Source organism: Bicyclus anynana, chromosome 6 (assembly GCF_947172395.1).
Source record: "Bicyclus anynana chromosome 6, ilBicAnyn1.1, whole genome shotgun sequence".
NCBI classification, from domain to species: Eukaryota; Metazoa; Arthropoda; class Insecta; order Lepidoptera; family Nymphalidae; genus Bicyclus; species Bicyclus anynana.
In genome coordinates, this window is record NC_069088.1 from 8,890,533 (window position 1) to 9,012,428 (window position 121,896).

Sequence of the window (121,896 nt, forward strand, 5' to 3'; positions counted from 1 at the left end):
GGGAGGCTTCGGGCGTGGCTATTTACCACCCTACTGACAAAGACGTACCGCCAAGCGATTTATCCGATACGATGTCGTGTAGAAACCGAAAGGGGTGTGGATTTTCATCCTGCTCCTAACAAGTTAGTCCGCTTCTATCTTAAATTGCATCGTCACTTACCATCAGGTGAGATTGTAGTCAAGGGCTAACTTGTAGAAAATAAATAAAAAAAACAAGTGCCTCGTAGAACACGTTAAGCTGTAGGTCTCAGTCAATTTATTCATTAAAATGTTACAGTGGCTGTAAAAATAATTTTAGATTATCACTCTAAGCCCGCCAACCCGCTTGAAACAGCGTGGTGGGCTTAAGCCCTTTCCCTTCTTCTGTATGTAAGCCTAGCTCTGTAGCGAGCCGTTAAAATAGGTTAATAATGATAATGATGGTATTCAAATGTTGTTTGCAACTCGTTTGGAGTTGAAAGCATTCAACAACATTCCACGGACAATTTGTTCTGTTGTAAAATCATGCGGTAAATCAAACCCACCCTTTATGTTGACCAATAAATTAGTTCACACACAAAACGTAAATGTTTTATGGTTAGCATTATGTGGCCAATATTCCCGTGTCTATTTGAGTTAGCAACGATGAATCATCAACGTAAAGGATTTTTATTAATTTATTAAACTGAGAGTACGCTTTACCGCAGCGGTATACTTTAATACTTATTATCGGCGAGCACATGAAAAAATACCAGCACTTTATATTTAATTTCAATCGGTACAGAATTACATAATTAGTATAGTGAGTTCATCATGTAAAGTAAGAAATAGAATAACATTTTTACATGCGTAGAATGTTATAATATAGTTGTAAAATACCTATATAACTACTAGAAAATGTAAATATGTTTTTATTGTGCTAAAATAATAATAATATATTTTCGAATATTGCGATATGGGTATCAAATTCAAGGGCTCATCAAGTGGATTTAAAAATGGTATATTATGGCTATATTAAAAAAACCTACAATTAGAAAAACGTTATTTATTAATCGCTATACAAAATACGCGAGGCGAATGACCAGTTACAAGCAGGTTAGGTAGTCGGGTTTTTTTTTTTTCTTTCTTTTATCAGAGCAGAAAAACTGCCTTGCTTATCCAGTGGCTATAGCCTACACTGGCTTTGGATCATAAAGTGCGTAATGTCTTGAGTCCTGGCCCCTGATCGTACCGGAACGCTAAATCGCATAGTGGTACATCTTTACCGGTAACCCGGTAATCACAACTGAAATGTCAAAGAGATGTAGGGAGATATATGAGTATATTCATTAACCTAGTAATAGCACTCCTTGTCTAGGTAGGATATTGATCACTGATTTCAAACGCTTTTGAACAGTGACTTTGTCAGCAAGGCATCCATACAACATACCTATTCAATATCAGGTATTACATGCCCATTGTTCTATTCACCGGCATTCAAATTCAGTACGATCTGGTAATTAAAAGTACACATAATACAAGATACCATACAAAGTCGTCAGTACCAGGAAGATGATTAAAAACCGGCCACCATTTTGTATAAAGTTGATTACGGTGAAAATTCCCGGTCGAAGTTCTTTCAGAGAGGGGTCCCACCCACCCTGGTTAGCACATTACATGCTTCGTGCTTGTGAAATATTTAGAAACAGTGAGTTGCGAAAATCATCTTTGTTATTTCATAACATGCTAATGACATCATCATATCAGCATTTTCAGTGTTCATGTTATATCGTTTATTACTTTGGTTTATTAGGTATTACCTACCTATCGTTCCTATAAGTGACGTGAAGCTCAATAGACATGACCTCTGTCTTCAAATCGGAGGGCGTAGTTTCGAATCCGGTACGGGGTATGCACCTCTAACTTTTCAGTTAAGAAATTTAGTGTCACGCGTCTCAAGCGGTTAAAAAAAACATCGTGAGGAAACCTGCATACCGGAGAATTTTCTCTTCTCTTAGTTCGCTAAGACAGTTTTTTAGGTCTTAAGACAGTTTTTTAATGAAATAAAAAACTCCTTAATTTTTTGCGCATAACTGAAAATTTGGAAGTGCATATCCCAGACCACATTCGAACCTATACCATCGGAATCGAAGGTAGAGGTACTATCCACTGAATAATTACGGCTACTTATAAATTAATTTTGACGGCCTCCGTGGCGCAGTGGTATGCGCGGTGGGTAACGGAGGTCCTGGCTTCGATCCGGCTGGGCTGATTGAGATTTTCTTAATTGGTCCAGGTCTAGCTGGTGGGAGGCTTCGGCCGTGGTTAGTTACCACCCTACCGGCAAAGACGTACCGCGAAGCGATCAAGCGTTCCGGTACGATGTCGTGTAGAAACCGAAAAGGGGTGTGGATTTTCATCCTCCTCGTGACAAGTTAGCCCGCTTTCATCTTAGATTGCATCATCACTTACCATCAGGTGAGATTGTAGTCAAGGGTTAACTTGTAAAGAATAAAAAAAAAATTAAAACGAAAAATAAGCATGGCGATACTTCCCTGTTGACTTTAGACAAAGAACTGCTACGTAGATCAAAGAAACGTTTAAAAAATGGCCATACATGATCAGAAATTGTTATTAGAGTGAATGAACGTTTCATTTAGCCGATAGCTTTGTACATATTGACCGGCCGTTAATTACACTCCAATCATTCAGAGCGGACAGAGCGCGTACCTGATTGATCCGCCCTGAATGTAAAATGAATAACTGCCGGTTATCCAACACTTGAGAGCTATCTGCTTAATATGCGATGTTTTTTAATTATTTTCAATAAAATATTGAAAATTATTAAAAAACGACGTTTTTCCTTCATCGTTTGAGACACGTGATATTTATTTTGATGTGACAACGTCTTATTATTCGATGGCGCCGGTTGCACACTCGATAAAAGATGACGTCATGCGTCGTTCCCTCGCTCTAGGGTTGCCAACATTTTTGACAAGAAATTAAGTATATTCTGGTCTATGAAGATTATTAAACAGTATTTTAGAAAAACGAATATTTTCTATTGAAAAATGCAACCATTCCATCAGTATTTTCTTATGACGTTGTCACGTTCAACTATCGTCAGTAAACCGACTTAACAGACAACCGATTTTTTTTCTTAAAATGCACATAACTGAAAAGTTGGAGGTGCATGTCCTGGACCGGATTAAAACCTACACCTTCTGAATCGAAGGCAGAGCTCATATCCACTGGGCTATCACGGCTCTGTAAATAATACTCGTAGTATAATAACAGAACATACTTACAAAACTGGATTAATAATAATAATAATAATTGGTTGTGTTTGTCACATTTACAGAAAATTAACGACCAAATACTATTCAGGAGATGTTTGAGATTATTTTATAAATAATCTATAAAACATATTCCGGAACATTGACATCCTCAAAATCATCTTTAGAATGAAATATGGCGCAGCTGCTGCAAACTCGTATGTACGAGTATTAGAGAAACGCAAACTGCAAACATTTCCACCAATCTAAAGCCATTTCAAACAGAAAAACAAATAAAATTAAATAAATCGAATAGGTATAGAAAAATCTCTAGATTGTGGTCCGTCGAGAAGGCTGGACCGATTTTAATGAATAATGTGTCTGAAAGAAATGTTTATGACAGAACTATATTTACTGGGTCAGCTAGTTAAACCACTGAAAACTGAAAACACACAACAGAAAACTGTTGTCTGCCTTCTGTGCCTGTAGCCATGTGGACGTCGAATCTCTTTCTACAAACTCTAACGCTTCGAAAAGTAATGTATGGGAATGACAGATCCGATAGACAACTTGATCACGTGACCTGTCGATAATGAACGTCATTCCCATATATTTTTTAATTTTCGAAGCGTTATCGATTGTAGAAAGAGAATCGACGTGCCACATGGCTACAGGCCCTGGATAGTTTAGCACAGGCATTTTCATCCGTGTACTAAAATATCCACCCGTGGCTAAGCTTATTTAAAAAAAATGCAAGATAGGAGAAGAGATTTGTTTAATTTTGTGTGGTTATCAAAGTCAACGATCCCAATCCAAGGTCAGACCACAAAATTGTTATAATACATTTATCTCAAGATTTTTTATATCGTTTTTCAACATAATTGGGCTCACTGCTGAGCTCGAGTCTCCTCTCAGAGTGAGAGGGGTTAAGCCAATAATCCACCACACTGGCCCAATACGGATTGGCAGACTTCACACACGCAGAGAATTAAGAAAATTCTCTGGTATGCAGGTTTCCTCACGATGTTTTTCCTTCACCGTTTGAGACACGTAATATTTAATTTCTTAAAATGCACACAACTGCAAAGTTGGAGGCGCATGCCCGTGACCGGATTCGAACACCCTCTGGAATCGGAGGTAGAGATCATATCCACTGGGTTAACACGGCTGTTATCCACTAGGCTAACACGGCTATAGATTTTTGTTATAACTGGCTGGAATTATCTACATGGTATAACAGCTTCGACTGCACATACAACTGTCTTTCCTGTGTCTAATCTCCCTCCACTCGAGTACGCTTCTATCGGACTACGAGAGACACATAAACCCAGAGAGATTATTATTACCGGATCACGACGATAACGACTAAGAGCGACAGCTTAATGTGCTCGCGAGCCTCGGTCCAAAGGATAAATCTCCAAGTAAAATAGATCTCATAAATTGGTAACTCAATTGATTTTAAGGTTAAGATTACTGTTTTTTCAATTATAATTAGAATAAATACAATTTTTGTTATCAACCCATATTCGGCTCACTGCTGAGCTCGAGTCTCCTCTCAAAATGAGAGGGGTTAGGCCAATAGTCCACCACGCTGTTCTAATGTGAATTGGCAGACTTAACGCTTGCCTTAGTGTTGTAAAAAAGACCAATCATTAGAATAATTTTCATTTTCCTATTGCTTCATTATAAATTCAGATTTTTTATACCAAAAAACAATATATTGTATTTTATCTAATCTCATGCTATAATATTTCAATTATGAAATCTATAATCCATAATTTTGGTGGCATTCGAATTACATCATTGATTTAATTACAAATTTATATTTTAAGTTCATTTTTTTTATAACTGGCTGCTTAAGCTTTGTATTTTTAGCAAAACCACTGACTCGAGCTCTAATATAGAACAAATTCTCCCGGATTGGAAAGTGCTACAAATACAAACCTGAAAATGTAGTAGTATTTAATTTTTTAGATTCGTATTTCATGAGATAAGATAAAGTAGAGTATGAAACGTGCATAACTTGGCATTAAATCACTCGTGTCTCTATTATAAAACTCACTTCGTTCGTTTTATAAAATGCAACTCGTGCTTTATATATATTTGATATCTGCTTGAGTTGTAGACAATTCCCCAGTCCAAAGCCCTGATATTATAAAATATTGAAACTATTTTACAAGCACAAATGCAATAGAGTCAGATTCGTATTCACTCTTTATTGAAGTTTTGAATCCAAAAAATGCAACAAGTTGAATCCGCATATTTATGACGAGCCTTTCAGAGCGCTGTCGATACTTGAAACCAATTTGATTTTCGTTTGAAGCTCTTTTCTATCAATATATTATTTCGAAGACAAGCTGAAGTTACTTCTAGGATAAATTAAAAAAAAAAATAATATGGTTCTATGTTATTTGTAACAAATGTTTTAATGAACCAAAAAAATAAGTATGGCTTGGCGACAAAGATTTTAACTGTCTATAGCTACTAAAATAATTATTTTTGCGTAAGTAGCACTCTCTATTACTAAAGATAACGATAGAGTCGATAGTCAGAATTAATTTAATTTCTAAGATTTGACCCACTTAAACCTACTTATTACCCACCCAACCTACTTATTACACACTTAAATCTACTTATTACCTACTTAAACCTACTAATTAAATAAAAATTATTAGACCACGATTTATTGGCATCGACAGAGGATGTATGTTTAAATAAAACTACCAAAACTGCTTCCCTTTTTCAAATAAACATTTTCCGCGTGAAGAGACTCAATTCGTGGATCAAATAAAGTGCACTCAAATATAAAGTTTCAATTTCCCTCCGTTCCAACGACGTGCGACGCCTTTTAAAATAAAGGTCTTTAAACCCTTTCGGTCATACGATCTTATTAATACACTAGCGTACGCCCGCGAATTCGTCCACGTGAAATTCAGTTCAATCCAGTTTTTCAAAAATCCCGCGGAAACCTTTCCAGGATTAGAAGTAGCCTCTGTCTTCCTGCGAAAGTCCTTTGAATATCAGTTCATCCGTTCCAGAGATAAATTAGAAAATACAGACAGACAGACAGACAAAAAAATTAAAAACGTTTGTTTGTATTTTTGTATCGTTTAAATAACTATAAGCACTTGTTAATAACACAGTTATTTTAAAATCACAGACATACACTTTAATTTTATTATAATATGTATTGATGATGATATTATTCATGTACAACAGATAGTTAGTGCAAAAGGTTTATAAATCTCGCCTTACTACTGAAAAAAGCTAATATGATTACTTATGAAAAGTCATATATTAATTAATACGCTTACCATAGAAATCTCCTGTAGTAAGGAAAATGCTTCCATTCATTTATTTTGGAATGACTGAATCTCTTCAAATTACTAATTATTCGTAGAAATAAATTATTAAAAACAAAATACTATACTTTTTGAAAAATTTGGTATTTTAATAAATTTTATTATATTGTCATACTAGGTACCTACAGCAGATAATTCGTGCGAGCGCTTTACCACAGTCCACATGACTGCAATACTAGAGCCGCAGCTGCGTCGCCTCTCATTCCGTGGTCGATCGTCAACGGCTCAGCAAATATTTTGTAATATACTGCAAATTATGTTGTACTTTATTGTACATTGTTCTGAAATAAATTGCACAATACAGATTTCTTTTCAACTCAGAAATATTCTCGATTCACACAATCAATACGTATAAATAAAATGAGCCGTTATTAATACATACTGTAGTGTTTGTGTATATATACACCGGTAGTGGGAGAAAGCGGGGCAGTCTGTCGCTGGCATCCAGAGGAGGCGGACGTGTGCTACTGGCCATTATAGTGTAGTGGTGAGTCGGTACTGCTATTACAGTAAGGACAATGGACCTTACACATATATTTTATTTTTATTAGATTCGTGTAAGAATATTCAATTCAGAAGGTTAATTTTAGAACTCCGTTTCAAAATAATTTCTCCATAATTTCAGCCATATTTTTGACTCTGAAAACCAAAAAAAATCAGGGTGAGTTTTTCAAAACAGCCAGCTAGCTAGTATTTGAAACTAAACAACAAGTAACACTTCAGTTTCCACACAGTGATGTGGTATAAAGCATTCAACGAATGGGTAAATGTGTGTGTGGACGACTAACGAGTCTCTATAATGTTTGCGAAGTCTGCAGATCGCTCAAGTGTTTGATTGTTTGACCGTGAGTGTGGTGTCCGCTGCAAACTGCACTCAAAAGTGTAATGAGTTTTTTAGAGACGGTGCACATAAGACGGTATTACATAACAATTCTTTCATAGTATATACTAAGTTTAGATCACTACACAATAGGCTATAATATATAACTAGTTGACACTTTTTTAAAATGGTCTTAAATAGTTCGTTATCATTCTACTAGATTGAATTTTTATTTTTTATTGTTTTTTTAAACTTGATTACATTTTTTTTTCATTTAATATCAATCTTTATCAAATTTTACAATAATATTAATACTACGTACCTATTTATATTAACTACATATTTTAAAAATAATAAAATAGAAAATATACAAAATTTAAACTATATCTAAAGACTCAGGCCTTGTAGAATTCGTCCGAATCGATGTTCATTGCTAAAGTGCCCAGAAGGCTGGCAGTATTGCCACGTTGTATGACAATACTAATTTTCTGGCCTAAATATAGGCCAGCCTTCTGGTCACAGAAGGCGCCGATTAAATGCTTTGCAATTTCATTGAAAAGAAAGCGTTTACTTGAAAATATTAGTTTTTAAATATGTTTTGACAATACGAGCCAAAACGCCTGTCGGCCATGATGGTCTGTGTTTCAACTGTTTCATGACGTCACTATAACAAACCCCTTACAAACGGAGCATTTGACAAAAATAATAGTTAACAATTACTTTGACGTATAGTACTTACATCGAGTAACATTGTGACGTCAGAAAATGGATGACAGCGTTTAAGACGTTTGGAAAATTTGTAAAAATACATGATTTTCAAATTGAGTTTTATAAGAAATCTTTAACTTTTATTAATCAATATAGATATATTTCGAACCTTTTTCCATGTACTATGCTAAATTAATATTGTTTATGTTGAATTTGATATGAGTCAACTACCCTATTTCATACATTTAAAATTGTATCCTAATAACTATGTATAAATAATAATTCATCCTATAAATTACCACTGAAACATTTATCAGTACGGACAAATTACTTACCGTATTCTCTAATTAATTAGTACAGCGCAACTAACACTATTATGAAGTAAATATTCTTTTTTTATTTTTATACTGCAGGTGCAGAGAGTTAAAAACAAAATAGAACTGTTTACGCTAAGAAAATAGCTTCGAAGTAAAACAGTTCAGTTCCAAAGTTCAGTCTGCAGCTGAACTGTTTTTGCAAACAAAGTATTTTTTTTATTGACGAGTAGAATTGAATTCTAAAGGTAAATCAATAAGTTGTTATTGTTTTTTGTTTTATATTGCGTTATTGTTCATTTTTTTTATTGTCTCGTTGATCCACTTGCCAACTTGTGTAAAGTCATGAATGGGTTCGAATCCTGGAGTTAAGCTACGAAAGAAAAATTTTCTTTTTGGCACTTATTTTTATAGAATTTCGGGGCTAAAAAGTGGTGCAACTCTTTTTCTGCTTTTGTCTTCGCAAGCGAGCTTCTAAGCACACCAAAAATTACCGATGTCACCTCAGGAGGTCCCATTAAGCAGCCTACGGAAAAGAAACAGGAATTAAGGAGATGGTCAAACAGGCGAACACAGACAAAGGGCATGTGACACGTCGATTATTTTTCTACAAACGCTAACGCTTCGAAAATTAAAAAATGTATCGGAATGGCATTCATTATCGACAGGTCACGAGATCAAGTTGTCGATCGGATCTGTCATTTCCATACGTTAGTTTTCGTTATCGTTTATGTTTGAGCTGTGATAGCCCAGCGGATATGACCTCTGCTTCCGATTTCAGAGGGTGTAGGTTCGAACCTTGTCCGGGGCATGCACCTCTTAATTTTCAGTTGCGTGCATTTTAAGAAATTAAATATCACGTGTCTCAAAACGGTGAAGGAAAACATCGTGAGGAAACCTGCACACCAGAGAATTTTCTTAATTTTTTGCGTGTGTGAAGTCTGCCAATCCGCATTGGGCAAGCGTGGTGGACTATTGGCCTAACCCCTCTCATTCTGAAAGGAGACTCGAGCTCAACAGTGAGCCGAATACGGGTTGATGGTGATCGTTTGTAGAATGAGAATCGACATGCCACATGGCTACATGCCAATTAACAACATAATTCATTAACAACCCTTGTTTGATTGCAAAACCTCAAATATGTTAATTTTCGTAAAGTTCTACCAAGATTAGTAAATTTATTCAGTACAAAATTCCGAGCTGAAAGTTAATCGGGGGAATGCCGAAACGGGTCAGTTAGTCGGCACACAGTGTAAAGTAGTTTGCGGCGCATATTGGAATCGTTTACCCTGGGCAGCTCAGTTGGATGAAACTTTAATAATCGAGAGCGTCCAATAGCTAAACTTTTTCTGATATCGTTATTGGTAGCATAAGCTTCACTTACCTCGAAGTGGTTTTATGTCTATTTTTAGTTTAGTTGTTAAAAAAAGTAGTTTTTAGGTTTCCGAATGTACGTAGTACAAAAATGGAACCCTTAAAATCTCACTCGCGCACATTTTAAGGTCTGGTTTTATCCTAATGTACTGGACCAATCCAATTGAAATTTGGTACACATATTAATTCTTGTGACCCAAATACAGGGATGTATCTTGAATAGATAAAATTTGAATATGAGGAGTACTTATGATACTTCAAAATCTGTTCAAATTAATAGTCTGTTTGTTTAACAAACCATTAACTTATATTATTAAAAATGACGCTAGTACTGCTACTAGAGTACCTAATGTAAATGTTATGATTCAAAGTTATTTTAAATTTTACTGGAACTCATTAGAACAACTTTCCCATATAGGTACTTAGCAAAACTTTGGCAAGGCAGAAGTTATAATTTTGTTGTTCAAGGGAAAAACTAGCTAGTGTAGCGTAGGTTTTACAATCATTACCTAACGTTAACCGCTAAATGATGCGTATACGCTTTTGTATCAAACATATAAAACTTATAAGATTCACGAAATACAAACTTAGGAAGGCAATAATAGTCTTAACCATCCGAGAAAAGAGTTTAAATTTGTAAAAATAATTCCATTCTATATTCTATTTCTATATTTCTATACTTATAATAAAACTGGTCGAATTCTATACATCATCATCATCATCATCATTATCAACCCATATTCGGCTCACAGCTGAGCTCGAGTCTCCTCTCAGAATCTATACTTATAATAAGATTTCTGTACATTTTGTACATTCAGTATATTAAAGATATTTTGAAAATATTTGTTGGGGGGCATTATATAATTGATACTGAAGCTAAAAATGATTTTTTTTCTATTTTTTGTCTGTCTGTATCTTTGTCCGTTTTTTTTTAATTATTCGGGCATCACGCTGAAACTACTGAATGAATAAAAAAAAATCCGAAATCCAATTCAAAAACTTATTAAATTCAAACTCTTAAAGTGGTAAAATAGGGCTTGAAAGTATACATTGATTTCCACGCGGACGAAGTCGCGGGCGTCCGCTAGTATATGTATAAAAATGTCTCATCACGGTGTTTATGCTGGCACTCCTCCGAAACCGCTCGACCTAATTTTTTTTTTATTATTCAGTGGGTATCAGAATAGGTTAAGAGAAATTAAATATCACGTGACTCGAACTGTGAAGGAAAAACATCGTAAGAAACCTGAGAATTTTCTTAATTTATGTACGTGGTGGACTATAAGCCTAACCTCTCTAATTCAGAGAGGAGACTCGAGCTCAACTGTGAGCCGAATAAAACTTGTTAATAATGATGATCAGAGTTATTCTTCACCCTGCTACCCCCATCCCTTTTTTTAAATCGCAATTTTAGTATTTTCAAAGGAAATTAAATATTTACCGGATCAGCTAGTACGTATATCTAGGTACTTTATACAAAATCTCAAATATTAATTAGACAGAGGTCGAAGCAGGTCAACATCACTGATTCGCGACACGCACTACGAAAACATGGAGTACCTTAATAAGACAGACGAACCAAATAAGATCACTTAAATTCAGAGTTCGTAGTACCTGCTACATAACATACCTACCTCCAGGGTAAATAGATATAGAGTATTTGTATATCTAACCATTTTATTTAACTTCGATTCGCAAATTATACTAAGCCTGGCGACTGGAGATGTGATTCACAAGATATATTAATATTATAACATCAAAAAATTACGTTTTATACTTGGACGGTTGAGAATTTTGACCATTGAAACCTGCTACCTTCCAAAGCCACCGTGGTCCAATTTCCATAAATGGTTACCGTACTTACCAATGGTATAACCTCTGCCTTCAATTCGGAGGACGCGGGTTCGGATCCGCTTCAGGACATGCACTTCCAACTTTTCAGTTATGTGCAACAAAAGAAATTAAATATCACGTGTCTAAACCTACATACCTGAGAATTTTCTTAATTATCTGCGTGTGTGAAGTCTGCCAATCCACACTGGGCCAGCGTGGTAGGTATTAGCCCAACACCTTCATTCTGAGGGAAGATTCGTTCAGTCGTGCTCAACAGTGAGCCGAATATGATCCTACTAATATTATAAACGCGAAAGTTTGTATGAATATTTGGATGTATGTTTGGATGTTTATTACTCTTTATCGCCCCTACTACTGAAGCGATTTGGCTGAAATTTGGATTGGAAAAAGATTTTACTCCGGATTAACACATAGGCTACTTTTTATTTCGAAAAAATCCATGGTTTCCCTAGATTTGCGAAAACTGATGATTTTGATGATATGAATGTTTGTTACTCTTTCACGCCTCGACTACTGAACCAAATTAGCTGAAATTTGGTATTGAAATATATTATAGCCTGAATTAACACATAGGCTACTCTTCATCCCGGAAAAATCCACGGTTCCCGAGGGATATGTGAAAAACTAAATTCCACGCGGACGAAGTCAGTCAGCCAGTTTGTTAATAATGATCATTATGTAAACTTGTAAGTTATCATGCGAACCCGTTAACAAAATATTCGCAGCATTTTGTTAAAAACCAATTTGTTGTTTTTTCACAAACGAAATTGGTCGTAAATGTAACGGGACCTTTAGCATTGTTACCGTCATTATATTCTACAACTACAAAGTCTTCGTGATATTTTTACGTCCACATTATCTTCACAAACTCACATTATATAGCTAAGGCTTATACAGATCTGCTTTATCCTTCAGCAATATGGAAATTAAGGTTTCCATATAAATCCATACTCAGAATACCAACCAACATTTCAATCTTTGAGAAATCAGCAACAATTTACATACAAAAAGCCTTTTTTTACATAAATCACTTTACCTATCCTCCTTCACTCAGTTTTTATACGTTCTCAACTACAGAGCTAAGTTTATTTGTAAACAAAGTGAATATTTCTCCTGAGTATTACCAAAAAAAAAGTTTTATCCCTATACGAAATTCCCTTGTTTGCGAGGGAAATTGTTGAAAATCTTTTTAGTATTCAGACTAAGAAATATTTGGCACAAATATTCTCCGTTTGGCGAAGCTACTGTTACGGGTAGAAAGTTTTTGATATCTTGCGAATCTTGAAGGTAGACTATATTATTTCAATTTGTAAAATTACAAAGTATATTATCTTTAATATAATTAGCTACTTAAATAAAGTTGTTTACTATCGTCCCTCTGTAGGTATGTCATACATAAAGAGGATACAAACATACAAAATTGTAGATACATACTTAAATGTGTGTAATATCTTTATGTATCCTTATATCTTTAAAACTAATCTTCATCTTCCTGTTCCGAAAATAAAATACCTACCTGTAATAATAAATTATTTAATATTTAAAAACAACCTTTTAAATAAATCCTCTCACTTGTATTATTATCCCCTTTTTTATTTTTATAATAGCTTAAGGTTAGATAATTTTAGTTCACTTTGTTAAATATTATTGTTAGTGTAAATAATTGTAAATACATAGTGTGTTTTTGAATAAATTTAATAAAAAAACTAACCATTTATGTAGGTAACACTATCCGGCCGCAATTTAACTAGGCAACCTATATGCAATGTGTCAATCTGAATATTCCCCATAATTTTTTCTTATCCCAAATAAATAACAGATGAGGGTATATATTCATTTTGCAATATCTCGTACCTCACAGGACATCGACGTAAACAATACAACAGAAAATAGATTACAGTTACAGACCTTCGAAAGCTAGCGCATGGCTGATTCAAATCGTTTTTCTTTCTTTTCCGCGGAGCCGCCGGCGCGGTGCTTTCATTGTCGTTCTAACATTTTTAACCATTGTTTCCAAACGTACCATTGTCCGTTTGTTTTACTTTTCACCTTTGTTTGTTTACAAAGGCATCGGTTACTGGCGATACATAAAAATACGTGTACTGGGTTAAAGGCATTGTAAAAAACTGACTGTAAGAATATACCTTAACTTTAAAAATTGTAGACCTTTATGAATTCAATTAAGAATTTACTTAGTAGTTTCGTCGAGGTCACTACACCATTGATGAGTTCCGTAATGATAAAGTTGCTTGGAGGCCATTGGATCCAAGCTTCCACCTTCACACAGGAAGTAAAACTATAAGAAATTGTAATGTTGTCATCAATTGTAAATTATAATACTGTATGATTTTTCTTAAAAGGAGCAACTGTTGACTTTCTTGCCGGTTTCTTCTCAGCAAAACCTGCTTTCCGAAGTGGTGGTAGAGTCTTTACAAATAGCCAACTGACATATCAAAAGTGCTTGTAAACTGGCTAATTGAAATAAATGAATTTTTGCAGAAAATAACTTTCAAGATATTAAAGAAAAACGCAAAATAGAGAAAGCTTCAAATATTACCAAAATATTTGCACATCCTTGCAGTAGTAGTTTGGGAACAGATTTTTGTATGCATATGTTACACCCATAAATATTGCAAACGTAATTTATATGATTTAAAAGTAGGTATATTATCAAAAATCTATACTAATATTTTAACGCTGAAGAGTTTGTTTGTTTGTTTGATTGAACGCGCTAATCTCAGGAAGTACGGGTTCGATTTGAAAAAATCTTTTAGTGTTAGATAGCCCATTTATCGAGGAAGGCTATAGGCTACATTTTATCCCCGTAGTCCTACGGAAACAGGAACCACGCGGGTGAAACCGCGCGGCGTCTACTAGTAGGATATAAAAACTTAATAAATTTACAATCTGAGAGGCTTCTCGTCCGTATTTTAATTATATCGAAAGAAGTATAAACTCTTTAATTACACGACATTTTTAACCTACATTGCTGACCTTATTAAATTTATCAGCGTTAACCCAGATTCCACAATTTGAATCAAAATCAAAAGTCTTCCCTTTGGTTACCAAAGAAACAAAATATTGCGTTGCTTGCGGTGCGGCAAAAACTGTATAGTGCGGGCTGACTGTAATTAGTAAGGAAAATTTCGTATTCAGACATTTTTGCTCAAAAATAAAAGTTGCCGAGTTGCGGTTCAATTTTAAGCTGCATATTACGAAATATTTTTTGCTCGGAGATCATGCTTATGTTTGAAATATTATGCCTTCTTGAAGTTTTCCAAATCTAAAAGCGACTGTTGTAAAAATTTTGTTTTGAGTAGTTTTTGAAATAAAAGAAAATATACACAAGCAAAGAAAAACTAGTTACCAATTTTATTATTGAATACAAAATTTTGCTCAATTTAGTTTAAAATTATGGCAACTAATAATTAAAACACTTTATTTAAATTTTTTCATCGCTAAACATATTATACGAGTACATTGTTACATTGTTACATGTTACAGTGGAGATAACCTCTGCTTAAGTGTGGGTTCGAATCCGGTCCGAAGCATGCACCTCCAACTTTTTAGTTGTGGGTATTTTAAGAAATTAAATATAACGTGTCTCAAATGGTGAAGCAAAAACATCGTAAGGAAACCTGCTTATCAGAGATTTTTTTTAATTCTCTGCGTCTGCCAATCCGCGTCCAGCATGGTGGATATTGGCCTAACCCCTCTCATTTGGAGAGGAGACTCGAGCTCAGCAGTGAGCCGAATATGAGTTGATAATGATGCTGATGATGATGACATAGTATGGAAACAGATAGTTGAATTTTTAGCCTTATCATTTTTTCTTTCACAACTCGATGCAAAATACAATTTATTATAATAAGTTACAGCTTAATATACATATATTAACTACAATTGCTCATATTATTATTATTCAAATACTTGAGAATCTCCTCCTTTTTGAGGTCAGTTAAAAAAGTAATAATTAAATCAAAATTATGTAAAAATTATAAAATCTACAAACAACAAGTTAAAGATGTGTTGATGTTTGTACATTTTAATAATATTTAAATGAAGCTTTTACTGATATACAAAATAGAACATTTTCACTAGGTTCCCAAAAAACCAACCGTCTATTTTCGAACAGTACAACTAAGTGCAATCAAAATCCAATTCGCATATTTATGGCGCCGCTACAGAGCGGTCGCGCGTTCGCGTTAAAAACCAATCTGGTTATTGGACACTGTATAAAATGGAATGAAAGCGACAAATAAGAATAAGTTATATGAAAATGTTACTACCTCGTTGGTTCAGTGGTTAACTTTATGGCTTCAAACCACGAAGTCCTGGGTTCGAGTGTTGCTGGGCAATAAATGCTGAAATATTTCTTCCATGAAATTTTCAGTTGGAAGAGCACGTTAAGCCGTCAGTCACAACGGTCACTATAATTCATATACATCTTATAATGGTCGTTAGAAGAACATTATATTACCACCCTAACTTAAGCCAGGGAACCCGCAATAAAGCAGTGTGGTGGGTCTAAGCTTCATATCACCTCTACTGTAAAGAGACCTGCAGGCTAATTCACTATCTTTGACGTATGCTAGTTGACATACTGGTAATATACGATACAAAATTGACATTTTATGTTAAAATGTCATCCGGTGCTTAGTGGTATTACACAGTAGGTAAATGACATTTTGTCAATTGATTTGATGTTTATTTTAATAGGTTATTAGTAATAGGCCAGCTGAACGTATAGTGGACTATTTAAGCAGATTGATAAGTATGTGTAGCCGTGAGAAACTCTTATAAAAAGCTGAAGAATAAGACGAAATCTCTATCATTTTACTCTTTTTCATTGACGATATTCTAAGTACCCGGTAAAAACTAATTAAAATATCTAGGTTGCTTTTAAAAGATTTTATGTAGACCGTAATAATCTAACAAACTAAGGTTTCGAAGCTATTTTGTATGACTACTACTATTTATACGTTACTCGTTTAACTCATATCAAGGTAGGCTGACTTTCCAATTGCTATATTTCTGAACTTTTCTTTGTTTTCAGCTGAAAAGTTTTAGTAGTACGCAAAGCCTACTTTGAGCTTGGCTTACGCTACCAAATTACACAAGATTTTCCTGTTATAGCAATACTCCGCCTTCATGAGCGTTTTGGCAATTTTTATACTTACTTATCTAACGAATTTTGAGGTCGACTTGACAATTACGAGTACTAGGTATATTCCCGAATTTTTATTTTATTTTATTTTCGTATTTTTTTTTGTTTTAGTACACAATTCTACTTTAGATTTGGCTTACACTATAAAATTACTAAGATTTCCCTAATATAACCAATATCCTGCCTTCATGAAAGTTTTTTCAACTTTGATACTCGATTTTTTTTATTCTTTGACAAGTTAGCTCTACGATGTCTTGTTTACTTGGATGAGGTACGTATTTATTCTTATTCTATTCAAACCTCTGACGGTTTCTATTCGGAATCGTACCGGAACGCTAAAACGCTTGGCGGTACGTGTTTGCTGGCAACGTGGTAACTAGTTACGGCTGATACCTACCACCAAGCCAGATTTGTGATTTGAGCTAATTTAGAAAATATAAAATCCTTAACTGACTGAGCCGGTAAGAACCGCAGCACTACAAATTCTGCTAGAGAGGTCGTTAAAAATGTATGGAGAGGGACATACTTGGTATTATATTGCTTTAGGTATTCCCGAACTTTTCCTTTATTATCTTCAAAATTCAAAATTCATTTAATGTAAGTAGGCTCAGTTTACAAGCACTTTTGAAATGTCAGTTAATTATTTGTAAAGATTCTACCACCGGTTCGAAAGGCAGGTTCTGCTGAGAAGAACTGGCAAGAAACTCAAAAGTTGCTCTCTAAAATTAGTGAAGAAAACTTCTATAAAAACACAATAATAGAGCACAAAATTTCCTTAGGCTTGGCTTACGTCATCAAATTACTCAAGATTTTCCTGTTGTATGCAATATCCTGCCTTCTTGAGCGTTTCGTCGCCTGTGTACCCGCACAAAGATAGAAATTGCTTAAACATTTACTCGTCAAACAACAACCAAGTTGCTCTATTTTATTAGTGATCGCCGAGATCTAAGAATAAATAGAATTAGTGCCTGCGATAGCCAGATATCTCTCTTTTTATGACGTGAAAGTTTGTCAGCCAAAACCTACCATTTAGAAATACCACATAGAAATTTTGTCACTAATAAGTAAATCAAGTAGTAAAACAAAAAATCTCCAAGTTCTCCAGTCGCCAAACTTTTAGCTTTGCTTACCTTCGCTAGAGACCTGTTAAAGTTGTCTTGAAAATTATTAACAGTTTTTTTGAAGGGTTGTTGCGCTGTTATGTGACTGGCAACACTGGGGACATGATATCTCAAAATAATATGTCGAGGAAAATGTTGACAAAAATACGCTTTATGCTCGGACTGTCGAGGGTATAGACTCTTGAAACCTGCAACCTTCTAAAGCCACAGTGCCACTCCATAATTTGATAATTTGCTACTGCACTTACCTATGGTAGGAGCACGGGCTGACATATTTATATATAAAGGTGCCCTGCCCATTGTTACTTCAACTTCGCGACTTGTTGAGCTTTATCAGTGAGTTTGGTTCTTCTTCGGATCTACTCATTTTTGATTCGTTCCATCCCCCGCTGAGTGACTTTGAGCCTTTTTATGAGGGCCACAGTCAACGATCAGGCGTCGGATCCGTAAGTCATCACTTGCAGCACTCACAGTTCGAAGACTTTCCTGCACTGAGGAATTTTTGATGAAAAGATGTCACGGAGTTTTCCGAACGGGTTGCATGGAGCCGCTGGATGCTGGCGGCTCGAGACCGTATTTTTTGGAAGTCCATGCAAGAGGTCTATGTCAAGCAGTGGACGTTCATTGGTTGTTAATGACGATGATGATGATGATGATGATGATGATGATGATGACGATGATGATGATGATGATGATGATGATGATGATGATGATGATGATGATATAAAAGTCACTCATCACAAAATATCGAAAACCACTTGATGTATTACGATGAAATTTTGGCAGGGAGATAGTTTATAGTTAGTAAACGTCCATTGAGAGGCGTGATAGCCAAGTGGATATGACTTCTGCCTCCGATTCCGGAGGGTGTGGGTTCGAATCCAGTCCGGGTATGCACCTCCAAGTTATCATTTGTGTGCATTTTAAGAAATTATATATCACGTGTCTCAAACGGTGAAGGCAAACATCGTGAGGGAACCTGCATACCAGAGAATTTTCTTAATTCTCTGCGTGTGTGAAGTCTGCCAATCGGCATTGGGCCAACGTGGTGAACTATTGGCCTAACACCTCTCATTCTGAGAGGAGACTCAAGCTCAGCAGTGAGCTGAATATGGGTTGATAACGAAACGTCCATTAAGTACAGATTACTGTACTGTACAGACAGGACCGAATTATGAAAGTTTAAGGGCGGAAGAAGTCGCGAGCTCCTTTATAAAATGAGGTGTGTCTGACTATCGCAGGCTCGCAGTCCAAAACGATACACAGGCAAGATGGCTGACAGAATTCCAACGGTGCCGACGTCGCGAGCATTACTCAGCTCGTATCTGATGTCTTTTGCTAATTGACTAGAAATACAGATAAAGGCTATTTTACTGCTATAAAGTTCCAGCGCTCGGTGTTATTGGAAAAGCGTCACCCTGAAATTGGCTTTTATAAAATAATTGCATCCATAAGCTGACTTGGAGCTTTTAACGCTCAACATTTTAGTAATTTCCACGCTAAACGAGATACGAGTATGTCAACGAATATTTCTTATTTATTCTAAACTTATTTATTTGTATAACCAGTTGTGTCCCACGGTTTTATTCCTCAATATTTCGTTCCCATAGGAATATTAGGATAAAAAGTAACCAATGTGATTTCTTCTTCTTCTTCCCTGGGCCTTTTCCGCACTTGGCCACAAGGGTTGGCCGTTGTACGTGTGATATTCCATACTTGATTTTATTTTTATTCGTTCACTAGCTTTATATTAGGTATACTAGCAATACCCGCGACTTTGCCCGCAAGCCCTTCTGTAAAAATGGAATATCTCACCATTGAATGTTTTGGTATATCTCAGAGATTAGGCAGCGTTTTCGATAAAACTCCCAACTTCCTACTTCCAACAATTATCGTCATGTTTCCTCGAATTTACACAAAACTTTTATCGACACCAATTTACACAAAACTTGACAAATTATTTACTTAAAATTTCCTCATGAAAATCCATTCAATATATTTCGACTTTATCAAAAACAGACAGACATACAGCGAAGGACATTGTTTTATAACAATTATAGTTAGGTACGAGTACGTACAAAACAGTTCTAAAAAATAACCCACAGATTAATTTCTAAAAGTTAATAATGAGCTTCTATTAAACTCAATAAGACGTCTGAACAAAGGAATTTTATAATATAGACACCCGATACTTCGCTAAAATACCTATAGGTTTTCGCACAAAGAAAGTCCCCTGAAATTAATCACATACAAACGGTATCCATTCGTAGTCTGACGATAAGAGGAGAGTCCTTCGAATCGTTAATTTAATTAATGTAGTCATATTACTCGTATACATATCTGTATATATTGCCACTGTAGAATGTTGTTCGAAATTATAGTACAGCAATCGATCGAATGCCAATCATTTTCATCTATAAAATACGGTATGTCTGCATGTACTTTCACTTTTGTACTGTGTGTTGTTTAATCCAAAATCTCCTGTGTATCTGAAGGATTAAGAAATTTACGTTTCAGGGAGTGCAGTCTGAACTGAGACAGTGTCGATTATTAACTCTATGTTTACCCGTGCATAAGACGAAATTTTATAAACATTCTTTCGTTGTGCAAGCCGTTAAGTTATGGAATGCTCTACCTTTAAACATACGGCAATCAAAGACACTGGACATTTTTAAAAATGCCGTAAAGACTCATTATCTGGTGCAGTAAAGACGATCTGTATATATTATTTCTTTTCAATATAAGGTATTTATTAGTATATTTTGATATGTATTTTATTCATTATTGTAGGTATTTGTGTAATATTGTTTATGTATTAGGATGTAAATTATTTGTATGTATGTGTATTACTAATACTATGGTTATTTTTGTTTTACGCCACCTGCTGATGTCCTTAAGTTTTCCTAAACCGAAGGTTGCCTGGAATTGAGTTGCATGGATCGTGGTCACGACGGGACGGGACGGGACGGGTCCCGTCGTGACCACGATCCATGCAACTGGGTCGAAATATCGACAATAAAAATCTCGTCGTTTTATCGTGGTATGTACCCGTTTAAATAACATTCAAAATCGTATATGTGTCAAATTTCGTCCAAACCATTCAACGGTTTTTACAACTGGGATGTAAGTTTTACATAGCAATATACTCCTAGAGTAATAATTAATATATATATATTAGAGTCGCTCCAGTTTAAGCAGTTTGGGAATATTTAAAAGCTCTTTTAGGGAGCAAGCCCTAAGGTTAATATATCAGAACATTATAGTGAATCTTTGCGATATTTCACTATAATAGATTCTAGCTTTTACTAATCAATTGATGATGATCGAACCAGAGCCGTTGATTTATCGGTCAAAGATTGTGTTTGTATTTGCAGGTACTCCTGCAAATACATACACACTCAGTTATGCTTAATATATAGTTAGAAGAGGCCATTTTGTCGAAAACGAAAAATAATAAAATAATAAGGAGAAAGGTTTAGACATAACTTTTATAAAAGTTGTACCTAGATAAATTATAATAATTTATCGCTGTTGGCAAAGGTATTCTAATTTTTGAATGCTTTTCAGAATCACGGATATAAACAATTTATGAGTAGGTATACAGTAAAATGCGGTAGGTAGGTACACTGGTACATAACATAAGATAAAGATAAGATAAATATACTTTATTTGCACACCACAAAGACAAAAACAAGTGAAATAAAAAACAAATTAGGAAGAGATCAGCATACAAAAGGCGGCCTTATCGCTAAGTAGCGATTTCTTCCAGGCAACCTTCGGTTTAGGAAAACTTAAGGACATCAGCAGGTGGCGTAAAACAAAAATAACCATAGTATTAGTAATACACATGTACGTATGTTATGTACCAGTGTACCTACCTACCGCATTTTACTGTATACCTACTCATAAATTGTTTATATCCGTGATTCTGAAAAGCATTCAAAAATTAGAATACCTTTGCCAACAGCGATAAATTATTATAATTTATCTAGGTACAACTTTTATAAAAGTTATGTCTAAACCTTTCTCCTTATTATTTTATTATTTTTCGTTTTCGACAAAATGGCCTCTTCTAACTATATATTAAGCATAACTGAGTGTGTATGTATTTGCAGGAGTACCTGCAAATACAAACACAATCTTTGACCGATAAATCAACGGCTCTGGTTCGATCATCATCAATTGATTAGTAAAAGCTAGAATCTATTATAGTGAAATATCGCAAAGATTCACTATAATGTTCTGATATATTAACCTTAGGGCTTGCTCCCTAAAAGAGCTTTTAAATATTCCCAAACTGCTTAAACTGGAGCGACTCTAATATATATATATTAATTATTACTCTAGGAGTATATTGCTATGTAAAACTTACATCCCAGTTGTAAAAACCGTTGAATGGTTTGGACGAAATTTGACACATATACGATTTTGAATGTTATTTAAACGGGTACATACCACGATAAAACGACGAGATTTTTATTGTCGATATTTCGACCCAGTTGCATGGATCGTGGTCACGACGGGACCCGTCCCGTCCCGTCCCGTCGTGACCACGATCCATGCAACTGGGTCGAAATATCGACAATAAAAATCTCGTCGTTTTATCGTGGTATGTACCCGTTTAAATAACATTCATAATGAACAACCACGAAATAAGTTTAAAATCATTAATATACGATTTTGTACAGCAAAATTATATACTTTTGATCTTTCAGGCAAAATTCCACAACTACTGAAAGGATATCATGCATTTTTAATAGTTTATAGTATAACTTGGAGTCCAATACACCTTTTGTTTCATCGTTATTTAATCTGGATTTTACTTACCACCATTAAATAATGACAAAACTTGACGTTTCAAAAGTGCTTGTAAACTAAATCTAATTGAAATAAATGAATTTTGAATTTGAATTTGAGGTCTTTAATTAAACAAATAATAGTAGAGCAGCTTTTTGTGATTAAGATATAATTCGCGGTGTAATTAAAAATAACATGCACAAAAACCAAAACACCTACTCCTCAAGTTCATGGCCACTGAACAAGCCCTGTGAAATGTTGGTCTATTTTTATTAGATTTTGAACTTACCAGTAGTTAATTATATAATATCGATTATTTCAATTTAATTTGGTTTGGTCTGCTTGAATTATTATTATGTATTTTGTGGTGTAAGTAAAAAAATGTGTAGGTAATTCATATCAAGAATTGCTGTTTCGCTGCTTTTTGCATATATGGAAACGCAATGAGAGATAACACCATTGCATTGACAGCTCAAGCGCTACAGGCTTCATTTGTTTGTGTATTCGTATCGACGTAAAATTAATCCATTGGAACATCCCCTTTGTGTTCATATACCTAGAGTAGGGATGTAACGTAAGTTTATCGGAACCGAAATCGAAACCGAATATTTTCAATTTAACTTATCAGATTTTGAGTTGAAAACGGTATTCGATTTTAGAGTGGAATTAAATATTATGATCTTTGTATTAAATACACTAGCAAACGCCTCGCAAAATGGGTTTAAGAGGATAAAATATAGGCTTGTGATACTTAAAAACAACTGGCTTTCTCTTGGTGAAAAAATTTTAAAAATCGATTCAGTACATCCAAAGATTACCCTACAACCTCACCCACCACAATTTATCAGTCGGTCTAAATTGTGATTTGGACTAAAAATCTTGGAGACATGCATAGACGTGATAGTCATGATAATTTTAAATCAGAGGTTATAAAGCCCTGATTAAAAGTTATTGGAACTGAATACGGAATTGGAGGTGTGATATTAATCGGAACGACTTTTCAGAATCGATTATCGTAACATCTCTTAAACAAAGTAGGCAGCATGTTCATATTTTGATTGAATTGTTTCACACTTAATCTTCACATATAACCGATATTAATTTCATTTGTGTACTACACGAACTATAGGATTTATAATTTAATCTGTATTGCGTTCAATACAATACGGTTTTGACTTAACAATATATTGTGATATAATAAATCGGGTCCGTAATAAATTGGATTGAGGCCATATTTTGCAATTATGTTAAAAGCTATTTCGACATAATAAATTGATCAATTTATAATAATGTTTATTATACGCATAATTGAAAATAATAATCGTTTTTAATCTTCTGCTAATATTAAAAATGCCAATGTTTGTCGGGATGAACGAGTAAATCAACTCAGCTAATTTCGATGAAAATTTAGTAAATAAAGGATTAATAGCGTTTACGAGAATCTTAATAACAGCACAACTAGGATACTAAATCTATATTGAGACTGGGATTACTTATTTGCACAATTCTATTGAAACTATATCGACCACGATGTTGCTAACGGCTTCTATTATTTGGCTGATGAGTCGCTTACAAAATAGGTATAACACTTCATCTTTTATGTCTTATTTATTTATTTGTTCTTTTTCTAAAATTTTCAACAATGATACAAATACAAAACACTGTCATTATATAACATTTTTGTTTATGAAAAAAAATCAACCCTCCCGCTGCGGGACATTTTGAGTGCCCAAGCAACCGATGGTCAGGCTCCAATCGACTATCACTATATTGTCTATTGGCAACAACATACCCGTCAGTGATAATCGTTCGGTCCCAGTAGAGCAATGCGCTGCTATTTTCAAGAACTGACGCTGGGTCATACCTTTAGTAAGGCATTTCAGAATCGATAAGGCCATACAGAAGAGCAAGCAAGAGCAAGTTGGTGGATTATATTGGCTACTTGATTATGTCTATGCAAGTATTCGCCGTTAGCAAGGTAAGAACACCCGGGCACAATATGCCTGAGGGACTCCCCAGGACGATGACACGCTCGACATATGGCTAGAGTGCCATCTTTCATAATATGTTTCCGGAACATTATATTTACCATTAACATATTCATAGATATAACTCGAACTCGTTACACATATCAACAAACGCATTGTGTACCTACCGCACCTAAATAAACCTATCATTGCTATCATATACGAGTACTAGCTGCCTGCGACCAGTGGCGGACTCACAAATTTGGCACCAGCTGGCTGTTTAATATTTGCCACCTTACTGGATCATATGTTCAATTCACAATCATAATATTCATTCTTTTATTCTATAAAAAAAAAAAATTGCAACTTTAGGTTCTATTGTCTTAATTGTATCAGTTTTTCGTTAACTTTTATTTAGTTTTCGTTTACTTTTCAAGACTCTTTTTCTGTGTGTACCTACTCGTATATCGTGATGTTTTTCTTTATTTCTGTAAGACAAACAGTGTTGGGCCAATTTTGCCGCCCTACGCTCTAACCTACTTAGCCTACTGGTACATCCGCCACTGCCTACTGTACCCATGGGAAATTCTATTCATAATAACCTTCTCTTCGATTTCGGATCTAACTAAAATGCAGATATTCGGCAGTTTTCCCATATATTTAATTTCCAATACCTGGGTAGCTAAATTTACAGTTTCATTGTTACAAAAAATGAATAGACTACATAGTTATCCAAATATGTACTTTGTACTCGTACCTATGTATTTATTAGAGCCGTGATAGCCCAGTGGATATGACCTCTGACTCCGTTTCCGGAGGGTGTGGGTTCGTATCCGGTCCGGGGCATGCACCTCGTTGGGCCAGCGTGGAGGACTATTGGCCTAACCTCTCTCCTTCTGAGAGGAAACTCGAGCTCAGCAATGAGCCAAATATGGGTTGATACCTAATGATAATGATGATGACATATGTTATGACCTAGACGGACCCAATCACAGTTTGATTACACATTACATGAAGGTCCTCTAATATTAAAGCTAAGTTAAGCTCATAAAGAATTTGGATAATGCCCATATGTTTTAGGCAGCCTGATATTATACAATCCTTATACTTTATATCAATACTCCTGGATGTGGAATGGACGTTTGGGTAGAGAGTAGAAAGTTTGGAGGTTGCGGTTATTTCAGTACAGCGCAGTAGGTATACGTCATTCGCAAAAAAAATCAGCGCTAAAAACATGTTCTCAACTTGAAACCTTTCCATTTTTTAGTGTTTTAAGCTAAAATTAATATTGCCAGACAGATTTAAAGGTCGCAGGTCGTTCAAATGTTAAATTCAAAGATTATTTTATTGTATCATAAAATATTGATATTTGTTAAAATGTTTTAAGCAATTCGGCAGCATTTGCACCACTTTTTTTACATTTGACGGCCTCCGTGGCGCAGTGGTATGCGCGGTGGATTTACAAGACGGAGGTCCTGGGTTCGATCTCCGGCTGGGCCGATTGAGGTTATCTTAATTGGTCCAGGCCTGGCTGGTGGGAGGCTTCGGCTGTGGCTAGTTACCACCCTACCGACAAAGATGTACAAGCGATTTAGCGTTCCGATACCATGTCGTGTAGAAACTGAAAGGGGTGATTTTCATCCTGCTCCTAACAAGTTAGTCCGCTTCCATCTCAGATTGCATCATCACTTACCATCAGGTGAGATTGTAGTCAAGGGCTAACTTGTAGAGAATAAAAAAAAAAGAATACATTAGGGGAAAGAAAAGTTGTTTATGGCTCAATACATGGTCATAGTTTCGCACGAGGGGACTTCATTTTTACAGATGGAGTCGGAAAAAGATACGTACGTCGTCAATAGTACCGCCAATAGTCAATAGCGTAGACAATAAAACCGTTTGCAGTAAAAACGAACTGACAAAACACTTTAATAACTCTCCGAAATTATCAGTTTACTTCGTAAAAATGGCAAGGGACGATTGGAATTAGCCTTGTATATTTTCTAAGGCTAATTCCAGAAGTTCTGCAACAAGTCCAAAGGAGGAAGCTCGAATACCTGGGTCATATAATGCGAAACTTCAAATATCACCTGCTCCAGCTTATTATCCAGGGAAAGATAAAGGGGAAACAAAGGCCTGGTCGTAGACGTACATCTTGGCTCAAGAACTTACGCCAATGGTTTAATATGAGTACCAGATCTCTTCACTCTTTCGGGCAGCAATGAACAAAGTTAAATTAGCCTTAATGATTGCTGACCTCCGATAGGAGATGGCACTATAAGAAGAAGAAGATTTTCTTCAAGATCAAATTCCAACTGATATCGTTTTTAATTTTTTAATATCGTCTACAATGTCGAGTTATGTGTTCAGAAAGTGAAAAAACTATTTAAACGTAAATAAATAATGGAATTAAAGACAAAATTGTTCATGTGTGTGCTCATTTTTGTAGCCTAATTTTCGGATCACTTTTTGCGGTGATTTTGTAGGGACGTAACCGATCTATCAATATCGTAAATTATCATTGGTAAAATCCGCTAAAAGTCCGCCTGGCACCGAAAATAAGCTAAATATATTCTGTTCCCTTAATTACCTTATCTACCAGTTCAAAAACATATTTAATATTACAAACTTGTAAAGTTCAAGGGACATTAACCACCTAATACAGATAAGGGTAATAAAGAACTATAAAAAAGTAATGCCCTTTAAAAGATGACTTTAAGAAATATTGCCTTATTCCTTTTACGCTTGGTCTGCGAAATAGCCTCCAACGACATCTAATGCTTTAAAAGCTTCTGTATACTTTCATTACTTTCTTGTTTTTCTATATTACAATTTTATAAAATATTAATGTATTTTGTTCAGATACCGAGGTGGGTGAGTCAGCCACTTTTTATTATTGTTGGTACAAGCTAAAATATTATATACCAATACATATAAATAAAATTAAAGTTAGTGTCTTTGATACTGAGTACTACTTTTTACAGTTCCCTAGTTCACCTTTATAATTTTCTATCGTTCTGGATATTTTCAGCCCATAGTTGGGAAGTTGGTGGTGTTAGATTCGTGCCTCGAAGAGCACGATAAGCCGTCGGTTCCAGTTATTATCATTAACATCTGATAGTGTTCGCTAAATATTCAAAACATTAACAAACACGCATTGGATCAGCGTGGTAGATCTAATATCTAGGTATATGCCCGCTCCGATAAGGATGCAGGCCTGGAGGACTATTCTGAAACAATATTTTGTAGAACTCGTAAGTGCGAGTTTCGAATTCAGCTATATCTTCCTCTTGCTATAGTATAGTGTTAGACAGAGAAAGATAGAGGTGAATTCTAAACTCGCACTTGCGAGTCACGCAAAACGCCGTTACAAAATAACCCCCTTGTAGTGGGCCGGTAAAAAAGGCTGACAATAATGAAATAATATTTTCATCATCATCATTATCATCATCATCATCATCATCAGTTATCGTAATGTGAGTGGATACTGGCCATTTGTAGGGGCTTCCAAACATCAAGAGCCTGTACTGCCTGCATCCACCGAATTACTGCGAATCGCTTGATGTCATCAGTCTACCTGGTGGGGAGTCGACCAACAGTACACTTTCTAGTCCGGGATCACTGTTCCAGCACCTTGGAACCCAACGTCAATCAGTTCTTCAAACTATGTACCCCATATTACAAAGAACTATTTAAATTCTAGGAATTTTCGCTCTCGACTAGAATTAAAATAAAATGGAGTTTTATGCCTATATTTAGAAAGCGTGGGATCAGATTACTCGTAATTATTCAACACGATTCCAAGAATAAATTATACCAAAAGGAAGAAATGGAGCCACATTTACCAGACCGTTATTATCGTATAGAACTAATGGATGCAGACAAGCTATTTTTAACACCCTACGAAGTTCGTACTAGACAGACGTAGACAATTCGAGAGGCTTATTACGCTTCGAAATCCGGCTCGCCATTCCAACTCCTTATGAATGTCTATCGGCTGCTCATTCTGCATGCCCCATACAAACGTAATAGCTTTATCTTGACGTCCATTTAAGTGTTCATATTAAATGATTATTTGAACTAATGTTTTTTTTTTTATTCTTTACATGTTGGCCCTTGACTACAATCTCACCTGATGGTAAATGATGATGCAATCTAAGATGGATGCGGGCTAACTTGTTAGGAGTATAATGTAATCCACACTCCTTTTCGGTTTCTACACGACATCGTACCGGAACGCTAAATCGCTTGGCGGTACGTCTTTGTCGGTAGGGTGGTAACTAGCCACGGCCAAAGCCTCCCATCAGCCAAAAATGTTCTGAGTTACTAATATATATCATATAAATAATACTCTAATACTTAATAAGAAGTAGGTATAGGTGCAGAAAAACCGCAACCGAAAACGTAGCGAACTAGAAGCCTTAATTGCCGTTGCCTTTATTTTCTGGCCTTTCTGAACTTACTAAGATATAAATAAAACACAGAAGCAATATTCCAAAGGCAAATTTTATTTATGGTCCAACATATACTGAATGAAAGGACCCATTCAATGTAAAATTTCGCATTTATACTCAGTTATAATACAATATTTACAGACACATACAATACAGGTAATTGAACACTGAGGGCGGTTAGCTGTTTGCGAGGAAAGCGAACGCGGCGAACGTAAACGCGAGACGCGGCGCGAACGCGCGTCCGCGACACGCGGCAGCCGCGGCCCGCGCGCGCGCACTCCCGCCTCCCTCGCCACGACACGCCGCGCCCGCCGCGCTCGCCAGACTTCGCCCGCGAATCTTAAGCGGAGATATACATAAATTCTCCTCCGCGAAATCCTCCGTCAGCGCCAGCGGATTAGCTAAAGGATCGCGCCCACACTCGCAAGGCAAGTGGTTCCCCCGGATTACGACGTTCTCCACTTCTAACACGACAGCTTCCGGAGTCTCGAGCATATGGTTGCCGGTCAATTTAAAAGTGTGGACGCTATTATTGTGTATCAGTGAAAGCTCCTCGACGCCATCTATCTTATTGTTGCACATTTCCAGAGTTTCCACTCGTCGTAAACCATCAAAGGCGCCGACTTTTATTATTCCTAAGTCGGATTCTCTGAGTGCGAGACGACCTACTCGAGTTAACCCGTGAAAAGTGTCCTGTAAAAGCGCCGGTAAATCCATGTAAGCCAATTCCAGCACCCCGACTCCTTCTAATCCCGCAAACGCTTGGGGTTCGATCGACCTTATTCCGGACGGGAGCTCTATTTGGGTGACGTCGTTGAGGCCGGAGAATGCATGCGCTAGGATTCGCTTGATCGGATTGTTGCGCAGCGAAATCAGTTTTATAAAATTAGTTCCCGCAAACGCGTAACCTTCGATCTGCGCTATTCTGTTATGCGAGAGAACGATCGAGGATATGTTTTGGAGGGCAGCGAAAGCGAACGCATCGACGGTCGCAAGCGGCGTATGCTGTATATATAATTCGTTGAGGCGGGGTAGGCCCCTGAAGGCGAAGGGGCGAATGCGCGTAAGGTTGCAAGCGTCGAGTGACAAACGCCGCAGCTGTCGCAAATGCGCGAAGGCATCTGACCGGAGGACGCGTAGATCCGCTCGGGACAAGGACAGCTGCATCACGCTCGAACTTAACGCTGAGGGTACTGCCCGGAGCGTGGCGCTGTTGCATACAACCTGCAAATAATAAAAATATATAAATTTTAAGTTAGCTGACTGATGTAAAGAAAGGTTTCATTCTCGCCTTTTTTATATAATAAAATAGTAATAGTTTATGGGACAATCTAGTGGCCCAACTCATATTAGGTATTAGGTACGAAAAATAAAACGCCTCGCAAGGTAAACTAAGAACATGTCTGACAATGCTCCCTGGGCTCTTCAACCTCATATATTAGAGTGGTTGACTCATATCAAATTCAATATAAAAAATATTTATTTCGTATAGTACATGGATTAAGCGTCCCAATTATAAAAGATTAATGAGCGGGTTTCTTAAAAAAGTTAATTTAAAAATCTAGAAGAACGATAATGACCCTTTTAAATAAAATGACAACTAGTAACTATTGTAATTTCACAGGTAGCAGTATTTCTAATCGAAATAGAGCTGATTGGCGACAGAATTAAACATCACCATAGTGAAAGACCTAATAGCACAGTGGATTGCCTTCGATTCGGAGGTCGTAGGTTTGAATCCGGTCAGGGGCATGCACCTCCAACTTATCACTTATGTGCATTTTAAGAAATTAAATATCACGTGTCTCAAACGGTGAAGGAAAACATCGTGAGGAAGTCTTCATACCTGAGAATTATTAAGGCCTAACCCTACTACTGAGAGAAGACTCGAGCTCAACGAGCCCAAAATGATGATAGTACTGCACCTTATGTTCTGCCAAAAAAAATCTCCTAATCCTAAAATAGTACCTACTACGTGTCTAATTAAAAGCTTCGTTGTTAAACAGAATCAATAAATTACATACCGATACATGAACAAAGAAAGTAATTAACCAAATCCTTTACATATAACAACAAAGAAACGTTCGTATAACCTGCCGATAAAGGGAACAACAGCTCTCTTTTTAATGGACCTATCGTATATACATACATAGACTATACATATATACCTCTAGTATATGAATGCAATGAAACACCAACGCCATCACAATTGAAGCCCCATCGGTATTGTTTGTTTTGTCAATAAAATTAATCCTCCTCTCTGTTTCATGCCTATATTTTGATTGAATTCGTTCGAACTTAATCTTCTCAAATAACCAATATCGTTTTAACTAGATATACTATATGTATAAAATTATAAACCACATACATTTTATGTAGATACAGACTATTATGTGGTAATTTTGTATACAGTTTTGATACAATTTATTATACAGTATAATATGGGTTTACTGCGAATAATTATATTACAGCTTTTTTGTTATTCTTTACAAGTTAGCTCTTGACTACAATCTCACCTGATGATAAGTGATGATGCAGTCTAAGATGGAAGCGGGCTAACTTGTTAGGAGGAGGATGAAATCTACACCCTTTTCGGTTTCTACGCGGCATCGTACCGAAACGCTAAATCGCTTGGCGGTACGTCTTTGCCGGTACGGTGGTAAGTAACAAGCCTCGGTCGAAGCCTCCCACCAGCCAGACCTGGACCAATTAAGAAATTCTCAATCTGCCCAGCCGGGGATCGAACCCAGGACGTCCGTTTTGTAAATCCGCCGCGCATACCACTGCGCCACAGAGGTCGTCAAATAATCATTTTAATTTTCGAAACGCATTTAAAAATTGAATCTATAAATGTTATTTTAAGAATAGTTTATGTGAACAAAACAATATCTACCTCTTCTGAAATCTTCATCTATATTTCGTGATTATTTGTATATTTGATGTAAATTAAAATCCGCCGATATTTGAGATGGTCGTTTTAATCATGTTAGCATTGAGTTTCAAGATTTCGTAAACAATGTTCAATTTTCAATATCTGAAATTGTCACATTCTGTCACGGCTGGAAAAGAGATTGAGGGGATGCTTTTATTTCCAGGGCCGGACACCAGGTGGCGTCGGTCTATAATCCAACGGAAATTACGATCGTAAAGAATAAAATTTGCCGGGAAGCTAATGATTGCAAACGCCGCCGTACCGTAATAATGATACGCTTCAGTATTGAGTATAAACAAATGTTCATAGTATTTTGCAATGAAATTTAAGCTACAATTAATAAATGTTTCTTTTTTTATTTCACGAAAAGTTGGTATTTGTTGTGCACGTCATGACAATAAATACCAACTTTTCGTGAAATATAACTTAAATGACTATACAACTACGAATAGGCTGACCAATTTTAGTAGACAACACCTGATTTGTAATGGCCAATTTAGACAAAATAAAAACAAACCAGATTAAATCGGTACCATACTCATAAATATAGTTATGTGCATTTTATAAATTCACGTGCCTCAAACGGTGAAGGAATACCTTCGTAAGGAAACCTGCATGAAGGAAAATGAGCCTAACCATGAGTCTCCTACTCGTGCTCAACAGGGAGCCGTATATCGGTTGTTAATCATGATGATAATACCCATTATGTTATTACTGGGATGCGCGCGTCCCAGTGCAGTCAGTAAGTACACATACCCTTGATACCTCAAGGTAAATATACGTATTACCCTTTACTATGAAGTCCTCATTCGCACAAGAGCTTTTTTAACGAACGATATGTCTCTCGTGCGAACGAGGGGTAACTGTAGCTTTTTTCAGCAGGGGGAAAATCCTCATGGACACCCGTGTTGGGTAGTGCCGAACTCTTACCGGCTAAAAACCCCTCCTACCTTCCAAACGTTAGCGTCCCTGCCATAAAGCCTACCACCAACGTCGTGAGTCTTCTTCACCTCCCATTCTCCCTTTCATCGTTCTCCTTGATCTTCATTATGTATTCCAGGAAGTTCTTAGCTACATTCCATTTCTCAGTGCATTCCAGCATTATATTTATTAACTAGCGGACGCCCGCGACTTCGTTCGCCCTTAGACCTCTGTAATCCAGCCCTTACAGTAGTAACGCTGTAAAAATGGAGTAACTTCTCCCGTTTTACCCTGCCCCTACCCTACCCTATCGCTATCCTACCCCTACCCGTCATAAATGATTACTTGAAATGGAGTAACTTCTCCCGTTTTCCCAACATTTCTCTTCACTGCTCTGCTCCTATTGATCGCAGCGTGATGAAAAGTATACTATAACCTGCCCAAGAGTATGAAGAACAATTGTACCAAGTTCCGAGTAGTTTTTGTTTCTATAAAGAACATACAGACAGACAGACAAAAATTTTACTGATTGCATTTTTGGCATCAGTATCGATCACTAATCACCCAATGATAGTTATTTTGGAAATATATTTCATGTACAGAATTGACCTCTCTACAGATTTATTATAAGTATAAATGTATTGTAACTGTACCTGAGACTGTGAGAGGCAGATGCACTGCGTAGGACAGGATGGCACGAGGGTGGATGCGAGACCCTGAGGGCTGGCTTCGCATAGGACTGTCCACGCCAGCGCCGTAACCAGCCAATGCACCACGGATCTGGATAACAGTATTCATCTATACTTAATACTTAATCTATACTAATATTATAAATGCGAAAGTAATTCTGTCTGTCTTTTACCTTTTCACGGCTAAACGGTTGAACTGAACAAGATGAATTTTGGTGTAATTGTAAATGGGACCTTGGAGCAAAATACAGGGTACTTTTTGACCCTAAAATAAAAACAGAAGGGGTTGAAATTTTGTATGGAAAGTCCTTCATTTTAGAGTTACAGTTTAAAAAAAATACGAAATATAATGTGATTTTTTCTTAATTCAACCCCTAAAGTGAAATATGTGTTGAAAGTTTACAGTGATTTCCACGCGGACAAAGTCGCGGGCGTCCGCTAGTACTTAATTACTTAATAATATTATACATGCAAAAGTAAGTCTGTCTATCTGTCTGTTACCTTTTCACGACTAAACCACTTTGGATGAAATTTGGTATAGAGATCAATTGGACCTTGGAGTATAACATAGGCTACTTTTAACCCGAAAAAAATATGGTTCCCGCGGGATGTGTAAAACAGAATTGCGTGCGTACCTATTATATACATACCTAAATTTATATAAATACCTACCAGTTATATAATTTATATAATTACTTTGGCGATATGTTCTTAATTCTTATTTATAACTAAAATTAACTGAAAATCAATTTTATATCCCACAGGAACCATTGATTTATTCGGGAAGCCCTATATGTTGTCTCAATAACTTTTAAATTATCTATCTGCTTTGAATGGTCCATTAAAATCCGTCGTTCCAAAGGTTAGCACCAACAAACAGACATACAGATATAATTTAAAAAACCATGTTTGTGATTTATAAACACTTGATAAAATACAGTTATATAAAAAATACAGAAAATCCTTAAATTATATGTAGGTAGGCAGTTATTGGTACTTATAAATTAAATTCAACAAATTAGATTATATAAACTTTAATCCTAAAAAAACTAAAATCCTAATAAAGCTGAATTGTTATTACTCTGGTTTTAACTAAAAGTTTTGTTGGTAGCCAGACAGTTTTAATAGTTCACTTGGCTTGAAAAACAAGGCATGATGATTCAAACGATAGTTGCCATGAAATTTCATTTCAGCTCGAAGTAGAATGACAAAGCTTCGTCCTTCACGGACCATCCATACACGAGACGGAAAACGAATCATAAAACGAAACATAGTGCAAGTGCAATAGTTTAAAATTGAAGTTAGATTTTCCGTTCAGTTGTCATTTATAGGGCAATATACAGGGCAAGATACAAGGCTTAGGAAGGAGGAAAACATCCAGACTGGAAAACCTTCGACATTGGTTTAAGAAAAGCACTCAATCACTTTTCAGGGCTGCTGTGTTCAAAATTCAAGTTGCCAAAAAAAAAACAAAAAACATACATATTATCGAATGTAGAACCTCCTCCTTTTATGGAGGTCGGTTAAAAATGACCGACCTTCGTAAAAACTGGCACATAAGAAGAAGATCATTCAATAAAAAAATCAAATCAAACATATACCCATATTTTAGAGCCAAGTTCTAGGTATTGTACATGAAAATTGTACTGTGTACATTTACTGAAAATCTGTTGTTGTGATGCATGAAATTTGTATGTATTCGTGAACGGAAGGGTCTGGAACCGCAAGCAAATTAACGTACATTTATTATACAAGCGGGCTAAACGAAGATGTGTACCGAAATCTAGAGCAGAATACATTCAACGTTTATACAATACAACCTACGTACTCGTAATAGTTTAGTTTTGTAATTTGCACCGATTACAAAGGAATGTTAACGTGTTTTTTTTTTTTTGGATGACCTGGATTGTTTTATTTAATATTACTTGGAAGAGGTACAAGTATATTTTACCCACAGAACATAAGACACTAAAGCTAACTGTATTCATAGTTCCGTGGTTCTATACCCATATCTCTGACGATTTCTATACACGGCATCGTACCGGTACGCTACTTGGCGTTACGTCTTTGGCGGTAGGATAGTACCTAGCCACAGCTAGACCTGAGCTAAATTAGAAATTGTAAAAATTTGAAGTTTCCCGAACTGAGAATAGAACCCATGACCTCTAGGGTTGAGAACCACAACACTGCCAACTACGCTCGAGAGGTATATCGAGAAATATATTATCATGAATCGTATTCTTCATGTGTGAGGGTCGTGACCACCTCCATCTTTGATCTTTGCCCTTACTAATAGGATTTTATGCCCCATACTATGTATAATTAAGAGACATGATAGTCCAATGGACGTGTGATGTTCAACAGTGAGCCGATTATGAGTTGTTAATGATGATGTCAAAAACTAAGGTTCCGCTTCCCAAAATATATCTGCATGGTTTAGAGGTTGCAGCTGCTCATAAATTTAAATATTTCGTACGATATTTTACTTCAGACTTGGATTATCTAGAAGAAATAAAATGTAGAATCGGACAAGGAAAAACTGCTTGTAGTAAAATGTTCAACTATTGTAAAATGTTCGCTTATACTATGCGATCCCATAATTTCATTTCCGACAAGATATCGCGTTTTATAATGTAACGTTTGGTCCACGTCAACAATCACTAAATACCGGCTGCTACTGAGAATTTATTACAAGAAAGAAAAGCAAAATATTTTAACCCGACTCAGGACTCGAATCAAAGACCTCACTATCCGGTGCCACATAGGCTAACCACTGCACCAACGAGGCAATTTAAAATCATTACACGTATAATATTTCAAAACATCGATAAATCATTCACTCTAGATTAAATACTAGTTGACCTCTCCCTCCCTGCAAACATCATTACAAGCTCGGGGGGAAATCGCGAAAAATTTTCACACTTGCCACACTATAATTTTATTAATGAAAAACTACCCGCCGTATAATTTTCTTTCTGGTTATTTTATATTTATTTTTAACTTACGTAATATTGAAACGTGCCTATAATATAAAGTATAAAATTTATTAGTATTATTTTTTTGGTTTTTATTACCTAATAGCTGATGCCGCGCGGTTTTACCTGCGTGATTCCCATTCCCATAAGAATACAGGGATAATATATAGCCTATAGCCTTCCTCGATAATTGGGCTATCTAACACTGAAATAATTTTTCAAATCGGACCAGTTCCTGAGATTAGCGAGTTCAATCAAACAAACAAACTCTTCAGCTTTATAGTATTAAGTATAGAAGTATAGATTGGTGATAAATTTACCATATATATACAACAGTAACTTGATTTTTAGATAAAGGTGTAGATAAAGGTATAGGGAATTAATTCCCCTTTTGCATATGCATGTCTACCTATACCGAAGGTTCAGTTCATTAAAAAATGTTCCTATAGTACTTGCTGTCTGTTTCATTTCAAATACTTGTCTATATTTAGGTATACACTTTAGTACTAAGAACATACAAGGAACATACAAGGCAACAAGAACAAACAAATTTTAAAAAATAGACAAACTATATCGAGTTAAAATAATTGAAGGTCCAATCATACATATACAAAATATATTATCTAATACATCAATTCTTAGACCTTCGCGATGTTGCTATTAAATGTTCTTAATTCTCTTTTTAAATTATACTTAATTACAATACAGTAATAAAGCACCTCAAATCAAACAGTTTTGAGCTTCGAACGATTATCCCAGTGTCAAGAGGTTTTTTTTTACTGTTACGCTTTATCTATTTACTGTTTACAACAGAACATAGATTAAAGCGCAAAAGCTAACGCTTTTCACTTCATAAATCCGTGGACTATGTTGGGGAAGATTTAAAAATGCAAAGCAACGTCATGGGTCAACACAATCGAGATGACGCCGCGAGCGCCGGAGTCACGCGACCGCCTTCTATTTCATCTTGAACTTGGCAATAATAGATGCGTTGGTCCAAAATGCAGCTTATATAATCCGGAGCATATTCTATTTCATCTTGAACTTGGCAATAATAGATGCGTTGGTCCAAAATGCAGCTTATATAATCCGGAGCATATTCTATTTCATCTTGAACTTGGCAATAATAGATGCGTTGGTCCAAAATGCAGCTTATATAATCCGGAGCATATTCTATTTCATCTTGAACTTGGCAATAATAGATGCGTTGGTCCAAAATGCAGCTTATATAATCCGGAGCATTTTCTTCCAATACCACATCTTGAAAGCGTCAATCCGTCGAGAATAGCATCGAAATCGAAATATCTATTTCTTTCAAGCTAGCCAAGCAATTGAGATAAAGTTATTATTTTATATGAAGTGAGACATAATGCCTCAAACGAAAGAGGAAAAAGCGTACAAATTAACACCAGCCAGCCTGCAGTTTACTCTTTGGATAATTAAGATACTCGTAAATATTAGGTGTTGAAATTCCCACTATATACTGGCACTATTTCATATATTATGATCAACTGAAAAACTCGTTGTGATTTCAGCACAAAATTTGTACGAGCACAACAACGGAAGGTTCAGTAACCGCGGAAAATTAATGTACATTTATTATGGACTAAGAGCCTGCCACAGTCTGACTTACTTCATTTTATGAACGTTGAATTTTGTCAGATTATAGGTTGAATTTTGCTCTACGTAAGTATGTACGTAAGTCCTGTTATCTGCTGTGGAGATCTAGTTCGTCAATCGTCCATGTCCAAAACGTAATTTTTGTTATTATCTACGAGATATCATGAGGAATGTTCCTAATTACTACTGGTAAAATTTGAATTTCCTTTGTTATCTTATAATAACTATATTAGCAATTACTTTTACATATAATTAATAGTCCCCAGAACATTTTGTAACCCTTATTACTAACAAGCTAATTTTATGTAAGAAGCTTCATCTCAATGAGGCGATCAACGAAGAAGATGAAAGAAAATGTATAACTATTAATTTAGCTACAGTAAAAGAAACAGCTGGTTAGTAACAAAAAAAAATATCCTTATAGATCAAAATTAAAGGGTCTCTAGCAAAAGCTGACGGTCTGGTGATTTGAGTCATGATACTTCATGATTCCTATAGAAAATATCAAAAAATTATGTATTATACATGGACGATCGAGGGCCAGACACATTAGCTGCCTCCCAAAGCCACCACTGTCCAAACTGTCGCGATCTACCATACAGTGGTATAACTTGTCTAGTATCAAAGTTAGTTAAGGGGCCCAATATAGATGAGTGGTGAAGATCCTGAAAACTTCTTTAGCTGTTTTTTTTTCAGAAAGCACCAAATAAATTTTACAAATTTTTGCTTGCACATTTAAGCCCCCCTCCCTGTAGCTCGAGGGCCTGATACGGCGTCTGAGCTGCCAAACTTTAAATATTCATAAAATGAGGTACATCTAGCTATCACAGGCTCTCATTCTATTATACAAGCAGCAGATTCAAGAGCAAGAGACCGCGAGATTTAGACGTGAAAAAACATCCTACATTCAGCTTTTTTTCATAGCCGCATGCTTGTAATAACAATCTGCTCTAGTTTTAAGAGTCTATAGCCGTGTCTTACCGTAAGTACTTTTAAATTTCATTTGATATATTTTATGTAAAAGTAAAAAAATAAAAATGTGCGAGAATTTTGTTACTGAAGTGTTTTTGCTTACTTTTCGTAGATCTATAAAAAGTTTAAAGCTAATAAATACACCTACGCAAGTTATTGCTAAAAGGCTCAGAGGAGAGAATTTTCAGATACAAAAAAGTTATTTTTAAATTTAAGAATTACAAAGCTCTTTAAAATTGTTTTTATTACCTTTAAACCTACTCACTAACTCAAGACTATATTTAGCCTTCTACAGAATCAGCAGTCAATAGATGTCCCTGCATTCTGCAAAGTTACAGCGATGTGACATCACTCATTTCCATAGCAACTACGTTGTTAATGACGTTTTGTTTTTGGCATCCCATAGAAAAATAGTTATAATAAAACTTGATATAGACGAATATCGACGAGTAAAAAATAGCGGAGCCACACCCCAGTTGACATGATAGTGATGATAAGTGACTAAATATTACTAATATATGGTATAATACAAATAAAATAAAATAAGTTTATAAAACGAAATTATAATAGATAAAGTAAGCTAAAGTGAAAATCTAGATACAAACTAGTATAAGCACTTTATTCTCGCAACTATTTCATCTTAAATGCAAAGGGTAAATCTCACTCCAGTCGACTATTAGTGTTTTAACCGAAACCGCGTACCAGCTCGTTACTTTCATACCGCGAGATGAAAGCTCTCAACTAACGAGGGGGCGTCAGAAATAATGCACGCCTTTGTGGGTCGCGTTAGCTGGATGACACCCGTCTTATTTCGCATCTATACCACTCTGTTACTTACTACTTCCCGCAACTTTGTCCGGATTTTTTTGTAAATCTTCTATTCAACTTTTAATCGCCTTTGTGGGTTTCGATAGCTGGATGACACCCGTCTTATTTCGCATCTATACCACTCTGTTACTTACTTTATCCGGATATCCCGCAACTTTATCCGGATTTTTTTGTAAATATTCTATTAAACTTTTCTTTGTGGGCCGCGTTAGCTGCATGACAACCGTCTTATTTCGCATTTATACCACTCTGTTACTTACTGGTTCCCGCAACTTTGTCCGGATTTTTTGTAAATATTTTGTTCATGATCTAAGGTTTGTTTGTTAATACGATAACTTGCGACTGATTTTAAAACAGTCCCCAATTGATTGAAATCACACAATTCGTTAGGATGGCAGTGTAAGGATAGCTAAGTGACATCATTTCCAATCGAATATGGCGGATTCTTGAAGATGGTGATTATGAAATGTATCCAGTCCACAGGTGACTAAAAACCTAACTGTTGACCAATCTGGACAACAAATTTGTTTGGCCATTGAAATTTGGCCAAAGAAGAAATGCTTCACGTATTTTGAGCTCTATGCTTCGCCGCGCTGCAGTGGAGTCGAGGATGTCTTTGATTTAATTTACATTTAGTAGTTAGTACTTTGTTTTTTAATTTAGTTTCAAATTAGTACCTTTAATACATAAGTAGTTATGTATTAAATGCATAAATTGTTATGTATATAAGGTACAAAATTAAAATGAACTTTCTATGAAATATTGAATAATACTCGTGCATTCAATTATCTGGCACTTCAACACGACTACTTCAATATATTTTCCGACCAAAGCTTAGCAGCATAGTGTTCAAGATACGTGCACCATTTCTGACCTGAATGGCCAAACTAATTTGTTAGCCAAGCTGCCAGCTCTTTGGTCACCACTGGATTCGATAAATTTGTTAATCACCATCTTCGAGAATCCGCCATATTGGATTGGAAATACCTTCACTTATCTAGTCTTGCTTTCTTATAAGCAATTTAAACTCGGGTGTCGTATAATAGGTGTTCTCTTACCTGACGCAAGATGCTGGTGCCATGGGCGGGCGCAGGCAGGGCGCGACGCCCGCCGTGCGCCCTCACCTATGCTGTTCCATTTGATGATTTACTCCAACCTGCAAACATTATCAAAATCAGTGAAATCAAACAAACTTGTTACAATAAACTTGTACCTCTTACAATTTTAGTTTTCATCTTCATTTACAGGTGAGATCGCAGTCAAGGACTAAAACTTGTCATAGGTTAAAAAATAATAAAAAGGATGTGAACAGTTAGCCTGTGGCTTTGGTTGAAGTTTGAAGGTGGTAAATGAAATATTGAACTTCCAAGACATTAGAGTATTTTGTAGCATTCCGGAGTTGGTATATTAGTTATGAAGGCCTCCGGGGCGCAGTGGCACGCGCAGTGGACTTACAAGACGGGGGTCCTGGGTTCGATCCCTGCCTGGACCGATTGAGGTTTTCTTAATTGGTCCAGGTCTGGCTGGTGGGAGGCTTTGACCATGGCTAGTTACCACCCTACCGACAAAGACGTACCGCCAAGCGATTTAGCGTTCCGGTACGACGTCGTGTAGAAACCGAAAGGGGTGTGGATTTCATCCTTCTCCTAACAAATTTTTGCATCTTAGATTGCATCATCACTTACCATCAGATGAGATTGTAGTCAAGGCTAACTTGTAGAGAAAAAAAAATGCTCATTGCGCATGCTACACCTTCTTACTGGAAAGCATGATAAGCCCTGGATAAGTCCAATATTATCATCGACATTGGAGCAGTGTTGTAACTCCCAAATTCCTTCTCCTACAAGGAAGCCTGTAGCCATTCAAATACTCCACAATGATGATGAAGATTGCGGTAGGTATACTATCGTTATCAACCCATATTCGGCTTACTGCTGGGCTCGAGTCTCCTCTCAGAATGAGAGGGGTTAGACCAATAGTCGACCACGCTGGCCCAATGCGGATTGGCAGACTGCACACACGCAGAGAATTAAGAAAATTCTCTGGTATTCAGATTTCCTCACGATGTTTTCCTTCACCGTTAGAAACACTTGATATATATTTTTTAAATGCACACATATGAAAAATTGGAGGTGCATGCTCCGGACCCACACCCTCCGGAATCGGAGGCAGAAGTCGAGACTCCTTACTAAGACCTTTATGATAAAAATATTGTGGTTATCCTTGTAACACGGATGTCTATTGTAAAATTTGTATTTTAGGTAATAATTAAAATAAAATAATAATAGACAACTGACGATCGGTCAATGTGTCGTGCAATAGTTGTTGATATGACGATAATCTGGTTAAAGCTGAAAAGGAAAAAGTATCAAAATACTTGGACCTTGCTCACGAGATTACCGCCATGGAATGTTGAGTCAACTATGATTTTAATAATAGTTGTATCAGTCAATGGTCTTATAGCGAAAAGCTTCGACCAACACCTTAAGAAGCTTTCGCTTAACTGTTGGATCAAGAGTCAGATACAAAAGGCAGTGATTCTTGAGACGGCGCGTATTGTGAGGAGGTCCCTCACTCTGGAGTCCTGACCACCGGTTGCTTGGGCACTCAAATGTCCCGCAGCGGGAGGATTGATTTTTTTTTTATAAATTTTTAATAGTGTTTTGTATTTTATATTTATATTGACATTGTCAAGAATTAAAAAAAAAACTAATAAATAAATGAGAGCGAAAATAGACGACTGAATTTAATACCCGAATAAGGCTCCAGAAAAGTCAAATTTACTTTTAATTAGTGATCCAGTTTTCATTTATTAGCCTGATAATATATTTCCATTTGCATACTTCGAACGGACAGTATTAGAACACTGTCATCAACTTTTAATTAGTTATTACTTTATGTTTTTAAATATATGGGAGTGATGAACCGTGTCAGTGTAAAATGGGGCCAACGTTTGACCAAATTAACTCCATCAACCTTAGAAGCCTTTTAGTAGCAACAAACGAAAATAAATTGCCTGGAATTAGAGTAAAAGACCCTAACGTTTCATGCTAACATAAAAGTCATGTAGGTGTAAATAATCATAATTTCTAGCTAGCCAGTAAATGCTTTTACTGTTGTGTTATTTTATATACTTTTTAAACTATTTAATTCTGGTTGATGGTAAGAATGAAAATTTACAATATTATCAGATATCTCGAGGTTTTACTCGCGCTGTTCTTGTTCCCGTAGGAATACAAGTCTAACAGTAACAGGTCACAGTCTATGACACTCAGCAAAGACGTAGCCTTCTAATTGTATAAAATTTTTTAAAATCTCTTTACTAAATCCTGTGATTATTCCCTATATGATTAAAAGTTTACTATACCCTGCCCAGGAGTATGAAGAATAATTGTACCAAGTTTCGTTTAAATCCGTCGAGTAGTTTTTGGTTCTATAACGAACATACAGACATACACAAATTTTACTGATTGCATTTTTGGCATCAGTATCGATCACTAATCACCCCCTGATATTTAATTTGGAAATATATTTTATGTACAGAATTGACCCCTCTACAGATTTATTATAAGTATAGATGAGATGTACGTAAGTAAACTCTTTAGTCTTACAACGTAAAATAATTAAAAGCAAATAAAAACCAGGCATAGAGGCAAAATCGTGCGCTAAACTAATCGGATAATATTCAGATACCGTCATTACCCACGAACATATATCTACAAAGTATGAGCTCTAAGCTTAATGAATAGTTTACGCTAGCGATATTTTACACAACGTCGCCGGTACTCATTAGTAGCTAGAACGATGTTCCATCGACATACACATACCAAGTATTACACACGAGTACTGAGTATGTGGTTATAGAACTATTCGATTTAATCAATCTAATCTCCAAGCGACTCTACAACTTCAGACTTCTAAACGTTGTAGAGTGGCTTTGATTCGTCGGTTTTTCTCGGATAATGGCAGAATAAATTAGTCAAGATATTATATAGGTAGGTATTTAAATGGCCACCAATATCAAATTCTTGTTATTTTTAACCCCCAACGCAACAAAAAGGGGTGTTATACGTTCGACGTGGATGTCTGTCTGTCTGTGGCATCATAGTAATTACACAAAGGCAACAATTGCTGTTTTTTCATTTGAAAGCAAGTAATATTAGGTTTTATCTGGGGAAAAATTCCTACTGAACTAAATTTTTGTTTACACCTTTATTACGGTCCGAAAACAGTTTTTACAGAAAACTGCAAGATACATTTTTTGTAGACAATTTTATGAAGAACAATTTTTATAATTACCTCTATTGACCTCCGAGCAAAATTTGCGAAATATTTGCGAAAAACTGATTTTCGTGAGCTTTTGACAGTTGTAACTTTTTTAGCAGGCGCGATATCGATGTCGATTTTTCACATCTTCATAATAACAGCGTAATAAAGATGTATACAAAAATTCAGGTCAGTAGGAATTTTTCCCCAGATTGATTGAGATAAAATGCATTTAACTTTTTCTGTTATGGTAGAAAGAATTTCTAAATTAGTTAATTTTATGACCTTAGGGTCAAAATTTTTTATTTTAAATAATTATGGTTAATCCCGTAATGTCCCGTTACGGATGTCTTTTGTACAATTGAGTATAAATCGACTCATAAGTTGCTAATGCGATGAAAGTTCCATCAACATACACATACCACATAAGTATTCCTTACAAGGAGGTGGTTAGGAAACTATTCCATTTAATCAATCTAAAGCTAGTCGTAAACTGAAGATCGAAATTGCGAATTACGTAAGCCGCACGACTTGACTGCATCGGACAGATGGTTTCTTCGGCTCAATTGCTACAGACAGTGCAGTTACTCACATACGATCTTGCATTTGGCCGTATCTGTTCATTATACTATTACTTCTTTACACCATTGTTTGTATTTTACTTGGTTTGTTTTTGTAAAATTTTGTTATTTTGTTTTTGGTGTAATAAAGTGTTTTATTATTTTTATTATTCTTTATTCTTAAATGTTTTACTGTTATGATTTATGTCACCAAAGGCCGTTAAGACCGCATATTTACATGATCTAATTAATTCTTTTTCCTATTAGAAATTCATTAAAAAGTATGTGCCAGTGATGTGTTATGGATCCTTAACTTAGTAGCTAATTAATGGGCCGACTTATAAAGCTTGAAGCAGAGAGTGGGCGATGAAAAGCTGATACGTATCTTGGCTAGTCTAAGAGTTAAAGTTTGTGGTGTTGTAGAGGTAATCTCTAGATCTACTGAACCGGTTTAGAAAATTCTTTTAACACTAGAAAGCCTTACGTTATTTGTAAGTATCATAAGCTATATTTTATAAAATAAGTGCTTACTTCGGATTTTATTTCGGACTTCGGAATTAAGAGGTCGTTTAGTCCATGCGAATCGGACACGCCCTACCCAAATCGGCAGAAGTCCGAAGTGAATTTTCCTCCACGGAAAAAACGGGACTTACGCGGGTTAAACTGCGGGCGTCGGCTAGTCTACGATAAAAAAGGAAAGATGTCGTCGCAAGATTTTAGATTACACCTCGACTGGTCTACAAATTCTCCACGTCAGTCCCCTGTGTACCATTATACCTCACACCAGAGACGCACCCTTTTAAACGTACCCGCGCCTAAAACACACGAGAAATATTACTAAATAAATAATCATCCATCGCAATCTAATACCTACGTAGGTAGAACCAGGTTTAAGCTAGTTTGCGATAAAAAAGGAAAGATATCGTCGCAAGATTTTAGCTTACACCTCGACTGGTGTACAAATTCTCAACGTCAGTCCCCTGTGTACCATTATACCTCACACCAGAGACGCACCCTTTTAAACGTACCCGCGCCTAAAACACACGAGAAATATTACTAAATAAATAAGCATCCATCGTAGTCTAATACCTGCGCGGGTAGAACCTGGTGTAAGCTAGTTTACGATAAAAAAGGAAAGATGTCGTCGCAAGATTTTAGCTTACACCTCGACTGGTGTACAAATTCTCAACGTCAGTCCCCTGTGTACCATTATACCTCACACCAGAGACGCACCCTTTTAAACGTACCCGCGCCTAAAACACACGAGAAATATTACTAAATAAATAAGCATCCATCGTAGTCTAATACCTGCGCGGGTAGAACCTGGTGTAAGCTAGTTTACGATAAAAAAGGAAAGATGTCGTCGCAAGATTTTAGCTTACACCTCGACTGGTGTACACATTCTCAACGTCAGTCCCCTGTGTACCATTATACCTCACACCAGAGACGCACCCTTTTAAACGTACCCGCGCCTAAAACACACGAGAAATATTACTAAATAAATAAGCATCCATCGCAACCTAATACCTTGCGTTATGAGGAAGCTGCAATGCCCCGGTATAAATATAGAGTGCTATTATTATACGCTACGGAACAGTTTCATTTAACGCGTTTAATATTTATTTGCCTGCACGTAGGGAGCTTAATATGAAACATTTTATTATTAATAGTTTACTTTTAAGCTTTTTATTAATTAAATGCACTTAATTAATTCCGCTACCACTTATTAAATCAATTGAACACGATAAAAAATTAAATAAATATACAAGATACAAATGAAAAACATTTCACATTCATTCGAACTCTAGCAACCTACATAATATATTATAATATTCGACTAAAAGTATTTTTCCTCAGATTTTATTCACAAATCACATCCAATTTTGAAGTAAATATCGACAAATAATAATTTGACCTGTTGTTCCCTACGCTCTAATTAAGACTTCATTGTAGCCGCCATAATTTTAAATTGCAAACGCATTTATCGCGAAAGTTTGTATGGATGTTTGGATGTATGTTTGGATGTTTGTTACTCTTTAACGCCGCTACTACTGAAGATTTGGCTATATATATATATAGATATTACTCTGGATTAACACATAGGCTACTTTTTATCCCGAAAAATCCATGGTTTCCCGAGATTTGCGAGAAGTGATGATTTTGATGATATGAATATTTGTTAATCTTTCACGCCTCAACTAATAAACCAAATTAGCTGAAATTTGGTATTGAGATATTTTATAGCATAGATTAACACATAGGCTACTTTGTATCCTGGAAAAATCCATGGTTTCCGAGGTATTTGTGAAAGACTAAATTTCACGCGGGCGAAGTCGCGGGCGTCCGCTGGTTGAATATATCTCTCTTTAATTACCCTTTAAATAAATACTACTATAGTTCATCATCATCCATTATCATCATCATTATCAGCTGATAGACCCCATTGCTGAACATAGGCCTCATGTAAGCAAGCATAGGCTTTCTGTTGCCCTCTTGTCATTGGTCCACTAAGTAGGGGATAAATCAACACTGTGCTTCCGGTGCGGGTTCCCTCCACCACCATAAAATTATAATCATAATCATAATTTTTTGACGGCGTCCGTGGCGCAGTGGTATGCGCATTGGATTTACAAGACGGATATTCTGGGTTCGATCCCCGGCTAGGCCGATTGGGATTCTTGATTGGTCCCGGTCTGGCTGGTGGGAGGCTTCGGCCGTGGCTAGTTACCACCCTACCGGTAAACAATTGCTCTCCTAATTTCTCATTCGATCACGCAGAGAAACACTGAGTTTGATCGCTTCGTGGCGATGAGTGCCCTAAGTGATTCTTAGCCTTCTTATAAAGCACATAGATAGAGCCAAGTCAAGGATAATTATTTAGTCGGTAGGTCATTATAGTAGGTAGACTAAAGTTAAATATTAACTAGGTACTGCTTATGTAGATTCTCATAGACCCAAGTAACAAGGCTGGAACAACTTTAAAGTTTAAACAAATATTGCAGCACTCAGTTATACAAGCTAAGCCCGGCCTGACATTGCGGTTAGAACGGACTGCTCCCAAGTTGCAACAATGAACGAGACATATGTACAACATAACACAAACCAACTACTAGAATAAGGAATGATTAAAATTACTGATAACTATGTATTTTGAGTGATATTGTAATCAATAGCTCAACAGTAAAGCGGCCGGACTCATCACCGAAGGGTCGTGGTTCAATACTAAGTACTAGTAAATATACGTACCCACACCTAATACAGTCTTTCCCGACTAGTTGGAGGGGAATGGTCATACTTAAAAAAAGATTTTTTTTTAAATATTTGCCATATCTCTTTTTTACTAAGACCAATATTTTAATGCCCCTCCAACTAGTCGGGAAAGACTGTATTACGAGTAGGTACGATAATAGACCAACGGGGCGGGGATCGAACCACCACCCCTCGGAGTCCGACCGCTCTTACCGTTGAGCTATTGAGGCTGTAAAAAAGATGTGGCAAATATTATTTTTAAAAAGAAAAAGGTAAAGTTGCAGTTGCTAAAAATATTAGAATCGCAAGATTATTCAGACTTGCCGTAAAAAGCTGCATTGAGGAATTAAATCGAGTCACGTGACGTCTCTGATATTTTGAGACGAGATGTAATATTCTGGAATTGGTTGATATATTTCTGCACGAAACCTATCCTGGATTACGTCGTAACAGCAAAAGTCAAACAGTGTGCAGTTTATGACTGTATTATAATAATCATGTCACTTCGCTTATCTTCGACTAGCTGACGCCGCGCGGTTTCACTCGCGTCGTTCCTGTTTCCGTAAGAATACGGGAATAAAATATATTTTATAGCCTTCCTCGATAAATGGGCTATCTAACAGTGAAAGAACTTTTCAAATCGGACCAGTAGTTCCTGAGATTGAAGCAAATAAACAAACGAATTTTTCAGCTTTATAAAATTAGTATATCGTTGCTTGAGTAGTAACCAAAATGGCATGTGAAAGTTCTTAAATTTGTACAATATTAATGTATCTTATTGTTTGTGTAGTTAAATGCAAATTTTCACAAATTTCAGAGTAAAGTTATATACCGCACAAAGAGAATAGTCGTACAAACAAAAAGTTTCTTTAGTAACCAAGGATTTCGCAACGTCTGAGTTATTTACTACAAAATGCTATTTGTCATCCGAAACGGCAGTTGTCAAATTAATCTTAGCAAATTATACGGCTTCCAGTGTAGTGGACAAGTTTAATTGGTTCCCGTTGTGTACGATCAATCATAGGAGTGGTAAACCGTGTCAACACAGGTTGGGGGCAACGTTTAGGGCAAACTTCGACGAGAGAAACTTTTAATTAGCTGTACTTGAAACACATTGCTTAATATTAAAGGTTAAACCTTTATACCCACGTTCTACATATAAACACCTTCCCAAAGTGAATAGGCATTTTCGTGCCAAGCGCGCTCCAAATTAGACCTAATCATAAGTAGTCATCAATCCATATTCAGCTCACTGTTAAGCACGAATGAGAGGGGTTAAGCCAATAGTCCACCACGCTGGCCCGATGCGGATTGGCAGACTTCACACTCGTATAGAATTAAGAAAATTTTTAGGTATACAGGTTTACTCACAATGCTTTTCCTTCACCGTTTGAGACACGTGATATTTAATTTCTAAAATACACATTCCTGAAAATTAGAGGTGTATGCCCTTTACCGGATTCGAACCCACACCCTCCAAAATCGGCAGAAGTCTCATTCACTTGGCTATCACGGCTCTCTGCTCTACGGCTATGTAATATTTACCAACAACTAACGTGCCCCGGACCTAGTCATTACTTGGCATCAACCATGGTTGAAGTCAAAGGTAAGACCATTTATTATAAAATATTTTACGAAATTTTACAGAAACAATGAAACAAAGGCGGTTAGACCGATCTAACCAAACAAAGAGATATTAAATGAGAGAGAATGATTATTCAATATTCCATTGTAATCAAAGTGTAATTTCTCGTATGAATACAGATTCCATAGATCTTTAACTGTAAGAAAATTGTTACTATCCGTACTTGAAACACATTTCTTAATACACTCGTTCTAGTTTTTAGTATTTGCTTGTAGATACGAATAAAACGTTGGTTCTAATTTTAAGTTTTTTAGGAATATAAATCATAATACAATGAATGTTATTTCCGGAGGATGCCATCTAATTTTATCATGCCTTCTTTGTAAGTTTGCCCGTTGTCAGACCGCGGATGCACTTTACCCTCTTTGAACCTTTTGTGCTTGCCCCATTCTTTAATCCCCGTTCGTAATCTCCACAAAGACGCCAGCATCTCGAAAAATTTGTTATTTGTGTGAATTTTTCGTTTTCCATTGCACTACATACAAAGTCTTTCCTTATTTCAAAAGTTTTTGAGGAGAAACGAATATAAAGTATTTTATTTTGTAGAACATAGCTACAAATGTATCTTCTACATAATATTACTAGGTGGCCTTGCCTCATACGATTATTTACGAATGAATGTTTTTTTCATTAAAAAATGCTAATAGTTTTGGTTTTAGGATAGATAATTGTGTTTGAGATTAAAAAAAATGTTTAAAATGTTATTAAAACTTTATTAAAGTTTGAAAATTATACAAAAAACCAGAAGTGTTTTCTACAAATGACCTCAATACTTTAATTTGAAGAAGGCCTGTGTGAAGACCTGAAGTGATGATTTTTGAGGTTGTTGATATACAAATCAGTCCAGGGGCTCGACGTGATTTGCGTATATATAACCAACAGAAATAAAAACCGAGTTTTTGCCTAATCCTACAAAATTTTCATTCCGTAAGTATTAGAAAACATAAACATAATTAGATAAATGAAATGTCGTTCTCCTTTCCTGAAAATCCCTGCTTTCATTGATCACGCTATAACAACGTGATAAAAAAGCGGGAATTTTAATTTCTAATAAAAATACTAGCTAACGCTTCGAACTTGGTAGCATATTCGTAGCGCTTACGTAGCTTTATCAAATGAAACTTGATGACATACCGACAACAGCGCCACGTTCCGGTACGTGCAATTGTGTTTTCCAAACATTGAGAAACCCTTTAAAATGTACACACAGAATTTCACCCACATTAGTCCAGCCATTTAGAAGTAGTTAAGTGATATACAAGTACAGAAGAATTTTTCATATAAATAAGATTTAGATTATATTTTGTCACGTCCTCGTCATTCAAATATTCACGCAAAATGCAGTAACAAAATGTTCTATTTCAATGACATAGAGAACATGAAACTATTCAAAAAACGTGAAATGAACACGAGTCCTCTTTCTCGCTACGAGAAAATCTCCAGCTAAAACGGTTTTAAAGCGTAACTTAAGGCTTTCATAATTAGAAATACGTATATGTTTTTTTCAATAATAAGTGGTGTTGTATCGGGTAATCTTTGGATATATTGAACCGATTTTGTAAATGCTCTTTCCACTAGAAAGCCACGTTGTTTGCGAGTGTCATAGGCTAAATTTTATCCCCGTATTCTCATGGGAACGGAAACTACTTGGGTAAAACCGCGGGGCGTCGGCTATTTATTGCTTAGAGCCGATTTCATCAGCTTCATAATAAGAGCCGGTTTGTTTGTTTGAAGTTTGAGCCGGGAGCCTGCGATAGCCACACCTTATTTCAGGAAGCCTGAAAATTTGTCAGCCGATGCACTTATCATAGATAAGTACGGTACTCAATTATGGAGTTAAAAAAGTATCACTCCGAAACTATTGGATGCATTCAACTGAAACATAAGTTCATGTCGCAAAAACGAAAATAGCGTAGTGTATAACAAAATAATGGACCAAAAAACCTCCTGGCAACATGCAGGACCGTGATTTGCGTGCTTTCTGAATTCAAAACTGTATAGACAATGCGGTCCTCGAACTATGCACACCGAATAGCCCACAACGCCTGGTCTAAAAGACAAAATTTGTGAATAAGCTATTCGTCACTTATTAGAAGGTGGTGTAACCGGCCCTTATACTAAAAGCAATTTGAAATTAGAACAGAAGAATGGCACGTGCACTCGTACACGCCCATTCATTATCTATGCTCATATTCATGACGCAAGAGCAAAGGCAACCTTTGTGAATCGTGAATACTTTATGTTACCAATGTTTTTGTACACCCTGCGGCGCTCATTAGTCGCCCTTTAAACGTGCTGTTGACATTGGACAGTGGACCAAGGAAAGCTGCGTTTTTGCACTACGATATTTGCTATTTTAGATATATATTTTCTACATTATCTTATATCTTCAAACCAGCCTGCTAACAAGCAGCATGGTTGATCTACGAGAAAGTTCCTTAATATTATCTCTCTTATAAGGAGAAGATTTTCGTACGAAATTGACCAGTGACGATCTATGATTCCGTCGCTATGACTTGGTCGCTAAATTTGGGCCTCATAAGAAGGCTGAGAGTCACACAGCCGGCGATGGAACGAGCTATGCTCGGATTGTTTATGCGTGATCGACTCAAAATTGAGGAGATCCGTTATAGTACCAAAGTTACAGACATAGCTCAACGAGTCGCGAAGCTGAAGTGGCCAATAAGCGGGACACATAGTTCAAAGAGCCGATGAACGCTGGGGTCCCAAGGTGCTCGAATGCTGACCTCTGCACTAGAAAGAGCAGTGTTGAAAGACCCCCCCACCAGGTAGACTGACGACATTAAACGAGTCGCGGGGATGCAGGTGGCTCATCGTGGATCGTGATGTTTGGAAGTCCCTACAAAAGGCCTTTGTACTGCAGTGGACGTCCATCGGCTGATATGACGATGATGGTGATGAAGGAGGGGAAACCTTGACCTGGACCTTTAAAATGGAATGAGATTAATGATGTGATAATGGACTGATAATGATGATCTATGAACTGTCTCGTTAGTCAAGTAATTAGCTTGCTATGGATAACGAGTGCTAAGAAATGAATCTGCTAAGCTTTTCTTTCTTCCAAAAGTTTCCAGCTTGAGCTGGGAAGTTGGTGGTGTTACACCCCCGTGCCTCGAAAGCACGTAAAACCGTCGGTCCCGGTCATTATTTGAACAATTTTGACAATTTGAAACTCTTTTGCGATGATTAACATCGATTGTGATCACAAAAGAGTTTCAAATTGTCACCCTAAGCCCACCGACCCGCATTGGAGTAGTGTGGTGGGTCTAAGTTTCATATTTCTCTCTTATAAGGAGTGCTTGAATGAATGATAAATAAATAAGTAGAAGCTGAATATCTAACTGTACATTGAATTTTTATAAACAAGATGCAACAAAAAAAGAATGTTTCCAACTTTTAAATGTTTTGTTTTAGTAAGTTTAATCCTTAAACAAATTAGGCTAAGTTTAGATTGGAAGAACTGTAGCCATGAATAAATACCTACCTATACATTATGATTATGGTAGGAGTCCACAAATCCTCATCGCACGTATCGGATTCATCGCATCATATGGTTTTTTAGTATTATTTGTATAGAAAGATACAATACTTCTTATTTTATATTATGTAATGGAGTAAGTTATAATTTTATTTTATTTCAATGTTCTATTAACTGATACTGGAAGGCGCTCAGAAACTCGTAGTACAGGGAACGTGTTAAGTTACTCCTGTTTGATATTGTAAACCCATTTAAGGAGGTCGTCATATTAGAACCATAAATTATGAAGCGGGTTACCCAGTTCAAGTAAACTTTGTTAAGTTCAGTAAGCTGTCTCGCTGTCCCGAAATTATACCACATCGTATTTTGTTAGAAAATCATAAGATACTAATACTATAAAAATTATAAGTAAAATAACTTTAAAAAAAAAAGCTTTTATTTAAGAAGAAAGAAAGAAAGAAAGAAAGAAAATTATTTTATTTGGACACACACACACATAATACACAAAAGACAACAAATACCTAAAACAAAAGACAGTAATTTTAAAAATATAGTAAACTAATAATTTAAAGATATTAAACTAATGATTAAATTAAATCCAAAAAAATGATGTGTGTGGTACCAAAATGGTCTCCACTCAGCATGTGCTACGCTAGTGATGGATGCACCAGCGCAGCGCTGGTCTTCCGTGGAACCATGTGGTGAAGAAAATGTTTTTTTCTTTCAACATCTTAACTATCAACTTATAACCTCATTATGTCCAACTTAAATGATAATAAAAACTTCAAAATTGAGCTCAAAGAATCAACCATACATACATTGCAAGTTAAATAAAAGCTTTTAAAAAAGGTAAAGTTTGTGGTATTGTAGGAGGTAGTCTCTGGATCTACTAAACCGATTTTGAAAAATCTTTTATCACTACAAAGCGACATTATTTGTCAGTGTCATACGCTATATTTTATCCGTGTATTCTTATCGGAACAGGAACTACGCGGCTGAAACTACAACGCGCGGCTAGTTTTAGTATAAATTAAATGGAATAAATATGTGATAAACCAAACCAAAAAGAGTTTGCTGGCAGCGATAAAGCCGCTTTTACATGATTTGTTTTTTAATATTTTTATCATATTTATATCTTGTGTACAATATACTTTTTCTTCCTTTAAAAACATGTACCTATGGATTTTAATTGATTATATATTAATAGCGATTTTTCGAAATAAACATAAATAATATTAATAACCATCATATTGTGATATGATTGATGTACCCTTACTAACATGGAATAAAGTTTCATTAGTACCAATCAGATGTTGAAAAATATATTCCCACCCCCAATAAAGTATGTTCACTCTATTGAAGAAGGAAGAAGAATAAGAGTTAGGTATAAAAAACTAATATTCTTTATTTAAAAAAACTTCAGCTAAGAAGTAAGTACGCTTAAAAAGACCAGAGAATATAAATTACTGGTTCATTCCGGAAGAAAGTTTTATATATACCAAGGTATCTCTTACTTCCGAGTCATAGAATACGTTTTCTATCATTCTATTTCAATTATACTAAAGTGGAAATTGAAAACGGAGTCTTGATCGCACCGTATCCAGCCTTCCGCGAATACATTCACTCTAAAGCTAAATGTCCACCAGCAATTTAATTTTTTACATAAAAATATTTTACTCCGATTCTAATGACTTCTCGTGTAACGTAAGAGTTTAGTATAGTTGTACTCATAGTTGAAGCAAGAACATCATTAAGAACCCATATTCGGCTCACTGTTGAGCACGAGCCTCCTCTCAGAATGAGATAGGTTCGGCCTTGGAAATTAGTAATATATCACAGGTATGACGGTTTGCTCACGACGTTGCATAATTGGAAAACCGTGGCATACAAAAGCAGCAGCTTTTACTAACCTCGTTATTGATACAAGTTGGGAGGAGGGGGTTTATCGAAAGTTGTTACTAACCAGATGTCAGTGATACCTCCCTGACAAATAACCTTAAGCGATCATTACGAAACTGTATTGGAGAAATTATTTTTCATTTTGTATATTAATTTATACGTATAGTGCCAACCCCAGTTAAAATCCTTGTGCACGCCATTGAATATTAAGTTAAGTTACTGTTTGTTGCTGCAAAGCGGGGCTTTAACGGAGATTTATCTAGTATAAAACGTTCTGTGAACATCCTCGTGGAAAAGCAGCTTAAAGCTCCGTTTGTTCTTAGATTACTATAAAATGTTACACGTTGCAAATGCAAATAGATTAAAACTGGATGCAACCGATTTATATTCTACCCGCGACTCTGTAGATTATAATTTAGCATGGCTCCGGATAAAATGCATTAGAACATTTTTTATTTTGGTACATTCTATTTTAGTTCGTTTCAGCTTATTTAAATCATTTTTTTTTGCAGAGAAATATTTTTTATGTAATTTATTTAACAATTTTTAGCAGACCTCGAAATGGATTACAAAAATAAAAAAATCTTTAAAATTAAAAAAATAATAATGCATTGCCTACTCTGCGGACTCATTGGCATGTAGCCATGTGGCACGTCGATTCTCTTTCTACAATCGCTAACGCTTCGAAAACTAAAAAAAAAAAAAAAATTAACTTCAAACGCATTAATGCTAGCCAAAAATTAAAGTTTAGCGAATGGACTACTGTAGGTATCTATAAAAGTAGAGATAAATTGTACGAGTTGTACGAGGAAAAACAATATACTCAAACGCGAACTTATTTAGATTATGTAAAAAGTTACTCAAAAATTTTCAAACGTGTTTGTATACTTGCGAAATCGTTACACATCAAACAGAAAATAATTGAGTCTGAGAACAAGATACAAACCACCTGGAATATAATTAATAGAGAATCAGGAAAAATCAAACCGCGTGATACGAGTTTTGAATTAATTGTCAATGACAAAAAGGTAAACACTGATAACGAGGTTGTTAATGCCTTTGAAGATTTTTTCCAGAATGTTCCTATCTTGTTAATAGATTCACTGGATTCGTCTGCTACGGAAGCCCAGAGACTATTAAGAGGCAATGTTAAAGAGTGCAACAATCTTTTTGAATTTCACCATATAACTGTATCAGACATTAAAAAATCTTTCAATTTGTTAAAATTAAAAAGAACTGGAGATCTGTGGGGCATGTCAGTGAAAGTAATATCTAATAGAATTGATGTCATTGCTCCCCACTTAGCACTTAGCATTATTTTTAATGAATGTGTGGACTTAGGTATTTTTCCGAACCTAATGAAGCATGGCAAATTGATACCACTTTTTAAATCAGGAGACAAATCAGATCTTAATAATTATAGACCGATTACAATATTGCCAACACTTAGCAAGGTCTTTGAAAAAATCATATTAAATCAACTTTTATGTCATTTTAATTTAAATAACTTGTTTCATCCTGAACAGTATGGTTTTACAAAAGGTCGCAATACCACTGATGCAGGGGCTAAACTTTTAAAACATATTTATGAAGCATGGGAAAGTTCTAAGAATGTTATTGGTGTGTTCTGTGATCTGTCCAAGGCGTTCGATTGTGTTGACCATAACACTCTTTTACTCAAGTTAAGCCACTATGGCATCAAAAGTGTTGCGCTTGAGCTCATTGCCTCTTATCTCAGTGATAGAACACAAAAGGTATGCATAAATGATATAAAGTCTCACGGTTCCACTACCAAAATGGGCGTCCCACAGGGTTCAATTCTGGGTCCTTTTTTATTCTTAGTGTACATAAACGATTTACCATTCCATGTCAGCGGCATATGTGAGATTGTACTGATGACACATCCTTAATTTTTAAGACGGACAGAAATAAAGATAACTCTGACGACGTAAACCGTGCCATGTCGCATGTGTCGCATTGGTTCACTGCAAATAATCTACTTTTAAATGCCAAGAAAACTAAATGTATTGAGTTTTCATTGCCAAATGTAATAAAATTAGATAAGTCTATAATGATCGATGGTGAAACACTGGAAATGGAGAGTTCCACAGTTTTCCTGGGAGTGACCTTGGATTGTAAGTTTCAGTGGGGTGCTCATATAGAAAAACTGTCTGGTAAACTTAGCTCAGCGGCATTTGCAGTGAGAAAAATAAGACAGTTCACTGATGTTGATACAGCTAGGCTCGTTTATTTTGCGTACTTTCACAGCGTAATGTCTTACGGTATTTTATTGTGGGGCAAGGCTGCCGATATACAATCTATATTTGTACTTCAAAAAAGAGCAATTCGAGCAATATATCAATTAAAATCACGCGAGTCCCTTCGTCAAAAGTTTAAAGAAATAGGTATACTGACAGTAGCCTGTCAATATATATATAACAGTATAGTCTATGTAAGACAAAATATTAATTTGTACAAACGAAAAGGAGATTTAAACCCACGTCTTACTAGACACGGGCATAAGTTAGTTATTTCTGCATATCGTCTCCAAAGAGTAAAAAAATCTTTTGTAGGTTTGGGTGTACTCTTCTATAACAAGATCCCCAAGACTGTGATGGACCTGCCAATGCATAGCTTTAAGCAATGTGTTAAAAAACATTTACTTAGTCGAGGTTATTACAACATTGATGAGTTCCTTAAAGATAAAAGCGCTTGGAGGCCATTGGATCAGCTTCCACCTTCACACAGGAAATAAAACTATAAGAAATTGTAATTGTTATCAATTGTAAATTATAATACTGTACGACTTTTCAAAAGAGCAACTGTTGAGTTTCTTGCCGGTATCTTCTCAGCAGAACCTGCCTTCCGAACCGGTGGTAGAATCTTTACAAATAGTCAACTGACGTGTCAAAAGTGCTTGTAAACTGAGCCTACTTGAAATAAATGATTTTTGATTTTGATTTTGAACTAACAAAATGTATGGGAATGACAGATCCGATCTACAACTTGATCAGGTGACCTGTCGATAGTAAATGTCACTCCCGTAAATTTTGTTACTTTTTTAAGCGTTAGTAGAAAAAGGATCGAGTCACTTGGCTAGGGGCCCATATTAGAGAAGGAATTTTCTATTCTAGAAAGTTAGAAGTAGAAGTTAGAAACCCTGCGCACACCACTGAATATAACGTTTTTCAAATTATAAAGCTTGCTATTTATGATCAAAACTTGATAGTATAATTAGATAAGACCCAAAGACATAAAAGTCTAATATAAAATACCGAATGTAACTTTATATAAGTAATTTACGAAGGCAGTTGCCAAAAACCTTAAATGTGTGCTTACAGTGGACGGCTAGAGATTCCCAAAGCAGCCACAGTTTGCCCCTAAAGCTCTATAACGTAAACAGTATTTTAGAGACTCCTAAATTCGCAAACTACGAGTAAAATAATGATTTTACGAGTAAATTGCCAACAGAACTTTATTACTTACACAAATGCAACATGCTATAAAGGTACTTCATTTATAATAAGTATTCCGATTATAGTGACGTGTGATGTGACCTCTGCCTTTGATTTGGCATAGGTTTGAATCCGGTATAGGGCATGTACCTCCAACTTTTCAGTTAAGTGCATTCTAAGAAATTAAATATCACGTGTCTCAAACGGTGAAGGAAAAACATCGTGAGTAAACCTGCAACCCTGAGATATTTCTTAAATCTCCACGTGTGTGTAGTCTTCCCGGACAGCGTGGCGGACTATTGGCATACATTCTGAGTGGAGACTCTTGCTTAACAGTGAGCCGAATAGGGGTTGTTAATGATGTTGATGATAATTCCAATTGATCAAAGAGTGAACCACAATAGAGTTTAATCATCAATAGATATCCATTTAAATAAAATTAAAGTGTCTGATTTCAAGTTAGCTGTGTTTCTTTAAGTGCTTATAATTATTTACATCATGATAAAACTTCAATCAGATTTTTAAAAATATTTGTCTGTTTGTCCGGACTCATCTTTGGAACGGCTGGTCAGATTTTAATAGATCTTTCACAGGAAGATATAAGAGGTTATTGAGTAACATATAGGCTTTTTATTTCGGAAAAAACCAAAATCCATGGTTTCCGCAGAATTTATGAAAAACTGAATTTCACGCGTACGAAGTAGTGGACGTCCCCTAATGTATAATTACAATAAAGCTAATTAAAGCGAATTATTGTTATTTATCATTGTTGTAGTGCGTCATGCAAAGTCTATAATAATAACTATGGATAAAATTAGTAATTAAATAAAATGGAAACTGTAACTGGACTACAAATTATTGAAATTGTGAAACTTTTACGTTACAAAAGCGAATACAAATAAAGCATGACAATATTGTAAAACTAGATTATTATCTAGAAACTAACTTTTCTTTGTTTTTATAAAAAATAACACCTACGTTCGATTGCCGTTTGTTGTGACATGTTTGCGAAAATGGAAAAATTCGTAGTTCGCAGAAATTGAATATTTGTGTTTGAAACATTTCACTCGTACCTATACGATAAATACATATTATCTGAACCCCAATTTACCTCCCTATTTGTCATACCCAACGGTGGTTGTCCAATTAATCATAGCAATTCAATCAATTACAGCATCCACTGTGTAGAGGTAACTTTAATTGGTTTGCGCTATGTGCGATCAATCATATTATACACTAGATCAAATAATCTATGGAAACTAGTAAACAACTAACTTGCATAGGCCTTCATCATCAACCTATTTAAATGGTCCATTCACCCCATGCCTCACTTTTCATGGGAAAAGGGATTTGGAAATAAAACACACCACGCAGCCCCAATGTGGGTTAGTGAGATTGCTTTACTCTATTACAGAACTGCAAGAATATGTGATAATTAATTGTCCAAAGCTCGACTTACTCTCGGTCTATTTTTTTTTCCTCTTTACAAGTTATTCCTTGACTACAATCTCACCTGATGGTACGAGTAAGTGATGATGCAATCTAAGATGGAAGCGGGCTAACTTGTTAGGAGTAGGATGAAAATCTACAGTTTCGACATTGCACCGGAACCATAAATCGCTACGTCTATACAATAATGATCATCGATTAACAAATAAACAAAATCTCATCTAAAACGTATCTATCGTATTAAGAACGTCGCATACACGCGTGCTTAGTCAAATCGTTTTTTTTTTAAGTTGGTTAAAATGTTTTAATGTCTCAATAAATTCCCATTATAAGACCCGGCTATAAATCCAAGTTTTGGATTGATTGAATGCACACCCAATGGTACTACTGGTACTGTTATACTCGATTATAAACGGCGGGTGAGGGTACTGGGTTCATCGTGTGGCAAAAAGCTCCAAACAGAGCTGGGTTTTGGATTTGTAGACCCCTTAAAGACGCGCATAAATACCCCCCTCCATCACTAGTGTTATTCTCCCTGTTCATCCAAAGGACGACGTCTTGGGGCATGTTTAGATACCTGGTCTAATATACTTGACAGACCAAGGTCGTTAAGTATCAGTTATACTCGTAGAAATCTATATGTACTATTTTTTTTATACTAATAATAATTATGATTTAATTACTAGGTAGAGTTAGGCTAACGAAAGTAGAGACCGAAATCACCTGCTAAATTAAAAAAAACATTTAAACATATTTAAAAAAACATTCGTTTTTTTGTATAAATGAGAACTTTCCACCTAGATAGATTGTAACAGTCATTAGGGGTCTGCTGATGAAGACCAAGGTCAATTAAGGGAACTCTTTAACGGTTTACGGTATTTACTTTGTGTTTGGGCTTGATTAATTTGTATTGCTGTGTTTTTTTACCTAGATGGGTGTGACTGCCATTAGGTCTCTGGTGATGAAGATGAAGCGCAGTTAAATAATTTGTTTAAATTATTTTTTTGTTTGTTTGTAAACTACCTATACTATAAGTATTAAACTCAGTTATTCCAGTATTTGTGCTATAATTTTAGAGTTTAATCCCGTTTTTTTTTAATTTGGCAGGCGATTTCAGTCTCTACTTTCATTGTATTATTAAGTATTCTGTGGTATCTGTTATTAACAGTTATTATAAGCCTAACAAATATTATATTTTCACACGTTACGCGTTGGTTATTCTATTATCGTTTGTGTTTATTTTGGTGAAAGCAATTTGAATGTTTAATTAAACATATTCACGTAACTGATTCAAAACGACCTATTCATAGAATGCTATCTGCTTTCAACTATTAGTATTATCACTATTATTAGCCTTATTTAACGCACTATAGGTCCTCGGCCAGTAGCCATGTGGCATGTCGATATCGACAAACACTAACGCTTCGAATACTGAAAATATGTATGGGAATGACAGATACAATCGATAACTTGATCACATGACCGGTTGATGTCGATAACAAATGTCATTCCCATACATTTTTTAAATTTCGAAGCGTTTGCGATAGTAGAAAGAGAATCGACGTGTCACATGGCTACAGACCCTGGTTTCCCTCTTAAAACGAGCTTAGACCCACTACACCTTTCCAAAGCAGATTGGCGGTGACAATAATCATTATCAGCCTATTTTAACGGCCCAAGGGCAAGGCTAGGCAAGACCAAGGCAAGGATATAAGGTACAAGGCAAGAACATGGTGAAAATGTGGAATGTAATTGTGCAACAATCACTATCAGATGCAGGATTGCTAAGCATGCACAAAAAGGCACAGGGAGTTTTGACAATTTTAACTGAGAATCTCTTGAAAGAACCCAAAACCTTGTGATCCGAAGCGATATGGGATAACCAACGTAGCAGGTATTTCCTACTAAGCATCATATCAATCCATATTTCTTGTCCGACTACGTAAACAACAATAATTTTATAATATAAATACATTACATTAGTTAGTTCGAAGAGCCGATGGTCGTTGGGATCCTAATGTCCTGGAATACTAGAAAGCGCAGTGTTTGTCGACCCCACCCAGGTGGACTGACGACATCAAGCGAGTCGCAGGGACTCGGTGGATGCAGATGGTTCAGGATCATGATGTTTGGAAGTCCCTACAAAAGGCCTATGTCCTGCAGTGGAAGTCCATCAACTGATATGATGATACATTACCAGCACACTTATCATGGCTACATCCGCGTATTTTCCGTTGCCTTGGGAATACGTGTAATTAAATGTAGCCTATCCAGCCCATAAATAAAGCGGCTTTCTATTGATCAAGAAAGAATTTTCGAAAAGATCTAGAGATTACCCTACAAACTTTGTAATATTAGAAATAGATACTAATAAATATATTTGTACAGTTATTATGTAGGAGTACTCTACAATATTTAAGATAGCGTGAGATTAGTAACAAAGTTTCTGCGAATTGTTTAACCGCTTCGTAATTTATAACCCTAGTTCTACTTGTAGACCTCCTCTTAAATTAGTTTGCAGTGGGAAACACTTGTGTTTCAAATGCTGCTATCTTTTGGTAGCCTCCTAAGCCCAATATTAATAAATAAATATTTAAGATTTATTTATTAATTCATACTTTGAATACATTGAATTCAGCCTACAAATATAATTACTATATCTACTTTTGTATAGAATAGTGTTACGATTCTATACAAAAGTATAGGTAAATTAAATTATAAAGTAAATTAGGAAACACGATTCCAAGTATGATACAAATATTGTATTCAATTAGGCTAACTTCTATACGCTATAAGCTTTCTAAATTCTTTCTAATCTTTACTTTACTTACTACATACTATAAGCTTGTGTACTTAGTTCTAGATAAGTTTGTAAATTTGTGGTAAACAAAAAGAAATAAACCTTAGTTGGTTGAGTTTGTGTGGGCTCTTCTCGGACCAAGGCGTATTTGGAACCCTCGTAATTTTATTTTTAAGTTTTCGACTTTACTTACCAGCATTAAATCATGACATAACTAGACGTTTCAAAAGTTGAACACTTTTAAGCATAATTGAAATAAATAAATTTTGAATTTTTAATTATACTGTTCAGTCATGATTGAAATCATACGCAACCCTCAATCGGTTATCCATTAAGTTTAATAAACCTTCATTTTAATCTTAGACTGATACGAATGATGGTTAAAAATAAATTGTAGCGAAAGCACAATCAAACATTTGTAGTTGAGATAAATTTTAAGAACAACACACCACAAACACAAAATGTGACGACCAACATTTCAAAATTAAATTAATTTAACAAAACAAGGTTGTAAAACAAGGTGTTATGTTTTACAACCTTGTTTTGTCTTAATTACGTCATGAAACGTAAATAATTTTTTCTTATATCAACAAAGAACAATAATTTCCATCCTTACTTGCGAGATGAAGCTTAACAAAAGCCTGTAAATGAAATGAAATTATACCTTTTGTTTAAAAAAACATTTTAATATGCTTGTAGCAGATCCTTTATCAACAGCATAGTGTTCCTGCTTTATCAAACAATAGACAAACGGGAACAACATTGTCTCTCATCTTCAATTTTCCGGGAGCGAAATATAATAATATCCCCTGGTGTCGAGGGACAGGAAACCAGTAGCTTTAATGGTATTTTAAAAAGTTTTACTTGCCCGGAGCATTATAATATTGCATTTTTATTACAAGGTTTTATTGACTAAATAAGTAAATATATTTTAAAAGCGAAATTTGTACTTATTATAAAACAATTTCTGTCTGTCCGTTCGCGATAAACTCACGCGGTTACAGTAATAGATAGAATAGATGACGAAGTTTTAAGTGTATAATTTGTCAAGGTAAATTGGTAAAAATCTTAGAATTGTCGAAAGTGTCGGGATTCTTTGAAATCTACGCGCGTGGAGTCTGGCGTTTTCTTGTACAAGAAATATTACTGACAGCTATCACCTTGTAAAGTATGTCGTAATATTTACGGGACACCCTGTATATAGATGAACATTGTGGTTCGTCAGATTTTTGGTTTTAAGTCAGAGAAGAAACATGAAGCACCTACCCCTACTCTAGAACCTACCCTACCTACACCTAGGGTTTTGTATCCCTTGCGAATATTAAAATTAATTTAACCTAAATGTCAAACCGAACTGACAATTCCATAAAAATTATGGTTACCGTTAAACGCACTTTAGATTTAATTTTGTTTTTTATGGACTCCAAAAATGTACTTAATTAAGACCAAAATAAAAAGATTCAAAAAAGCGTATACGATAGCTTATTATATTATTATTATTAAAGAAAGATAGTGACAAAACTTACGTATAGTCTATCCAACACTTCTTAGAAAGTTGTGAAACCGCCCTTAAATATTGGTAAATAAATAGTATTTGGTAGTAGGTTTATAAATTTTATGTACTATACTTCCGTAGAACCGTGGCTTACCTATTAAAGTTCTAAATTGAATCGTAATTAATTATTAATATTCTCAAAGGAAAGTGGAGAGCTTAAATTGATTAAAAATAATATTTAAATAAAAGCTTCACCAGATTAAAACTTCGAGGGAGCATTTCAAAGTTAACGAATACTTACAGATTATACTTCAACATCATCATCATCATCAGACAAGCTTGCTAGTTATCTATATACTAATATTATTGAAAATGAAGAGGTAAAGTTTGTTGTATTAGGGAGTAATCTTTGGATCTACTGAACCAATTTTGATTTTTTTACCACTAGAAAGCCACCTTATTAATGAGTGTCATAGGCTATATTCCCCAGAAACGGAAACTACGCGGTTGAAACCGAGGAGCGGCGACAAGTACATGGTATATAGATTATCGTATATTAGGATAATAACATAATATCAATTTGAATCTAAATATAATCCTCATATTGTTAAATTCTGTCATTCTAACTTTATTCTAAGTCGACCGCTCTAACGCATTGTAATGGGGATACCCTCTTTCTTGTCGCGGAAAGCGCAGGTTTAAGAGCTTTAGGGCCCCTAATTTATCGCTACGAGTACTTCAGGAGTACTCGTGGGAACATAAGTAGTGAGCCATTTGCAAAATATTTAATTATCAGTCGACGTTCGTTACTTCGTCCGCCTGGATTTCATCACTATCGACATATTTTAACGACCTACTAGAGTGACCGGTCTTCTACCTTATAAAAGATATGGAGCTTACACCCACAATGCTGCTCTGATACGAGTCGGCGGGCGTAGCGTGATAATTTTAATTTTATTGTTAAACTTTAAAAACTACTGGCTTAACGTGCTCTCTGAAGAAAGTAAGTGTTACACCGCTAACTTTTTAACTCCGGGAAAAATTAGAAAACAGTAAAAATTACAATAATTAAGTACCAAGAAAATTTCCAGGCGGTACTTTTAATTTAATCAAAGTTGTTATTAAATTTCTGTAAGGAATGAAAGGAAACTTTACCCAACTCCAAGTATAGAAAACGTTTAGGAACCTTTTCCTGTCAAGAACATTGAGGAGCTTAAGTATTTGTTCTTGACAAGAAAATGAGATAAAATGAACTTCAATTACCTTCGCGAAGGTACAAAGGGTGATTTTTTTCAAGTGGCACAGTTGAAGAACAAATTCGTAACTATAGGATATAGGATAGAATAAAACATTATATTTTTTGTCATTTGATGATTAACAATATTTTATATCAGAACTCTATACAGAATAATTTTTAATTTTTACTGTAACTATGGGTAGAATTAAAAAATATTCTATAATTAATTAATTAAATGTTTTATTCGTAACAAAATGTCATTTTATTATATTACGAGAACCTACAGTATACACAGATAAAATCCGCTTAGTGAAAAACGTTTATTTGGTACTTTTAACTCCGTTAATTCAGTAACTATTTTTCACTTTAACTTAGAGATACCATAAATTAATAAGTATCAAAGAAAATTAATTTCATAAGTTTTGATATTTGGTTTAATGTAAGTATAGGTATCACTGCTTCACGAAATTTCTTACTTAAACTGTTCTTATGTCCCTAAGAACTTAAATTTAATACTCAAAAAGGTTATCAAGAAATACTTTTCCGTTTTTACGTACTTCTTTTTTCTTTGACGTTAGAATTTTGTACGTACTTATATATGATATGTAACGGTAACGGTGTATTTGTTTCCTAATACTGTGATTTGTATTTTTTATTTGTAACACAAATTATACAACACCATGTTTTGTTCTTTACATTTGCAAAACTGTACCTACCAGCAATTTAGCAAGACTGTGCCATAAATAACTATTTAATTTAAATATTCATATTTTCCCACCCAAATATGTCGGTTCACGTTTCTTGCTTATGATAAATTTTAGCCTCTTACTCCAAGATAAACGACGGGGTATTCGTTGACACGCGTAATCTTACACACGACAACCGTAAGATTACCTGCCTGTGCCTGGCAACCTATATCTTATTACGGATTCACTCTATTACTTGAGCTGAAAAATGAGGGGATATATCTATGGCGTAAGAAAATTATTAATCTAAATACCCCGTGACCAGAAGGGTCGCTCTCGATCCCCAGTCACAGAACATAGATAATGCTATAGTCAGGGATCCGTTGAACTTTTTGTACAACTGATTACAATCAAGTTAATTTTTCGTGAATAGCTTCATCTCAACTTTTTTATTTACGAAAGTTCTCGATTCTGGTACGAGTAGCTAACTGAGTTATCAGGAAATAAAAAATTCTGATAATGTACCACACAATTTGTAGGACATTGTGGCTTTTAAGTTGTATAACTATTAATTAACAACAGTAAAAAACAGCTGGTTAGTCACAACTTTTAATACCCTCGTTATTGAAACAAGTTTGGAGGAGGGCAGTTTATCAAAAGTTGTTACTAACCAGATTTTTTTACTGTTGCTTAATTGATCCCGGACTACTAGTAGTGTTCCTAGTAAATTCTTTGTCATAGCGCGTTTTCAACTGAATCGTGGGGCCATAAATGTCAATCAAAGATAGATATGACAGCGCCACAATTAGCTGAGGCAGAGACTTGGTTTGTCCACGATGCAATTTTTTAAAACTTTGTTATTTGTACTCGTAAAATTGTATATGAGCAAAAAAAAAATCGAAGATAGAGCTGTGATAGCCTAGGATAGTAGAAAAAACCCCACTATTTTTCCAGTAGTAGTAGCAAAAGCAAATTGGTCTCACTGTCTTTACGTCCGTTTCGACTAGAAATCTGACATTTTGTGTCAAAAAACTTCTTTGACAATTTTTCGAATGATAAGACTCAGTTTTGTTTCACTTCAATCAAACAAAAAATTGAATGAAAGGGAAAATTATTTTACAATTCTCCGTCGATAAAGGTGAAAAGGTAAGCCCGGTGGAACAACTAATTGGGCTTATGGTTACAATATAACAGTAAATATACTCTTGTCAAAATGTACTCTTTAAAAATCCTTGAATTTCGAAATACCGTAGAGTAAGCTTGTAGGATATCCAATTCTTTAGCTCTATACCTACTCTCCTAAGGAAAAATGGCCAACGCTTAGTAGAGAATAATCAGGTTAAAGACGATAATGATGATGAACGATTTAACGCTACTAACACAATACTACAGAATCCTATTACGTACAAACAGTAGATGTTAGCATATTGTGAGCTCGATATTGGCTAGTGATGACAAACTAAGTCGTTATAATTGAATTATAGAGTTTGTGTTAGCTGCACACAATACCTACACATCTCAATGTGTACCTGTGCTTGCTTACTTGAACGAGTAAATTGGTATACACAATCTATCTATATAATATCATAGATTAAAAATTAATAGGCAGATAGAGCACGCGGAACACGACGGTGTCGTCATCAACCCATATTCGGCTCACTGCTGAGCTCGAGTCTCCTCTCCAAATGAGAGGGGTTAGCCAATAGTCCACCACGCTGGACCAATGCGGATTGGCAGACTTCACACACGCAGAGAATTAAGATAATTCTCTGGTATGCAGGTTTCCTCACGATGTTTTCCTTCACCGATTGAAACACATGATATTTAATTTCTTAAAATGCATACAACTGAAAAGTTGGAGGTGCATGCCCGCAACCGGATTCGAACCCACACCCTCCGGAATTGGAGACAGAGGTCATATCCACTGGGCTATCACGTCTTATTCACGACGTCGTACCAAATACAAAATTTAAAAACGAATACATTCTCAAGTCAGTACGACACGAATCGTCCCATCAGCAATTTTCAATATTATTCAAGAAAAATGGCGTCTTATGTTTTTAAACTTGTAGTATTTTATAGATAATTATTGATTATTAGTCTATTAAGATATCAATATATTAAGATGAAATACAAATTATGAAAAACACTTTGATGCGGAGCGTCAAAGAGACGCGTGACGTTTGTTTTTTTATGGGTTTCACCGGCCTCGCGCTGCTTGTATAGACTCATTCTGTATCATTCTTTATGCTGTGTATAATATGTATTTAAAATTTAATATATTACTATTTATATAACACTAACGGAAGCTCACGACTTCGTCCGCCCTTAGACCTTAATCTGACTTTCTGACAAAATCCGTTCTGAGCAGAGATCTACTAACTATAAATTCATCTATGTAGGCACGTCAAGCGGTTTTCAATATTTCGTGACAAGTGACCTTTCGCGTTTATATATTTGCGTGAAAACCAATGGAGAGTTGAAAAATCGAGCAACTTTAAATCGTAAAAAATCTAACATAATTTAGAAACTAAATCACATTTTTATGTATTATTGCATATTATTTATGTATTTAAATTACTTAACTTTTCTTATTTTTTGTGTGCGTATACCCGAATCGGTGCTTACGTTTTTTTTTTCTCTTCCACAGTGGTTGTCTGGAAGATATCGCTCTTTAGCGTTAAGACCGCCATTTGTACATTAGTTTTTAAGTGTTATTATAAGTTATTGTTTATTTTTGTTTTTAATGTACAATAAAGTATATTTCTTCTTCTTCTTCTTCTAAACCACATTTTAACGATAAAAACCGACTAGTCCATTATAGAAAAAAGAGTCATAAATGGTGTATGATTACCTCTTAATTTATAATTTTTCTTGATCTTTTATCACTTCTAGTACATTTTATTCACTTAATTGAAATGGAAGTATGATGAAAATTATATGAAAATGAGATTGAATTGTTTGAGTCGCAGGTAGTTCACGTTCTAAATGAACACGTAGTTGATAGTATGTTATCATGTTAGCACAAAGCATTCCTACGGGATTTATAAAAGCTATTTCACGCGTACGGAAAGTAGTTAAAACTTTTCTCTATTTTACCTGTGTTATTGCATGCCTTTTTATATACCTAGCACTAGACGGTAAGGCGTATTCTACGCCACCATTATTCTGTGGAGATTTTTTTAAAATACATTTTAGTACATGCGAGATTCAAAAGCACATCTCTTCTGACCCGGCAAATCTGCCAAATTTATGTTCTAAATAAAAATGATAAAAATTCTAAATTTATAATTTTTTTTTAGAATTTTAATTTTTGAAGAAAAACTTAACGACCTGTTCTGATAAAAATCAATGGAAATTATATGAAGTGCGACCACTAACTTACTATAACACGATTTTTTATATGTACCTACTAGAACATCTAATAATTAGTCAGTATGTTACATTAAAAGAGTTATTTTGAAATTATAATATATTTTTAGCACATTTAAATATTTAGTGTGTAAGTAAAATATTAACATGCAATTTAATTCTTTGATACCCCCCAATTAGTCAAAAACCTTGAAGTTTGGCAAAAATTATAATAGGAAATAATATTTTGAACTCTTAAATTATATTTTCTTTAACCACAGTGACTTTAAAAAGTGAGTGGGAACCTAAAAGGTTTTCGTGACAGTTGGAAGTGTATAGAAACGCTTATGTTTATCGTAAAAGACATCGCAAAGCTTTGTTAGAAACCAATAAAATACAAACAATAATATCTCCAACAATACGCCCCAACCAAAAAATAATAAGTTACTGAACGTGAATAAAGATAAGTAAACATGATTTCGACAGTAAATAAAACATTTTTACTCTCCGATCCAATTTCATTTATCAAAGTCAACAGTCACAGTTAGAATGGGAAATATAATAACAAAATTTCTTTATTTCAACTTCGGTAAACACGTGCTATCTCTATATTAAGTTAGTTCGAAATAATATCAAAAGTAGAGCTGGCATCGTCGAATATCTTCAAAGTTTAGACTGCATTTGGGTACAAAAGTTTACCCTCCTAAAAGTATTTGCATTTGGCTTTATCTACAGAAAGCTTTAATATTATGAAAAAACTAGCAGCCGCCCGCGACATCGTATATGTGAAATTCTATTCACAAATCCCGTAGAAACCATATAGGTATTTTTCGGGATAATAAGGAGGAGCTTATGGAGCAACATACCCATATGTTGCTCCATAACTCCCATTATTTCCCATTAAATTGTTTCAGTCGTACCAGAGATTATCCAGAACAACCAGAAAGACAGACAAAAATTTTAAAAAATCATGATTATGTTTTAGTATCGTGAAAAAAGCAATAACTCCGCCGTTGCCGGTCCCAAGCCCGGATGCAATAGGAGGAAAAGTTCAACGCGGCGGCGGTCTCAGGCGGTTAGAAATAACCTGACAATACCATGGCCACCTAGCGCCCATAAAGTGGTAACCAGTGACCGAGAGGAGTCAATGACCTCTAAAAGACTGATCCGGAAGGATGAAGGAGCCCATCGTGATTATATTCCCAAGAATACCAGCACATTTATGAAGACACAAAGTAAAGACAACAATTTGTTGAACAACCTGAATAACACGAAGTACGTAGTTGCCCTTTACCTTTCGCTAAGAGCTAAGTACCTACATTTCAGAGTACATAATTTGAACCACCACACATGTTATATAACGTTAATTTATATGTGGAGTACACCGTATTAATATAGTTGAGATAATAACTCTGTAGAACGTACGCGCTTACATGGACCAAAGTTGTATTGTTCCAAGTTACTGTATAAAGTTCGCAGTGTTTACGTGCGCTAGCGTTCCGCTAACAAATCCACCCGAGTGAGCTCCCTTCGCATGACGACCTTCCAATTATATAAATATCCGCTGTAGGTAAAGCTTTTAAAACATTCTGTAATAGACTGCGAGCCTGCAATAGCTAGACATTCCTCATTTAAATAAGGCTTAAAAGGAGATCGCTGAAGTCCGCCTAAATTCCAATCAAACAATTTATAATTTGTTTTTTATCTTTTGATTATTACTTTCACATAAAAGTAACTTGAAACCGATTTGGATATTAAAACATATTTAATTTTAGTAAATAAAAGTACAATCGTTTTGGATCTATCGCTCTACGAGATTGCAGTGAGTTGCAGAGCTTATTGCGCATTGTAAAAAAAAAATGCCTAGCCGACCTTCAAGTAGGTAGGAGATTTGTATGACTTTGAAAGGTAGCAACATTCAAGAGTTCAGACCTTCAACGATCCAAATACAAAGCGTACTTTTTTATATATTTTTCCTCTACAAAATATGAGAGATCATGTCCCTAATTGCCAGTCATTTAGTTTCGCGGGAACCCTTCAAAAACACCGTTAAATTTTTTAAGTGAACTTTAAGAATCTCTAACTAAGAGTTGCCTCGAAACTAATAGTTTGGCGTTTGAAGGAATGTTGAACCGTTGAAACCTGCTACGTTCCAAAGCCACCACAGTCCAAACTCCATAATTAGTATACCGTAGTGACTTACAGTAGGACCAAATGCTGTCAAACTTTAAGCCTTCCTAAAATGAATGAGGTATATCTGACTATCGCAAGCACTCGGTCCATAATTTTATTACACCGCCGGATCTCGCGAAGATATCTTCCGGGCTGAAACTTAACATAGAAGAGACGCGACAAAGTGCCTTTGAATTAAAACTGAAATGGTATGCGGTAAGTAGAATTTTCTTTCATACCTAACATACTTGTATATCTATGCAGCTACAATACAGTTCTACACAAAACTTGAGTTTCTAGTCTTATTATTTTACTTCGGAGGCTCTCAACGAGGGTTTCCGACTTTATTCTTTTATTGAAAAAGTCCATAAAAATTCATCATTTTAACTCAGATCCTATGAAAAGGAGGTATTAGATAGTATGCATGAGCCATCCACATGATTGTCTGTAATGGTCAAGAGATAAATGTACTACTTACGAGTAAATCTAGCGAATGTTTGTATCTTCTTTTGCATCTATTTCCATAATATGATGATAATTATGGTCTCAATCATTGATGCCTAGATCAAGACAAACTTTCAGACGGACAGATAATAAAAATATAAAAACTATTTGTGATCAGACTTTCTATAATTAACTACCTACCTATACCATTTTTATAAAGCTTTGTCGTTTTACAAAACATAAAAATTATTTCAATTTTATTTATTATTTTAATTTTTTGTCCATGTGGAAAAGAGGTAAGTAAATTTGGAATCCACGGGCTTTCATGCCAAAGGAGTGGCGGTAGGCTATTTCAGCATGACTCTCTTAATGATATAATAAAAAGGGCTCTTGCCACCATAAATATTCCTGCGCTAATCGAGCCGTCAGGAAGGTTTTTTGCGCAAAGGATCAGCCTGGCTGTCCAGAGCGGAAATGCAGTATTCTTGCCACCATTCCACGTGGGCATGATTTGTATAGTTATTAGGATAAGTTAGCTTAAGTTCCTTATTGTATTCTTTCTCATTTTATTTATTGGTATAGAAAAAATACCTAATGATAAAAAGGACACTACAAATTTCAACAACTGTAACAGGTGGCAAAACATAATACTAAAATCTTTAATTTTGAACAGTAAGTTAGGTTTTCCACGCAGATGAAGTCGCGGGAATTTACGTAGTAATAAAATACATTGGCAGTAAATGCAGAAAGCAACGAAGTTCTGGAAAGCTACTAATCGTGTTACAAGCGAGGCTTAAGTAATTCCCGCTTCTTGCATTACCGATGGACGTAATGCCGTCCACCGTCCTGATTAGCATTCTGCGCCGGCGTTTCAACTTCTATTCTAGTAACAATGTCTTCAGGCTCTTCAGAGAGCAGACTTCATTGACTTAAGCTATTCTGTTATTTTATTAGATTTACTTAACTCCAATTCCCAACTACTTTTATAAGACATGGACGAAGTCTATCCATATTCTATAGCTGTAGTTAACTTTATAAATTTACTAGCAGAGGTTTTTTTTTCCATAATTACTTTTTGCCCTTGTTCAGATCTTTATGTAATAAAGTTATTTTTATGCGATGTAGGCTTGCGCTTGACTACAATTACGCCTAATAGAAAGCATTATTGCAACATAAGTTGGAGCGCGCTTACCTAGAATATGCCTATTCACCCTTGCTTGGAACGTGTTTAAATTATAAGTGTCAGGAAATACAAACACCGGAAGGCTATTCCAAATGAGAATGCAAATGCCTTTATTTTAGTACTAGCTGACGTCGCGCGGTTTCACTCGCGTGGTTCCAGTTCCCGTATGTATATGGGGATAATATATAGCCTTCCTCGATAAATGGGCTATCTAACACTGAACGAATTGTTAAAATCGGACCAGTAGTTCCTGAGATTAGCGCGTTCAATCAAACAAACAAACAAACAAACTCTTCAGCTTTATAATATTAAGTATAGATTACTCCAAAATTCACTTAAGCTTCCCGTATAGACCGCAATAAAATCAATGGATCCTGTATAATAATAGCGCGCACTAGCCGTCAAAAAACAGGAATGTTCTCCTTGTGGTGTATTTGTAGTTTTTGTAGACTTAAATAAAATATTTCGTATTTTTATTAAAGTACAGACAGGTACTACTTTCCTAGTATAGTGCCTTTAGATTGATTCCGATCTTATTTAAACCGCACTGAAAGTCTAAAATTATGTAAAAGTATTTTACAAAATTTCATCTCTCTCAGGAATGCAAATCTTAGCATTCATAGAAGACATAATGTCTTCTACTATTATTTTTTAATGATATTTTTAAATTATAAAATTTTTAGGTTATATTTTTTATGTTATATTAATGAAACACACATTAATATAACCTAATAAAAAATAGGAAAATTACAATTTTTCGTCCCATAAGTTTAAATTTTTGCTACAAAAATTAGCCTCACATTCTCCAAATCACATTTATAAAAAAAACTCTCACTCTGTGTTTGCCTACGTGTGCATGACGTCATCCTGGAAAAGACAACATGCTTTCATTCATAGACACTAGCGTACGATGTCAAGGTGTCAAGCAAAAGTAATGAAAATTTTACTTAACTTTATTGACTTCACTCAAGAACAACAAAAAAGTCTATACCTAACAACATTTACATTTTCTCATTTCATTTCATCTACTGTATATTTACAAGAAAAATGTAATCTAGGAAAAAAAATTACTTTTTCTTAATGAATATGTCAAAAACAAAATATTTTTTGCTTCTGTAATTATTATAATTAAATTACTAATCAGTGGGGCAGCTGTCTTAATTATTAATTAGAAGTCTATAACTTTCACTGCGAATTTTCTCGAACTCGTGGAAAAGTTTATTAATATTTTTCTGTACCTATGTATATTTTCATCAAAAGTTTTACTTTCTTAGACTAGGCAGCTCAAAAGTTTTTCGAGAAAAACCAAACTTACACATGCCTACCTAACTACCTACGATCGAGGCAGTTAATGGCAGCGAATCCGCTAGCTAAAGCTAGTAATTAAATTGAACCAATATATTATGTAATCTGGGTTTTGGTGGTAGAATGTGGGTAGCAATACACACATTATTTTCTCTACACATACTTTTGTTTTGAATGCAACTTCATCTGATTGCTCAAGCGAATATAATATTTTATTTTTTAATCACTGATTTCGGCAGGGTTACCCCACATACTCCTTACCTGATCCTAAACCATATAAAAACCAAAAGACCCTAACCTTCCCAAAAAGGCACACTACTACTAAGTACACCGTAAGTGGCAACACTGGTCTACGAGTATAACTGGCGGATCATATTGCTCGGACTTAGACTCGAGGAGACGCGCACGAAATACAAAAAGGTCAGTCAGTGTGCCTTCACTATATTTCCCGCTTTTCACCTAAGTATAACCTCAATTGTACAGTCCATTAAAAACAAAAACTTACCTTGGCGTCCACCAATCACAGTACATTATAACCCTTACTTTTATTTGTGTAAATAAGTAAAACATAAACTTTAGTATGGCATACCTAAATGTAATGAGCATTAGAAACAAGCTGGTGACACAAGAGCTCCATCAGCTTGAGTCCTAATGTCAGTAATTGTAACTACCAGCAGAAATTTGGCTAGCAAAGTCACGGGCGTAGACTTATCATGCAAGAAGTCAGAATAGTTATTATTTATCTAAATATGATGAGCAATACAACAAGGTAGAAGGTAGATGTAGGAAAAATAGAATAAATGTAGAATTGAATAAAAAGAGTCTGGACCTGTGAAGAGGCTAATAATGTTACTCGAGAAGCTAATATAATTCTCGATGGATATCGCCGCGTCTAGCATTCCTGATGGCCGCTGTCCGTCCCTTTCGTCGCTTAATTTGTATTCCAATCTCACCGCTGGAAGCTCTATGTCCTTGTAACAATACCTTGTACAAAATAAAAGCCCCGCACGTACGCTCGCTGAAAGGTGGACTTCCTGGAATTACGTCAGCAGATTTTTTCCATCCACAACGGATTTAGTGTTGAACTAATGTAATTCGTTTTTTGAAAGCGAGTTTTGAACAAACAATTTTCTAATTAAAAATAACTATTTAATAAAAACTTTATGTACAAAAATAAATAAATGTATTGTACTAAATAAGCTTATAAATATTAACATTGTAACATGTCTTGTACTTCGTCCGCGTGGAATTCAGTTTTTCACAAATCCCGCGGGAACCATGAACTTTTCCGGAATAAAAAGTAGCCTATGTGTTAATCCAGAGTACAATCTATTTCAATTCCAAATTTCAGCCAAATCGCTTCAGTAGTCGTAGCGCAAAGGAGGAACAAACATACACACTTACACAAAATCTTTCGCCTTTATAAAGTTAGTGTGATAAGCTCAGGTATATAAAAACATAATAATCATTTAGGTACATTAAATACCTAAATGATTATTACATAATAATCATTTTAAATGATTATTTTTTGGCAACGAAGAGTTTGACAAGAAAAATAATTCTAAGGGTTTGTTTTGTTTACATATAAGATATCTTACGGCCATCTTTTAAGGCTATTCATCAAATTATAGTTAATGCATATCCACTGAACCGGCAAGCCATCATTTTTCGCTGGTGGGAGGCTTCGGCCGTGGCTAGTTACCACCCTACCGACAAAAACGTACCGCCAAGCGATTTCGCGTTCCGGTTCGATGTCGTGTAGAAACCGATTTTCATCCTCCTCCTAACAAGTTAGTCCGCTTCCATATTAGATTGCATCATCACTTACCATCAGGTGAGATTGTAGTCAAGAACTAACTTGTAAAGAATAAAAAAAATTTAAAAAAAACATTTTTTTTGTAACAGTCCGCCATTATACATAGACGTGTGGGGGTCTTACCTCTATATTTCCTTATCTAGTTTGTTATGAAATTAATTACATAGTACGGCTCGATGACTCAGTTGATAAAGCGCATACCATAATATTATTTCATTGTCACCATAGATTACCAAGTATTTTAAAATAAAAATGAAAATGTTTTTTACGCATGACCCATTAGGGCACAGCCGGGTTTTCGGCATTCTCCTTTGAGTTCTATCGCACGTCAGGAAGTGTTTCGTAATATAGCTTTGAAGTCAGCGACACTTCTAAGTATAGGTGTGGGTGTGTGTGTGTGTCTGTGTGTGTGTGTGTGTGGGTGTGTGTGGATACATACCCTGTGTTTAGAAATGGCTCGGCACTGTGATTAAAAAATTGCATAATATATTCCCAGGCACTAATATATTCACGGCAGATAATATAACTCCATCGCTTAATTCGTATTCCGGCCTCAGCGCTGCAGTCTGTAAGCTTGTTCTTACAACAATACCCGGCACAAAATAAAAGTCCTGCACGTACGCGTTGAAAGACGGACTATAACGTTAGCGCGGTTTTTACTGCACGCCTGAAACTATTTCCCTGATAAAAACACTAGTTTGAAATTTATATTTCAATTTTGCGGGCATTCTATGCTCTAACGCTTTAGTCAGATTTTTTTTACCGTAAACTGGCGCGATGTGTACCAGTTGCTTCACATCAACCTTACATTAAACGTGTTGCGAGTAAAAGAAAGTTGCGGCTTAATTTTGCGTATTTTTTGTTACGAGTACGAGTAATTAGCTTTTAGCGATGTTTGATCTGTGATATTGGCAATCGTGATTGACAGGAATCACGCCTGGAGGGCTATTTTGTTATGATAGGCGTCCACAGATCCGCATCGTACGTATGATTTTGATGCGATGCGTCCGATACATGAGATGTGGATAAGTGTACTACCTACGCAATGTTTTGTATAACTCGAAAGTGCGAGTTTCGAACTCACCTCTATCTTTTTCTTTCTATAATATCATGTTAGACAGAAAGAGATAGAGGTGAATTTGAAACTCGCACTTACGAGATAAATATAACATCGTTACAGATTATATCTGGTGACAAGCGAAAATACAGACTACGATGAAATGCAGCTTGGTTGCAATTTACTCATTATTTTACGTTTACTTATTTTTCTCATACGCCATACACCGATATAATTTTATGTTATACATAATCTTGACATGACACTAAAATCACTATACATTATACAGTAAGGTTAATACTTGCGTCTTATTTGGAACCTATGAACTAAAATACCCTGAACAGATTTTCATACAGATTTACGTAGCCACCTAATTGTAAATTACAGTTGAGCTTATGATGGACTTTTTGCTAATAATGGCTTTACAGTAATATTTATAGAAAAACGCAATATTTCACAGACCTAATTAAAATAAAAATTTGCATTAAATTTCTTGTGAATTATTTTATTTTTCTAGACAATTTTTTGACAGTATTTTCTTTGCCGCTTAAATCTGTTGTTTGTTCATTTTGAAGACACTATTCCGTCGTCGTCGTCGTTGTCAACCCATATTCGGCTCACTGCTGAGCTCGAGTCTCTTCTCGGCCAATAGTCCACCACGCTGACCCAATGCGGATTGGCAGACTTCGCACACGCAGAGAATTGAGAAAACTCTCTGGTATGCAGGTTTCCTCACGATGTTTTTCTTCACCGTTTAAGACACGTGATATTTAATTTCTTAAAATGGACACAACTGAAAAGTTGGAGGTGCATGCCCCGGACCGAATTCGAACCCACACCCTCCGGAATCGGAGGTAAAGATTATATTCACTGGGCTATCACGGCACGGCACTGTTCCGTAGCATAGGACTATTCAATTACTAAATGGATCTGCCTATTGAATGGAACTGAATGCACTGATATTTCACAGTCACACTGTTGTGGGCTATATTGCTTAAATGTTGTATATTCCTTTGTCCCCTAACATCTTGAAAGTCTTGTTAGTTACAAGCTTTTAATAATAAAATGTATTCATTTATAACGAGTAGGTACTTGGGAAAATGAGTACCTATAATATCTTCGGTCGGGGATTTAAAACCCCGGGCGGCAACTTTGAGTTTTCACGAAAACTTTATGCGTAATTGATATTTAGGGATCGTTTACTTTTCAGTGAGGAGAGTTAAGATACAAAAGGAATTCGCTGTTAACTTGAATTGTTAAGAAACATGTGTAATCCACAAAATTTCACCTAATATAATCTCTATTGTAAGCAATTATAGAATTACTTATATTGAAGGTTTCCTTCTTTTTATTTTACGCCTTACTCTATTGTGCACTAATTTTAGTTTGTTAAAGTAAAGTTTAGTTTGAGACACGTGATATTTAATTTCTTAAAATGCACAAAACTGAAAAGTTGGAGGTGCATGACCCGGACCGGATTCAAACCTATGCCCTCCGAAACGAAGGCAGAGGTTATGTACACAAGGCTATCACGTCTCTTACAAATATTAGTATATTAATATTTAATTATATATTACACATATATTATAACAAAAATCATGTATCTATCAGCGTTTAAGTTTGTTTATCCCACGCCATGGAAATAGACTATATATACCCTGGGTTAATACATCTGTCGATTAGTAAAAAACTTTTCATATTTTCTTATGGGAGATCAATTAAATAGAAAGTCTGAAGCAGGGCGGATATAAGGAAAAACCTACTTACTCTTGGTAAGTAGGTTTTAATCAGGAATTGCAATGCGGAGGAAGTTACGGGTATTCGCTAGTTTAACACAAAACTGAAGCTATTTGGTTATTTGGGTAGGGATATTCTCCTACATACAACAATAAGCAATTGTGTTTAATTAATAATTATGAAACATATTTTGTAATTTCAAATAACATTGTACGTTTACATTTAGTTTTAACTCGAAATACGGCTGGACTAATTTCAACGGAGAAAAGCGAGGAGAGACGTCATTACAAGTTCATTAGGGATAGAAAGCAGAGTTGTTGTCTTTTATCGCTAACAATAACTAATTGCGAGACTCGGGACAGTATTCATAGCCGAGTTTGTTTTATCTATTCCAGAATATCAAGAAGATCCGTTTCATATTGTAAGGCTTGGGAATTTTCCATTATTATGGTTAAAATAAGCTATATATATTTATTTATTTACCTACCTAAGTTTAATTTTATATTTTACTGTATTTTTTAGATTGAACAGTGTATACCTTTGTGATTATACAAAAACTGAAAGTTCGTCTGGCCATCCTCCTAGGATGGTGTCGATCTATAGTAAGTAAGATGGTAAATTTCAAACAGGAATATTGGACATTTACATATTAATTGAGACTTATTATAGGGATGCTGTACCGGATTGAGATTAGATAGTATGAGCATGGATACATTCCAAGTCACGTCAAAGAAAACCATCCATTATGAGGACTTTCAGTTTTAACTGTGCAGTTCCCTGTTGTGCCTACACACGAACGATTTAACTCAACAATTCGATTGTACAGTTAAAAATGCAGGTCTGTAGCCCGCATTATTATTCCATTTCAAGACGACCTATTAAATAAGGAATACGTATTTCTCCTTTTTTTTAATTATTTTTTTGTTTCAATGTAGCAGTATGTATAATAAAGACTCAATCTTCGACATCATGTACGCTCTATGGGTAATTTATAAGCAAATACACAGTAGGGAGTGACGTAACACTTTATCGCATTACATTTTCATAAAACGCCCGTAGCCATCATTTATCAGGTGTTGTATTCCGTTGGGTAAAACATTTTACAAAACATTTATTTGCAGCGCTGCACAGATTTACATGTGGACTGTACTCATTAATTGAACACTTAATCCAGCGAGAAGAATATGTCCATATAATCAGAATAATATGTATTAAGTGCCACAAATGGTAAAATATTCCCAATAATTCACTTTAGTAACAGCATCCTCTCATTTAAAATTTACCGAGATAGGGTAATTCCGGACTCATTATGTGCTGTGATTTTCATCTATTATTATGAACTATAAATGTGTCGAGTACTATTATTATGGACTATTAATACTCAATCATTCAGTGACCTATTTAAAACTAAAGGACGACTGTGACTTCGTTCACATTTGGATTATCTGGAAAACAGTTTTTCTTTTATCTATATCTATACTTATAATAAAACTCTTCGAATTTTTTACAATTATTCGCAATTTGAGATATTACTTATACCATTTGTAATACAAACGTTAGCGTGGCGTAGAGTACTACTAGCGCCATCTAGAATCTATACTAATAATACAAATTCTGTACATTGAAGTTATTTTGAAAAATTTTGTTGGGGGCATTATATAATCGATAATGAAGCTAAAAATATTTTTTTTTTATTATTTGCCTGTCTGTCCGTGTTTTTTTGTTATTCGGGCATCACGCTGAAACTACTGAATGAATTGCAATGAAACTTGGCACGGTTTAAGACCATAATACGGAAAAGGTTGTAGGATACATTTTATTGCGAAAATAAAATGAAAAGGGGGTGAAATTGGGGTTGAAAGAAAGTCCTTCATTTTTAAAGCTTTAGAGTTACAGTACATAAATCATGAAAAAATACGAAATATAATGTAATTAATTTTTTTTTTAATTCAACCCATAAAGTGGTGAAAGTTTACGTTGATTTCCACGCGGACGAAGACGCAGGCGTCCGCTAGTATATTTATAAAACGAAGCCTCAAATCTACTTCTATTAATTATACTATATTATATTTAACTATTATTACCATTTCCTATATTCTTTCCTGTAGATACTTCCGTCAATAAGTTTGCACAAGATGTAGAAGCGTGATAAAGAACAAAAAATTTAACTTTCATTCACATTTTCCATAGTAGAAATAGTTAATTAATATTGTATAGCTTTTTACCTATTTGTTTTCACAGACCACATCCCCACATCTTAATGTAATAAATTACACAAGAAAAACCAACAAATGTCCTCTATTTCGTCTTGTACACCTAAATTATGGCGTACATTACCACTAAATGGAGCTTCAAGATAGAAAAAAACACAAAGAGCGTTCGAACAACAGACTGAAGTACTCACATTCTAAAGAAAATATATTTTGAGAATCAAAATATGAGCTGTAAGCATGTCGTGAATCCTCACGCGGTATGTAAATAGTTTACATCGTGTGTTTCCACTTCCCAGTGTAGTAGACTAAAAAAGACCCCCAGGGATCGATATTTAATATCGGGACAGGCAGGAAAAAAATACAAAAGTTGTAAAGAATTAAACCCTTTACTGTGCGATAAAAGACTAAGGTATTCATATTACAAGGTCCAAGTATAATAAAATCTGAAATTCAAATAAAATGTAAATTCATTTTTAACCGACTAAAAAAAGGAGGAAGTTTCTCAATTCGACCGTATATATTTTAAGAAGGTATTATCCTATAATACTTATACAGAGTGCTCGGGAGTGTTTCCCATGACTTTAAGGTGTTGACAAGTCCACTTGTAGGAGTCGAACTGCACAACTATTATTTTTAACTAAAATAAGGGTTCCGTTGTAGTACTACGTACATTCAACATTTTATTTTTTCATACAAAGTAATTCAAATAATTCCGACTATCCAGGTAACACACGCCTTTATCTATCCTTGCATTAAATAAAATAAAATAGGTAATCGTTATGATAAGACTGTCGATATCGACGAGATATTGCAACTGGGAGTCCGCTTCACTTGTAAGCTACTTCATGATATTTATCAATGAATAAGTTTGGCTAGGTCATAATATAAGGATGCGACATAAGGGACACAATTTAAGATCCATTTACAAAAGAAATATTTTTACTCTGAATATGTTCATTTTAGACCACATGGTTCTTAGACATTTTTAATTAACTTTCCTTAAAGAATTTTTCTTAGCCTAGAGTTACGGGAAATACTCCCGAGCACCCTGTATAGTGTAAGGGCACGCAGCGTATAAGTCACAGTCGGGCCCTCTGTTTGTTGGCAATTTTTTTCAATTATTTTACGTTCTTTATAACTGAAAATGATAATGAAATTAACTCACTTACTCAAGGAATAGGGCTGCTACGTCTTGTTTCGTTTGTTTAAGATTTTCGGTCATTTGGGAATAAGCTGTATTGAATGGACCTAAAACTGTACTTTTTGCATGACCTTAGTTCTTTATGATCTCACTAACACAATACCCTAACAGTAGTGCATATTATAATTAACTAAAATCTAATTAGATACACACCTAAGCTCGAAACCTCTATAGAAATGACGTGGTAGGGTTATATAAGCTAAGTTTATGTAAGCTCTACATTTTTTAACACTCAGGACACTGATTAATTATTTTATACTATAAAATATGTTACGTGCGAACAAAATCACCGCAAAAAATAATCCGACTTTAGCGATTCTACTGAGCGCACACATGCAAAATTTTGTGTTTACTCACATTATATATTTATGTATATATACTTTTTATACTTCCTAAACACACAACTCGACATTACAGACAATATTTAGGTATTATGTGTTTAAAACTTTCGTTATTTAATAAGCGACTAAATGAAATTAAGACAATTATGTACTTGTCCGCCTCAGTTTTGATATTTGATATAAAATATCGTTGCCTCAGGATGTTATTTGAATTCACTGGTGAGGAAAAATTGATAGAATAGAAATCTTACCTTGTTTCACAAACATAACCCGCCTACGCATACCAAGAAAACACCATTAGACCAATGTTTGAAAGACAAAAAGCAATATTTGCGCTTTCTGAGCACGTTCAAGTATCTTCAAGTTATATTTTATCCTATTACCTACTACAGTAAGTTGTTGAAGTGTTCACATTACTGAGTTACCTAAATGTAAAGGATTTATGTTATACATATTATATTATTGATAATGTTTTGTGTTGTAATTGTTGTTTATCATAAATCGTTTAGTGTGTATGGAGAACATGTCGGGCAGAGGAGGTGAGTGTTAATGCATTCTACAGGGATCCGTTAAACCTAGTCACAAGTCCTGGGATCTGCTCGAGATGTTTCCTCTATCACAAAATAATAGTACAATCACTGTCGCTGCTACTGCTGTTCTGCGGGTTGAACTTATTTTTTAATGTCATAAAATCTGTATCTCTGAAAAAACGACTTTGTTGTTTTCTTCAAAAAATGCCAAAAGTTCGAAATCAGTTATCAAACCTCCCTGATAATATCAAATTGAATTATGTACTAACTGACCCGGTGAACTTCGTACTAACTAAATTTCCCATACAAAATAACATTAATTTTTCTTCAATCACCACCCTGTACCTTTTTTTATTATTATTTACAAGTAAGCCCTTGACTACAATCTCACCTGATGGTAAGTGATGATGCAACCTAAGATGGAAGCGGGCTTCTACACAATATCGTACCGGAACGCTAAATCGCTTGGCGGTGCGTCTTTGTCGGTAGGGTGGTAACCAGCCACGGCCGATGCCTCCCACCAGTTAAAAAGTAAGTAACTTCTGAGTAAGAAGAATAAATACAAATAAATAAATAAAGCCTTTCTTGAGTTTTCTAGGTAATTAGGTTTTCTAGGTTACCTTATAAGAAAACAAGAAACGTTGCTCTTATGACAATCATTAGATTATTATCTTTAGAATTTTTTAATTTTTTTCATTTAGGTACAAAATTCCACAGCTCTACATTTTATTGTAAGTATCCCATAGTTTGAAATTAAGAGCAGATAGGCTTTAAACAATCTATACTAATATTATAAAGCTGAAGAGTTTGTTTGTTTGATTGAACGCGTTAATCTCAGGAACTACTGGTCCGATTTGAAAAATTCTTTCAGCGTTAGATAGCCTATTTATCGAGGAAGGTTATAGGCTATATATTATCCCCATATTCCTACGGGAACGGGAACCACGCGGGTGAAACCGCGCGGCATCAGCTAGTATAGTTATAATAGAATCGTTAAAATAAATTCATATAAGGCATTGTGGATATGACAAAACTAAATTCATACAAAATTTATAGCCAGTAAACGTCACAGTTTTACTGCGTTTATTAATTTATTAATTTTGTTGACAATGTAAATTGTTTGTGTAATTATTATCTGTTGTACACAGTACACAGTTCCTCATACAGTTTATTTTACCTTTTTGTGCTCGTGTGTTACTTTTATATGTGAAATAAAAATTCAACAGGTTTATTCAGAAAATTCAATTATCTGTGAAACTCCACTTGCATAACGAATGCCGTATAACGAGTTAGTTAGCTGAAAAAAATGACAGCGTAACGGAATTAAACATAAAATACAGTTGATTATTGTATGAAATCTTCTATGCAATACATATTTTATGTATTTTGAGTGGAGCGGGGACGTGACTAGATATTAAAGTCACATGACTACGCGTGATGCATTTTGCACATATACATGTCTTACTTGACAGTTCTAGTTAAAATAATGTCGAATTTTACGTTAAACGTACAGCTCGTGCAATGTAACTTGACACCTGGCTCGATCATGACTGTACAGTGTTTGTTTGGTTGTGCTTGGTAGCCAGAGGACCTAGTGGCAGTTCGATACCGTGACGATCACGTTAACGTAAACGCGAATTTCTAAGGAATTGAAACAGCGCCATCTAGTGGCAGTACTGCATAACTGTTTCAATTCCATATAAATTAGCGTTTACGTTAACGGGATAGTGACAGTATGAAAAAATTGAAAACTCCCACTAGGCACACTGGTGTCAAGTTAATGTGCACGAGTTATAATGTAATATAATGTAATACTAGCCCCAAGGTTTTAAGCGCGTAGTTCTCGTTCCCGTGATAGTATACGGGGATAAAATATACCCTATGATGCTCACAAATAACGTGACTTTCTATTCGTAAAAGAATAAGAGAAAAGAAGGCAGAAGTCATATCTACTAGGCTATCGCGTCTCTGTATACTTGGTATACTGTTCTACAAACATAGAAATAGTAAAATCAGATACATAGAACAGAATAGAATATAATGTCATTCATAATCATCCATATTGTATTGTGCCCAATGCTCACCACTTCTCTTTCAAATATAGGGGTGGCTAAATTAACTATTCAGGACCAATGTAAACTGATCTAGCGCAAACATTGAAAACCGACCTTTGTTCGGAATTTCTGCATACAATTAATCACAATTCACGAGGGCTACGATTTGATGCGGTCGAGTTAACAACACAATGATCAATCATCTCTAAAGGTCGAAAACAACAAATCAAATATAGAGACATTTTGTTTTATTTATCAAGCCAACGCCCGCGACTTTGCCTACTTAATACCTTTTAATTTAGTTATAATATCTCAAATGGACTAATGCACCGTTATCCATGAAAATTTCCAGGCAATTTGACTTTTCTGACTGTTCCAACAAATATTATATTTCATCATTATCAACCCATATTCGGCTCACTATTGAGCTCGAGTCTCCTCTCAGAATGAGAGGGGTTAGGCCAATAGTTCACCACGCTGGCCTGATGCGGATTGGCAGATTTCACACACGCAGAGAAATAAGAAAATTCTCTGGTTTCCTCACGATGTTTTTCCTTCACCGTTTGAGACACGTGCTATTTAATTTCTTAAAATGCACACCGTTGAAAAGATGGAGGTGCATGCCTTGGACAGGATTCGAACCCACACCTTCCGGAATCGGAGGCAACGGTCATATCCACTGGGCTATCACGGCTCTTTATTATATTATATTTAAACCATTCTATACAAACCCGTTACAAATTCTAAGTATACTTAAACCCATTACTACTCTATCTATTAGTGAAAACCGCATGGAAATCCGTTCAATAGTTTTCAAGTTTATAGTGAACAGACGTGACAGACAGACGACGCGCAGAACTTTGTTTTTTTATATGTACAAGTATGATAATGAAATATAAACGGCTAAGACTCACATGATTTTTTTCTGCGTATGCTACTTTCGAACCCATACGAGGTACTTAATCATAAGGTTGTTCATGCAACGTGCGGGAGTAAAATCGCCGGCGGTTCACATGGCCGCGGGCAATCCTCGTTGTGAGGGGGGTGAGAAAAAGGGTTTCGTATGTGTGCAAAACTACGAACCCATTTACTAATTTTAGAATTTTAACACTTAACTATTCTGTGTATGTGGCACGTCGATTCTCTTTCTACAAACGCTAACGCTTCGGAAATTAAAAAATGTATGGGAATGACATTTGCTATCGATACGTCACATGATAAAGTTGTCAATCGGATCTGTCGTTCTCATACATTTTGTGAGTTTTCGAAGCGTTAGCATTTGTATTTGCGTTGAGAATCGGCATGCTCCGACACTACCCTGGCATACTCCGACAATAACCACGTGAGTTTTAGTCGATCATATTTCAACGGAAGCCACGCGGTTTCGCCCGGGTAAATACCGTCCCCGTGTGAATACAGAGATGGATGGATTATGACATTAGCAAATAACGTAGCTTTCTTTCCAAAAAAATAATTTCATAATCAGTTCAGTAGATCTAGACATAACCCCCTACAACCTCACAAAGTTAACCTCTAATATATATTATTTTAAGTAGAATAACACTCACGTTAGTTTGAAGTCTTAAAAAGGTTAATTATTTAGGGTTTCTATATCCTTTTAAAAATTTAATAACATTTTACAGAACGGCGACGATTAGGGAGGCAGAGGGCGGGCGGCACATAAGTCATTGTCAGAAACTGCGTCCGTAGACACTTTTCTGCCATTTTTTGCCGCTATGGCTTCACGCGATCCTTTCTGTACATACTCGTACATACTTGCTTGTTGAAATCGAGATAGAGATCCTGAAAGATATTTCGTAATGAAAACCGAAGCATTTTTGTAGATCTACATGTATTGTATTTGTATTGACTGCGGTCCTTCATAAAATCTTATTACTATTGAAACCCCTTTAATCATATTTATAAACATAGATTAAGATTTAAACTTCAATTTTGTGCAAAGCAAAGTGGACCTAATTACTACTGTTTAATGTTCAGTTTGCAGAAAATTGAGGTTCACATCTTAATCCATGTTTATAAATGTCGCCGCTTGAGCAATGCCGGATTAAGGTAACCTAAGCAATCATCCTCTGTGGACCTCCTATTCTTAAGTAAACTATAAAGAATTAATTAAAAAAAATGTTTTTTTTTTTTATTTTTTTTTTTCAGTTGTCACTGGTGCCTCCTAGACGGGTTGCCCTAAGCAATTGCTTAAAAAGTTTATAGTCTTATCGAGGACTGCATCATCATTATCAACCCATATTGGGCTCACTGCTGAGCTCGAATCTCCTCTCAGAATGAGAGGGGTTTGGTCAATAGTCCACCACGCTGGCCCAATGCGGGTTGGCAGACTTAACACACGCAGAGAAATGAGAAATTCTCTGGTATGCAGGTTTCCTCACAATGATTTTCCGTTTGAGACACGCGATATTTAATTTCTTAAAATGCACGCAACTGAAAAGTTGGAGGTGCATGCCCCGAACCGGATTCGAACCCACACCTTCGGAGGCAGAGGTCATATCCACTGGGCTATCAGAACTGCGTTTGAGCGAATATCTTAAATCACCGTAACTAAATCTAAACAACATCTAATCTATATAATCAAACTAAAAGATAAACAGGCTTACCTTCAGTTTGCTGTGTTTGACTATAAAATTATCATCTTATCAGTTGTTAGTCATAATGAAAGTATCACGTGATGACCTAGTTACAATGGTGGTCTACAATAGCACGGTGCGTTGACACTATTGATATCTATACCATAGCCAGCATAGAGACACAGTATTGAAATTCTATAAAGAGATAATACTATATCCAGGGATCTTCAAACCTATTGTTATCCTGTATCGACGTTGTTATACGATGTTTTAAGTACACACCTACGTAGGTACCATATAATAACGCTAGACATACATAAAAAAAACATACATACAGCCGAACGTAGAACCTCCTCCTTTTTGAAAGTCGGTTAAAAAAATAAAATCATCACATTATAGTATGTAGGTATACAACGTACTAGTACCTCTATTTACGGGACAGCGTTACAAGTATTGTCGAGTGTTCTTAGGGAAGAAACCTATAGGTATAGATGAAATCCAAAAACTTATCTTAAAACAAATTTTGTTTCCGTTGCACCTAGTATGATGAAGTTTATTCCCGTATTTCTAAAATACTTGCTACTACGAGTAGACATCCGTGGTCTCACCCGCGTAGTGCCCATTCCTGTGGAAATACGAGGATAAAATATTCTATGTTACTCGCTTATAAAGTGGCTTTTCATTGATGAAAGAGTTTTTAAAGCCGATGCAATAGTTCGGAGCCTATTCGTAACAAACAAACACAAAATCGAATCTTACCTCTTTATAATTTTTTTTAAAGAATATTAGCATATCTTTTAATATGACAAATATTCCCATTCCCCTCCAACTAGTCGGAAAAGATTGTGTGGGTACGATAATAATTCAGCGGGTGGAGATCGAACCAGGACCCCTCAGTAATGAGCCCCTTTACCGTTAAGCTATTGAGGCTTGTTTTTTAAATATTTGTTTAAATTGCTCCGTTAAAGATATATTTTATAACTTCTGGACCTAATTAGTTCGTAGCGTAGAGAAAGAAACCGTAGTAGTTGTGTTCTATAACGAGGTATTTTTATAATCGTGAGAGAAAAATTTTAATTGAATTCTATTTCTAGCGTAGGTACTTCAAGTAAAAAAGTAAATTTTATTTTATGAAATGGATTAAGGAAAGCTGGTGACTTAAAATTAGAAGGCACCATTTTCATATCCTTGTTAATACTCGTTATGTATGAGTATCTATATTTATTTGACACTACAACTAACTATGGGCGGGGCACATACTTCGAAGAGCCGATGGACGTAGGGGTCCCAAGTTGCTAGAATGCCGACCAAACCTACCTAAACTAATAAGCGCAGTGTTGGTTGACCCCCTGACAAGGTGGACTGACGACATCAAGCGAGTCGCAGGGATTCGCTGGATACAGGCGGCTCAGTATTATGATGATTGGAAGTCTCTATAAAAGGCCTATGTCCTACAGTGGACGTCCATCGGCTGATATTATGATGATGATGATGATGATGATGATAACTAACTAGTGGCGTAAGAATTCCATATGAAAAAAAATAAAGATATAACATTATAAAAATAAATATTTATTAAAGAGTATTTGCCATAATAGCTTTTTAATATTCCCAATTAACTGGAAAAGGTAGGTACGACAAATAGTCCAGTATTTGGAGATCGAACCCATGACCTCTTGGTGTTAGACCAGCCCCTTTACCGTAGATCTATTGTTGCTTCATATTATTAAAAGCTTGGCAAATATACTTGAAAAAAATCTCTTTAGAACAATCATTCTCAAATTACCTTTAATTAGGTATTTAATTTTCAGTCACCATTGTTTAGAACTAAAACTAAATGTAACTTACTTATATGCACTATCTAATAATTCAATCAATTAAACTACCGTCATCCTATGACTGTTTCGTTTAGTTTCCTATGCACAATAGCTTAGTTAGCGTAGTTTTTAACAACCGATAAATAACCACAAGGAATTGTTATAAAAAAAACATTGCTTCAGCTTGAAATGAGAAAACATCTTATTTCCAAAGCTAAGCTAAGAAACACCGAAGGTATTAAGCAAAAATCCGTAACGACCGCAATATAAATTACGCTATTAAATAGCTACCCGCTATAATTTTGTCCTCGGAAAAAACAATATAACAAATTAAATAAGTTCTGAAAAACATTAAATAATAAACGTGCTTGAAAAGTTACGAACATTAACAAACATACCGAAACTTTGTATCCCTGAGGTACAGAATTTCTTTCACAAAACGTGCAACCATTCGCAAAACATTGTACATTTTAATACAATTCCATAACAGGGTTCACTTCAAAATGTTTAGGATCACTTGTGCACAGTTAGTTAGTTATACGTCGTCGGCGACGCGTAAAAACATTACGCAGAAGTGCGAACTGACGCCTCGTAGCAACTCGTAGCAAGAGATAACGCAACCCGTAACTCGTGCCCCGTAGCACGTCGTAGACTGGCGTGAGAGCGAGCTACGTCTACGCTAAAAACTCCCGTTCGCGCAATCGCAACACTTCTCTGCCTTGATGCTCTATTAAGGACGAATGCAAACACTACTCAAGGCTGTGTGGAACAAAGTACGGACTTTCATACCCATATACGAGTGTTTATAGAGCCATCACGTGTAATATGTCGTAATGGAAATCAGTCTTTATCACAACCTAATTGATGGTAAAATTTGATTGACTCGCAATAAAATACTTGCTTTTCATTTATTACGATAAAAGTTTAAAATTATGAAAACCGTCATTTTGTGTTATTTACATTAGAGAGTATGTGCAGAACTAAATTCTGTTTCTTAGGTTTTGGCTTTAACTAACTCTTATTTTGTCTCCTTCTTCCTAGTGCGGTCCCAATGTGGGGTCCGCTTTCCGACATAATCTCGCCCACTTAGCCCGGTCTTGGGCGTGACTTCCTTAGTTTTTTGGCACTCAAGTCCGTGTGTACGATATCCAGCCAGCGCTATTTGGGGCGATCTCGGGCTTTTACTCCAGGGACTGCCATATTCAGACATCTACCGACGTACCTAGCTCTGCGGACGTCTTGCAACGAGACCATACCATCTAAGACGGGCTTCCTGCAGCTTATCTCCGATATTACGGACATTGAGCCTACGGATGTGCTCCATCCATCGTAGCATTTTCATCTCCGTGACTCGGAGTTCCTGCACATGCCTCAGCAAGGTTGACCAATTCTCACAACCGAACAGCAGTACAGGTCCTATTACAGTATTGTAGATAACTTCCTTGAGCTTTAGCGGCATTCTGCGACCACATAGAACACCAGTTAGGTCCCGCTATTTCGACCAAGCAACACTTATACAGACTTTGACGTCGTGGTCAATTACACCAGACTCATGCATGACGGACCTGACGTATTTAAAGGATTCTGAGCGATACGCTCTTTCCCTGCAGATGTACTCTGAGGTACTCTGTCTTCGCCACATGTTTAAGAGTTTAAGACCGCCGTTCCAATGTCTCTTTGTCCCTATTCACTAGTGCGATATCGTCCTCATACATTAGAAGCCACGGTGGTGAACCGGTTAATTTGATTTCTCGGCCCACACGATATACTTACGTTGACTTTAAAAAATAAATAAGTTTTACACTACATCGTTCAAGCCTATTCTTTCGTTAGCTTCCATTTTAGACTGCATCGTCACTTAACATCCGGTGAGATCGCGATCGCAGTTAACTTATCATTAAATAAAAAAGAACCGTTATCTATTACTATTTTAATATAAAAAAAACATTTGTTAACTAATTAATTTACTAATTTTTGCTGGCTGAATTACGAGTACAGTACCAGTATAATAGGTAAGTGCCTGATGTGTTTAATTTTTAAAAGTCTGGCGTCTAGCGCCTGTGTTGTATGGGGATATTGAGGCTTCAAATATGGTCATAATGTTAGACCTATCTGGTTCAGTTTATAATGCCTTGGTTTTCAACAATGACCAACTTGGTTCGATTCCCAGGTCAATTGAGAATTTTAAATTATCTAAATTGCCGCAGATATGGTCCCACCGAACAGTCAGAGATGTGTGAAATATAAACTTGTGCAAGTAAGTCCGCTACCATCTTATGGTTCGAGAGCTGGTCGACTTTTTAGGTAAGTATTTGAGCAAAGCCTCTCCTACACTACCCTAACCCGGAACTGGAGACCAGGATGAGGAGTAGTGGAAATTAAATCTGAAATTTTATTTTTATACCTTTGTGTGTTTATGTTTGTTACTCTTGTAACAAACTGCTTTGCTGCTGAACAGGTTTGGCCGAAATAAGATTTACAGTAATTTATAAAAATGATAGAGCTATAGATTAATAAAATTAATAAAAAATACTGTAACGTACGCGATGAATTAAAACCTTCTCTATCTTTTAAGTTTGCAGTTAAAATTAAATTACGGGTACGTGTACTTATTTTTCGCGGGGACGCAGCTAGTCTCAAATAATGGCAAGTTTCATTTGAATTTAAACAGTAGTTTTATCGTGATGCCCGATCAATAAAAAACATGGACAGACAATCAGACAGACAGACAAAAAATTAAAAAGAAATATATTTTGGCTTCAGTTTTATTACAATAAAAATGTATAAAAGTGAGGAGTCATCGAACCTGTATAACTTGGTTCAGAGCCACCTTTTATGCCGACAACAACTTTTATGCCATATTAACTATTTCTCCAAATGGCTTATTCTAGTTGGCCGACACTTTCAAAAAGAGCCCAAAAATGTCTGAAAAAAGGCACCTTTAAAAACCTTTGACACAACTTGTCACGTTTCAATCTATTTATGGAATCCACGCCTAAAGATCATAGCACAAGGGTCAACTCGGAAAGGGATCGTAACCAATAATAATTTACTATACTAATATCGGTTACGTCCCTACAAAATCACCGCAAAAAATGATCCGAATAAAAGGCTACAACACTGAACAGTGAACATTATGGTCGCTGTTGACCACTACTAACATTGAGTTGTTTATAAATTTTCTCTTTTGAGCACCTCATTTTTCATGCTTTAGTAACACACCTAACAGTATTTTAATATCATTGATCGTAACCGTATCGTAACTCGCGGTCGAGTAAGCGTCGGGCCACGGTAAGCGCGTCGACTAGGTACTGGACTGGTAAGCTTGTTCCGAATCGAGGCGATTTCGTTATGATTCCGATTAGTGTGCGTTACAGAAGTTTCAAACGAAGAGTACTTACTAGACGGCTCGAGTTGATACGGTGCCAATTCTACTTCACAATTGGTATTGTGTGCTATGGCTTTTGTCATTTTTTTGAGGGTGTGCGGCGGATAGCCTATTACTTCTCCGTCTAAGCAATATTTATACTCTGTGGGATGACCTAATTTCTCTGTCTGCAGGTTGTGGTGACAAATGAGGACAGAGGACTAGCGTAGCCAGTTTATGGCGAATCCCCCAAATTGCGAGGAATCGCAACTCAATTCGAATTAGTTTTCTGCGGGGAAACGTAAACACAAAAGGTAAATGACACTTTGGACATTTAATTTTTAGCAGCAGTTTTGAATTAAAACAGTGATAAGAAATAAAACTAATACATACCACGACACTTATTTATTACCTGCGATCAGAGACTCAATAAAATCAGAGTGATTTCAGGAAATTTTAAAAGAAAATTTGATGTTACAAGCCTAATACGGAAAAAGCTCTAATAAAAACTTCACAATTTTTTTAATATTTTCAAATTCAATTTTTACAAGTGTGGAATTTATGAAGAATTGAGCATTTAGATAATGGCAATACTACAGAGGACTGAGATTGACATTATTTTGACAAATTCACGTTGACAGTTGACACAAACAATCATTCTAGGCATGGCATTTGACGTTTGCGCTGGTTAGAGTACAACGACCGCGAGAATTTATTATTTTAATTTATTTACATTTTGTATCCATCCAAAGTTTGTGGTCAGTCGTAATAAACTTACTAGTTTTAGTGATTTTAACTACTTACTACAATGAAGGGAAACTCATTAATACGTATTCACGAGTGTTTCATTCTGAGGAACGGTAAAATAATTAAAGAGGATCTCTGGATACGAAATGGTGTTATAGTTAACCCTGAACAAGTATTTTATTTGGAACAAGTTGAAGCTGACATTACAATAAAAGCGTTTGAAAATTTAATAATAGCACCCGGATTTATAGATATTCAAATAAATGGTGAGTACCGTTAGCAACCTACTCTTAAAAACTGGTTTGTATTTTTGTGCATTTTATAGATTATGTACATATGTATGAAACAATAAAGGGTCACTTTAGGTCATGACCCTTTACCATAGGTTATAAGAAATTTTAGACCATTTCAAAGTTATTGATTATTTTGTACTAATTCTACAGCCACTAAGTTGCCACAACTTTTTGATTGAAGTTTAAAGAATTCTATTTTAGCTACTGAGGTTTGTGCATTGTGTACAAAACTTGCCCCCCTACCCTTTTACAAAATGGAAAAAAAATGAAAATGAAAACAAATTAAAAATTTTTATTCATTAACTAAGTCTTACAAACCAGTATCAAGGCCCTGTAATAGGTGAAAAACCCGTATGACTGGGTGCCCCGCTCATTCACTACACAGATTAACCATAGTTAACAAATAACAAAATCATAGAGCTTTGCTAATTTTTTTATTTAACAGGAGGTTGGGGAATTGACTTCTCTTATGATTCTGAAAATGTGGAAGAAGGTGTAAAAACTGTTGCACAGAAGTTGTTAGCACATGGAGTGACTTCATTCTGCCCTACCATGGTTACATCAGACAAGGACAAATATGCAAAAATCCTGCCCAAGATCAAAAAATCCCAAGGTGGACGAGACGGTGCGACTGTACTGGGTGTGCATCTGGAAGGGCCATTTATATGTCCAGCAAAGAAAGGTGCCCATGCTGACCAATATATTAGAAACCCAGACAAAGTAAGTGATTATTTTGTTGTAGGATGCCTCTTAGTCTCACTTATTAGTTGTATATCTAAACTAACATAAAGAGGTAAGATTGGGTTTTTTGTTTGTTTGGTACGAAACTACTGGACCAACTTTTTTTAAAACTGATTATTAGAAAGCTACATTATAAGCAAGTAACATAGACAATGTCTCATCCACATATTCCCAAAGCAAGGGGAACTATGTAGATAAAACCATGGAGTCTGCTACTGCTGAATATAATCATTATTCTTTAGTAGTAGTAGGTAGTAGTCCTTGTTGCCCATCAGGGCATTATTTTTTCCAGTGTGTGTTAGTGTGTTGCACATGAAATAATTAAAGTAATGAAAACCTTGTATCATAAAAGTTTTAATTTTAAGATCAAGTGGGTAATCTGCTAGTTCCTTATATATATAAAAAAGACATCTCTATAAAATTTTAAATTTGTGTATTAAAATTAAAAGCAAAAGTAAAATTTTAAGCTTTGCAGGTTTCCTCATAATGTTTTTCCTTCACTGTTTGAGAAAGTGATATTTAATTTCTTCATAACTGAAAAGTTGGAGGTGCAAGTCCTGGATTTAAACCTACCTACACACTCCAAAATGAAGGCAGAGCTGTGATAGGCCAGTGCACATGAATGCACTGGGATATCACAACTCTCAGAGTTTTATAATACAACAGAATATATTTATATACAATGTTTTGCAATGTTTATTATCAAAGAAACATTTTATCATTGGCCTACATTGGTTTTATACCACACTGCAGGATACTGAACTCTTTATCTATATTGACATAAATGTTGCAATATGATCTTATACTTGCCAATATTAATTGATTTCATTAGGTAATTTAATTTACGGATACTGCATTTTCATTTGTGGTTATGCACATTTTATATTAATTATTATTTTTAGTTGAAAAATTCTGTCAGCAATAATAATAGGTGCTTAATATTATTTTTTTACTAGCAGACCTGGTCAAGCTTCGCTTTGACTTGATTGCACTTATTCACTAAAACTCTCTGTAAAAACCATTGTCGTACTTCAATTAATAATCTAAAAAGAATTAGCCAAATTGGTTCAGCTGTTCTTAAGATTTACCCTTAGCAACACATATAGCGATTAATTTTTTTGTTATAGATTAATAAATCCACATTTTTACCTTACATCCTTAGGAAACTCATGTTATAAGCCTTTGTTATTGCAGTCTATAATCTATTACTGTGCTGATTTCTTTCAGATATGTTCAGCCTTACTGAAGTAGGTATAGTGTAACTAATCCTAACTTATTTTTAGAATATTGTATATCACTTTGTAGCAGAAGTGAATACCAATGAGGTGTTTGAGATGTAAATTGGGTTCAAGTATTAATAAGTACTCAGGTGCGCCTATAATGGTGGTCAGAAAAACATACAAATTTATGTTCATTCATTCATTACCATAGCCTATTTTTACAGCCTTATAAAAGAGGAGATATGGAGCTTAGACACATCATCCTTCTCCACCATGAACCAATGCGGGTTGGTGGGGTTAGGGTGATGATGTTAAATTAATTGATAGCCATTATCAAATGTTATGATAATGACTGTGATAGACACCCTACAGAGCATATAGGGTGTAGCACCACCAAATTCCCATCACTGAGCTGAGAATTTTAACTGAAAATTTCATAGAAGATAAACTCAGTATCGCAAAGCCCAACCCAAGATTCGAACTCAGAACCTCATGATCCGCAGTCCTTCCCTCTGCCCCGCGCGTACGAGATCACACCCGCACAGTCCTTTCCGCCCGCATGTCATGGGAGTGTCATCAACAAACTTGCCAAGCTATAACAAATCCAAATAATTTGTTCCAAAAAATGTTACCAACATGTTATATTTTTCAGGGTTTAGAATCGCTTGAGGAGGTGTATGGATCTCTAGACAATGTAAATATTGTGACAATAGCTCCAGAGTTACCCGGCGCCTTGGATGCGATAAAAGGGCTGACAAGTAAAGGCATTAAAGTAGCTCTTGGTCATTCATCTGCCAGTCTCGCCCAAGGAGAGGAAGGCGTCAAGAGTGGTGCCAATTTAATAACTCATTTATTTAATGCTATGTTGCCAGTGAGTTTCTATTTACGTATTATTTCATTAGTTCAACTAAAGATATAAATCTCGAATAAATCCAAATAAGTTATACAAGAATGTCTTTGTCATGTCATATCTTTTTTTTGAGATACCTTATTAACATGGGCGTAGCGAGGTATGGGCAGGGGGGGGGCTGCTGCCCCCCCTAGGTGAGCGGTCGATCTATGGGGCTTCATACCAAATTTTAAGATATTCAAAGATTCAACTAACTTTGTTTCTTCGATACGAAAAAGTGACTTTATGTGAATGTTTCGGTTTCGGCCGTAAAACTAGTTTCGGGGGCAGCTATACTTAAATACTCAATTCAAGCATAGCTGCCCCCTATAACTATCTTATAGGATAGAATCCTGGCTACGCCTATGCTTATAAGTAACCAATCCGCAAAAATCTCCCTGCAAAATTTGATCTATGTGGGCAGGTCAAGCGGTGTTTGATATTGCGTAACCTTTCGCTTTTAACCGATCAATTTTATGATGAATTATTTAATTTATTAACTCAATTCAATGATTCTTAATTAATTTGCAGTTCCATCATCGTGACCCTGGTCTGGTAGGCTTATTAGCATCGGCTACAGATAAACAGGTGTATTATGGAATAATATCTGATGGTATACACACTCACCCAGCCGCACTTCGAATAGCCTGTAGAACTAATAAAGAAGGTAAGAAATTAAGAATATTTAAAAAAGCCTCAAATCATCGGAATGTTATTGACAAACGAATACATCAACCAACCTTCAATAATAATTGAGTTAGTCTTGCTGGATAATTTTGTACAGGCGCTAAGCTAAACCTACCTACTATATAAGTCAAAGCTAAGGGGCCATCTCATAACTGAGAGAAAGAAAGAAGAAAATATTCTTCAGACATCATCATCATCAACAGCCGATGGACGTCCACTGCTGGACATAGGCCTCTTGCATGGACTTCCAAACAAACCAGTCTCGAGCTGCGAGTATCCAGCGGTTCCCTGCAACCCGCTTGATATCCTCGGTCCACTTAGTGGGGGACATTATGCCATGAAAAAACAAATAGTCCATTATTTATTTTTTTATGAGATAATGTTTGGCTCTATAACATTCAGTCAGTTAATGACAATGACTATAACTGACTGATTATTGAGTACTCAGTGACATAAGATGTAATACAATCAACTATCTGATTCTGGAGTACTGCTGATTTTTTCTTGAAAGAAAAAACACCTCTTAATACCGTTTAAGGTAACCAAGGGACCTAATTTATTTTTTTTTTCTAGGATTAGTACTCGTCAGCGACGCGTTTGCAGCACAAGGTCTCGCAGATGGCAGTTACCGCATTGGCCCCATGGCGGTGAGCGTGGAGAACGGACGAGCCTACGTCGCTGGTACTAAGACCCTTTGCGGTAGCACCACGGCGCTCGACGAGTGTGTCAGAACCTTTAAGGAATCTATCGGTAGGTATTTTTCATCCAATGCCTAAAAAAATATTAAAAATAATTGTGAGCCGTGATAGCCCAGTGGACCTCTGCCTCCGATTCCGAAGGTGTAGGTTCGAATCCGATCCGGGCATGCACCTCCAACTTTTCAGTTGTGTGAATTTTAATAAATTAAATATCACGTGTCTCAAACGGTGAAGGAAAAACATCGTGAGGAAACTTGCATACCAGAGAGTTTTCTTAATTCTCTGCGTGTGTGCAGTCTGCCAATCCGCATTGGACAAGCATGGTGGACTATTGGCCTAACCCCTCCCATTCTGTGAGGAGACTCGAGCTCAGCAGTGAGCCGAATATGGGTTGATAATGATGATGAATGATGATAATGATGATGAATGATGATAATAATTGAAGAGTCAATTGTGAGCATTTATTTACGTTTAGCGAGGCGAAATAAAATACGTAAACAACCTGACCGTGACTAAGTTACATGTTAAAGAGAAGATTTTATACTTAGATATGTTACGTGCATACATTATCACCGTAATTTTGGGTTTACTTTCATTATATATTTATGAATACTTCGTTTTGTACACTGACTGACCACATAAAACATAATCCTCTAATATAATCTACATTATAGACAATATTTAGGTATTATTATTTTTAACTGTTGTTGTATAGATACTATGCGACTACCTTTGTTTGCCTCAATTTCGACAAACTAAATTTCATGCTAGCACCTGATTAGCAGACCCCCGGCGATTTCACCCACGCAGTTTTCATTCCCATGAGCAGACGGGGATAAAATATAGCCTACGTTACTCGCTGATAATGCAGTTTTCCAATGGTGAAAGAATTTCCAAAATCAATCCAGTAGTTTCGAAGACTATTCGTATCAAAGAAACAAAAGTTCAAGACTATATTTTATATTACAGGTTGCACCTTAGAATATGCTCTGGAAGCTGCATCACTGCACCCAGCCAAGGCTCTAGGCATCGACCATAAAAAAGGCAATTTGAATTTTGGCTGCGACGCAGACTTTGTTGTCCTAAATCCTACCACGCTGAAGGTTATGTCTACATGGATAGCGGGAGAGATGGTTTTTATAGACGAAGATATTTCAAATATTGAATAGCAACGGCGTTACAAAACGCAAGTTTATTATGTATAATTAATTGTTTATTTGCTGTTTACTCTTTACTATTCAAAACTCTGCAGCAACGCTACACGAATGCACTAAGAGCCTGCGATGATCTCATATCATGGTAATAAAAAAACTACAGTGCTTTAGGTGTATTGACGGCCTCCGTGGCGCAGCGGTATGCGCGGTGGATTTTCAAGACGGAGGTCCTGGGTTCGATCCCCGGCTGGGCAGATTGAGATTTTCTTAATTTGTCCAATTCTGGCTGGTGGGAGGCTTCGGCCGTGGCTAGTTACCACCCTACCGGCAGAGACGTACCGCCAAGCGACTTAGCGTTCCGGTTCGATGCCGTGTAGAAACCGAAAGGGGTGTGGATTTTCATCCTCCTCCTAACAAGTTAGCCCGCTTCCATCTTAGACTGCATCATCATTTACCATCAGGTGAGATTGTAGTCAAGGGCTAACTTGTAAGAATAAAAAAAGGTGTTTTTACATACTACTGTAGTAAAACTTCTTTCAAATAATATTTAAAAAACACGCTTTTACGCACTATACATTACAAAATACCCATATCATGGGGGTGCATTTCAAATAGGCCGTCCTTCATCTTGGACGTCCGCCATATCGGATTTAAGTCACGTGACTATTTTTTTCGTATTCCTGACAGCAAACCCTTTAATTTGATACCCATATCATGGGAGTGCATTTCAAATAGGCCGTCCTTCATCTTGGACGTCCGCCATATCGGATTTAAGTCACGTGACTATTTTTTTCGTATTTCTGACAGCAAACCCTTTAATTTGATACCCATATCATGGGAGTGCATTTCAAATAGGCCGTCCTTCATCTTGGACGTCCGCCATATCGGATTTAAGTCACGTGACTATTTTTTTCGTATTCCTGACAGCAAACCCTTTCATTTGATATCCATATCATAGGGGTGGATTTCAAACAGCCAGTCCGCCATCTTGGGGAGGCCGCCATATTGCATTTGTAATGACGTTTCTTAGCTAATCGAAGACCGGGCAGTAGGTCAAATTAAGATTAGAAGATTTTCGTACATACATAATTACAAGGGAAGCTAATAAAAGAGTGTTAATATAAAACAATAATCCGAGAAACTTGGAAATTTCGCGTCATCTCTTGTGTCGGACTTGGTTCATTTCACAAGCTCCTCTTAGTTGTGTCGTAGTTTAGTAGTGTTACTAAAGATGGCGCCTGTCATTTCATTTTTTTTTAGAGCTTGTTTCAATATAGTTGCTGTGATAGTCACTCAATATTAAATTTAATTATGGCATTTTTATACAACATTAGTTATAAGGAACAACAATAAGTATAAGACACTATGTGACATTGCAATACGTATCCGTATTATTAATCTTTGTGTCGCCGCACACGGGCTACACGCGACAGCCACAAACGCCGCTACAAGAAGCAAGAAGGGGCCACAAAAGTAGCTGAAGCTTGTGGCCGGTGGCCGATACTTGCGGTCGGTGGTCTGCTACTTTGTTAACCCATACATCGTCGTCGTCGTTATCAACCCTTATACGGCTCACTGCTGAGCTCGAGTCTCCTCTCAGAATGAGAGGGGTTAGGCCCCTAGTCCACCACGCTGGCCCAATGCGGGTTGGCAGACTTCACACACGCAGAGAATTGAGAAATTCTCTGATGTGCAGGTTTCCTCACAATGTTTTCCTTCACCGTTTGAGACACGTGATATTTAATTTCTTAAATGCAGTACTATAATCAACCCATACATGCAGTATCATAATCGCCAGAGTCGGCCACCAGGCCGGTGCGGGCCACAATAAGCGAGCAGCGACGATTGTAGAGTGTGGCGGCCACCGACGTCAACCGTGTGCGACGAGTCCATATAAAATGTATGAAAACTACAGGAAATATGCTGGTAGCGGCGTTTTGTGGTTGTGGCCGGTGGCCCGTGTGCGGGAGCCCTAAGACCTATTCTTAACACTGGAGTTAATTCCTTCAATGTAGCACACAAAACTACCTCTAGCCCCCCATGACCTTACCAGGGATGCGGGTAATGATCCAGTCAAATTAGTAAGTTTACCTCTGAATTTGAGATACCAAATCCCGATTGCTATGGAGGAATGGGTATCTCAAATTCCGAGATTCTTATCTATTTTGACTTTTTTCTTGTTCCAAGATCAAATTTACATTACAACTGAAAATGCTAATTTTGATATTTTACTGTATAGGTACTATTTTACTCTTTACTATTTGTTTTTCACAAAGTAAACTTAAAATGCAGATTTTGATATTTTACTGTATTTTTATTTAGTTTTTAAATTTCTCCGGGACTATTGTCCTGCAAATGAAACTGTTGAAATATGCATCAATGTGTATTCCTATTACGTTAAATGTGATAATATATTCAATTTATTATTTTACATCAAATTTATATACTTACCACAATAATGCACAAAGTGCTTATATATTTAAAATTAAGTTTATATTATAAAGAATTAAAATGAAATTTTATTACAATATTGAAGTTTAATTTGATCACCTCACAATTCCGTATTAATGTAACTTAGTTTAGTAGTTCAGTTTTAAATTAAAAACGCCTTGTAGTGGCATGGAAAATCTTTATTGAAGTAAATATATTTATAAAGTCAGTACAATTTAAGTTCAATAGTTTCCAAAAATATTAAAGTGCAGGTTGCTGATCACCTGGCAATGTTAAATATGATTATTTCTTAATTAAAATACAAGCTAATATTGAGAAAACTGTAATATGTGAATAATAACATGTATATACCTAAATAAAATCATGACAAAAATATATTTTAGGCAGGCTCTGAATTACACTGCTCTGTGATGTTGTTGTCATCCTGGCCACAGTTCACAATACATAATAAAACTTAATTACATATTAAAAGGCCGCAACGTCACGTGACAATTTGTACTCGCCATAAATGACGAGCGCCACCAATGGACCAAATAGGGTAGTTGACTTTTTAATATAAACAATAATAATTTCGTGTTGTACATGGAATAAGGGTCCGAAATATATCGATATCAATTAATAAAAGTTAAGGATTTCTTATAAAACTCAATTTACTTAACACGTATTTTTTCAAATTTTCCAAACGTCAAAAACGCTGTCGTCCATTTTGTGACATCACTAACACCCTTGATGTACTAAACGAGAAAGTCCATTTGTATGAGATATATTGTAGTGACGTCATGAAACAGTTGAAATATAGACTGTCATGGCCGACAGGCGTTTTGGCTCGTATTGTCAAAAACATATTTAAAAACTAATATTTTCATGTAATCACGTCTCAAATGGACTCAAAGCGATAATGAACTTAAGACATTTAAAAAAAAGTGTCAACTAGCCTATTCCCAAGCGACATCGACGGCAGACTAATTTGGTCAAAATAAGATGTGCAACTAGTCAACAAAAAACTCTACGCCTGTCCACACGAAAACATGTGCAAAATGACGACAATGTACGCGATCAATTCCTGCGGAACCAAGTGGACAGATACAACTAGTTGGGCATCTTAATTTTACAATAAAATCAATTTACAAACTACGCAATGTATATTCATGTATACAATAATCACTAAGTGTATGAATGTATAATAATGTAAATACATTTTCATGAAAAAACAAAATAATATCATGGAATATTCAAAGAGCCAAAATTTTTGAGATTAACTCTACCTCGATATTATTAATTTCTAAGATCTAGGCACAATGCAGCAAAGACTCCTGTATGGATATAACAATATTTTTCGTTGAGTGTGGGGCAAAGTAGTCTAGTATATTCAACACCATCACACAAGGTATAGTATACTGAAGTCATTATCTGAGACTGCTCGCTCCGTGGACACGGCAGCGGCTGTGGAATACTGATGCAACGATAGGAACGGAACGGAACGGAACGGAACGAAACGAAACGGAGCGGAGTCGTGTGGCCGCAGTCTAGAGAACGCTTTCAGAGCCTGACTTCGTGTGGATGCTGTTGCGCCCCGGCGACCAGCCCTTGCGGCGAACCGCATACAAGGCAACTACATCTAATAAATCTTTAACGCTTACAATTTTTTTTTTTCAAACTTTACGGAGGGTATTGTCTGTTAGGTATAATTTGTGTCACCGAAGTCCACCATTATACATACACCCCGAGTGGACTAACTCCTAAGTTTAAAATACTTTAACAGAATAAAATTATTGAGCAATATATTCTTATGAGAATATAGTAGACATTTGCTCGGCTGCACCAATTCTATGGAAAAAATCTTTAAATCCTAATATCAAATACCAATGCACACTCCACAAATGTCATTTTCATATCAGAATAATAAAAATATTAAATTATAAGAGTTAATAATTAAAAGAAATCTTTGGATCAAAATTAAAATATGCATCCGGAACATGCACATCAACACACAACACAAATTACAATAAATTTCATTCGTTATTAATGTAAAAATGACAAGAAACTTAAAAAGTGTAAACTTAGAATAAACTTAAATCTAATTTAAAAACGAAAGCCATTTTAAACATACACCTAACACAGGAACATACGGATTTTGCAAACTATGTAGTAAGTAAAAATAAAACTGTCTCACATTACGACAAATGTAAGCAAATCAAATATAACGCCGGCGTGCATTGGTGCAAAAGACTGGTCTCGACGACTGGGCCACTACAAGTTACAACTGAAGGTAAAGGTAAGCCTTCCGTTCTTGCGACCGCAACCTGCGACCGCGACCTGCGACCCATTTTATATGGAGCATTAAAAAAAACTGGTCGCACGTCGCGGTCTCGGGCTTTGTTTAGTGTTCCATATAAATTCTTACTAAGCAGTGGGTCGCGCGGTCGCAGGTCGCGGTCGCCAAGAGCGGAAGGCTACCTTAAGTATTCTACAATACACCAAACCAAAGCACAAAGTGAACTATAGTAATTAGTTAAACGAATATATATCATTTCTGTCTACATGTGGCGTATTGTGAGAGTTACATAGATTCATTATGATATGTTTTGTTATTTACTGAATAATTTGCGTGATGAATATATTCAAATGGCTGCTTATGTGAAAAAAATTATGCTTACAGTTATATAATCAAATGAATTAAAAAAATAAGATACTACAATACGTAAATACCAAGAATTGTATATTAAAATATTTGTACTTTTACTGACTAAAGGAAAAAACATTGGCAACTGCTAATAACCCTACAATTGTAAAAAAAATAACTTGTATAATGTAGATTGAAAATGGTCTTCACAAATTCGTTCACTCTAAATGTGGAATGCAATTAGAATTCTTTAACAATATTAAAAGGTATAATAATATATTAAATTTTTTTATAATCAGCTCAACAATGTATATAATCTATAATAATTTAAAAGCCTAGATCCAAACTGTGATATTTATTGCACAAGCACTCTGTGGCTTACACTTCCGACCGGAATAGAGCTCACAACCTTAATTGTCGGTTTGAAGTGGAGAGACCAATGAGTCGGTGGTGTCAAGGTGGGTGAATATCTACATGACTAACGCGCTACGTACATACGACACGACTTATCGTACAGTGAAGACTTGACGATGACTACAGTTCACAAATTGAACGTATTCAGTTTATCAGAGCGTAAATTAAATGTCCACTAATTATTCGATCGCTATAACTCGTTAGGTAAGCAGGTGATCAGCTTACTGTGCCCTAACCAGACCGAAGATTGCGAGACAAATGAAACTCGGCAAAACCCACCCAGTCAGAATGCGGTCCGATAGTGAATATTAGATAGTACAGATTGATGCCACACTCCACCGGAACCATCGAGCCGTGCTTGGTGCCACAACATAGGCAATACGCCCACCTCCAATAGGGAGGGTAACATTAGAGCTCACCTTGTGCGCTGCAAACCCTACTAATATCTCATTATCTGGCACTAAGTCTCCGCTTGGCCGAAATGCACCCCGGAGGCATTGAGATATCATTTCACTCTAAAGTAAAACTCATTAACCCTCTATATTAGACGTTTAACATTAAAAACATACTAAATAAACGAGTTAATACAAAATTTAGAACCAATAGATGTTCCGCAATAAAAATGTTTTTTTTACATCACCGAAAGAGTTTATTAAAACAAAATATCAATCACAAATCAACATTCCAACTACGACTGAGTTCAGCAGGCAAGAAGGTTTAATTGCTTGGAAAACTTTTCATCAGTCAGAAAGAACCGTTTCAGTGCTAAGGAGATGGTCCACGCCCTATACATTGTTTGCCCTAAAAAATGCGGTTGGTTTTCCTGACTAGATTAATATTAAATTCTATTATTTATTAATAGTCAATAATACAGAATTTAGAAATAGCGGGGTTATTGCATACTGAGTACCATAACGTCTTATTACCTAATAATATCTATCTCGAAGATTGTGATGTGAAAATCGTTATGAAACCCCGCTAGTTCCTAGATTTTTTAATTTAATTAAAAAAATAACTTTTTTCATTAAGTTTTTCGGTATTTTTCACTTGGGGCAATTTTGGGCCATCTCTGTACAGAGTGAAATAATACCTCACTTATCCGAGGTCACAGGATCCCGTAGACGGCAACCCATCAAAGCCAGAGCTTGAAGCGAGTCCCATAGTGCCAAGTAATGCGATAACTACATCTACTGAAGTAATTTATTGCTGGATACATAAGGGAATATAGATTCAAGAGAAATATATTTACCAAAAAATTGCTTTTAAAGTGTATATAGGTAACTTTTAAAGATTCCCGAGAAAGGCTACTGTAATGTACTCTAATGATACAATTATTATCAAGTAATGTCAATGGACAATAGATACCATTTGACCTGCCATTACCCCATGACTAAGTGCTTACTCGCTACAGCATACGAACATACGAACATACAGCCGGACAACGAATCCCTCCGACACGTCCCTAGGGCGCGGCCTAGGACGCGGCCTACTCTGCACTTTGTATATCAATTGTAAATCACTAACGTCTACGTAAAACTTCTACTCCGACACCTACATAAGATACATGGCAAGAACAAAAGGAAACTCTGTCAACGATATAGCGAGTATCACCGAAACGACTCGACGATAAATCAATAATATTATACAAACGATAATACTTTCGGACACGCGACAACGGTGCCGATGTAATAATAGTTTGAAAAGTTACACGTAGGTATATTTTTAAAACTTCAAATTTATTATTATTGAAATTCACACATAAAATAGTATAATTTGTAAAATTATCCAAAACTTATCACTTTTAATAATTTTATGCAACCCTAAGCAATATTATTATTAGCGTCAAACGCTCCCTTTGGGGCTCATTAAGTTATATTTCGGTTAATTTTACGTCACTAACACACTATAATTTTGACCAATGGACAACAAATAATAATTGAACATTATAATAATATTAAAACCCTGAATATTAATAAAACAAATAAAATTGGCAACAATTAGTAACTAATTATACACATGTTATACAATAAAATAATTACTATGTGCATGCACAAATATCGTAAGAAAATAATTTGGCAGTAAAAATTCGTAAATCTAAAGGCCCATCGCACTGGCCAAAAATACTATAAATATAGGCCTGGAACATATTATATTAAAACAAAAAAAAACAGTTAAACGACAAAATCAGAGTATTAATCACACCTATCGTCCGCGAAGGGTAATGACTCATTTATAACCTATTTAAAAAAAATAAAAGAAAATAAAATTCCCTAATACTATCGGGACAAAAATCCTGAAACAAATAACTTAAAAACAATAAGAAAAATAAACCCAAAAGTTACTCACTAATAAATAGAGGATTCAAGACTCAACGTCAAAAATTTAACTTATCCACTGGGTAACGAATAGCGTAGTTGACACATATCAAATTTAATATAAACAATATTAATTTCGTTTAATACATGGAATAAGGGTCCGAAATATATCGATATCAATTAATAAAAGTTAAGGATTTCTTTTAAAACTTAATTTAAAAATCATGTATTTTTCAAATTTTCCTAACGTCAAAAACGCTGTCATCCATTTTGTGACGTCACTAACACACAAACGTCTAATTTTTGCAAAACGCTCCATTTGTGTGGGATTTATTGTAGAGACGTCATGAAACAGTTGAAATATTGACTGTCATGGCCGACAGGCGCTTTTGCTCGTATTGTCAAAAGCATATTTAAAAACTAAAATTTATATGTAATTAAGTCTCGAAAAAAAAAGAATTACTTTAGTAGAACGATAATGAACTATTTAAGACCATTTAAAAAAAGTGTCAACTAGCCTATTCTCGCTTCCCGTCTCCCTTCCCTCGCCTTGTGTAGTATAATGTCTCTCTATTATTGCTCATATCACATTTTGTGTTGCTAATGTATTTTAAAACTGTTCCAATACGCAACAAAAACAATATTACTAATTAAGTACACACATTAAATTACACGTTAACTATTATTATTATTATTACTAGTGAATTGCTATAATATATTTTTTCATGAATGATAATAATATGGCTCAGCAATACACATATGGTTTGGTTATGATGTTAATTTTTTAATACCAAATAAAAACATTTTAAAAATAGCTTAATTAATTTTATAATACATAGAAATTCAGGAACTTAATATTGTTGAAAAATATAATATAATATGCTAAATATTGTTTATGTAAAAGGAAACTTTTGTCTTTTATTTCATTGACATCCGAATCACTAGAGAGCACTTTAAAACGAATTGTAAACAAAATATCACACTCATTTTAACTTTAGGTGGTCTGGTTAAGTACTTTATCATATTGCAAATCTAGTAACGAGTAGCTAAGATTATGAGGATTTTCGTTGCAGTCGTAGTTAATTTTGTTAACAAATAAAACTTGCAAAATACTAATCTTTGGAAGACGAAATCCTCGATGGAAATGTGTATATGTTTTTTTTTAATCGTCGTTATGATTTGCAATACATATTATTTCACCATATCATTATCAGTAATAATATCCAATATACATCAAACATCTAAAAAGATAAAAACCAAGAATTATTTATTACATGAAATTTTTGTTTTTTTTTTTTATAATTTTACTCTACTAACCACAATTTTAACATTTTTTTTTTGTTCTACTACCTAAACATTTTATGAATCTCAATTTTGAATTTTAAATGTGGGTAGCTATAAAAATATATATACTTTGGCGAACTGTATACGAATTTTAAACATATCAATTTGTAGAAATAAAATTTGTTTATAATGGCACATTCATGGATATATTATAGTGCTAGTATAATATATTTTAATTCAACGAAGAAATACGGCACATTGAACTTTGTTAATAGCTTTGTGACGACGTGTACCCGTTAATACGTTAACTAATCTATTATAATATTTAAAATTCCCAATTTTCTTTCTAATCATCCTATATGCACGAAAATGCCACCTTAAACAGTTTCGTTTCGTATTGCTTTAATTATTATCAGTACAAAGTTATTCAATTTCTTTAGTAACAGTGGCTTTCCAATATAATTAGCATAAGATAAATTTAAATTAACCAAACGGTATATATCAATATTATAATAGCCTAGTGATGAAAAATTTTCAAATATATAGGCTCCTAAAAACAAGAGTACACGAAAAAACGTTTTGTATAGACACAAGAAATCTGTAAATGGTAAATATATTTTAACGGACAATATATAATATTGTATACGCGATTAACCTAAATTAGATGGCACGTTAATACAGTGTCGCCTCCTTTGGTCATAATAATAATAATAAACAAAATTTTTGCTAACAATAAACTCAATTGTGCGTTTAGACGTGACTTTCCGAATATTCGCTAGCAGAGAAACCAGGGGCGTAGCTACCGCCGTATCAATGATACGGGCCCTCCGGGCTATAGGGGCCCCTTACATGTAAAAAGCAAAAATTAGTAAAATTTAATCCAGACACTCTGAATCTGGTGCTTTCGGGAAAAAAAAACTGCCTTTGGAGTTTGAAAATGACAAAAGTAAAAAAAAGCAAATCTCTTTTTTTCCCCATTTGAAAACATAGGTTAAAAAGTCAGTCATATTTAATTTAAGCAAGCATTTTATTTCTTTTGTGAGAAATTTACTTTTCATTTGGGGCCCCTCCAACTAACTTTGATACAGGGCCCCAAGGCGCGCTACGCCACTGAGAGAAACGGTAAAATTGCCAAAAAAGTTATTGCTCTGGAAGCAAACGTATACAATCGGACAGTTTGTATGGAGCCAACGCATGTACTATCGAGGCGACACACCACGCAGACCCCTAATTGACATGTATTATTAAACTTCACCCGAACTAGGAACCATACCAGCTGCTAAATTTAGAAACAAAATAGAAATTCCAGTCAACAGTCAGGAGTGCAAATATGCATCGATTTGATCATAGACTAATCATATTTGGCAGTGAATCATAGCGCTTGTCCGAGCCTATAGCCCACATCTATACTGAGCGTTTTGTTCTTGCCTTAAAATTAAAAAAAAAAAAAATATTTAGCAAACAGTGCTGTGTATACATCCGATCGGCATTCAGTAAAAAACCAATGTCAAATAATAAAAGCAAAACTATCCTAAATATGAAAACTCTACAATCAAACTTTTATTTTAATCATTTCATAACGTGCATATTGACTGGATAATAACATATGTAAACAAATAGATATTAGCCTAAACTTTGGATTGTCTGTTATTACAACTAAATGCAATCATAATAAAAAAAAAATGTGAAATGAAGTAAATCAAACGTATCCAGTACATTGTGGATTACACGTATCTACTAGCAGTGATGCCAATTTAGTCTTTAATTAATATTTTATAACATATAAAGACAAAGAAATGGGAAAATTGGGATCACCGTAGCAAACAGATAAATGTGACTATCGTGAATAAACACAAAACAACAAAAAAGTAAGTAATCAAATACTGGTTTAGCAAAAATGTTAAGCTTTGTAAAAATCAGCAATTAAATATAATAATAATATAGGGAATAAATGTGAGATCTTGTAGTATGCAGACTTACAGCCATTGAGTTATTCCTCAGACAATGTAAAGGGTGTTGAGGACTAGAACGTGGTGATTATTCTTAGCGAGGGTCACAATGTACCCTTCAGAAGTGATCTTCAAGCCGCAGCAGCGAGACACCTAAAAAGATACAATAAATTTAATTAAAAAATTAAAAAACCTGACTGTCTAACTTAACTGTAGTTTTTTTGAATATGGTGATGATATACTATTTTCAAATCCTCATGATGAGCCCAGGAATTTAATATCCATATTGCAATATTCGAAAAAAAAGATTTTTTTTCACCTCGAGTCTATAGCGTCTCAAAATCACCGTGTTAGCTTTTTTTTAACTTCACCTATCTAAGAACATTTGGTTTATTATGACGAATCTAACGATATCTTAATTAGATAAATCCGTTCAGTGGTTTGGAAGATATGAAGTAATAACGAATATTACATACATACAAGATACGCGCGAAAAACATAACCCTTCTTGCAGTCGGGTAAAAAAACTCTAGTGCAACTGCTAATGCCTTTGTTTACAATATAAACGTCCTATATGTAATACCCAGCTAGCTCTGTACAATTTACTATTTTATGTTTTCTAAGTTTAATTTGATTTGGCCAGTTACCAGGACCACTCAGCAGCAACACTCCACAAAGTTATTTAGTTCGCTTTAAGATGAAAATCCAGTCCGAGATATAGTCCGATATATGTAAAATATATATAGTCCAACAGATATAAATAAAACTTGAATAGGGTAGTTGACACTTTTTTTTTAATTGTCTTAAATTGATCATTATCATTCTACTAGAATGATCGTCGTAGAATGACGTCGCCGGCGTCCGACACGTCGATCCCTTAGGGGAAGTTGGTCACATTCTCGCAGCCGATGCGGCGCAGTAGACGCAACAGTGTTATCGACAGCATTACCTTCACGTAGGGGCACTCGAACTCGGTGACGAGCACGCCGTCGCGCGAGAACACGGCCACGTGGAACTTGTTGCCGTGCGAGTCGCCGATGAGCACGTCGCCGGCGTCCGACACGTCGATCCCGTTGGGGAAGTTGGTCACGTTCTCGCAGCCGATGCGGCGCAGGAACCGCCCCTCGTCGTCGAACACAACCACACAGTGCCCTTTGAAGTCGCACACGTAGAATTCCTTGCCTGTTTATTTTATTGTTACGCTATTATTACTGAAGCGAAGAAAGTGGAAGTACAAAAGTAGCGGAAGATCAAAGAATTGGCCACACTATGTGAAAAGAATGAAAAGATTGTTTGTAATATTTTAACTTTGTTATTTATTTTTATGACGACACTAACTTACTTCAGAAAATCCGTTTGGCTTGCTTGGTGTCATCTTATTACAAAATCCAACAATTTTTCGAAATAGATTAACTGTAGAGTGATTCATTATCATTAAAAACCAATGTACGTCCACTGCTGGAGAAAGACCCCTTGCAAGGGCTTTCAAACATAGTCTCGAGCGTCGAGCATCCAGCGACTCCCTGCAACCTGTTTGATGTTGTCAGTCCATCTAGTGGGGGCTCGACCAACATTGCTTTTTCCGGTGCGGCGTCGCCATTCCAGAACCTTGAGACCCTAAGATACGTCAGCTGACAGTTCTTCAAACTATGTCCTGCCCATTGCCACATCAGCTTCGCTACTCACTGAACTAGTCAGTGACTAGTAGTGACTATGGATACATAATTTATGTATTAAAATGCCTGTTATAATTATAGACTAATTTGAACAAAGAATAATTCTGAGAGACTTACCGCTTATAGCGATATCCGACGGCTCTCTCATGCACTCGCTACAGTCGAACCAGCTCATGAGGTCGCCCTCTTCGGACAGGATAAACACTGTCGGTGTAACGCTGTCCACGGCCACGATAAGTCCTTCGGCGGTCACCGCTAGACCTGCGACTATGTCGATGAAACGTACCTGTACAACAAATTGACACTCATTCAATGATAATTTTATACTATAGATCGCTTACGTTCCTACAAAATCACCACAAAAAGTGATCCGTCTAAAGGTTCATTTACACGAGCGGCAACTCTAGCGACGACCGTAGTCCACGACGTAGTCCACTGCAGTCGGCGACGTCTCGGCGGCAGACGACGGCGTCGCCGACTGCAGTCGACTCTCTCCGACAGTCGACCACTGCAGTCGACTCCCGTTGGCTGCCGCCGAGAGTCGACTGCAGTCGGTCGGAGTTGCGGTCGTTTGCTAGTCTAGACTAATATTATAAAGAGGAAAGATTTGATTGTTTGTTTATTTGCATTGAATAGGCTCTGAAACTACTGAACCGATTTGAAATATTCTTTTACACGGGACGCTACACTATCCCCGAGTGCTATAGGCTATAATATTTTATCCCCCTATTTCTATGACAATGGGAACCACGAGGGTGAAACCTAGTAATCTACTATAAAATAATAGTTGTACTTTAAAACATTGGACAACCAAAAACTTGTAACATGTTTTATCATACTGTTATAATATTTTTCCTTGATACGCGTACCACTAACATAAGGTTAAAGTTATGGTTTTACCTGTTACCAAATAAAAAAACAATGTTTCCTGTTTCAACTTTGGATATAAAAAGCGAATAAATAAAATTAGCAGGAAACTAAATATTTAAGATAAAAATAATTGGTTACATAATTAGAGCAGGTATTATATTATGTAACATCAATTGTATAGAGCCCAGGATCAGTCATTGTACCCTGACGGAAATAAAAGAAAACATTTTTTTTTAACTATTTTTGATTACACAACTTATCTACGAATACTATACTTAATCTGCGAATTTAACTTAATTCTTTTGAAATAATATTCATTCTCTCCCAAGAAATGCAACACTAATAAGGGTAATGGCGGATTAATGATGTTTTCAATGCAGTAGTCGATTTGACGTTTGCTGTCAATTGACATGTCATAGTTGCTTTAAGGGCGCTATCTTGATAAAACTCAAAAACTTGGGTTTTAATTTTATTCATTTCTTTTTATTTAGTTAGATTTATTCACTTATTTACATTTTAATAAAATCCTTGTATTTTTTAAATTTCAATGATACGGGGTACAAAAGTGGACCTGAAATGGACCATCTCCTTTAAAAATATGTTTCACTTACAGCGATTTTCTTCAAGAAATGACCGTTTTTGGTAAATATTTGCATGCGCGATCTCTCATTGCCGCGGTCGCAAACAACAAATTTGCCCGTAGCGCGCACGACGGCAACCTTGCGTGGGTACCACAGTTGGCCCTCTTCTTTGCCCGCCACTCCGAAGTTGAACTTATGGTTACCTGACTTATCGAACACCTGAAAGTATTATCACATATTAACATCCTATAACTCCCTACAGAGCTCAGACCTCTTCTTATTTTGTTAAAGCTCTAAGCACAACTAGAAGAGCAAAGAGAAAAGGAAAAGGTAAGAAGACATTTGAATACATACCGTTATGCGATGATTGTTCGTATCAGCTACAATGATGTCTTCATCATTTCCGAGACAGAATCCATGAGGCGAGTTGAACTGGCCCTTTCCTCCTCCTAGCTGGCCAAACTTGAATCTAATATGCATGGGTGTGGCTTTATTAGCGCGGACGAGTGGTGCAGGAGGTGCGACCAGAGCTGCCTCCTCTGCAGGAGTCAAGAGAGGTCTGCCCGGAGACACCCCACGGGGACCCACACCTCCTATATTACCAACACCCCCAACTCCGCCAAAACCATTTACATCTGAAAAATTTGTCGACAACTTGATAAAGGCACATTATCACATTTATAAAATATAATACAAACTATAACAAGATAAAATTGTGGTAGAGTTTCTAGACTTTTTTTTTTAGAATTTTAGTAATTATTGCAACAAATGGACTTTCCATTCAGAATTCATTTTAACATTAAATTACGTTAAGTGACATTTGCGACCACAAAGAGTTAAATATTACATAAATTATTAAAAGTAGATCAAAACTTACCTGCGTTTAATCCGAGTTTGGCAAGCGCTTGCAAATTATTATATGCTTGAGGAGAATTGAGATCTCCAGCGAGTAATTCGGCAAGAGTGAACGGGGGCGCCGGCGATGCGTGAGGCGGCGGTGGCACATCTTTCTCGGCAATGCTTGCTAGTTGCTGCAAGTTGTATTCGACCATCGATGGTAAAGTAGGAACGCCTCCCACGCCGGTGACAGCACCGACGCTGTTCACGTTGACGACTCCGGGAAGCACACCGGGGTTCGGTACGGCACCCACGCCGGTTACTGCACCGACGCCCGGGACACCGATGGATGGCACGCCGACACCGGGAACTCCGACCAAGCTGCCCACAGATACACCTGTGACTCGGCGGACGTTACCCAATGGATAGTCATCAAAAACTGGGGCATTTGTCACCGATATAGCGGGTGAATGAGAATTCGAGGTCACGGAGACTATAGCCGAGGATTCGCTAGCTCGCTTTCTTTCCTCCGCTCTAGTCGCTTCAGTGCGGAAAATGCCAAAGGTGTCCTCAGTTACCGCATCAAATTTTTCCATTTTCGTAACAAATTCCAACGAGTAATCCACTTCGAATTCAGGGGCACCCTCTAAAAGCCGTGTAAACTGTGAAGCGACAGTTTTCTTCAACATGACGATTTCAGTGCCATCTCCCCTCCGAAGAAGCCTGGCGGCAAACTTGCAGGCGCAGTCGATACGCTGGACAGTTTTATCGACGCGATCGAATAGATCCATTACTTTCAGCTCTCGTTCCTTGTGTAATCTTTCGAGTTCTTCCAGAGCTTTTTCACGGCACCTCTCTAAAGCTGATTTATAAGCGTGAAACGCCTCATTTATGATGTTTTCAGCATCATCTCTCTGTCGCTGCAAATCACCTAAAGCGTCATCTAGTTTGACCGACGCACATCCTGCAGCGACGGCACGAGCGTTAGCCTCAACAATAAAAGTACGCAGTTCCGCCCGTAAATTAGGCTCTGCGTCGACAATACGCTCGCAACGATGCTCCCCAACTTTGTGGTCGACAGTTAAACACTCCGTGCAAGCGCCTACTTCACACTCGCAGCAGTAAAACTTGAGACTCTCACCGACATGGCGAGTACAGAAAATCGGCTTGTGCACAGCTGCTTTTTCTTTGGATGACCGTAAAGCATCAAATGGCACAACGCGATGATTTTCGAAACACCTCATGAACTCATGTGCAGAATTGCAGTTCGCGCATAGGAAATGAGAACAATCCGTGCATCGAGCGACTGCTGGCTCCTTGCTCTTGCAACATGTGCAAACGACAGATTGATCCATAGCCGAAACATCCAAGATGTTTGTAAGGACATAGTCTGATGGAAGTGATACTGCTCCTCCTCCCGGCATCTGAGTAATTTAAATAAATAATAATCAACATAGTGTTACAAACGTCAAATTAAAAAAAATTACATAACAAATTATAATTACTACCTTAGTTTCTTGTTTGCACAGAGGACATTCAACGGCCAAATCAAATTTAAGCGAATCTCCGGCTTCATTAACCATCAGTTTGTCGATACATGCTTCACAGAATACATGAAGGCATGACAACACGCGGGGACTGCATAATTTATTGCTAAAAATTAAAAACAACAATAATTAAGTGTCCTTCAGAACTCTTGATTTGTAATATTTAAAATTATATTTATTGCAAGTTATTAATGCACAAGAAATAATAACTCACTCGCAAATTTTACAATTTTGTTCTTGTTTTCCATTATCGGTAGACTCCAAAGACCCCTCATCTCCAAGACTAACAAGTCCATCCCCATAAAGCTCGCCATTAATTTCTTCCATTTTGACTTATAATTACAGTGTTGTATAATGTATATTTTTTACTTCAACCAACAATAATCTGAAAGATAACCATTACATTGTACAGTAATCAATAACTATGTGCATCACTATTTTATTCAATCCAACAGTGCACAAACTTGAGAGTGGACTGTGGGACACACCATTTGTGAATTAAGTTTGGATTTAATATTGATTGGCAAGAGATCAGCTAAATAGATTTGTAATAGAGGTATAGTCCCTGATAATACTCTACTACTACTCTCATTAAACCATCTTTTAAGAAAAAACCAATGCCCCTATAGAAAATATTACACACTCCCATTCTGCTCAACAAAAATAAATAAAAACATTGATATTTGGATGCAAGATGTGTGCCGTTTCCTTAAACCAATACATATTTACATCACTCATAAATGTTGGAATCATATTTTGACTTAACATTTAAAATATGACTACTATACTAGGTATAACTTGCCATGCTTCATGGTGTCACATTGTGGTTGAAAAAAATTAAAATTTGAACTTATCCTGCATACACAAAATATGAGCTTAACATTTTTATAAACAGCGAGAAATATATATAAATCTAGTAATAATAATTATATACAGGGTGCTCGGGAGTATTTCCCATAACTTTAAGAGTTATATTCTTTAAGGAAAATTAATTAAAAATGTCAAAGGAATGTGTCCTAAATTGAATATTTTTAAAGTAAAAAATATTTCTTTTGTAAATAGATCTTAAATTGTGTTCCATATATCGCATTCTTATATTATGACTTAGCAAAATTTATTCATTGATAAATAACATGAAGTAGCTTACTAGTGAAGTGTGCAATATGTTGTTGATATCAACAGTCTTGCCACTACGTTTACGTATTTTAAAATGCAAGGAAAGATGTACCGTCCGTGTCCGTGTTACATGGATAGTCGTAATTATTTGAATTACTTTGTATGAAAACAAAAAAAAAAATTATTGGAAAAAAAAATATTTTTATTGTTAAAAAAAAAACATTGCTAAGCAGTTCGGCTCCTATAAGTGGATTGGTCAACACCTTGAAGTTATGGGAAATACTCTGCAACACCCTGCATAATAAGGTATATTTCTGTAATATAGTCATGGTCATTGTACAATGGAACATATATTTTATGAGACAAACATGTGCTATCAAAACACCATATTAAAACCTTAAGGCATAATGCAAACTACACAATTCAATGCTATCAATAAATAACATAATTTATTCAAGAACAGACTAACAAAAATAATATCTAGACGTTTAATAAATTAGTATGGATGTATCAGCAAAGTTTACCTATTATTATTGCTATTTACTATACTATCTTTATTTTATTACTTGGTAGAAAATTATTAAAACATGGTATGTATATGGAGTTATATAGTTTAACATTGCTTTATCACATCCTTACAATGTTAAATTTCAATACCTGTACAATTGTACATATGACTTGGTAAAATTGAGCAAAACATGATATATAAGTCAGTACACTAATGCTTTGTCACTCACAATATTAAATTATTATTGATGGCAGACAGATAAATTAGTGTGGGAATAAGCCCAAGCATGCAACATTTATTATTAAAGCTAGTACTTTTATTCAGACTTTTATTCAAACCCAATCAATGGTTCTAGCTGCTCTAGGCTTAACAATGCTTGAGTGCCCCTTTTGAATAGCAAGCGTGTTTATCTGGTGCCCTCATGTTAACTAAAGGGTGTAATATAATGAGTGCCAGCTCAGGAAATGTGGGATTTCATCCAAAACTCCTCCTTATGACCTCAATGAAATCAATGTTGAACAATATTTTAAGATCTATCAATTATAATTTATAACAATATTTTCTTGAAATTTTTTACTATGTTGTATCAAACTGAATTTATTTTACTTATCTTCATCTAACCTATGAAGTTAAAAAAAAATTTAAAAGGAAGTGCTGTATTTCTGTATGCCTATGATTTTCTGAAAAGGCACTGTTGTATCATACCTAAACTGAATTATTTATTTATTTCATAATTTAGCCCAATCTTAATATGTGCAAATTTTGCATCTAAAATCCTTAAATGATTTGAAAGTTAAAACAGTGACAAACACAAACAACATTACCTGGTATATATGTATCTCAGACTAAGTACATAAGGACTAGTATCGCAGCCAAATTCATGAACTCAATTGTCTGTCGTTTTTTGAGGGGGACGAGGCAAAGTCACACTTTAAAAATAGTGAACACAAAGAAATATATTTTGTGTCCTAACACTACACTACACTACTATAAATTTGATTTGCAATGCCCACATGTAATTTTTACACAGATTAACAAACATGTGACTTGACTTACACTCTTTATACAGAATATTCAAATTCTTGATCAGTGTTTGCTGTTCCAGCTGAAGAATCAATTCTTATTAGATATTGTTTTGATTACTAATATGACACAATTAATTTAGATAATTTTCAAATGAGACGTAACTTCATCTTTTAGTTAAACTAGAAGTTTATTGCCACTTAATAAACTTACACAAAGGGGCATATTAGACTACCAAAACCATTACAACAATGGACCATAGATTCTATAGAAAGTTATTATATATAGTTAGTTATAATAGATCATTGAATTGGGTTTTAATGGGTAATGTCTAGAGAAGCAGGTCCCTATGTGATTAGTCTGAGGTAGCTATACCTAATTTTAAGAGACCCTTGAAGTTTGGTGGTCAATGTTTTACAATGTTGTTTGAAGTATTGCCTCAATTGACTGGCAGGACCTGATTTCTTATATTATGCCATCAAAGTTAAAGGAATTACACACACACACACACACATCATACTTGGATGGTTTAGGATCTGGAACTGGACCCTTGAAACCTGCTACCTCCCAAAAAACTGTACAATAATCAAACCACTTTTCAAAACACAATTATCCAATGACCCTATACAAACTTCAGATGCTATGGACATTTTTGGAGAGGTTCAAAGAATTTTGTGTAGACCTATGACCTGCCACCATTTTGATTTTTTATCAAATTACTGTTGCATGTATGTACTTATCCTTATGTAGGAGAGCCCGGGATGCTAAATTTGCAGTTAAAGTGTCATGGAGACTGTTCTCATAAATTACATTCAAGTTGTTAAATGTTACAAAAGCACATTATTTAGTTATTTGCCTATTAACTACCCTAACTTTATCTGATATACTAGTAGAGTATTTTTGTTAATTATTATTGGTTGTCCTAAACATAACCATCAATATTAAATGCTCATAATTGGTGCATTTACTCAACAACCTGCAAGGTATTATGTCACTCTCAAAAATGCCAAAAATCCCTCTTCATCTCCCCTACTATTCCATACATAGATTATCCTCCATTTATGCAACATGTAACAGGAAATTTGATAATATTTGAAAAAATATATATATTATGTATTATTATTGTTTTTCTTAATTTTTTATTTACGCTATAATTCAAGTTATTGTAATTAAAAAAACATAATAAAATAGATATTGATTATTTTTATGGCCTCCATGGCACAGTGGTATGTATGGTGGATTTACAAGACGGAGATCCTGGGTTCGATCCCCAGCTGGTTTGATTGAATTTCATAATTGGTCCGTAGTGTTAGCGTTCCGGTACAATGCTGTGTAGAAACAGAAATGATTGTGGATTTTAATCTTCCTCCTAACAAGTTGGCCCGCTTCCATCTTAGATGGCATTATCACTTACCATCAGGTGAGATTGTAGTCAAGTCAAAGTCATTGTAAAGAATTATTTTAAAAAAAATCTAGGCAAATTGGCAGTGCTGCAAATTGTATGAATGTACAATAAATAATGTCATAACATTTGTGCAGAATATATAAATTCTTGTCTTCATTTATCATTTTAAAATTCATAATACAAAGGTCAAAGGATCTCAGTGAGATTCCTCATAAAATACTTAACCAATAAATGATTAGTCTTTGTAGGTATTTATTTAATAGTTGTAGTGATCATTAGGAAGAACAACCAACAGGCACAGTTCAAATAAATTTTCGTGAAATAATAAGGACCGCAAAATGTCAAACACTGAATACCTACCTACATCAAAAATAAAGTCAACAAAAATGCTACTAAAATTGAATTGCAAATTCTACTTTGATAAAGCACTAAATAGCAAATTTACCTGCAATAAAAGTCCATAGGTAGTGCGGATCACGAAGGGTATCTAAATTCTACATACATATATTGAAGTACCTATCATAAACGCAATGCACCATGCACGCTGCAGACAATGGCGAAGGTCGATAGTCCATCTCACACTATTTTTGAGCGAACTTACGGATAGCAAACATTTCATATTATTAATTTGAATGATTTACTAACCTTTAACAGTTATATTTAGCGGATAGGGCGATATTCAAACACGCAGAATGTTCTACCACGCCGTAACTATGAGAATATTCATCACTATGTAAATAAATAAAAAAAAATGAGCATCAAGCTTCAACAGATATATTTTTTTAAATAAAATAGTTTCTTCGATGAATTAAAAGAAATGTTTTGTCACGTTCTCATTTTAAAAAGGCGAATGAATACATCACTGTTTAGTTATTGATTTTCTTCGTTGCGCTGCGCTAAAATGCTTTAGTGCCGTGATTTTTTAGCAACGGTAACACTAGAAAAGTATTGCCAATACTTATTTACCTAATTCCCCACAAATCAAAATGAAATTCCTGTAATTGGGGAAAGAAATATCCCGATTCCCCACTAATAAAAATAAAAAGAAAAAGCGATATTATTACAACGGTTATCTATTTTTTTATTTATATTTATGCAATAATATTATCCTTCATGATCCTTACATTATAATAATACTTCTTTTTTAGAATGTATTGACAATCACCACAATATGCGTTGATGGCGACGTGCATCTTAACTTTAATGCAATTCTGCATTTTATTACAATTATTTTTGTTCTATAAAATGATCGGAACTGAAAAACAGTTGACTAGAACAGTATAGTAACAGGTTACTATGTTTCACATGATTTTTTAGTTTCCCAAGAAACATAGTACT

The 121,896-nt window shown here is 35.6% G+C and overlaps 3 protein-coding genes across 4 annotated transcripts; 1 reads left to right on the forward strand and 2 right to left on the reverse strand.

Annotated features, from left to right (window-relative positions):
- Positions 1-29,212: 29,212 nt before the first annotated feature.
- On the reverse strand, positions 29,213-90,805 carry LOC112046500 (leucine-rich repeat-containing protein 15). Its single transcript, XM_024083137.2, has 4 exons — positions 90,562-90,805; positions 41,164-41,261; positions 33,675-33,801; positions 29,213-30,392 (listed from the first exon to the last, which is right to left on the reverse strand). Exons 2-4 carry the CDS (start codon positions 41,184-41,186, stop codon positions 29,346-29,348), a joined length of 1,197 nt encoding a protein of 398 aa, XP_023938905.1. The 5' UTR covers positions 41,187-41,261; positions 90,562-90,805; the 3' UTR covers positions 29,213-29,345.
- Positions 90,806-94,173: 3,368 nt separating this feature from the next.
- LOC112046493 (N-acetylglucosamine-6-phosphate deacetylase) lies at positions 94,174-102,487 on the forward strand. Its single transcript, XM_024083129.2, has 6 exons — positions 94,174-94,543; positions 95,016-95,290; positions 97,184-97,402; positions 97,952-98,087; positions 98,681-98,857; positions 99,775-102,487. Exons 1-6 carry the CDS (start codon positions 94,339-94,341, stop codon positions 99,972-99,974), a joined length of 1,212 nt encoding a protein of 403 aa, XP_023938897.2. The 5' UTR covers positions 94,174-94,338; the 3' UTR covers positions 99,975-102,487.
- Positions 102,488-102,568: 81 nt separating this feature from the next.
- Positions 102,569-121,499, reverse strand: LOC112046505 (brain tumor protein). 2 transcript variants are annotated; one of them, XM_024083141.2, is made up of 9 exons: positions 121,204-121,499; positions 116,721-116,891; positions 116,468-116,612; positions 115,000-116,383; positions 114,477-114,757; positions 114,153-114,341; positions 112,789-112,957; positions 111,945-112,177; positions 102,569-111,148 (listed from the first exon to the last, which is right to left on the reverse strand). In XM_024083141.2, exons 2-9 carry the CDS (start codon positions 116,831-116,833, stop codon positions 111,044-111,046), a joined length of 2,619 nt encoding a protein of 872 aa, XP_023938909.2. In that variant the 5' UTR covers positions 116,834-116,891; positions 121,204-121,499; the 3' UTR covers positions 102,569-111,043. The 2 variants fall into 2 exon arrangements, with proteins under 2 accessions (XP_023938909.2, XP_023938910.2); XM_024083142.2 differs by lacking the exon at positions 121,204-121,499 and adding an exon at positions 121,004-121,164.
- Between the last annotated feature and the right edge of the window lie 397 nt (positions 121,500-121,896).

Excerpts from the sequence above, each read along its gene's own strand:
- LOC112046500 (XM_024083137.2), bottom strand. The coding sequence starts at position 41,186 with ATGGCACCAGCATCTTGCGTCAG. Across the intron at positions 33,802-41,163 it reads GCACCAGCATCTTGCGTCAG|ATCCGTGGTGCATTGGCTGG; the intron begins GTAAGAGAACAC and ends ACTGTTATCCAG. Across the intron at positions 30,393-33,674 it reads TCTGCCTCTCACAGTCTCAG|GTTGTATGCAACAGCGCCAC; the intron begins GTACAGTTACAA and ends TATTATTTGCAG.
- LOC112046493 (XM_024083129.2), top strand. The coding sequence starts at position 94,339 with ATGAAGGGAAACTCATTAATACGTATTCACGAGTGTTTCATTCTGAGG. Across the intron at positions 98,088-98,680 it reads CTGTAGAACTAATAAAGAAG|GATTAGTACTCGTCAGCGAC; the intron begins GTAAGAAATTAA and ends TTTTTTTTCTAG. Across the intron at positions 98,858-99,774 it reads AACCTTTAAGGAATCTATCG|GTTGCACCTTAGAATATGCT; the intron begins GTAGGTATTTTT and ends TTTATATTACAG.
- LOC112046505 (XM_024083141.2), bottom strand. The coding sequence starts at position 116,833 with ATGGAAGAAATTAATGGCGAGCTTTATGGGGATGGACTTGTTAGTCTT. Across the intron at positions 114,342-114,476 it reads CGAACAATCATCGCATAACG|GTGTTCGATAAGTCAGGTAA; the intron begins GTATGTATTCAA and ends TAATACTTTCAG. Across the intron at positions 112,178-112,788 it reads GTCGGATATCGCTATAAGCG|GCAAGGAATTCTACGTGTGC; the intron begins GTAAGTCTCTCA and ends TAAAATAAACAG.